The sequence below is a fragment of the Punica granatum genome, chromosome 2 (genome assembly GCF_007655135.1).
Source record: "Punica granatum isolate Tunisia-2019 chromosome 2, ASM765513v2, whole genome shotgun sequence".
NCBI classification, from domain to species: domain Eukaryota; kingdom Viridiplantae; phylum Streptophyta; class Magnoliopsida; order Myrtales; family Lythraceae; genus Punica; species Punica granatum.
In genome coordinates, this window is record NC_045128.1 from 24495502 (window position 1) to 24639680 (window position 144179).

Here is a 144179-nt window from a genome sequence, read left to right on the forward strand (position 1 = left end):
GTCAAGACATGCGAGTCCTCCCTAGATGTCCATGCTATGCGTACCGCATATCTCTGTATTTTTATTAAAATGTGAGTTTTGAAAAGGGCATGGACACCAGTTCGTGATCTGTCAACGCGATTACAGATTACTAGCAAGTTCGTGTGATTTTATTAAGGAGTCGAGTGAATCATCCCAAATACTACACGCATGTGGTTGATTAAATTGAATGAATTCGTCGAATGCTTTGGATTTGTGGGTTTCGAATCATCGGATCAATCATGGATGGACCGCTCGAATGGAATCGTAATCCCCGATCGTTTTAATTATTGAAAATGATTCATGTATAAATATCTCCATCAAAGCAAATTTGGGTGCTTTGGACTTTTTCTTTTAAAAGAGAATTGATTTTAAACCCTAGGACTGATCTGTTAAATAGATGGAAAGTTTGGTAAACATTTTTATCCAAAGTTGCAGGGCCCAGAAAAAGCTGAAAGTTTGTGTATGGTCTCAAAATAACATGTGGTAAAAATTTCAACTCTTTTTGAAATCGGATGGTTCGAGAGAACTATCAAATTAGTCCAAAAACACCGAAAAGAATGACAAATAGTTTTTTATCGGAAGCTCCAGGGCCTAAAAATATCTGAAATTTTGTATAGGTCTCAAAATAATATCAAGAACATGTAATAAAAAAATTTAGCTCGTTTTGAGATTGGATGATTCACGAAAACTAATAAAATCAGTCCGAAAACATCGAAAAGAATGGTAAATATATTTTTTTATCTGAAACTCCAGTGCCCAGAAAAATATGAAATTTTGTGTAAAGTCTTAGAATAAAGTCAAGAACGTGTGGTAAATTTCAGCTTGTTTTGAAGTCGAATGATTTTCGAAATTTATTAAGGCCAAACCCGGGATCTAAGGAAAAACGTATGAAGTGAGTCCAAAACACCCATTCAGCACTCCAACCGTAAACACACACACAATAAGTCAATATTTACGTGCAAAACAGAAAAAATTATAACATAAAAGTTAAGTCGGATCGGGTCTGTCTTATTACCCCACAAGTACTTGTAACTAAAAAAGACCTAACTTCTCTATGTGAAGGGGTGTTATACCTTCTTCGGGTGAGGTGGTTGAGTGCTCGAAGCAGGTAGGAGCTACGAGAATGGCTCGGCCCAGAGCTAAACAGAACAATGGAGCGAGGAGGGCTTTGGGGTGTTCATCGAGTTGTCGAAGGAGGTGCGGCTACACAGGCTGCTCCGAGGGGTTCCCGGCCTACAAAACAAGGTAAAAGAGAGAAGGAAAGAGAGGGAGGAAGGGCGCTGAAGGCTGCACAGTGTTGGTTCTCTGTGAGGAAGAAATAGCCGAGAGGTTTCTCAAGTATGAGGCGCTAGGAAGGTGAGGGCTTAGGCCTTTGGTCCATGACTCTCCTAGTTACGAGAAAGGTGTAAATAGTGGATGGTTCCCACAAATGTTGGCACAACTCACCAAGGTCGCGAATGAGGGAAACTCGCCGAAAAACATAGAACACTAGAGGTAGGCTCTACTGAACAGTGTTGGCTTGGTATGTTGTGGGCTTCAAATGGAGAAATGGACATCACGGTTCGACTCATGAGGTCAAGAACTGAGAGGGGGGGTTATGTAGTTTGTTTGAAGTTCAGGTCAGGTCGGGGGGCGATCGCAGGAAAATCGGGTGATTTTGGCCCGTTTTGGCCTTAGAATTGGGTTGCTGGTGGCTTGGTCGAATTCTTCAAGTTTTGAGGAGTTTGAGAGAGTTTAGAAAGTTGAGAGAGAGTGAGAGAACTTGATAGTTGAAGAGTAGTGGAAGAATGGTAGTTGAAATGGCTAAATTGAGGAAGATGATAAATAGGAAATGGTGAGGTGTTGGATGGTGATTGGAAGCATGGTTCTTAGAATCATGATTCGAATCGTAGAATCTTACGATTCTACGATTCATGGGGGGTCATCCGATTCTGATATTATGGGTTGAACTGTTGAATCGGGCCTGAATCGGGCCTTGAATCGCGGAATCGCAAAATCAGGTCGATTCTGCGATTCCGGATTCGGCCCAGACTTGGGCGAAGGGCAGTCTTAATTCGGGCCCTCGGGCCGAAGCCCAGCCCATTGGCCTTGAGCCTGACATAATTTTTTTTCCCCCTTCCTTCTCCCTTTCTTCTCCTGCGCTAAACCTTTCTCCCCGACATTTCTGTGCCCTAATCCACTGGACCTCCTCTTCGAGTTCTTCGCAAATCCGACTTCCGCAATTCCAAGTTCCGACTTCCGCAATTTCTTCCGCGGTTCCGAGTTCCGACTTCCGCGAATTCTTCCGCCGTTCCGAATTCCGGCTCCCGCGATTTCTTCAACATCGACTATTCCCCTTCTTGGGGATCAAGGAGCGTCGACTGCTTCGAGAAGCTTGAGCAAATTAGGGAAGGAACCTACAGGTCAGCTCTCCCCACCCCACCTTCCCTCTCGATTGGTTTTATTGCAAGCTGGGAACTAATCAGTGAATCAGGGATCACAACATGTAATCTTTTTAGTGAAATTTTTTTACTGGATTTGACTTATAAATCTTCACGGAATTTTCTAGCTGAAATAAATGCATAGACATGATAAACTCTTTGTGGTGTTGGATCTTTGTGAAGCAAGTTGGGGAAGAGACATGATAAACTCTTTGTCTGATGCATCAGGAAGATTCATGCATCAGCTGAAATAAATGCATAGACGTGATAAACTCTTTGTGAGCATAAACTTGAATCTTCCAGTGTTGGATTTAGTAATTTTTGTTTTTCAGTTTTCTATTACATCATTAAATGTGTTTTTTTTTCGGGATGTTTTTCCTTTTTAAGAAGCATTGCAGTCATTTATCCCATTGTTTCCCTACTGTGCAAGACTTATCCTGCTTGGTGTATTATCCACGTGAATATATTTTTGTTTCTCTCCCATGCTGTTATGGATAAAATCCTGGTGACTTATGTTTTGGCGGAAGCCTAATATTGAGTTCAATAATCAGGAAACTGATGGAGAAAACGAGAAGACCATATGATGGTTCTAGAATACAATTAAAGACTGTTGGACTGAAACCGAAGAGTCATTTCGTGCTTAGTTTTCTGAGTCATTTCTGCACTAAATAGGTTCAAATAAGATGTCATTGGAAAGCCCTAGAAGTCTAGTTTCCAATGAATCAAACTGTTCGTAATTTGGAATTGTCTAGGAAAAGTTATTGTCATTTTCGTGAGTCGTGTCCAGAAAATCCGAGAAGATAGAATTAGAGTTAATGGGGTGTCTTGGGAAGATAAAAAGTCCTTGTGTCCTTGTTCTATAAATAGGATGATCTTGTAAGGATATGGGCAAGTCATCTTTGAAGTAATCAATTTATATTTTAGAGTAACTCATTCTTTGAATTGTTCTTCTCTGTCTTCGAATAACTTAGGTGGATTCCTAAGGTTCTTCGGGTCGTTCGCTCGTTGTTTTGGGGGCTTGGTCCTCTCTTCTCTCCTTACCGCCATCAGATTGGTATCAGAGCCACGGTTCTTTCCATGGCGAACCGTCGACGTAGAGTACCTGACGTCAACGTGGCTCCCACGGAGCGCGACCTTCGTGATGTCGAGATGGATGAGCTAAGGAGGCAAGTGCAACAACTCCAACAGCAACTTGAGCATCTCCAAGCTAGAAACCGTGACGAGACACGTCATGGTTCGGATGTTGGCGAGGTTGGGGAGGTTAACCCTTTCCATGATGAAGATTCTGATTCGTCCACCGAAAGAGCTTCTCCTCGACTTGGCCGGAGGAATCGTTTTGAGGATTATGGCGTCAAAGTCGACATTCCCGACTTTGAAGTTCAAATGCACCCAGAAGATTTCATTGATTGGTTGGCTACCGTTGAACGAGTCTTCGACTTCAAGAACATTTCCGAAGAAAAGAAGGTGAAGTTAGTCGCCATCAAATTGAAAAAACATGCTTCAGTTTGGTGGGAGAACTTGAAGAGGCGTCGAGAACGTGAAGGAAAACGGAGGATTGTGACGTGGGAAAAGATGAAACGGGAGCTCAAGAAGAAGTTTCTTCCCGCAAGCTACAAGCAAGATATTTTCTCTCGGCTCTACAACTTCAAGCAAGAGGAGTTGACCGTAGAGAAATACACCGCAGAGTTTGAGCATCTCATGATGAAGTGCGATATCGTGGAGCCCGAGGAACAAACCATTGCTCGGTACCTTGGCGGTCTTCGATCCGAGATTCGTAACGTGGTCCAATTGCAACCTTATTGGACTTTCGAGGATGTTTGCAAGCTAGCCGTTCGTGTGGAGAAGCAATCTAAGGAGAAGAGTACTCATAAGACCTTGGGAAGAGACGGGGTCTCTAACCGGGGGAGTGCTCCGACTCCGAAGTCATCATCGACTGGTGAGGCTTTTTCTTCCAAGGCTACACCCGCACAAGGTGGCACTTCTCGCAACACTTCAAGCATGATATCAAAACAATGCTTTAAGTGTCGAGGATTTGGTCACATCGCTTCCGAGTGCCCGAATCGGAAGATTATTTCCTTAGTGGAGGAAGCTAATGATGAGCCGGTGTACGACACTTACGACGACGAGGAGAATGAGGTTGAGCAAGAAGAGGTCACTTATGGTGATCAAGGGAAGGCTCTCGTCGTTCAACGCATCTTGAAGTCCGCACATGTTGAGGACGATAAGTGGTTGCGGCATAACATCTTCCACACCCGATGCACTTTCCATGGCAAAGTGTGCACGATCATTATCGATAGTGGGAGTTGTGAGAATGTCATTTCCACTACCATGGTGGAAAAGTTGCACCTCAAGGTGGAGCCTCATCCGGATCCGTACAAGCTCTATTGGCTCAAGAAAGGTAACGACGTTCATGTCAATAAACGTTGCTTGGTGCAATTCTCTATCGGCACGCATTATAAGGATGAGATTATGTGCGATGTGGTTCCCATGGATGCGTGTCATTTACTTCTTGGACGTCCATGGTTATATGATCGAAGGGTGATTTATGATGGTTTTAAGAACACCTACTCCTTTGTCAAGGAAGGTGTCAAGATTATTCTAGCACCTTGTAGAATGGAGGACAAGTCTAAGGCCGTCACGGGAGAAGGGAGCTCTTATCTCTCCAAATCCCAATTTCTCCAAGTCATGGATCGTTCTTCGAAGGCTTATGCACTCGTGCTCTTGGAGGAGAATGAAGAACGAGGGGATATTCCACCCATAGTGAAGTCTTTGCTCGAAGAATTTCGGGATGTGGTGCCCGATGAGATTCCGTCAGGACTTCCTCCCATGCGGGATATCCAACATCATATTGATTTGGTGCCCGGGGCTGCTATCCCAAGTAAGGCGGCGTATCGAATGAGTCCAAAGGAATATGAGGAGCTTCAACGCCAAGTCGACGAACTTTTGCATAAGGGGTTGATTCGGGAAAGTTTGAGCCCTTGTGCGGTTCCCGCTCTTCTCGTGCCAAAGAAGGATGGATCTTGGAGGATGTGCATTGATAGTCGGGCTGTGAATAAGATCACCGTCAAGTATCGCTTTCCAATACCGCGACTTGATGATTTGCTTGATCAACTTCACGGAGCTTCGGTCTTTTCCAAAATCGACCTTAGGAGTGGATATCATCAAATTCGAATGCGTCCCGGAGACGAGTGGAAGACGGCATTCAAGACAAGAGATGGTCTCTACGAGTGGCTAGTTATGCCATTTGGCCTCTCTAATGCCCCGAGTACTTTCATGCGCCTCATGAACCATGTGTTGAAAGCTTTCATCGGCAAGTTTTTGGTCGTCTACTTTGACGATATTTTGATCTATAGTACCAGCGTGGAGGAGCACTTGGAGCATCTTCAAGAGCTCTTTAACGTGCTTCGAGAGCAACGCCTATATGCCAACCTCAAGAAGTGTCACTTCCTCACAAATAGTGTCAATTTCTTGGGTTATATTGTCTCTCAAGAAGGCATTCGCATGGATCCAAGTAAAGTGGAGGCGATCGTAAATTGGCCGACTCCAAGATCTCTCCAAGAGGTCCGGAGTTTCCATGGGCTAGCTTCTTTCTATCGGAGGTTCATTGCGGGGTTTAGCACTCTTGTCGCTCCTATCACGGAGTGCTTGAAAGGAGGTGTATTCAAGTGGGACGAGGCGGCTCAAAAGAGTTTCGAGCTAATAAAGAAGAAGATGACGAAGGCACCACTTCTTGCCTTGCCTGACTTTGAGAAAGTCTTCGAGGTATGTTGCGATGCTTCTAATGTGGGAATTGGAGCCATTCTTTCTCAAGAAGGCAAACCACTTGCTTTCTTTAGTGAGAAGTTGAATGGACCGAGGAGGAATTATTCGACGTACGACAAGGAATTTTATGCCATTGTTCGAGCTTTGGCTAATTGGAGGCATTATCTTATTTCGAAGGAATTTGTGCTCTTCTCGGACCATGAGGCGTTGAAGTACATTAATGGCCAGCATAAGCTCAACAATCGCCATGCCAAGTGGGTGGAGTTCCTACAAGCCTACACGTTCGTGATCAAGCATAAGAGCGACACTCAAAACCAAGTCGCTGATGCTTTGAGTCGGAGGTGTGGATTGCTTTCATCTATGCAAGTAAAAGTGTTAGGGTTCGAGATCATCAAGGAGCTTTATGAGGAGGATGTTGATTTCTCCAAGACATGGCGTGAATGTTCCAAAGGCCCTTGGAAGGACTTTCTCGTACATGATGGCTATCTTTTCAAGTCCAATAAGTTGTGCATTCCTCAATGTTCTTTGAGGGAGGCCATCATCAAAGAAGCTCACGAGGGAGGACTTGGAGGTCACTTTGGGCGAGATAAAACGCTTGCTCTTATTGATGCACAATTCTATTGGCCGAATATGATCCGAGACGTCTCGAGACATGTGGAGCGCTGCAAAACATGTCACATTACTAAGGCTCATTCTCAAAATATGGGCCTTTACACTCCACTTCCGGTCCCCAATGCACCTTGGGAAGACGTGAGCATCGATTTCGTGGTGGGATTACCAAGGACACAAAGGAACAAAGACTCGGTCATGGTGGTGGTGGATCGATTCTTTAAGATGGCGCACTTCGTTTCGTGCCTTAAGACCTTGGATGCGTCTCATGTTGCAGATCTTTACTTTAGAGAGATTGTCAAGCTTCATGGCATTCCGAGGACCATCACTTCCGATCGTGATACGAAGTTTATGAGTCACTTTTGGCGTACGCTTTTGAGAAAGCTTGGAACTACTCTTCAATTTAGTTCCTCCCATCATCCTCAAACCGATGGCCAAGCGGAGGTGGTTAATCGAAGTTTGGGAAGCTTGCTAAGGTCCTTGGTGAAAGGAAATATTCGTCAATGGGACATGGTGCTGCCTCAAGCGGAGTTTGCTTATAACCGATCTCAAAGCAAGTCTACCGGTAAGAGCCCATTCGAGGTTGTTTATGGATCAAATCCTATTGGTCCGTTGGATTTGGTCCCTTTTCCAATTAATCACTCTTTTAGTAGTGATGCTGAAGAAAGAGTGAAGCAAATTCGGAGTATGCATAAAGAGGTTCGCAAGAAGATCATCCAGCAAAATGAGAAGTACAAGGAGCAAGCCGACAAGTTCAGGAAGCCGGCAACTTTCAAGGAAGGAGACTTGGTATGGATTCATCTTCGCAAAGAGCAGCTTCCCCAAGGTCGCTTTGGTAAACTCAAGCCTAGAGCTGATGGACCTTTTCGCATTTTGAAGAGAGTGGGTGAAAACGCATATAAGGTTGAGCTACCGGGAGACTATGGAGTTTCTGCAACTTTCAATGTCTCTAACCTATTGCCCTATACTGGAGAAGACGAAGGGTCCAACTTGGGGACAAGTCTCTTCCAACCGGGGGAGAATGATGGAGAAAACGAGAAGACCATATGATGGTTCTAGAATACAATTAAAGACTGTTGGACTGAAACCGAAGAGTCATTTCGTGCTTAGTTTTCTAAGTCATTTCTGCACTAAATAGGTTCAAATAAGATGTCATTGGAAAGCCCTAGAAGTCTAGTTTCCAATGAATTAAACTGTTCGTAATTTGGAATTGTCTAGGAAAAGTTATTGTCATTTTCGTGAGTCGTGTCCAGAAAATCCGAGAAGATAGAATTAGAGTTAATGGGGTGTCTTGGGAAGATAAAAAGTCCTTGTGTCCTTGTTCTATAAATAGGATGATCTTGTAAGGATATGGGCAAGTCATCTTTGAAGTAATCAATTTATATTTTAGAGTAACTCATTCTTTGAGTTGTTCTTCTCTGACTTCGAATAACTTAGGTGGATTCCTAAGGTTCTTCGGGTCGTTCGCTCGTTGTTTTGGGGGCTTGGTCCTCTCTTCTCTCCTTACCGCCATAAGAAACATTCGGGTTTTTTGCTGCTGTTGTCCATTAAGCAAGGCAGAGGTATCAGCTGGTTGTTCAGTAGTTGCAGAATTTGAATTTCTGGTGAGTCTATAGTCTGTACTGATTGTGCTGTAAATTTCAATTCTGCTGGAATGACTTATTGTTGGTTGGATGGTTTTTGGTCCTTTTTTGAATATAAGGAATCAAGGATTGATTTTTGTTATATATATAATATTTTTTTAATTACAGGTAGAATCTTCCGATTCACGATACGATTCTACGATTCACAATTCTACGACCCTCGATCGATTCTAGGTAGAATCGCGATTCTGAAAACCTTGATTGGAAGAGAAGAGATTGTGTTTGGATGGAAGATAGAATGTATATATATGTAGAGATGTATGAAAGGTTATGAGAGGAAAAAGAAGAGTGTATAGGACATGTGTGTATGTGCATGTATGTATAGGGGTGGGTTAACAGGAAGATAAAATGGATGGTGATTGGTTGGAAGTAAATTTTGGTGAGTTGTGATGGGAGGAGAATGGATTGTGCGACGATAGGATGTTAGAGATTGATGGATGGTAAGAATGTATGTATTTGTGGGGGGTGGTGTATAGATAGTATAAGAGTTAATGGGAGAAAAGAGAAGAAGAAGAGATATGGTGGGTCCTATTGAATGGAAGAAAGGTAGTTGAGAGGTTCGGGTCTCGATCGAGGGCGTGTTCGGAATTTGTGAAACCAATGGATGACGCCTTGTCGACCACGGCGAGGAGAGGATTCCAATGAGCTTAATATTGACATGTTCCGCTTAGGCCGATGACTAGGAGGCCCGGAGGCTCGGAAGTTGGTTTTGCTCAATTCAAGCAATTCGAGCAAAGTTAACTATCTCTGTTGATCGTTTGTGTTTCAGCATTCTGTGTCGGTCGTTTTGGTATGCTTTGAGGTTGGGGCAGAACAATTGATTTAGCGGCCTCTATCACAAACGGGAATTGGGAATAAGAGACGTCCTAGGAATCTGCAGTGGGAATTTTCTATTTTTTTCCCAGAGTGTCCTGAGGTGCCCGTAGATCGCTATGTTCCTCGTTTTTCGAAAAAGGATTCCGAAATGTCGAGCGACGTTTGACCATTTCGAAGCCACTCGAGAAAATTGGATGGTTTGTGCAGTCTGAACTGAGAAAATCTCACGGGCCCTTGAGATCTTTGGGACTTGGCTGTTCAGTCCTCGGGCATTAACATTTCGCTGGAGAGGTCTCCAATTCGATGTTCCCGTTAAAAGGGGCTATTTTTCTGAATTGAAAAGCACTTGGGAGATCTTAATGACTTGCGCAGTCCAATCTAATGTTTTCTCCCTAGTCCTTGGGGTCTCTAAGGTTGGCCGGGCTTGATTTCGGGTGTCAACATTTTGTTAAAGAAGTCTCCGGTTTGAGATTCCCGTTGAAAGGGGACCCTTTTTTCTGCTCTGGAGTCAATCAAGAGGCCAAGATGATTCTCAGAGATTAGTCTAAAACATGCTATGTGGTTATGAGAACCCCTGGGCATGACTAGCACTGTCCTCGGGCATTTCTGATTCGCTAGACGAGATGTTGGCTTGGGAACCCCGCCGGAAGGGCTGTTTGCGACTATTCGGGAGCGCCCCAACTTGAGCAGATAATTTGCCAAATGTGCTCGAAAGTGTTTTTCATCAGTTTGGCATCGTGAGGGATCTTTAGAGCCCCATATTAGATACCTTCTGATGGTCATGCGAACTGGTTATAAGTAGTGCTACAAGGGCCGATTTTTATTAGCTCGAGATTTGCACCGTCTAAACCCTCCGGCTGGCCTCTGTGATCTGCAGGGAATCCCTGAGGTCCTCTGTGACTTCGTGCCCTAGGATCGTCTGGCTGACCCTATTAACCTGGCTATGAATAGTGATTCGGCGGTTTGCCGGGTCATCATTTATTAAAGTTCTAGGAGTTGCAGTCATGAGCGTAATTGATATCCTCTCCTAGAGCCGTGGACCAAAAGGGGGTACTGACAAGGGACACCGGTGAATACGTTGCCATTAAAGAATTTTGCAGATTGTTGAGATACATCCTATCCTCGTTAAGAGAAGGTTGATCTCTAAATTTAGATGTTATTTAGGTCTATTTGATTGTGGCTCATGATGAATGATGATATTTGATTTTCATGATAGCAATATACATATTTGGATCCATGTTCATCGTGATTTAGGGGGTTTTTGTTGTTATTTGCATGGAATCTACCACACATGAGCTTGGATTAACGTCTATTGGACCTTAAATGGCTAAATCTATGATTCTGGGTGGGAAATGAGCTCAAAATGGTCATTTTTTGGTTCTGACAGCATGCAATTTTTTCCACAATTTTTCATATTTGGGTTAGTTTTGAGATGTTTTGGTGAGGTCTTGAGGGTTTTGCATGATTGCGATGACTTGGTGTTGATATGTGATGATTACCATGCTTGATGTTGTGATTTAGGTGATTTTAGGGGCCAAAATTGCACAAATACGATAATGAACGTAAAGAACCAAACTTATATTGTTATAGGTGTGGCTTTGGGCTCTAGCCGTTTAGGATTCATATTGTTTATTTTGGCACGGAAATCGGGTGAAAACCCGAGATGTGAGGGCGAATAAAAACCCGGGAACAGACCAAAAGACTTAGCCATGGTCTCGGTTTGTTCTTTGGACCCAAGAGGGTCCCTTGCTAAAGCTAGGCCCATGACTAACCTATTTGGCCCGCGTGAGGCAAGATTTCAGCCTATTGAGCCATAGTGGGCCTTGTGGTTCGATTTTGGCCCCATTTGGTCAACTATTGTTTCCTTCTCCTTTTTCAAATTAACCCGAAAGAAAGTATATTTCTCGATCAGAACTCATTTTATCACAATTTCAGTAACTTGAGTTAATTTTACTTGATTTTGGACTAATTGTGAGATTGAGTGAAATATTTGGTCCATACGAGTCAGATTTGGGATTTCTTTGCTTTCCATACTCCAAAAATAGGGGGGAATCAAGAGATGAGAGTTTTTGGTTCAATTTGGATTGGGATGTGAGAGAGTATTTAAATTGGAGAACTTAATTGTAAAATGCCAAATTGAGCTCGCACAAGATCCAAGACAATACGTGGTAATTGATTTGATTGGGTTGGCCATCTGCATGGACTGTGCAGTCATTATTTAGTACAGCTCATGACATGTAAAGAAAAAAAAAAAGCATATAGGATAAGATGTGTAAATGAATATGTAGACTAATCGAATTGACAATGAATAAGTATATTTGGGCCTACGTAAATCCCACCCATATTAATTAGGCTAGCCGCATGCACACCAGTACCCATATAGGGTCCAATCCACTTGAGTCTAGTTTTTTTTTTTATTTTTTTTATTGTTTTATTTATGAAATTGACTTATACTTGAGACCATATGGGGACCAATCTATTTGGATTTTGCTATTTGCAAATCCACTTACAGATCGGGCCTATATAAAGCGCAATTCACTTGGGTCCACTTACACTTCATAGTCCACCCCCACTATGGACACGTTTTTTCATCCGAATAAAACTCCTGATAGGATTTTTCGAATCCTAATCTGGCGTTTGGTTACAACTAGGACATAACATGTCGGAGGATTGGACGGGATTATCACTTAAAGCCCGAATCCAGCCCGGGGGTGGGTTTGGTCCGGATAAGGATTTAATTTAGATTGAAATGACAATTATGCCATTGTCATTTAAGTCTAATTGCACCCAACACAAATTCATCTTCCTTAGACTCTCTTCAGATACAGCTTAGAGCGACAACGACCTTGACGAGGACAATGAAGCTCTCCACCAACGGCCACCTGAAAACTATCATCTCGTCATTCGCTTGCAAACCTCCAAGCTCTCGATTTCCTTCTCGAAACAGTTTCTCTCCCAATCTTGCAATCTCAGCTGCTCAGCACTTTCAGGTGAATCTTCTACCTCGAGCGGGCCGTCTCTTGTTCATTCTCTCATTGTTTGTAGTCAATTTTTGGTATTATCCCTCAATTTTTCGATTTTTAAGTGGACAAATTTTAGGGTTTCAATTCTAGGTTTTCGAATTTTTGGAATGAATTTTGAAATATTGGGAATGTTGTTTGGTTTTTACTGTTAGATGGGAATTTTTTGTTGTCTTTTGATTTGGATTTTGTTTTCGTTCGTGTTTACTGTGGAGCTTTGAAGATGAATTCGAAAAGCATATGTTGATTGCTTATTACGCGATTGAGGATGGATTTCAAAAGGATGTTAGGAAAGAGACTGTTGATTGATTGAGTTGGATAGGTGTTGTTTCATCTAGGTTTTTGTGGATGGATAAGTAATTGTAGATAACAGGTTACTAATGCACTAATGACTTGGTTGCACTAGTTTAATTTTATTGCTCCAAGACTACGTTGATGGGTTGATATTTATAGATTTGCTTTGGGATACCTTTGCCAGCTATTGACTGGTTGATTAGTATATATCTGTTGCTTTTAGTTTTATGTAAATGCATCACATAATTTTGTGGTGTTTGATGGTTTTGCACTTCATGGACTTCTGATATTTATTCATGAATGGATGGAGGCTAGGGTGGCCTGAATCGAAGTCAACAAAACTCGGTCATCGAGCTTGCTCTCAGTTCGAGGCTCAAGTGACCTAAATAGAGTTAAGATGGTTTGAATCCGATCGAGGTAATCGAGTCCATGCTTTCTTGGTCAAGCTCGCATTAATTCGAATTGATTTCGGTCAAGGTTGTTAGGCCTCTACAGTGCTTTTTATCAAGGTCGTGTCGGGTTGGATTTTGGTTAAGGTGTCTTGGTCCTCAACGGAGCCCGCATTGATCTTGGTTGAAAAAAATGGCCATTAATATACTTAAACAACATGGCTATACCCTAATATACTTATATTGGTCATTCCATGGCTATATCCTTCCCACATATTCTATCCAAATATCCCAAATATCTTAGTTTGCTCCAAACACAAGATAAAAATTAAAGTTATCCTTAGGATTAAAATCCCATAATTTCCCCCTCCTATTTCCTATCCTTTGCTAACGTCCAAACATCGCCGATGGGTCTATCTAAGGTCTAATTCACTTAAACTTGTTTAATTCTTTGAGTTTAGGCAAGACACAAATAGGTTGTTTACATATGTGTTTGGAAAGTCCTCTTTCGAGTCTCGTAAGTGTCTAAGGCTCATTCCGAGTAAATGAATCAATACGGCCAAGTCGATTACCTATTAGATCATTTGTGTGAGAATGTGTGAGACCTTAAGCATTCGGTAAATAATTGAAATATGACAACCATAGACAAGCTGAGGACTGATTCTTGGGCGATCGAGAACACTCAATCGTAATAGGACCCCCGAACTCGGAACTTCGGTTCCGATTGGATTACGACCTTAATGAGCCTAGTAGATATCCTATAATGCACCCTAGACACTAGAATCTTTTTGGCCCTTGGGCCTCAGGCCAAAAAGGAAAGTGACGACTCCCTTCTCCGCACGTTTCCACGTCCCCCACAATGTTGTGGCCGGATAAGGGTTTGCACAACCGGCGTGGTCTGAGCCGACCGGCGACCTCAATCGACGGGTGGGTGGCTGGCAGGGGCGCCCCACCCCTTTCTCCATCCAACTCTTCCATTTCTTTTTAAATTTTATATTATTTTTTACTTTGTTTTAAGTCCCTTATGTTTCTATTTGTGCAAAATTAGCCCGAAAAAAGTCGCTACGTTATGCAGTGGAAAAACAAATTTGTGTTGTATCATGAAATTTTGGTTTTGTGCTGCAGTGCAAAAATCAGAAAATTTTCATGCTTCATGATGTTATTTTCCCTAGGATACATTCCTTTCTGCCGTAATCTTCACATACACATTGATCGGTTTATAATGCAAATTTAGGGTCAAAAAATTAATCAAGTCACGTATATTTATCCCACTAATTTCCACTTACACGAATTAATCAATTTATTTAGTGAATGTTCAAGTCAAACTGATCAATCGAATCACAAATTAATCGATTTATTAAGCAAATCTTAGGGTCAAATTCCTCAACCGGATCACGTTATCACAATTTTATGATTTTTGATGAAGTAAGTCTGATTTGAAACAGCTTCTCAGGTTCAGGTTTTGGTTTCATAACTTTGAAAAGTGCTCAGGGACTGATTCGTGAAAATCCAGAAAGTTCCCCAGACCATCCTCTAAATCTGGACAGTTCGGGCTTGTTCTGGACAGTCCAGAAAGTCAGAGGACTCATTTGAATTTGCGAAGAATGTCTTTGTACTGACCTGAAATAATTCAGAAAGTTCATGAGCTGTTCCTGAGCGGTTTAAAATGTCCAAGGACTGATTTTGAGTTGTCCAGAAAGCCTGGGACAGAGCTGAAACTTCAGAAAAATGCCCCTGGACTGAGCTGGAACTGTTCTGAGAGTTCAGTGACTGATCTGGATAACCTTTGTAGCCCAACGACGTACGACTGAGCCGAAACGATTTTCAAAGTTCCGAGAAGATTTGAAAACAGTGAGAAAAGCAGGGGCTAAACTGAGAAAGAGTTCAAGCTTTCCAAAATCAAGTGTAAATGGCTTTAAGCGCGTAAATACAATTTAAGGAACCCGAGATTAGATTATCAGATCGTTTTATTACACGGATTTATTTTCCAAGTTAATTTATCATGTTACAAAAAACTTATTTCACGGATATTTTCGATTTATAAACAAGCTAATAAATCCGATTTAAGTTATTAACCGGTCTATGCTGACGAAAATTGATTTCACAATTACAACGATTCATTAAACAGGTTTATTAGGCCGAATGGGAATTAAAGCAAGTGCATACGCAAGATACGGTTTTGTTGGTCCAAGTCCTCTAATCAAACCTATAACCGATTAAATATACTGATATCAAATAAAATATGTATTAGTTTTATTTATAGTTTTAATTTTAAATTTTTTTGGAAAATGTTAACACTTAATCCACTTATTTGAGACATTAATTGCTTATATATATATATATCTATATATATATATAATTGTATCACATCCTATTAAATAGGGATAGAATAATAAATTTATTAATAAATTATTATTTTATATGAAAATTGAATAATATTAGTTATTATTGCAACTAAAGAAAATCATCCAAAAGAAACATTATGAAAGAATTCTAATGACTTATTATTATTCTATAAGCAACTGCTATTTTATTATTAAATAAATATGCATTATTATAATGAAATTAAAATTATCAAACTCTACTTAATATAATAATCATTATTAGCCTTATGAAAGTTGAAATTAAGTAAATCTCTCATTGAAATGATTAGTCAATTTGTCTAAGATTATTCAAATTTACAAAACGCAATATATGAAATATGAGTGAGGAAAAGACAATAACAAGTACCTAATGGTAAAAATTTAGAGTCTATATGACCATTAATCTTTCTTTCATTAACCAAAGTTATGAATTTTGTATTTTTTGAATTTTATAATTACTTTCTGATAAATTGAATGGATAAATGAGATCATCCCTAAAAAATAGTTTACATGAATTATATGCTTATGAGCTCTAGCGTGAGTATGAAATTTATAAGTTTACATAGTTTAAAAACATATAAATATATAAATATAGTTGTATTAATATTTAATATTAAATATTAAATTTTATATAAAAAAATTCGTGCAACGCACTGCTTTAATAACCTACTGTGTGTGTGTATATATATATATAGATAGTGAATAGGCAGATTTTCTCTACAGTGATTAGTTTTTTCAATTCAGTAAGCATTTAATATGGTCATAAATTAACTTGGTTGGCAGTTTTACTCTCTCTCCATATATATATTATAGCATTAATTTGTAAGCTAAACCTCTCGGAAATTTCTTTTGGCAGAAAAAGTTTGTCCTTCGCTCTACCAAATAAATTGGTCTGGCTATATAAACGTATTCCCATACCCCAAATCTCTGTCACCAGCAAAAAGTCCATAATATAGCCATTGCATTATAAAGATAGAGAGGAACAACGCAAATGGATATGGATACCCGCGCTAACATTGTAATCGTGTCCGTACTGGTCATGTTTGCTGCCGTGGCCAACTCCGAGATTACCATATGCAACGTCCCCCTTTCAGGGCTTCAGGCCTGCCTTCCGGCAGCTAAGCCACCCAGCCCACCACCACCGACGTCGGAGTGCTGTGCGTCAATGAAGGATGCCGACTTCTGCTGCCTGTACTCGTACCGAGACTCACCTTTGCTGCCTTCTCTCGGAGTGGACCCCAAGCTCGCCATTCAGATTCCTGACAAGTGCCACCTTGCTCATCCTCCTCCTTCCAGTTGCTAATGAATCGATGAAGCTTTCGTGATGATGGGACCATATTAACATTAATCTCGATGATGATGGAGCGTGTTGATTTTTATAATATGTTTATGATTAAAGGTTGTCATGTGATATTTATATGATTAGTATGTGAAAAATAATATTGCAAATTGATAAGGCTTGTTTTTGGTGGATTATTTGGCGTGATTTAGGTGGCGTTTGATGATGGGATGGAATTTAACTGCCCTCTACTCCGAATATTTATATACATATTCAAGTGGAATTATAATAATGGTTAGAAAAAGTATATGTGAAAATTTATTATTAAATTCAGGAAAAAGATCAAAAAAGTAATGATTGTATTATTAACTTGCGAAAAAAGTAATGAATAGTTAAGAGAATTTAGTATTAAAAAATTAATTATAATAGTAGTTAAGAAAAGGTACACGAGAGAATTTATTATTATATTAAAAAAATAAAAAAAAATAATGATTGTGTTATTGAATTGAAAAAAAAAAAAAGTGGAGCAACCTGGATGTAAATTATACATCATAAACAATTCGTCTTTTGAATGGAATCAAAATTTCGGATGAAAATAGAGTTGAGTATTTTATTTGGAGGCCCGCTGGGGTCCGTGACCCCGTTCATGGGGCTCCTGATTACGGGTTAAGAGCCCAAACTCTACAAGACAACAGATTCTTGTTTTTTTTTTTTTGTTTATTTATTTATTTATTTATTTTGACAACCGTGAAGAGCACTATACCGCGGTCATGGTGCAGGAGAGTCCCAGACTGCAATCTATGACATGTAGCGGTGTCCATGGTTAGGGTAGAACCAAAAACCCGAACCGACCCAAACCAAATTACAAGTTCGGCTCAGGTTCTTCGAATATTGGCTCGGATCTGGAACCGGCCAGTATCCTTACATATTACGGTTCGGTTTCGGGTTCTATCTTTTAGAACTCGAATCGAACTGAGACCGAAAACATTAAAAAAAAAAGTGCGAGGTTTCCGTTACGAACTAACCCATACGAAGCTTTCTTTTCCTTGCAAGGTCGAGGTTCTTGACACACGCGCGACTTGCCCATTTTCAGGGCTAGATTTTTCCTGCCGTAACACGTACATATTAACTCAATTGGCATGGATATCTAAATGAATCGTATTGTGGATATGATTTGAAGCTGGGAAAGAAAATTTTAATTATTTATACATGCGCTCGGAGAATGTTTTTTCTTTTCTTCTTTTTTATTTTTGGTAAGCTTTTGGTTTGTTATTTAGACCGAAACCTAATCCAATCATTTTACGAAATTAAATCACAACAAACATAAAATATTTGGCTTTTTTTAAAAATATTTGGAATTGCCTTTAGTGTGGTTTTTTGATATTTCAGTTAATTGAAATTTTCTTTAGCAGTCCTTGCCTAGTGAGCAAGAAAGTCTTATATGTAACGGGTATATCGCGTGACATATGCCTAGCCAGTAAGAGTTCCCCAATTTAGCATAGGTTTTTAGAAATATCACAAAAAATCTATTATTAATAAAAATAAAATTTTCATATGTTTTGTGACACAATACTACGTGGTATATCCATTATACATAATACCTACTCTTGAAGTGGGCTTCTAATAAGATTTCACATACAATCTAAGTAAAGAAAGAATGAAAATAAAAAAGTAATGAAACATGCAGCACAAAAAATTTTAAAAATAGAAATAGGATGAAAATAGAATTGTGATAAACGTTATAAGACTAAATCAATTTTCGTAAAAATTATACAGAGTGATTCAAAAAAAATTAAATGCATATTAGATTTAAAAAAAAAATCAAATACATACTTTTAAGAAAGTGACCATCCTAGAAAATTTTAAAATAACTATAGCTTAAGGTATAATAGCAATTGCTGTAATTTTAAGTGGAATTTTTTGCTTACCGAAAAAAAGGGGGAATTTTTGACAGAAATTTTCCTTGGAAATCTATAAATTCGTGGTGAGAGAAACAAGGAAATATGAGAATTTAAGGAAAAAAAATCAAATCAAAATCCCTAAAATCTGAATAGACCACCACAAGCAATTTTGACAGATACCAATGTGGGTTGCTTCAAGCAATTTGGTGTTTGATCCGCTTAAGGAAGGTATCGGATTCGACTCCTTGTGAATGCATAAAATCCATGTTGTGAGAGCTTTATCCCTTAGTGGGCTGACCCGGCTCGACTGGATTAATTGGGGTACAATTGAGTATGCGGATACCAAGGTTCACACCGAAAATTAAAATTTGAATAGACATATATATTGTATTCAACATTTGATATAATATTTCCTAGAAATTTTGATTTTGTCGTCTTACAAAATTGATAAATGTTCTAAAATATAACATCGCATCCACGAACAGGTCACACGCATCTAGTAGAAAAAACGTCAGCGATGCTGCTCTATCCTCGTCTGCAATCTTGAGAGCCACACAATGTCTAGACCAAAATTACTTCTTCATTTCTAAAAAGGTGATGTTAATACCCATGAAAAACAGATTTAGAGTTATCCCCATGGGCTTTAAGAATATGGTAATTTAAGGACAACGTTGCCTAGATTGGTTTCTAAAGTAATTTTTCCAGGACAGATTATTTAATTACCAGAGTTACTTATTAAGGTCCATAAGAATTATCACCGGACCTATATAATGGTAGCTGTGATAGGTTCTCCTAAGAAAGTTTTGTGCATATTACCTTCCATGTACAACCATGATATTACGAGTACAATTACCTTCCATGTACGACCATAATAATGTAAAACTCTTTTGGTAATCCTTTTTATGATTATCCAGTACACACACATATATATATATGCATAAGTTTGATTCTATCATTACCAAATAAATCTTCATATTGATTCATATCCAAAAACTTAAAAAAATTGCCATATTTTGTCGAAAAAGAAAAAATTGTCGGGCTATATATACCATTCCCGAACCCCAAATCCCTATCACTAGCAAAAGTCCATAACAATAGCCACATATTGCATTAGAAATTGAGATAGTGAAGCACAACATACAGCCAATATGGATGCCCGCGCTAGTATAGTAATCGCGTCCATATTGGTCATGTTGGCCGCCGTGGCCCACTCCCAGATGGAAAGCATATGCAACGTGCCCCGGTATGGAGTCGAGGCCTGCCTGCCAGCGGCTAAGCCACCGAACCCACCAGAGCCCACTGCAGAGTGCTGCGATTTGATGAAGCATGCTGATTTTTGCTGCCTATACAAATACTGGGCCTCACCTTCCCTCGGCATCGACCTCAACCTCGCCCTTCAGCTCCCCGACAAGTGCCACTGGCAACATCCTGCTCCTACCCAGTGCGCCTAATCGATTAATTGTTTTGATGATGTGATCATCAATAACACGACTATCATTAATACAGTTCTGGTAGTTGGCACGATAACTTACAATTGATCTGATGACTATGAATTAGGAAGTAATGGTCAATGAAAGTTACCGTGAAAATTCTATGAATATCTTGATAATGTCCTATTTTTCGTTTCTCTCCTTGGCTAGGAGAACTTCTTCTTGCTTCAGAATACTCAATAAATTCCACAAGGTTACGATACTTAGCCCGAAATTTTTATTTATCGATCAGTTGATTGCCTTGATATTCCGCTGTTGTATAATAAATATATAATTAAATAATAATAATAATAATAATAATAATAATTGATTTATTAATAGAGTAAAGGTTGCCCTTAATTATTTGTATTGAATTTGAATGACCATTATCCAATTTAATGGTCAATTGACTCCTTAAATTTGACATTTAATTCATAAAATGCATCTCTAATGTGTGCCACCCTTTAGGAGAATAATACAGTCCCGCTCCCGCACCTAAACACCTGCCCACTCGAAAGAAGAGTTAAAAAAACTACAAAGAAAAAATAAATACATAATGATGATCATAACCGATCGTAAGGGCAACGCCTTAGCTAATAAAAGGCAAAATTTAATAGATACTATATTCAAATTGTCGAATATGAGGTATGGAAATTTAAGATATTATAGTAAGACTATCATTAATGAGTTTTGGGATGACTTATACAGGGATATAGAAGCTAAAAGCATAGAGAAAGAAGATCCTTCAAGGTTTAATATACAAGTTATTAAATTATTGAATGAGTACAAGATGGATAGAAAACGAAATAATAATACTATGGACCTATCGGAAAAGGAATTATATGAGTTACAGAAGAGGATTGAAGATATAACTAGAAATTTTGATGAATATAGTATATTTAATCAGACTCCAAACTTAATAAAACTATTAATAGAATAATTGATTTATTAATAGATTAAAGCTTGCCCGCAATGGTCAATTGACTCCTTAAATTTGACATTTAATTCATTTAATTTATTTGATCGTTCTCTTTGAAGTCAATTAGCCATTCAAGGCATTTACAAGATTGTCTTAAATGTCCCGTATATATAAACCCAGAATGTGGGTGTTTCATGAGTTTTAAAGCATAAAATATATTTGAATCCATATATATTTCATATAGTATATTTTATATATTGTTTTTTTGGGTTGGGTTATAGTGAGGGATTGTAGTCTTTGCAGCCACGACTACTCCTAGTGGGCATTGTATCCCGAGATTGGATAATTCCATTGAAGCTGCGCTGCATTTTGTGGGCCATTAAATAACCTCAAGAAAATTTCCTAGAAACACTTTGCCCACTAATCGTTTTCAATTCTTTATGTTTTCCCTCAAATTATATCTCTTGTTTTGATATGTTAGACAAGTTTATTTCCTGTAATTGTGATTCCATAATATTATAATATTTTGTGACAAATTTATTTTTCTATATTTATTTGTAATTCTCTATATCTCGAAATTTCCACAACATCCGCGAGATTCTACTTTCCGTATATTTGATTATAGCTTTTCAGAGTGATGGGATGAAAAATCTTGATAAAGGACCGCAAACTCTGATGGCTGATATTTCAAAAGGTACGTTTGGTATGTCGGAATTGAATGGTAAATAGTGCAATTGATTCTACAATGTAAAATACAATTGTATTGAAGAAAAATGATTTTTTTAGTTGAATTTAACAATATGGATGCATGTAATTAAAAATGATGAACTTGTTTATCAAGATTTCAATTTATACATGTATTTATATACTTGAAGTGCAAAGAAAATATATCATATCATCCTTAAATAAAAAGGAGTTGAAATGATGGAATGTGCAGTACTTAAGTTTTTCAAAAGGGATTTATCAAAAAGAAAAAAACTTTTTCAAAGGAAATAAAACTCCATCAAATTTGGAAAAAAATGATCTTAATGGAGCACAATTACCAACTCATAAAAGACTAAATAAAAGAAAAGAAACTGAAGGAAATGACAAAATATTCATTCCAAAAAATTTAAAAATAGAAATAGGATGAAAATAGAATTATGATAAAAGTTATAAGACAACCTATTTTCCTAAAAATTATACAGCATGCTTCAGAAAAAATTAAATACCTATTAGTTTTGAAGAAAAAAAAAATCAAAGATATATTTTAAGAAAGGAACCATTCTAGAAAATTTTAAAATAATTATACCTTAAGGTATAATAGCAATTGCTGTAATTTTTTTTGCTGGGAAATTTTCGACAGAAATTTTCTTTGGAAATCTATAAATTGGTGGTGAGAGAAACAAGGAAATGTGAGAATTTAGGGAAAAAAATCAAATCAAAATACCTAAAATTTGAACAGACCACCGCAAGCAATTTCGACAGATACCAGTGTGGGTTGGTTCAAACGGTTCGGCGCTTGTTCCGCTTAAGTAAGATCTCGGATTCGATTACTTGTACATACAGGAAATTCACGCTGGGAGCGCATTACCCCTTAGTAGACCGACTCGGCTCGACTGGATTAGTCGGGGTCCAATTAAGTATCCGAATACCATGGTTTACACTGAAAAATAAAATCTGAGCAGACATATATATTATATTTAATATTTGATATAATATTTCCTAGAAACTTTGATTTTGTTGTCTTAAAAGATGATAAATGTTCTAAAATACAGCATGACATCCATGAAACTCTCACACGCATCTAGTAGAAAAAACGTCAGCGATGCTGCTCTATCCTCGTCTGCAATCTTGAGAGCCACACAATGTCTAGACCAAATTTACTTCTTCATTTCTAAAAAGGTGATGTTAATACCCATGAAAAACAGATTTAGAGTTATCCCCATGGGCTTTAAGAATATAGTAATTTAAGGACAACGTTGCCTAGATTGGTTTCTAAAGTAATTTTTCCAGGACAGATTATTTAATTACCAGAGTTACTTATTAAGGTCCATAAGAATTATCACCGGACCTATATAATGGTAGCTGTGATAGGTTCTCCTAAGAAAGTTTTGTGCATATTACCTTCCATGTACAACCATGATATTACGAGTACAATTACCTTCCATGTACGACCATAATAATGTAAAACTCTTTTGGTAATCCTTTTTATGATTATCCAGTACACACACATATATATATATATGCATAAGTTTGATTCTATCATTACCAAATAAATCTTCATATTGATTCATATCCAAAAACTTAAACAAATTGCCATATTTTGTTGAAAAAGAAAAAATTGTCGGGCTATATATACCATTCCCGAACCCCAAATCCCTATCACTAGCAAAAGTCCATAACAATAGCCACATATTGCATTAGAAATTGAGATAGTGAAGCACAACATACAGCCAATATGGATGCCCGCGCTAGTATAGTAATCGCGTCCATATTGGTCATGTTGGCCGCCGTGGCCCACTCCCAGATGGAAAGCATATGCAACGTGCCCCGGTATGGAGTCGAGGCCTGCCTGCCAGCGGCTAAGCCACCGAACCCACCAGAGCCCACTGCAGAGTGCTGCGATTTGATGAAGCATGCTGATTTTTGCTGCCTATACAAATACTGGGCCTCACCTTCCCTCGGCATCGACCTCAACCTCGCCCTTCAGCTCCCCGACAAGTGCCACTGGCAACATCCTGCTCCTACCCAGTGCGCCTAATCGATTTTGTTTTGATGATGTGATCATCAATAACACGACTATCATTAATACAGTTCTGGTAGTTGGCACGATAACTTACAATTGATCTGATGACTATGAATTAGGAAGTAATGGTCAATGAAAGTTACCGTGAAAATTCTATGAATATCTTGATAATGTCCTATTTTTCGTTTCTCTCCTTGGCTAGGAGAACTTCTTGCTTCAGAATATTCAATAAATTCCATAAGGTTACGGTACTTAGCCCGAAATTTTTATTTATCGATCAGTTGATTGCCTTGATATTCTGTTGTCGTGTAACAATAATAACAATAATAACAATAATAATAATAATAATAATAACAATAATAACAATAACAACAATAACAATAATAATAATAATAATAATAATAATAATAATAATAATAATAACAATAATAACAATAACAATAATAATAACAATAACAATAATAATAATAATAATTGATTTATTAGTAGATTAAAACTTGACCTTATTTATTTGTGTTGAATTTGAATGACCATTATCCAATTTAGTGGTCAATCGATTCCTTAAATTTGACATATAATTCATTTAGTCCATTTGATCATTTTCTTTGAAGTCAATTAGCCGTTCAAGGCACTTACAAGATTGTCCAATATATATATATATATATATATATATAAACACGGAATGTGGGTGTTTCATGAGTTTTAGAGCATAACATCTATTTGAATCCATATATATTTCATACGGTATATTTTATATATTGTTTTTGGGTTGGGTTCTAGTGAGGGAGTGTAGTGTTTGCAGCCACAACTACTCCTTGTGGGCATTGTATCCCAATGTTGAATAATTCCATTGAAGTCACGCTGCATTTTGCAGGGAATTATCTATCCTCAAGAGAATTTTCTGGAAACATATTGCCTATTAATCGTTTTCAATTCTTTATATTTCCCCCCAAATTATATCTCTTGTTTTGATATGTTAGATGAGTTTATTTCATGTAATTGTGATTTCATAATATTATAATATTTTGTGACAAAATTATTTTTTTTCTGTATTTATTTTAGTTCTCTATATCTTGAAATTTCCACAAAATTCACGACATTCTGCTTTCCATATATCTGATTATAGCTTTTCAGAGTGACGGGAATGAAAAATCTTGCACGTCTTCAATACTAGATTTTTCCAGCCGTAACACATACATATTAACTCAATTGGCTAATGGATATCTAAATGAATCGCAATGTGGATATGATTTGAAGCCAATGGGAAAGGAAAATTTAATTATTTACACGTGGGCTTAGAGAATGTTATATGTAACGGGTATATCGCATGACATATGCCTAGCTAGTAAGAGATCCCCAATTTATCATAGATTTTTAGAAATATCACAAAAAATTCTATTATTAATAAAAATAAAATTTTCATATATTATGTGACCCAATGGTACGTGGTATATCTATTATACATAATACATACTCTTGAAGTGGGCTTCTAATAAGGTTTCACATACAATCCAAGTAACGGAAGAATGAAAATAAAAAAGTAATGAAACATGCAACACAAAAAAATTAAAAAATATAAATAGGATGAAAATAGAATTGTGATAAAAGTTATAAGACTAAATCTATTTTCCTAAAAATCATACAGCATGATTAAAAAAAATTAAATATGTATTAGATTTGAAAAAAAAATCAAAGACATACTTTAAGAAAGTGACCATTCTATAAAATTTTAAAATAATTATACGCTAAGGTATAATAGCAATTGCTGTAATTTTAAGTGGAATTTTTTGCTTATCGAAAAAAAAGGGGAAATTTTCGATAGAGATTTTCCATGGAAATCTATAAATTGGTGGTGAGAGAAACAATGAAATATGAGAATTTAGGGGAAAAGAAAATCAAATTGAAATCCCTAAATCTAAACAAACCACCACAGGCAATTTCGACAGCTATCAATGTGGATTGGTTCAAGCGGCTCGACGTTTGTTCCGCTTAAGCAAGGTCTCGGGTTCGACTTTTTGTTAATGCAGAAAATCCACGCTGTGAGGCCTTTACTACTTAGTGGGCCGATCCGACTCGACTTGATTAATCAGAATCCAATTGAGCCTCCGGATACCCGGGTTCACATTGAAAAATAAAATCTGAGCAGACATATATATTATATTCAATATTTGATATAATATTTCCTAAAAATTTTGATTTTGCCGTCTTACAAGATGATAAATGTTCTAAAATACAACATGGCATCCATGAACCTCTCACAAGCATATAGTAGAAAACACGTCAGCGATGCTGCTTAATCCTCGTCTACAATCTTGAGAAACACACAATGTCTAGACCAAAATTACTTCTTCATTTCTAAAAAGGTGACGTTAATACCAATGAAAAACAGATTTAGAGTTATCCCCATGGGCTTTAAGAATATGGTAATTTAAGGACAACGTTGCCTAGATTGGTTTCTAAAGTAATTTTTCCAGGACAGATTAATTAATTACCAGAGTTACTTATTAAGGTCCATAAGAATTATTGCCGAACCTATATAATGATAGCTGTCATAGGTTCTCCTAAGAAAGTTTTGTGCATATTACCTTCCATGTACAACCATGATATTACGAGTACAATTACCTTCCATGTGCGACCATAGTAATGTAAAACTCTTTTGGTAATCCTTTTTATGATTATCCAGTACTTATATATATATTGGTAGCATAAGTTTGATTCTATCTTTACCAAATAAATCTTCATATTTATTCATATCCAAAAACTTAAAAAAAAATGCCATATCCTTCCATAATAATTGATTTATTAGAATTAAAACTTGACCTTATTTATTTGTATTGAATTTGAATGACCATTATCCAATTTAGTGGTCAATCGACTCCTTAAATTTGACATTCATTTAGTCCATTTGATCATTTTCTTTGAAGTCAATTAGCCGTCCAAGGCACTTACAAGACTGTTCTATATGTCTCATATATATATATATATATATATATATATATAAACACGGAATGTGGGTGTTCCATGAGTTTTAGAGCATAACATTTATATGAATCCATATATATTTCATACGGTATATTTTATATATTGTTTTTGGGTTGGGTTCTAGTGAGGGAGTGTACTGTTTGCAGCCACGACTACTCCTTGTGGGCATTGTATCCCAAGGTTGGATAATTCCATTGAAGTCGCGCTGTATTTTGCGGGATATTATCTATCCTCAAGAGAATTTTCTGAAAACGTATTGCCTACTAATCGTTTTCTATTCTTTATATTTCCCCCCAAATTATATATCTTGTTTTGATATGTAAGACGAGTTTATTTCATGTAATTGTGATTTCATAATATTATAATATTTTGTAATAAAATTATTTTTCTGTATTTATTTGTAGTTCTCTATATCTTGAAATTTCCACAAAATCCAAGACATTCTGCTTTCCGTATATCTGATTATAGCATTTCAGAGTGACGGGAATGAAAAATCTTGATAGACGACTGCAAACCCTAACGGCTGATTTTTGAGAAGGTCGATCAAAGTTGGAGAAAAAAAAAATCATATTAATAGAGTACTCTTACCAACTCATAAAAGACAAACTAAAAAGAAAAGAATTGAAGGAAATGACAAAATATCCATTCCATTCTATTCCTTTTGATTCTGGTGAACCAAACACAACCAAAGCATCTTGGTTGTTGTTGTGTTTGGTATGCATGAATGGAGTGAAATGGAATGGAATGGCCATCTCATTCTTTCACTCCAGTTCCTCGTTAGAGTCAAACATGTAAGTTGTAACGAATATTTCATTATGACGATAACAGTTCTTCCTCAACATGTTGGAAATTTTTTTTTCACCATATTAATTAGTTTTTATATAAGCATGACATGTCGTTTTTTTATTTTTTATATCTATAAATATACATAAGTGATATTTTGATAAGTCTAATGTATTAGTTACACTCTTTCATATTTTGAAGTACATCAGAAACTATCATTTTTTCAAGTAAAAAGACGCAATAAATTTTCCCTAATTAAAATCCTTTGATTCGTATATTTTATCTAGCAGGACAAGAGTTCAAGAAGGAGAAATCAATATTCTCACGTAGCGAAAATATTCATGTCGGGGTAGTTCCTAATTAATAAATGTGTTACAAACCCAGGGATATTTTCTGATCATTTTTCTCCGGTCAAATGTGCTTTAAAATCTCGAAAGGGGTGAAAATGTGATGTTTATGAAAGTTTGAGGGCATATATGTTATTTTTGCCCGACCAAACCAATTCAACTTGTTCAAGTGAGCTCCCACTGAGGTGGATATTTAGGATAGGGGCGCGGTTTGCTCTCGCTTCCCTGTACAGAGGTGCGGGTACTAACCGCGCTTGCAGGCCAACTGTCATAACGGACAGGTTTGGATAGTTGGATCCGTCCAGAGCTCTCAAATTTTCAAAAATAAATTGCATTTTTTATCCCTGAACTGTCAGTATTTGTAAAACGATCTTCGACTCCCCTATGCCTGTAAATAGGGGTTCATTTTCAGCATAAAATGACTTTTTGGCAATTCATGTTTTGAAACTCCAAAAAATAACCCTAAAATCCCTAATAACACCTATAGTTCATAGATATTTAGTAGAATTTGAAGTGTTTGAGTCCGATTTCACTATTTCCGAGCTCGGAAGTCCGAACCATTGCCCAAACTAAGGTGAGAGGACTTCTTAGACCTCTGTCCAAAACCAAGGCCGAGCTCTCTAGCTTGTGTCTTGGTTGTTATGTGCTTAATTAGCTTAAATACATATATAGGTTAGATGACTCAGTTGGTAAATTGTGTGAATCATAGTTTAATTAGGATTAATTGAGGGGTATCTTGGTTAATTAGGGTCGAACTTGGCTAATTAATCTTGATTGTATTCAGGAAAGACTAATTGCATGTTAATTGGACTTGATTTGGTGTTAATTGAGTCAATTTGTGTATAATTAGTTGTAATTAATCGTAATTAGTTGTAATGAGTCTTTTTATGTGCTAATTAGGTTTTAATTGGGCTTATTCGTGCTTAATTACTCGTGATTGTATTCTGGTCGTGTGGTGAATTGGTCTAATTTGGGGCCAATTGGGTCTAATTAGGCTTAAATCGTGTGTAATCAACTTAATCATGAACTTGCCTATGAGTAATTAGACTTGAATTAGCTTAATTAGGTGAAATTAGCATGAAATTGGACTTGGTAACATTCTGGAATTTTCTTTAAAATAGGCTTAGGGGAGCTAATTTGACGATTTGTTGCTTGATTAAGTCTAATTAGGAGTGTTTGACTTCCTATTGTTTGGAATCTTGCTTGATTGGGTCTAATTAGTCTTAATTAGCTCTAAATTGACTTCTTAAGCACGCTGAAATTTTTTTTGCTGAATTGATCCGAGTCCTAATTGATTGAAAAATTTTGTGGTCAATTCCTTCAATTTGTGATTCAAAATTTTTGTTTTGGTAAAGAAAGACGGTGGATTAGAAATTAATCAGTCGTGCGCAAAGCGCTTACAGTTCTTGGGGACGGAAGCCCCATAATATCATAGAATAAAAGCTTCCTAATAGAAGGAGGGGAACAAAATAAAGTAACAAGGCTATTAGATGAATTAACTCCTAAGTTAGCTAGGGGATCAACGCATTGGTTTGCTTCTCTGTAAGTGTGTTTCGGGGTGATGACATCAAGCTGCTGGCATAGGGTCCAGCAATCAACTATAATATTAGTAAGTGAACCTATATCTGAAATATGTGGCTTACATTAACGAAAATTATATATTTGATCCTCTAGGTGATGATTTTCTATTTTCATCATTTTTCTAATTCTTTTATCGTTTATATCATATACCTTTGAATACTTTTCTGTTTAGGTCCTTTTCCTTTTTCTTGATTCATTTTTATTCAATACATTTGATTATTTTTCTATTTTCGTCCTTTTATCTGATTTTTTATTGCAGAAGATTTTAACTTTGATCTTCAACTCTTTAAAGTTATTTTTTATCCTAATTCTTTTTTGGGCAAATTACACAAAAAAACCTAAGTTTTGTAAAACGTATCAGTTTTGTCATAAATTTTGTTTTGTAACAAAAAAAACCACATGTTTTGAGAATCGTCTCAGATTTGACCTTCCGTTACCATTCTGTTAAGTTTGTCGTCTATTTGCCTACGTAGATTTCATGAGACCCACAAAGTTTACACATCATTTGATAAATCATATGATTTTTTTCATTATATACCAAATTTATGATGAAATTTATACTTTTTTGAAAATTTAAAATTTTTTATTTAACCTATCTTATTTGTTTATTAATTTATGTTTGAAGTTAACAGTCCACGTATGCAAAATTGACGGAATTTATAACGGAGATCATTTTTGAGACAATTTAGAAAACTTATGGTTTGTTTTGTTACAAAACAAAATTTATGACAAAACTAAGACATTTTACAAAATTTATGTTTTTTTGTGTAATTTGCCCTTCTTTTTTTGTTCAATTTTTTTAATATCAAACATTTTGTTTCATATAATTCTACCCCTCAAATTCCCATAAAAATGCCCACATGACATTTTTTAAATTTTCAAAAAGATTTATTATTTTAATTCCAAAAGTAAAACAAAATCTATCAAAATATATTCTGAGAGGGAAGATGGTAAATTGAGAGGGAGAAAGGCAATGGTAGTGTGCGCACCCGAATTTTCATCTCGTCGGGGCACGCGTGCGCGAAGCCTAATGCAACGCGGCTTGGGAGTGTCCACCTTCCCGGGGACGCGCGACGGACGCACGTGAGAAGGAGTCGCCACTTGCCATTTTACGACCCGAAGGTCGAGGGCCGGCAAGTTACCCGGGTCTAGGGGTACAGGGTACACCTAATTGCTAAGGCATATGGTCTACAAAACCCGAGGTTCCGAATTCGGGGGTTCTGTTACATGCGAGCCTATATCTCGCATGCCCTATCGGTACTCTGGCTTGTCTAGGCTTGCCATTTTTTATTTAATTACCGCTTAATTAAGTTCCGCTCATCTTACACGTTTTGACACCGTAAATTCGAAGAAACTCTCCGACCATCCACTCTCCGATCGGGATTCTTACATGAATAAATGTACAACATAAATCCTTACATTGTCCTCTCAAATAAATAAAATACAAATTACAACAACTGAATCCCGGTTGGTTCGCGTTCGGTCATTATCCCACTCGTGCTCACCGTGTGGTTTGAAAAGACTAAAATTGAAATTAAGGTGCGCACTCGGTGTTTAGGGGATTAGATCCCGTAATCTACGATTGGGGCGTTAGACCCCATGTGAATCGTATCCTAAAGGATCGGGCTCGACCCGCATAACAAATAAGTGTAAAAATGTAACAAGCAAGCGCAAATAAACAAACAATGAAATTTTATTATTGCCGAATTTACGTGAGTCAATCAATTATCATCCGGGGTATCTTGGCATACAAATTCTACCCTAAAACAAACAAAAGGGGTGATGGATAGGGTATGTAGCATTCGGTATTATTTTAACAGACCCGACAGACGTGATGTCCATAGTCAAGTCTCGAATGTGTGGGTTGTTTTTAGATTATTCTGTATCGTGACAATATGGCTTTTACAGATTAAAAATATTTTAACCTAAAACCCAAAAACCTAACCCTCTAATTGACTATTGTCCATGTTTGATTTAAGTCGAGTTTGAGATTAATATGTTTTTCATGTTTTAACCCGTTCTAAACACAAACCTAGAATAGGATTACGGCAGGACAAGAACCGGTAATCATGCCCTTGAATCGGTAAATATGTGTGTGCATGAAAATCAAGATTACATTGTACGTATCTCGGTGCTTTTGAAATTGTGAATTTTGAAAAGGGCATGACTAACAGTTTTTGAACTGTCGACGCGATTACAAATTATTAATCAATTCGTGCAATCCAATTAAAGAAATCAAGTGATTTAATTTAGCCAAATTTAACGTCCCGATTATCCCGTATGTAGAATTTTAGGTTAACTAAAAACTTGTCGAATGCTTTAGTCTACGGATTTCGAGCCGTCGAGATAGCCATTAGTTGACCGCCCGATAAATTCTAATTTCCGACATGGTCACATAATTACAAAAATGAAATATTTAAATGGGGCACATGCATTATCGGTGGGTGATCCAAGTAGAAAAGGGCCGGATATTTTAGAAAATGTCCAGGGGGACTTAATTGAACTATTTTAAAAGAGCAGGGACTGATTTGAAAATTTTGAAAAAAATTAGGGACTGATTTGAAAATTCTAAAAAATTGGGGACTGATCTGAAAATTCTAAAAAATGGGGACTGTGTAAAAAAAATTACTGAAAATGTCTTAGGACTTACTTGAAATGAATTTGAAAATCGGGACTGATTTGAAAACAAAAAAAATTGCCCCAGGACTAAAATGAAACAGCTTGAAAAGTTCCTAGGGACTCTTGAAAAATTCTAGGAATTCCAGGGCTGATTGGAAAATATTAAAATGACTGGAACTTGATTGAAAAGAATTTTTGAAATTGGGGGCAGATCTGAAAAGGGTGAAAAATGGTCCCGGGACTAAACTGAAACAATTTGGAAAGTTCTTTGGGATTCTTGGAAAAATTCTGGAAAATCCAAGGACTGATTGAAAAATAATAAAATGACCGAAGCCTGATTGAAAATGATTTTTAAATTCGGGGCAAATCTTAAAAAAATAAAATACATCCTCTGGATTGAAATGTGACAAAACAGAAAGTTTTTAAAATCGAGTTCGGGTCAAATCCGATCACCCACGCGACCCAAGAACGCTCATTTCACATTATATTCATCAAGCAAGCAATAATATTCAGGAAAGGAACCCTAATCATGCCACTAAGTCGAGAAATTACCTAGTCCGAAAAGTTGAGGGACTTCTCTGTAAAATAAAAAAATCGCCGACGAATCGGGTCGGACTGGTCGACCCGAAGGAGAAATCGCCCGGAAGAGAAGCTAGGTCGGATTGGAGCTCGTTGGGCCTGAATGGGCCGAGCCTGCAAAGAAAGAGAAATGGGCCGAGGCCCGTTAGCTGAAGGGCGGCCGAGATCGGGGGGAGCGGCGGCGACGAGGCTGGGGGCGGCAATTCTCGCCCCTGGACGCCGCGACGACAGCCGGAATGGACGCGGGAGATAGCTCTGGGCGCCGCCGATGCTTCGCCGTGGTCGATCGGGACCTCACCGGCGGGGATCGTGGGCAGCCGACGAGCGCTGCTCGGCCCTTGCCCCGCCCTTGCCCGGCCTGCCCGAACTGCCCGAATCTCTTTTTTTTTTTTAATTAATTAGTTAGGGCCGGCGGGTCACGGACAGCCGATCAACGCTGCCCAGACCTGCCCGAAATTTTTCTTTTTTTCCCTTTTTTTCTTCTTTTTCTATTTATTTATTTATTATTATTATTATTAATTTTTTTATTTTTTTAAAAAAAGTGATAAATAGAAAAATGACAAGTTTGCCCCCTGGAGCCGATGGACCGAAATTGGGTGCTGACAGCTTGCCCCTCTTGGTTGCGTGCTCGGATAGAGGATGCAGCCAAAGACTATGAGAAGCACATCGTTTGGTCCTGGCGATCGTCTGGCCTGTTGCAAAATAGTACAAACCATAAATTAGTAAATATAGACGCATGCTTGAAGGACATTAAATGCGGACACGAAACCTGGAAAGCAGTTTATGTCCGGAATGCAATAAATGAGGACACGAAGTCCGAAAAGCAATATATGCGGACACAAAGTCCGGAAAGCCGTAAATGTGGACACGGGGTCCGAAATGCAGATGCGGACACGAAGTCCGGAAAGCAGTAAATGAGGACACGAAGTCCGAAAAACAGTAGATACGGACATGAATTCCGGGAAGAAGCAAATGAGGACACGGAGTCCAAAAAGTTGTGAATGCGGACACGAAGTCCGGAAAGCAGTATATGCGGACACGAAGTCCGGAAAGCCGTAAATGTGGACACGAGGTCCGAAATGCAGATGCGGACACGAAGTCCGGAAAGTAGTAAATGGGGATACGAAGTCCGAAATGCAGTAGATACGGACACGAAGTCCGGGAAGAAGCAAATGAGGACACGAAGTCCGAAAAGTTGTAAATGCGGACACGAAGTCTGGAAAGCAGTAAATGATGGACGCGAAGTCCGAAAAGCAATAAAGATGAACGCGAAGTCCGAAAAGCAGTAAAGATGGACGCGAAGTCCGTGGATGCGAAGTCCAAAAAGCAGTAAAGATGGACGCGAAGTCCGAAAAGCAGTAAAGATGGACGCGAAGTCCGTGGACGGGAAGTTCGAAAAGCAATATAGATGGACGCGAAGTCCGAAAAGCAGTAAAGATGGACACGAAGTCCGTGGACGCGAAGTTCGAAAAGCAGTAAAGATGGACACGAAGTCCGTGGACGCGAAGTTCGAAAAGCAGTAAAGATGGACGCAAAGTCCGTGGACGCGAAGTCCGAAAAGGAATAAAGATGGACGCGAAGTCCGAAAAGCAGTAAAGATGGACGCGAAGTCCGAAAAGCAGTAAAGATGGACACGAAGTCCGAAAGGTAGTAAAGATGGACACGAAGTCCGTGGACGCAAATTCCGAAAAGCAGTAAAGATGGACGCGAAGTTCGAAAAGTAGTAAATGTGGACACGAAGTCCAGAATGCAGTAGATGTGGACACGAAGTCCGAAAAACAGTAAATGAGGAAACGAAGTTCGAAGAACAGTGAATGCGAGAGTAAGAATCACTGTTATGGGATCGTGTAGGGCTATCTGTTCGATGTTAAGCCGGTATTGTGCTGAAATAATGCAGTGATAACCGCGCCCTGTCGCTGGTCGTGCGCCTATGGGTTTGTTTGGCGAAGTTGACGTGTGCTCCTTTTCGGGTCCTTCACCCGGATAGGGACTGCGACTTGTCGAACGAGACAGACATACGCTCGCTCGGGGGGACGCCTCCCGGGACCTGTACACTCAGACCTGTATGCGGGAAAACGATAACCAACGATCGTTTTCAGTCGCGCAAAACTTGCTGAAATTGCAATATGTAAAGAAATCTATGTAATGATATTCCGGGAATTTAAATTCAGTGGCCGTTTGAGGGGTGGCCGCGTCCCCGAGTATGACATGTATTTGACTTGAAGGAATGGCCTTTGCAAGGTGGGCATGACCCGCAGAGTTTTTGTATGAAGGTAAAAGGAAGGATCTTTAGGGATCCTCTAAATCAAGGATACGACGATTCGAACTCATTTCGAGGCATTTCTTGAACCCGAAGAGTCGAAGAGAGTTTGCTTGCGTTGAAAACCGCTAAATCACTACTTGTCATAGCTCCACACGAGGTGTCGCAGCTCTTTCGTGGTTGAACCGACAATTTCCCCTAATTTTTACCCAGGCCGCAAAACGCGTGACGACCTGACGAGGTATTTTATTTTGACTTTTCTCTCATGAATGCTCTCCTTTTGCTACGACCGCCCAAGATAGGGTCCGATCGCACCTCTCGGTTCCTTTAACTTTTGCCTAGACCGCCCTTTGTGGGTTTTCAGCCTAGCAAGGATATAATTCATGCTCTCATTTTGCCACGGCTCCCCTTTGCGGGATTTTAAGTCGTGCCCCTCATTCCCTAATTTTTGTCTAGGTCGCCTCGAGGAGGTTTTCGACCTAGCGGGAAAATTATTCTTTTTCTCTCAGAGATGTCCTTATAAGGAAGGATTGGATGGAGATGGCATAAATGCTGATAACAGAAAATGCGCTGAAGTAAAACGGGCGCGGAGCCTGAAGAATATGGAAGAAGACAAGTGTTGGAAGTGTGAGTTGTAGCCGCGAGGACATGCAACGGCTGTAGAACGACGAAGCACCCAATCAAGGATAGTACTTCTTAAAGGCATCGGCGTTGACAGGGAGCGCATTTTCGGTCCCGTCCATGTCGCTTAAGATAATTGCCCCTCCAGAGAAGACTTCCTTGATGACAAAAGGCCCGTCGTACTTGTATGCGAACTTGCCCCGAGAATCAGGTGTAATATGTAGGACTTTCCGTAGGACGAGGTCACCGGGTTTGAACTCGCGGAGGCGGACTCTCGCATTGAACGCTCGGGCCATTCTCTGTTGGTAGCATTGGCCGTGACAGAGTGCTGTTAGCCGTTTCTCGTCGATGAGATTGAGTTGTTCACAACGTTGCTTCGCCCATTCTACTTCCTCAAGTTCGGTCTCGGCGAGAACCCTCATGGAAGGAATTTCCACTTCGATCGGGAGGACGGCCTCCATGCCGTAGACCAAAGAATACGGGGTTGCCCCGGTTGAAGAGCGGATAGATGTTCGGTATGCCAAGAGCGCGAAATGAAGCATCTCGTGCCAATCTTTGTAACTTACGGTCATTTTCTCGATGATCTTCTTGATATTTTTGTCTGCAGCCTCCACTGCACCGTTCATTTGGGGACGGTATGGAGTGGAGTTGCGATGATGCACCTTGAATCGCTCACAAAGCTCGTCGATGATCCTGTTGTTCAGGTTCTTAGCATTGTCGGTGATGATCGTCTCGGGGACTCCGTATCGGGCGATGATGTCACGCTTGAGAAAACTTGCCACGGCATTTGTAGTGACTGCAGCAAGCGTTACGGCCTCGATCCACTTGGTAAAATAGTCTATTGCCACCAAAATGAATTGGTGTCCGTTGGATGCTTTGGGGTTGATAGGACCGATCACGTCGATACCCCACATTGAAAAGGGCCATGGGGTTGCCATCGGGTGCAACTCGTTAGGCGGTACTTTGATTTGGTCGCCGTATACCTGGCACAAGTGGCAATGCTTGACGGGTTTGACGCAATCGGCTTCCATGGTGGACCAAAAGTAACCCAAACGCATGAGTTTCTTGGCAAGCATAAGCCCGCTCATGTGGGGTCCGCAGCTCCTTTCGTGTATCTCTCCCATGAGACGTTGTGCCTCGACTTCGTCAACACACCGGAGTAGCGTGGCGTCGAAAGAACGGCAATAGAGAGTTTCTCTACTCATGAAATAATGTGCTGCGAGTCGCCGAAGTGTTTTTCGATCACGACGGTTAGCGAATGTAGGGTATTGACCGGTTTGCAAGAAATGCTTAATGTCTTCGTACCATGGCTGCTCATCGGTCGCCTCGATTGCGTTGCAGTGAGCAGGGCCTTTGGCGATCTTGATCTCGAGTGGTTCAATGAGGTTTTCTTTCGTGATGCTCACCATGGATGCAAGCGTCGCGAGTGCATCTGCAAATTGGTTCTTAATGCGCGGCGTGTATGTGAATGAGATTTCCTCAAAGTTCTCCGCTAACTCCTCAAGATACTCGTGATATGGCACTAGCTTTGCGTCCTTCGTCTTCTATTGCCCCAGCGTCTGAAAGATTGTAAGCATAGAATCTCCGAACACTTCCAGCTCCTTCACCTTGAAGTCGATCGCCGCTTGCAGGCCAAGGATGCATGCCTCGTATTCGGCCACGTTGTTGGTACAGGGAAAATCGACTTTTGCTGCAATCAGATAATAACGTCCGTCGGGGGATATCAGCACTGCGCCGATACCAGAACCGGTGGAATTCACTGTGCCGTCGAAATACATCTTCCATGCGAATTTGTTCTCCTCACTATCTACTTGGAGGATCCCTTCGTCCGGAAAATTAGAGTTGATCGGCGTATCGTCTTCGATTAGGAACTCCGCTAAGTGATCTGCAATTGCCTGCCCCTTAACTGATGTGTGAGGCACATATTCAATATCGTACTCCGTCAGCTGACATCGCCACTTTGAAATGTTCTTCATGGAAGATGGACTATCGAGCAAGTACTTCAGGGGATCCGCTTTTGACAATAAGCGAATAGTGTGGTAGAGCGTGTATTGTCGAAGTCTCTGCATAACCCACACTAGCGCGCAACATATCTTCTCAATCTCCGGGTAGTTAGACTCCCCTTCAGTAAACTTCTTGCTCAAATAATAAATGACGTGTTCTGCACACGTGGACTCGTCTTCCTGCCCTAACATGCATCCTAGGGATTGCCGGCGCACTGTCAAGTAAAGGATCAGCGGACGATCTGGTGTCGGCGGAACTAGCACTGGTGGCTGAGCCAAATATGCCTTGATAGTATTGAAGGCCTTCTGACATTCCTCGTCCCACTCGATTGCCGCATTTTTACGAAGTAGACGAAAGAATGGTTGACATTTGTCTGTCAGGTTTGCGATGAATCTAGCAATGTAGTTCAGCCGTCCCAAGAAACCTCATACTTCGCGGGCCGTCGATGGCGGACGTAGCTCCCTGATTGCCTTCACCTTGTCCGGATCAACCTCAATGCCTCGCTCACTAACTACAAATCCTAACAGTTTCCCTGACTTAGCTCCGAATGTGCACTTCGTCGGGGTTGAGTCTAAGCTTGTACTTCTTGAGGCGGTCAAAAAGGCGCTTTAAATTAACTAGGTGGTCCTCTCCTTCTTTGGATTTGGCAATCATGTCGTCAACGTAGACCTCGATCTCTTTGTGCATCATGTTGTGGAATAGCGTGACCATCGCCCTCTGATATGTTGCCCTGGCATTTTTGAGGCCGAAGGGCATGACTCGGTAACAGAAAGTGCCCCACATTGTGATGAACGTCGTCTTGATCTTATCCTCTTCGGCCATCCGAATCTGGTTGTACTCGGAGAAGCCATCCATGAAGGAGAACAACGTGTGGCGTGCTGTGTTGTCGACTAAGACGTCAATGTGAGGCAGGGGGAAGTTATCTTTGGGGCTGGCTTTGTTGAGGTCTCGGTAGTCGACGCAGACTCTAACTCTTCCATCCTTCTTCTCCACAGGCACGATATTCGCTACCCACTCAGAATAATTGCAAACCTCCAGGAACCCTGCGTTGATCTGTTTGATAATCTCCTCTTTGATGCGGAGGAGAAGGCCGGCACGTTGCCGCCGTAAGTGCTGTCGCTTGGGTGGAAACCTCTTTGTATCAAGCGGTAGGAAGTGCTTAACTATCGATGGATCTAAGCTCGACATGTCAGCGTAGGACCAAGCAAAGACCTATTGGTAGTCTGTTAGAAATTCGATCATCCTGGCTCGTTGTGTAGGGTCGAGACCCGTCCCGATCTTTAGGATGTGAGGTTCTTCTTCGGTACCCACATTGATCTCCTCTGTCGGCTCCACGGAAGTGAGTTGGCAGTTCTCAAGGCTGCGCAAACTCTCTTCTATCTCGGGCACTCGACCATCCTCGTCGAGCCCTTTCCCGAAGTATATGGATCGGGACTCTTCAAGGAGTTCCTCGGATGGGTTCGAATCGACCCGTCGAAGACTCAGATTCGAGTGGAGCCTAGTGATTTAAATAAATTGTCTTAGAAAATTTAAAGTGCTGCGAATAAGTGAGAGAGAAAGAAAGAAGACGCGAAAATTCTGAAAAATGCATGTAGGGATTTTATTAATGACGAGGGCGCAATGGCATAACAAGAATCCCTCTTCCGTCGTGTGGCTTATGGCTATGCCGACACGCGGGGAATATCAAAACATAGATGGCCTTACACATCGGCGATTACAGCTGAGTAACGCGGGACTGAGGTCCAGTTGTTAAGTTCCTCATTTTCCTGCGCGAGGCGGATGTAAGCCCCTGGAGTAGTCTCCTCGGTGACGGCGCATATGTTTGGCAGGTCAACAGGCTCGTTGTCTGAATCCGAGGAGAGACCGTCAAGAGTACCTCCGACGATGTGTGGAGGCCCAGGAAAAAAGTAGGAGAGCGGCTGAACCGGGATGCCCCTGTTGATCTTTCCATAACGTGCAGCGAGACAGTGAAGGTGCTTGCCCCTGCGGGCTTCAATAATCTCATGGCAAGAATGGCGAAAACCGAGTCCCCTCTTGTTCTTGTACTCTTTGACCTCGATGGGGTGGTTGATCCCTTGCCCATGTGCTCCAAGCCCGGAACCCGGAATGTAATTGTGGCGCAGCAAAATTTTCCCCACCATGCAGTCAGCGCGGGTTGGACTGATTTCTCCGTAGTCTCGAATGACGGAGATGGTTTCAAATGAATAGAAGGGGAGGTTTTGATCGTCCCCAATACTGATGTAGGGGACAGCCGTCTCCTTGTAAATGGCGTAGTCCTCCTCACCCTTGACCGTGATAAGTCGATCTTTTGCGATGAATTTGATCCTTTGGTGTAGGGACGAAGAAACGGTGCCAGCCGCATGGATTCACGGTCTCCCGAGCAACAAGCTGAAAGCATTCGGAATGTCTAGGACTTGGAACGTAACAGCGAATGAGCAGGGACCCACCTCGATCACCAGGTCGATCTCTCCATTTACTTCCCTCCGCGAGCCGTCGAAGGCTCGAACCGCAGTCTTGCTCGGACGGATGCGGTTAAAGTCCACGTTCATCTGCTTCAGCGTGGAAACTGGGCAAACATTGAGTGCCAAGCCATTGTCGATCATGACCCGACCGATAATAAAGTTATTGCACTTGCAGACAATGTGTAATGCCCGCGAGTGTGCCCACCCTTCGGAGGGAAGTTCATCATCTGAGAATGAAATGTTGTTGGAGAAGATCGAACTGATAGTCTCTTCAATCCGCTCCGGAGCCGTCTCTTTAAGGATCTGCGCTGCTGTCAGAACCTTCAGAAGCGCTTCATGATGTGGCTCTGAACCCAAGAGGAGGGCGAGTAGTGAAATATGGGCTGGAGATTTGCACATTTGTTCAACGACCTTGTACTCGCTCGCCTTGATAATCTTCATGAATGCCTCGGCCTCCTCTTCAGTCACCTTCTTCTGGGGAATAGACGAGGCTTCCGGGGCGACTCCGGGTACTGCCAGGGCTTTCCCTTTGTTGGCGGCCTTTGGATTTTCGTAGACTCGACCCGAGCGCGTCACGCCCATGACGCTAAATTAACACTCGAGGTTCCCGACACTTCTTTCGTAAGTCCACGGTACCTTATTATCTTGATATGGCTCTTGTGCGGGGACTTCTATCACGAATAGGGCGAGCGTGGCATCGAACCCTGCGTACCCTACACCAATTTCTGCAGGAACATATTCGATTACGAACGGGGCCGGTGCCTCCTGTCCGGTCTCGTACTTTCCTATAGCGCAAACACCGATCATGTTAATGCTGGGTCCCGAGCTTGACCCGTGATCGGGAAGAGTATTTGATTGCACATTCGGGGGTTTGACGGCGTTGAACGTGAGTTGCTTGTCATCAATCATCTGTTGGATCCTCTCCCGTAGTTTCCAACAATTGTCGGTGGTGTGACAGGGTGCGCCCTGATGGTACTCGCAGCGCCGACTCTGATCCTGGATAGTTAGGTCGAAATCAGGGTTAGGTGCTATTGATCGGATCTTGTTACCCGCGAGGAGTTGCCGGTATATGTGGGAGAGCGGAGCCGGCAGAGGTGTGAACTGTTTACGCTGCATTTGTGTTGCGATGCCCTGTTGGTCCTGCGGAGCCGGAGCCCATTGCACCAGCTGAGGAGTTCTCGAAGCCGGGGGCTTACCTTGTTGAATCGGAGGAAGAGCAGGGGCATAATTATGGGCGTATTGCTGCGGGACCGACGACGGAAAGGAAGCCGGCGGGGCGAAATAGTAAACTTGCTGCGCTGGGAGTTGTTGTTGATAATGCATCGAAGGTGGGGCATACGCTTGAGTGGCTGGTGGCGTAGGCGTGTAGCTTACGGAATATTGCTGGGGGGCCTGGCGCCCTGAGTTGACAGCATTGACGGACGTGTCTTTCCCTCTCCTGTTTCCCGCTGTCCCAGTGGCGGCCCTCTTCGAGGACTCTCCTTCCTTTTTCTCGGCCGGACCTTCTATCTTGCCGAGCTTAATGCCGATGTCGAGCTTCTTTCTGGTGTCGATAAGGTTGGAGAATGAAGACGTGTGGGCCAACAAGTGCAAGTAGTAGGCCCCTTTAAGAGTGTAGTGGAATAATTGGATCTGTTGTGCCTCACTAATCGGAGGGACGTGCTTCGCCTCTCTAGCCCGCCACTTCACTGCATAGGCCTCGAAGCCCTGGTCATCGGTCATCTCCATCGTGCTGAGCTCTAGCAGAGTCGGGGGCGTCTCCGCACAGTACCTGTACTGATCGATGAATTTGCTTGAGAGGTCTGCCCACGTGGGGATATCCGCAGCTTTCAGTGACATGTACTAATCCAGAGCCGCTCTTGCCAAACTATGTGACGAGGGTCAGTCGTGCCGTAGTACCTCTGGAATTCAGGCACCTTAATCTTTGGGGGTAGCTGCATACCTGGGAAAAGACTCCAATCGCCGTCGCCGACATCGAGGCGGGAGCCGCCTGATTGTAGGGCTCGGATATTCTCTTCCAACTTCTTCAATCTCTGTTCCTGTTCAGTCCCCGTTTCCGGGAGAAAATTTGTGGGTGGAGCTTTAGGGGCCGCGTGGTTCGGCGTGCCCGGTTCAGAGTAAGCTATATTTATGGGAGGTGGAGCTTGGTAAGAAAGGCCGATATGGGGTTGTGGAGCTTGGTACGGGGGAGGTTCAGCAGTGTGAGCAGGAGCCTGGGCAGTTGTAGGCAGAAATATGATCGGCGGTGGGACAGCGGAAGTCGGAGTTGGGACCGACACAGAGACTGGAACCGAGACTGACGTGGAGATTGGTGGAAGTACTAGGATAGACGGTTCCAACATTGTCGCTGAAGCAGGTGGTGCTGGAAGATTATTAACCGGATGGGCCGCCGGCGCGTTCACTATCGTTGGGGCAGACGTATCTCCATTATCAGGAATCAAGGTCGGCTGGGCCCATGGGCTTGGATCGACCGCTGGCCCGTACCCAGGAAGTGGGGTGAAGCTCGAAGAAGCACGATTTGGGCCTTTGAGCAGGGCCATGAGCTCAGCCATATTGGTAGCCATGGTGGCAGCCAGTTGATTGACCGTGCTCTCAAGTACTGCAATACGTGCACGATCATCAGCTGTAGAAGATGGCTGCCCTCCAGAATATGCCGGGTGTGGGCCCGAAGATGCAGGTGGCGGAAGATGAGTCGGTGAAGCTCCCCGATATGCTGGTGACACGCCTGCAGGGGGCACGTGTGGTGGTGGCGCATGCATAGTCGGTGCTTGAGAATGAATTGGAGTGGGAGGCGTATCCTCCTCAAAGACAGCTGGTTGATTTTCATCTGCCATTCTTTGCTGGAAACGAGTGGGATATCGGTGAGGTGCCCCCAGTTGTTAACACCTGGATTCCATAAGTGCGTGAGTTTAATGTAAGAAAATTATCTTTAAAATAAATATGCAAAGCAATGAATAAAAGAAGAAATGCATGAGATGTATGAATTTTCAAAAACTAATGCTGTCATTCATATTAACTCCGAATGGTTCAAAGTGCAATACAAATTTTGAAAAGATAGTCCTAAGTCGGTTTTCCAACTTGCCCGAGGTGCAAGCGACCGTCGCCATGGAAAGTACCGGTTCCAGGAGAGGGCCTGGTAGAGGTGTCTATCCTAGGATGTGCGTGGACCTCCATGGGCCCTCTTCCTGGACCTTTCCAAAGCACCGTTCGCTTGCGTCAACTCCTGATCACGCCTCTAGAGTTGGGCGCGGGTCTGGGCAAGTTCCTTCTGTAGTTGGTGCTGATCGCCCAGCTGCTCATTCTTCTCGGCGATCTCTTGGCGGAGGCGATCCCTTTCAGCCCTGAGATTGGCAAGCTCGGCTTGGATGGTCATGTTTGGTACCGGTGCCTCGGATGATGCGCTACTCTCGACCGGAGGGGAGTCTGTGAAATCATCATTCTCTGATGGACCCCATCGATAAAAGCGGAGGATATATTCCTCCGTGACTTGAAAGTCCCGTTCATCTTGGGTCGGGTGCTCGGGGAAGTAAAGATGCTCGATGACCGTAGTCTGCCACGCGGTCATAACCCGTTCGATTTCACTTAGGCGATCTATGAACGTCTGGTCTTCCCGCCAAGTATGTTCGAACTCGGTCTGCGCTGTACCTTTGGGAATCGTTTGTAAGCCACCTAACTGCCTCACTACTCGCGCCGCAAAATAGGTGGTGGACCCCGCATGGCTCACGAGTGGTATTCCGTTAAAATCAAGACATTTAAGGGTCATGGATACGGGTGGCATCCACGCGGCGCGCCATTAAAGCCCTTTGGTGCTATTTCGCGAAAATTGTTGATCCACTCGGAGACCTTGCGTTCCTCCACACGCAACAGAGGTAGTAACCGCGAAAGGATAGACTCCGGACGTGTGAAAAATATAACCGGACGAACAAGGCCAAAGGGGTTTGCATGGCTTTGGAGCCAAATTTGCAAAAGGATTGGGAACCCTCTCAACCTTCGATCGGTCTTTCTTATAACGCGATCAAGGGACCGTATGGTCTCGGCCAACAAAGCCACCTCGTACTCGCGGCCTCCCACCACTTGGAGGACAACGCTAGCTAAGGCTGCATCAATGTGACCGGCCAAGCGAGGGAATAATAGAGTCCCAAAAATTAAGAACAAGATCGCATGACAAATTTTTTTTTGTAAAAGATCCCCTTGAATCTCGTGCGCTCGTATTTCAATAAAACGGAGGAGTTTCGCGGTGACTATCTCTGTGCCACCGGAATATGCAAGTTCGGCTTGTAGCTGAGACCTATGCACCCCGAGTAGACGCGATACCAAAACAAGTCGGGTGGTGTGGAAGTTAGGTTCCACAATGCTGCGGGTGGCTGCGATTCTTCAGACGAGAGTACGATATTCCTCGATGGTAGGTGTGAGCTCGGTACCTTGGATGTTGAAGACGGCGTGGACTGGGTCCCAAAACGTCACCGCTGCTCCTAAGAAGTTCCAATCCACTCGGCACATGGCTAGCATTGGTATATCCTCAACAAAGGTCCTGATGTAATCGCGGTCGACTTGGCGTAGATGAGCCCAAATGTGACTGATTTCCTCGAGTGGTGGCGTGACCCTGTCGAGGTGTGGAAAGGAGACTGAGCGCGCCATCTCTTACCAAGATGAAAGGAAAACTGATTTAAGACTAGTTAATACAAATGACGCCTAATTTTGAAATTAGATGATGCATGGGTACAGAAAATAAATGCCCACGGCTTAATGTATACAACGTACATCTCTCTCAAAAACAGAAAAAGACTCAAATGGGGCGCAGGCCGACTCAATGGACTGTTACTGAAGTCGGGTTGGAAGATGGCATAGAGCTCCTGCAATATGCATGGTTTCGGCATTACAAGGACCGTGCTACCTAGGGATGGAGGCCCCCGACTCAAGGGTGTCAATTCCTTGAAATCGAGCAGGATTCTTTTCAAGGCCTAAGCGACAGTCGAACTGCGCACCGTACCCTTACTTCGAACCCCTATCTAACCTATGCTCCTATTACCGGTCGTGGGACGCGACCCATAGGTACCTAGAAGCTAGTATGATATGCAATGCGTGTGCGAGAAATAAAAGTGCGTAAACTAGATAAGCGGAAAATTGCAGAAAGCGGTAAATAAACAAGCAAACAAAGCAAGCGAGAACGAGCCCGAACCCTCTAAGTGTCCCCAGTGGAGTCGCCAAGCTGTGCGCACCCGAATTTTCATCTCGTCGGGGCACTCGTGCGCGAAGCCTAATGCAACGCGGCTTGGGAGTGTCCACCTTCCCGGGGACGCGCGACGGACGCACGTGAGAAGGAGTCGCCACTTGCCATTTAACGACCCGAAGGTCGAGGGCCGGCAAGTTACCCGGGTCTTGGGTTACAGGGTACACCTAATTGCTAAGGCATATGGTCTACGAAACCCGAGGTTCCGAATTCGGGGGTTCTGTTACATGCGAGCCTATATCTCGCATGCCCTATCGGTACTCTTGCTTGTCTAGGCTTGCCATTTTTTATTTAATTATCTCTTAATTAAGTTCCGCTCATCTTACGCGTTTTGACACCGTAAATTTGAAGAAACTATCCGACCATCCGCTCTCCGATCGGAATTCTTACATGAATAAATGTACAACATAAATCCTTACATTGTCCTCTTAAATAAATAAAATACAAATTACAGCAACTGAATCCCGGTCGGTTCGCGTTCGGTCATTATCCCACTCGTGCTCACCGTGTGGTTTGAAAAGACTGAAATTGAAATTAAGGTACGCACTCGGTGTTTAGGGGATTAGATCCCGTAATCTACGATTGGGGCGTTGGACCCCATGTGAATCGTATCCTAAAAGATCGGGCTCGACCCGCATAACAAATAAGTGTAAAAATGTAACAAGTAAGCGCAAATAAACAAACAATGAAATTTTGTTATTGCCGAATTTACGTGAGTCAATCAATTATCATCCGGGGTATCTTGGCATACAAATCCTACCCTAAAACAAACAAAAGGGGTGATTGATAGGGTATGTAGCATTCGGTATTATTTTAACGGACCCGACAGACGTGATGTCCATAGTCAAGTCTCGAATGTATGTGTTGTTTTTAGATTATTCTGTATCGTGACAATATGGTTTTTACAGATTAAAAGTATTTTAACCTAAAACCCAAAAACCTAACCCTCTAATTGACTATTGCCCATGTTTGATTTAAGCCGAGTTTGAGATTAATATGTTTTTCATGTTTTAACCAGTTCTAAACACAAACCTATATTAGGATTACAGCAGGACAAGAACCGGTAATCATGCTCTTGAATCGGTAAATATGAAAATCAAGATTACGTTGTACGTATCTCGGTGCTTTTGAAATTGTGAATTTTGAAAAGGGCATGACTAATAGTTCTTGAACTGTCGACGCAATTACAAATTATTAATTAATTCGTGCAATCCAATTAAAGAAATCAAGTGATTTAATTTAGCCAAATTTAACGTCCCGATTATCCCGTATGTAGAATTTTAGGTTAACTAAAAACTTGCCGAATGCTTTAGTCTACGGATTTCGAGCCGTCGAGATAGCCATTAGTAGACCGCCCGATAAACTCTAATTTCCGACATGGTCACATAATTACAAAAATGAATTATTTAAATGGGGCACATGCATTGTCGGTGGGTGATCCAAGTAAAAAAGGGCCGGATATTTTAGAAAATGTCCAGGGGGACTGAATTGAACGATTTTAAAAGAGCAGGGTCTGATTTAAAAATTCTAAAAAATTGGGGACTGATCTGAAAATTCTAAAACATGGGAACTGTGTAAAAAAAATACTGAAAATGTCTTAGGACTTATTTGAAATGAATTTGAAAATCGGGACTAATCTGAAAACAAAAACAATTGCCCCAAGACGAAACTGAAACAACTTGAAAAGTTCCTAGGGACTCTTGAAAAATTATAGGAATTCCAGGGCTGATTGGAAAATATTAAAATGACTGGGACTTGATTGAAAAGAATTTTTGAAATTGGGGGCAGATCTGAAAAGAGTGAAAAATGGTCTCGGGACTAAACTGAAACAATTTGGAAAGTTCTTTGGGATTCTTGGAAAAATTCTGGAAAATCCAAGGGCTGATTGAAAAATAATAAAATGATCGGGGCTTGATTGAAAATGATTTTTAAATTCGGGGCAGATCTTAAAAAAATAAAATACGTCATCCGGACTGAAATGTGACAAAATAGAAAGTTCGTAAAATCGAGTTCGGGACAAATCCGATCACCCACGCGACCCAAGAACGCTCATTTCACATTATATTCATCAAGCAAGCAATACTATTTAGGAAATGAACCCTAATCATGCCACTAAGTCGAGAAATTACCTAGTCCAGAAAGTTGAGGGACTTCTCTGTAAAATAAAAAAAATCGCCGGTCGAACCGGGTCGGATCGGATCGGATCAGACTGGCCGGCCCGAAGGAGAAACCTCCCGGAAGAGAAGCTGGGCCGGACTGGAGTGCGTTGGGCCTGAATGGGCCGAGCCTGCAAAGAAAGAGAAATGGGCCGAGGCCCGTTAGCTGAAGGGCGTCCGGGACCGAGGGGAGCGGCGGCGACGAGGCTGGGGGCGGCGGTTCTCGCCCCTGGACGCCGCGACGACGGCCGGAATGGACGCGGGAGATAGCTCTAGGCGCCGCCGATGCTTCGCCGTGGTCGATCGGAACCTCACTGGCGCTTAATCAGTCGGAATCAGAGGAGTTATCGCGGTTTTCCGGCGACGGTTCCGAATTCAATCGACTTCCAAATTCCTTAAAACGGGAGCAAATTCTTCGATTTCTCTCAATGGGTCTTGTTCCTCCCTCGCCGAATTCCCGTTTCCTTCAATTAATTTCGATTCCTTCCCCTTTTCGTTAGGATTTCGGCCGATCTTCGGGGAAAATCGCGGATACCCGCGATTTGGGCATTCTGGGCCGGCGGGGATCGCGGGCAGCCGGCGAGCGCTGCTCGACCCCTGCCCGAATCTCTTTTTTTTTAATTAATTAGTTAGGGCTGGCGGGTCACGGGCAGCAGGTCAACGCTGCCCAGACTTGCCCGGCCCTGCCCGAAATTTTTCTTTTTTTCCCTTTTTTTCTTCTTTTTCTATTTATTTATTTATTTATTTATTATTATTAATTAATTTTTTATTTTTTTTAAAAAAGGTGATAAATAGAAAAATGACAATTTTGCCCCCCTGGAACCGATGGACCGAAATTGGGTGCTGACAGGTAGTCATTAGAGGATAAAGTCGAGCACTAGCACCCTAAGGGAGGTCACCATAAGTTATACCTCCATCCATGATTACGATTTGTAACATTATTCATTGCATCAAAGTTTATCATGGCCATGCTTAGTGTGTTAGTACCAAGCCACGTAATTGTGGTTCGTGGCTATTGAACCACAATCGTCATTCTTTTTCCTTTATTTTTCCATTTCTTTATTTGCAAATTTGAATATCGATTCTCCTAATGCAAATCTCCATTGTGCCTGCCAAGATTGCCTGCGACAAACGCTCGCCCTGCTCATTCTATTGAGTAGGTTCATGATTTTTCTTTTATTATTTTGTTTTATTTTTGAAATTAAAATAATAATCTTTTTAAATTTAAAAAATGACGTGTAGACATTTTATGAGAATTCGAGGGATAGAAGTATAATAAATAAAACATTTCATATTAAGAAAATTGCAAAAAATAGAATAATTAGGATAAAAATATAACTTTAAAAGGTTCAGGACAAAAGTTAAAATCTTATCTAATAAAAAATTCTAATAAAAAGAGGAAAATAGAAAAGTCATCAAATGTATTTGATGAAAATGAATCAAGTAAAAGAAAAAGAACTGAAATATGAAAGTATTCAAAGATATAAATTGTTTGGTAACAAAAATTTGATTTTACATAACTTAATTTAAGTATATTTTTCCTTTAATTAAACAACACAATCATTACTTTTTTATCTTTTTTTTTCAAATTTTCTCTTTTACTTTTTCTTATCTATTATTTAAATTAATATTTAATACTAAATTCTTTCAAACATTCAACATTTTTTTTCTTAATTTCAACATTTTTTTTCTCAATTTAACAATACAATCATTACTCTTTTTTATCTTTTTTTTTTCAAATTCTCGTACATACTTTTCCCAACTATTTTTGTTTTCATCTACTCAAATCAAATTAAATCAAATTAAATCAAACTTAATTATGTTACCAAACGCTATGATAGGATCTAAACGATAAAAAAATACAAAATAGAAAACATTCAAATATAAAGGACCAAATGTGCAATTTTTCCCCTTATATTAAGCCACATGACAATCTTTATTTACTTTTTCATCCTAAATCTATCTCTTCTTCAATCTCATTCTAAACGTTACATAATTTATTTGTTTTAGTCCTACCATTAATTTTTCTGTCAAAAAACTACTTTTCCATCCAAAATATTTTTAAATATATTATTAATTATAAATTAATTTTGAAAATACAATAAAATAATTTATTGAAAGGATTAGAAGATCTAAGTCCAATTGGGATATCTCGATTCCGAGGGAAGGGGGCGCTGTCGGAGGCCATCCCTCCCCCACCGAGTTCGCCAGCAGCCATAGAGGCCATAAGCGACCTTAGAGGAGGAGTGGTGGCCACCAACGGGGTCCCCCCTCCTCAGTATCTTGAGATCCCACTCGAATTGGGATCTCTTGATCTCGGGGAAAGGGGGGCCTGCCGACGGCCACCCCTCCCCCTTCGAGGTCGCGAGCGACCACAGAGGCCACAAGCAACCACGGATGGGAAGGGGTCGCCTCCGACGAGACGCCCTACCTTGGTAATCAGGAGATCCTAACCGGCTGCGCTAGGATCTCCCTTTTTATTTTTTTCTTATTTTTTTATATTTTTGAATTTTTTTTAATTATATAATATATTCTAAAAATATTTTGAACGGATAGAATTGAATGAAGAAATAGGTTTAGAACGAAAATAAAAGAATAAGTAAAGGTTGAGGACCGAAAATGGTTTTTTCCCTCAAAAATCAAAAGAGGGTGGCGACCCAACCTTGAATCGAATGGAAAAATCCGACTAGACTTTGAAGAAACACATTTGTAACATGTAATGCAAGTATAAAATAAACCGAAAAAGACAAAAATCCACCTTAAGGTTTGGAGTTGGGACAAATCGCACTATATTCTTTTGTTTGGGACAATTAGCCCTCATATGGTTTGGTTCGTTAGACATAGGGGTTACGGTGTTAATTTTTTTTTTCCATTTTCAGTCCTCAATCTTTAGCCTTTTAATCATTTCGGTCCTAAATCTTTTTCTTTTATCATTTCTATCCTCAACGTTCAATTTTGTTTCATTTTAGTCCTATAAAGAAAAATTGAAGGGGAAGGGGTCGGAGCCACCAATCGGCGACCCCGAACCCTCCACCGAGGGCGCCGACACCCATAGAGGACGCCAACGACCTTGGTGGAGTGGTCGGGGTGGCCGACTGGCAGCCCCGACCCCAAATTGACTGGGGACCTCGAGTTGAAGTCCCCGGTCGATTTGGGGTCGGGGCTGCCAGTCGGCCACCCCGACCACTCCACCGAGGTCGTTGGCGTCCTCTATGGGTGTCGGCGCCCTCGGTGGAGGGTTCGGGGTCACCGATTGGCAGTCCCGATCCCCTCCCCTTTCGATTTTTCTTTATAGGACTAAAATGAAACAAAATAAAAAGTTGATGATAGAAATAATAAAAGGAAAAAAATAAGATAAAAATGATTAAAAGGTTAAAGATTGAAAACTGAAAATGAAAAAAAAATTAACTCCGTAAACCTTTATGTCTAACGTCGCAAACCACATGAGGGCTAATTGTCCCAAACAAAAGAATATGGTGCGATTTATTACGAGCTCAAATCATAATGGTTTTTTTTTGTCGTTTTCCTAAAATAAATACATAAATAAATGGAAAAAAAATAAAAACAATAAAAAAGTAAAAAATTTACCTTTCTTTGTTGGTGCAGCATAATTTGTTTCAGCACTTTTGTGCTACGCTTGACACAGTTTCTTCGAGTCGCTGAGATTGTCTTGACTCTGAATTGAATTGTTCCACTTCGCTTGGTCTAGGGTTTCGAATCAGATTCCTTTGAGCCATCAATGCTGGACGAAGTTCCATTTTTTTTTTTGTCTGATGGTCGTCTCCTGATCGTCGAATTGGCCCTGAGGAACGGGCTGAAGCCGTCAGTATTGACTTCAGCGTGACTGGTTTTGATTGAAGATCGTGTAAGGGAGGAAAAGAAAAGATAAACCCTGAGAAATGGCGATGGCCGGCCTCTACAGGCGAGTCCTTCCCTCTCCTCCCGCCATCGATTTCGCCTCCAATGAAGGAAAGGTACGTACTTTGCTGCTGCTACATAACTGGAGATTAGTATACTCATTGAAGTACTAGTGATCATACCCAAGAACATAATAGAAAAACAAGAAGTATTTTGAGTTGATTTCCTTGTAAATGGGATTGTGAAGATAGCGTAAATTTGTGATGGAGAGGCTACGCTCTGTTTGGAATCACTATTTATAAGAACTGATTTGAATTCATTTCGGTTCAATTCAGTTCAAATCAATTGTAAATGAATCATATTATTTGGAAAGTTCATGGATTTAATTGAAATGAATTAAATAATATTATTTGAAATGTGTGTACTTTAGAATGGGATAATCTGTTTACAAAGGAATTTGGGATCTAAGATTAAGCCCATAACAACTTATTGAATTGAATTCTGCCAAATTGTGTTGATTTTGGTCCGATTTCAAATCCAACAGAAATCTTGCATTTCTAATCTAATTCTTTTATCTTTTGGTGTTGGCTGGCGATTTTGGAATTGCAGAAGCTGTTCATTGATGCCATTCAAGCCGGAACTATGGAAGGGTTCTATAAGTTGATATCGTACTTTCAGACGCAGTCAGAGCCGGCGTATTGTGGATTAGCTACTTTGTCCATGGTCTTGAATGCGCTTGCCATCGACCCCAGAAGAAAATGGAAAGGTAAATTTGTTATCATATTTGTTTGTATAGTTCAGATGAATGCTGCCACTTGTTTTGGTTGATCGAGCTACAACTGTTCCCTATAGTTGGTTCAAATTGATGGAACATAGCAAATTCATGTGATGATCATATGGAATAACTTCAATAATTAATTAATTAATTATATCTCATCATGGTTTTGTAATTTGAGGGCTGAGAAGGCCATAGATGATTTCAGTTGGTATGGTCTGAGACTGGATTGTTGATTCCCATTCTTTTTTTCTTTTTCTTTGGTAGAAGGGTCAATAAAGGACTCTTTGTTGATTTTACTATTTTACTGTAACATTCAGGTTTTCCGGACTCAACTATGTTTTGACAAAAAATAAGTTGGTTCTAGTTAAGTCAAGTCCGGCCTTGGTCAACTGATTAAAAAGGAGATGCTTCATTATGCAGTTCACTGACTCATTCAGGCTTCTTAAACAGGCATAGGATTTACCGTAATCCACATGAAGCTGAGATTGAAGTTGATGGGTTGCAAGGTTCTTGTCTAGCAGTTTCATAAGTTTATATTCTTAAAACAAAGTGACATGCTTAGTGTCTGGGATTATGTTCTTCTGGTTACACATTCTATTGTTGTTGTGGTTTTGCCTTATCTTGCTCGTACTTATTGTATCCTTGGAAACTCTCACAGGTCCATGGAGATGGTTTGATGAGTCAATGCTAGATTGCTGCGAGCCTTTGGAAAAAGTAAAAGCTGAAGGCATCTCGTTTGGGAAGGTCGTGTGTCTAGCCCAATGCGCTGGAGCTGAAGTCCAAGCTTTTCGAACTAGTCAAACTACGGTTGATCAGTTCCGTCAGTTTGTGAAGAAATGTTCTGTTTCAGATGGTTCTCATGTGGTTTCATCTTATCACAGAGCCACCTTTAAACAGGTAAAAGAAAATAATGTTCTACGCATGTATATATATGTGTATGTATGTATATGTATATGTAAATGAGTAATCGATCACTATATTTTGTAATAATTTGATTGCAGACAGGGACTGGTCATTTTTCACCTATCGGTGGTTATCATGCGGGAAGTGACATGGTGCTTATACTGGATGTTGCACGATTCAAGTATCCTCCTCACTGGGTGCCTCTCACTCTTCTTTGGGAAGCCATGGATACCACTGATGAGAAAACAGGACAACAGAGAGGGTAATCTGATGCTATTTTTCACGAACGCCTTCAATATATTTTACGGGCTATATCTGATGCAGCCTTAGCATGATTAGGTGTTAGAGCTTTCCTGCAAGAGGTGATATCTCATTAGTCATCTTTGAGTTACCCATACTATTATTATACAAGCAATGACCTGCGATGTTTTAAATTTGATCCTTTTTAGTTTAACTTTTGTACATGTTAATAAGTTTTGAATATCACTGATCCATTGGAGATTAAAGTTTTAATGACCCTTGAGAAAAATCCTAGAAAAGAGACTGAAGGCAAAGAGATTTCACCTCTTTCCTGTCAGCAGAACTCAAGTGCTGCTTGCCAGCCCATGTCAATTGTGCCAATAATGTTTTTTTTCTAATTTAGACATACTCCAGCCACTTACAAAATAATGTTTTCCATATTCTTGAAGTGTCTGACTCCTACCGTTGTCAAAGGTTTCATGGACATGTATTAACTCTACAAATTGATCCTTTTAACAGGTTCATGATGATATCTAGGCCTCGGAGGGACCCAGGACTCCTTTATACCCTGGTAATTGTCTAGAAACCACTGTTACTTAATATGCTGGCTACTCATTACCAGCATATCCATGGAGATGCAGGAGTTGCTTCAGCTGCAGTTATTGTATGTATTTTTTATATTTCTTTTCTCGAATAGATAATTGATCTTCATTTCCCCAGTCTCTTGCGTCTTTAATTGTTGAAAAATATTGGCTTATGCCCCTAGTATTTGTGACCTTGGTGATCGATTATACCTTTGGAAGTTCAACGAACTTAATTTACTAGAGAGTGGAGCATGCATTGTACTTTATCCATGCAAATTGAGATATGTTCCAGTGTATGTTTTAAGGAACCTAAAATACTTGACTAGGGTTGTTCATACCTTTGGAAGTTACAACAAACTTCATAATAGAGTGGAGCTTGCTTTATACTTATTGAGAAGATCCAATGCATGTTTTTAGGAACCTAAAATACTTGATTAAGTCTTTGTTGTGATGAGATTTTTCTTCCAGACATTTTGCTTATCTCCAATCGATGTACACATATTTTGTTAATATAGCTTATGAGATGTAACCTCGTTGTGACTAGTCTTGCTTAGTTTTTTCTCTTGCATACAGTAGCTTATAAAAATCGAACCTCATCGTGACTGGTTTTGCTTACTGTCTTTCTCTTGCTTCTGGTAAATTAAGATAATCAATGGTCACATCTAATATTTCAGTAACCAATGCTAAAATCTCCCCGCAGAGTTGCAGAAATGAGAGCTGGAATGGTATTGCAAAATACTTGGCGGATGATGTCCCTCTTCTCTTGAAGTTTGAGGATGTGAAAGATATTAAGAAGGTTATTGGTATTGTTTGTGCCTCTCTCCCATCGGATTTTGAGAAATTTATACAGTGGGTTGCTGAAGTTCGTAGGGCAGAAGATGGTGGCACCAGTATAAGCCAAGAGGAAAAAGGACGGTTAGCTGCGAAGGTATGAGATAGCAAAATGCTTGAGTGGGTGAGTTTGATAAAGGAACCTGCAGTTCGTCATGATATAGGAAACTGTAATTTGGCCATGTAATTTTGTTATTTCATTATGAAATAGCCTTAAGGTCCAGAGCAAGAACATGTCTCTTAAGTAGTTTACATGGCATAATTAATGCTGAATGATAAAGGGGTCCAATCTTGATAGTCTTTATTTTAGCTCAATTCATCTCGTGCAACTCATGAATCCGTTTTATTGACTTGGTTCTGACTCCGTTCATTTTTTGTTCTTGATAAAATATAATGAGCAGGGAAAACCCGTGAGATTCAGACTGGCAGGGTGGTTCACTCATGGACCAATTCATACGAGATAGTCCCTTCATTCTGAATGTGCTTCCTTTTTTATGTTGCAGGATGAGGTGCTAAAGCAAGTCCAGGAGACTGGTCTCTACAAACACATTCTCGATTTCTTGTCCTCATCAGCTTGTTGCCGAAGGCTATCATCTCTCACTGACGATGACAATTTTCACAAAGTTGCAGCTAGCATCTGCTGCCAAGGGGCCGAGATTCTGGCTGGGAAAACTGGTTCGGCAGGCTGCTCTTGCTGTCAGGAAACCTGCGTCAAGTGTTTGAAGACCGATGATAATGATAACAAACCCGTCGCAGTTTTAAGTGCGACTGTACTGAGCGGTCAAAATGAGGAGAAAGTTGATGTGCTTGTTCCTCCTTCTCTAGTTAAACTTGGATGTGGTGTCTCCAATGGCACAGGCAGTGGGTGTATTAAGTTGCAGAAGCCAGCAGGAAGTAATATTTTGACTGCTCTTTTACTTGCATTACCTCCAGAGACTTGGTCTGGGATCAAAAATGAGGAACTTTTGCGGGAGACACATGGGCTTGTTTGCACGGAGAATCTCCCCCCTCTGCTTCAGGAAGAGGTGATTAGCTTCTCTACTTGATTGTGTTCGTTCACTTGTCTTGTTAGTTGCACAAGTTCGTCAAGGTTGTCAACCTGACCTCTGAGGAGCATCCTTATACTCTGTTAGGGGAAAAAAAGAAAAACAATTAGCATGATGCACTCCTTGGCTTTTGGGATAAAGATGCGTCGCTTATCACACTTGTGGATCCCATACAAGCACACTTGTGGATCTCACAGATACACATAACCCCATAGTTTTTTTAATCCAGATCGAATTGTTCACTAGGACATGTAAACAGACCTCTTGCTCTGTTCGGTTCTTGGAGAATATCCAATGTGGAAGTGATCCCACCGAGCTTGCTTGTGGGTTCAAACCTTAGTTGAAACCATGAACCTATAGCTGTACCGGCTTATTTCTGGTGCTGATCTGAAGCTTATTCGCAGTGCATTTAATGTCAGTGCCAACTGGGATGTCTTAGCATTCATCCGATGTAATAGAATAGTCACTTAGACTAGGCATTACATGTCATTCAAGAGGCAAGAGAGGAGTAACAGGCAGGATTGTTATATGTAGAGGAGTCGGTAGGTGTCATATTCTGAAGAATAAGCAGTCTCGTTACACTCATAAGATTGTAGGTATTGTAACTTCTAACACTTTGAATGTGTTCATTTTGGCAGATTTTGCATCTACGGCGGCAGCTATATCTTCTAAAGAAGTGTCAGGAGAACAAGGTGGATGAGGATCTCTCTGCCCCGAGCATATAGTTGCATTCGGCGCCTGCTCTGTAAATGACTCGGCCTCCTATAGAGATTGAGAGAACCTCTCTCTCTCTCTCTCTCTCTCTCTTTCTCTCTCTCTCTCTCTCTCTCAATTATGAAATCTGTATCAATAGCGATAATATATGATTCTTACCCTTCTTCGGGAGAAAAGATGCTCTGTACAAAGAGGGAGACTTCACGTGCTGATAAATCTCGAGCAGGGGAGCGGCATTATGAACTCGAACTCTTTCTTGAGGTATAGACAGCCTCTGTTGAAGGTGGAACACTGCAGAAGGTTCATACTGATTTATAGCCTTTTTTGTTTTCTTCGTTTTATATGGTCCTTGATTGTCCCAGGCATGGTTACTTGTTGAGATTGCTGATCGGCAATGACCTTGGTAGAGCTCGAACGGGCCTCGACTCTTATGAAGATTCAACCTGCTGGAGACTAAAAATGTAACAGAATCTATTTGCATGATGCACCAGGGTGGTTGATGTTCAACATGCGGATAAATTTACATATTTAACCAATTTTCGGATGGATAATGGCATACCACATACATGTTAATGGACTGAATTTGATGAATGACTAATCTCTTATTGTTCAATATTTAATGACTTGAGTTAGATAAACTACTAATTTTCACGTAATCGCTGTGAATATTGAACAATAGGTGACTAGAAAATGAATACTCATGGTACTGGGTTATTTTAAGTAAATATATTAATTGATAAGATGAAGCCCGGGGATTATTTTAAGTAGATAAGATGTGTAAGCCTCGTGAGTTGTATATTTTCTATAAGGTCGTGAGGTCGAATTCTCACTTGCCGGGTAGTCCTTGGGGAGTTAATTTATCTATGTGTTTGTGCGTGAACTTATAAAGAAGGTACGTGAGTCTAATACAATAAAATAGATAGTTAAAAGTAGTTTGGCCTCTCGCCTTAGGATGTAGGAAAGTTTTACTCCGACCTTTCAAAAGTTGCAAGTTACCCCCTCGACCTTCAAGGAAAATAGGCGCTTTGCCTTCTCCATCAATATTCCGACAAAATCATTTATTAATAATAATAATAATAATAGTAATAAAATTCAAAAAAAAAAGAACAAGAAATCCAGGGTGAGGGTGGAGGAGGCCCTGTTGGCCACGCTACCCCACAATCGACGTTGTCGGCGAGCACAGAACCCCCCGATGACTCCGATCAGGGGGTGGGGTGGCCAGCGGGGCCTCCCACTCCCTCGATTTCGGAAATCCCAATCGGGATTTCCGAAATTAGGGTTTGAAAATCCCGATTGGGATTTTCGAAATCGGGGGTGGGAGAGGCCCCCTCCGGCCACCCCACCCCCGATTGACATTGCCGTTGGGTACATAAACACCCGACGACGTCAATCGGGGGGGGTGGGTTGGCCGGCGGGGCCTCTCCCGCCCCCGATTTTGAGAATCCCAATTGAGATTTTCGAAACCTTAATTTTGAAAATCCCGATTGTGATTTTTAAAATCGGGCGAGGGGAAAGGCCTCGCCGGCCACCCCACCCCCCGATCGACGTCGCTAGGGGGCTCTGTGCCAGCCGGAGACGTCGATTGTGGGGGTGGCATGGCTGGTGGGGCCTCCTCCAGCCCCACCCTTGATTTCTTCTTTTCTTTTATTATTATTATTATTATTGTTATTATTATTAAATGATTTGGCCGAATTTGGTCGTAATATTGATGGAGAGGGCAAAACGCCTATTTTCTTAGAAGGTCGGGGGGTAACTTGCAACTTTTGAAAGGCCGGGGGCAAAGCTTTCCTATGTCTAAAGGTGAGGAGACAAATTACTTTTAACTCTAAAATATAAATTTTAAATATAGGACATGTTGAAACTGTAGAATTTTCTGGTTTGTGCTTTGATTGGACGGCTTGTGAGATATTGTACTTTCAAGTCTCAAATTACTTGATAAAAATTGACCTTGAAACTACTTTTGGAACTCATTTCTCAATCCTTTGGCCTGATTCTTTTTTCGAAACTGTAACTTGATATGTGATATACATTGATACAAAGAACTCATAAAATAAAGGTCTGAGCAAATATAATTGACAGCCCGAAGTTGGCTTGTTGGTTCGTTACGTTGGATGGGTATTAGCAGTCAGGCTTGTCCCATAGTTCTTCCACCTATACACCACGTCATTACTTCGTTAATTGTTGATGGATTTAACGACATGTCACATTTGACACGAAACTCAAGTATTATTGTGCTATAACTAACATAACCCTAAAAGGTACGTCATGTCATAAATTTTGTCCTATTGTGAAATCATTTTTCAACATGCGATCCTACAAGTTGAAAGAAATGGTTCGAGTAACTCTTTCAAACATGGGCAAGCGATCAATATATTATGAATTTGCAATGCTAAATTAACCCATTGTTATGCATGCGGCAGTCAAAATCAGGTTTTTGAGTAAGCATAATAAAGGATCCATAAGATCGAATGTAGAATCAAATTGTAAAATCATAGTTTCCAAACAAAATGAAAACAATGCTTAGCGATACATTGATTCCTATATTTGTGACAAGTAACTTTTACTGAACTGAGATGAAGATTCAACATACATTCTTTACTAATATCCGATAACTTAGTAATATAGATATTTTCTCCTTTTCGATATTGTTTTTTATATGTCAATTATTCATAGAAAAGTGAGGTACGTTGGAACAAAATTATAAATTAATTTACTTTCTTTTGCCCGTCTAAATTAATCGACGTATTATTTTTTTCGTTAGCCTAATGGACATACTATTTTGACTTTTGCGCATTATAAATTTTGGATCAATCACAAGTTTCAGTTAATTGTTCTAAGATTACAATGCAAAATGGTTTATATATTTTTAGAATCCACTATCAACTGTTTTTTCGTTGTACACCATAGTATTCGAAAGTTCATGGACTGATTTATTCAACTCGAGCCAAATTGATTTTCTACTGTATTTTATGGTAATTCTTTTACTGTTTTTGATGAATAAAAGCTTGCATTTTTATACAAATTTATCAAAATTAAGTTTTACGACGAGTTGATTAGAGCATAAAAAAAACGTAAAACCTTAAAATTCGTAAGAGTTTAAGAGTTCAAATCAATCTTTTGACTCTTGACAACAATGATTATATATATCTCCAAAATTTCGCTCACGTTTCCTCGCACTTGACATGTTGTCATATTCGTTTCATTAAATGTCGACTGGATGAATTATTCTAGGACCAATGATTCCAGCCGCATGATTATTCCTTTTCCCCTAAGGTAAAAGAAAAAGATTTTTGGCTTTCACAAGGTTAAAACATAATTAATAAACAAGCACCGCCCTAATCCTATTGGGCCATCAATCGGCTGTCTTGGACGGTAGAGACCGTCCCCTACCTAAAAAATAATCATCGATAACTAACGGATCCCAGATTCGAGTCTTATGAATAAAAAAAACTCATTCTAGGAGAGTTTCACCATTTAGTGGGTTAACTCGGCTTGAACTGAATTAGTCGAGGCAAATTGAGCTTTTGCATACCAAGGTGCACTAAAAAAAAAGATAATCATCGGTGATCCACATGAATTGGTTGAAGTGATTCAACATACGTCTATTCTCCTTAAATAAAGACCTACAATTTGAGTCTTATTAATAGAAAAAATCTATGCGCGAAAAAGTTTTACCACTCAATATAACGCCGATTCAAACATGATTAATCGGAACGCATGAAGCTTTTAGCTAGCAAGCGAAGCAAACCCAAAAATAAATAAATAAATAGAAAAACCAGTATTGATTTAATTTATTTTTCCATTTATATATGTGCTTCAGAGCACCAATATATAACTTCCATCAAATACCACGACTATAAACTATTCGGGATCCAAATCTCATCATCGAGCTTTAAAATACTCCATTTGCTTTTTAAACAGGCTCCATGTTGCTCATTCCTTCCAGATATTTTCTTGAATAAAGACGAGTCTAGGTCACTCATAAAAATTTCACTAAGGTTTTTTAGAGTAAAATGTCGAGGTAAATAAGAAGTGCTTCATAACCTTTGAAAATTTGGATGATACCCCTCGGTTAGTCAATTTTGATGGACTTTAATGGGTTTCTAGATTGGGAAAATTATACCACATAACAAGATTTTTGCATCATTTTTACATCCTAACACGCTTTCTAAACTTGGTACTTCGTCGAGTAGCACAAAATCGAATTTTCTGGCAAATCTAGCACCTCGTTTTGGGACTATTAAATGGAGAAGGAAAGCCGGCTAGCCTTCACGTGGCAGCTCACATGACGGGGCCGTGTCATGTCAGCTTCTTGTAATGTTTTAGACGGAGAGTTGATGGTGCTAGCTAGATTTGGCCTAAAGAGGTTATGCTAAATGATGTCAATTTTTTAAAATTTGTGCTGCAGCTTAGAAATGGATTAAAAATCGTGCTATTTGATATTATTTTTCTGATAGACGTGCAATTGCAGTTGGCCATCCCCTGCACGGTGGAGTGTCACTATTAATACTATTACAGAATTATGTGCATCGGGATTTGATGTAGATTTTTTTTTTCAGTGAAAAGTCATCAATTACTTGTCAACCATTGTTGGTCTTATAAGTACAATTTTAAATTTTATTGCGATTCATTATTATTTCAGTGGAGCCCATGAATCTCCAAAATTTGACAATATGATATGAGAGAAAAAATTAAACGAGTCTAACATATCAAAGTAGCATGCATTATTTCTAATTATATATTAAGAAAAATGTGAGAGAAATAAGTGTTGTAGACTTTATAGAATAACTTGATAGACACTAGATTGAGATTTTAGTATATATGTTAACCTCATCAAATATTTTCTCTGCGATAGGTTGCGATTGATAAATTACGCATAGCCTCGTGGCAGTTTACTAACAATATCCAACTAATAATTGCTCATTATTGGAATAAGATTTTCCCAACTAGTGCAGCCCTTGTTATGAGTCCACATGTAATTGGAGACACAATTTTCTGTCTCAATTTTGATTTGATTTGATTTTACATAATTACATTGTAAAAGGCAGCAGTGATTTTACCATTTGAATTTGGGGTAATGAATCTCTCTCACCTCAAAAGCACTTAAAGCTTGTAAATGAAATGATGAATTCAACAATACCCCACTTGTCATATCATATGTTCAACTATCAGTGTCACACTCACATATATAAGATATTGGTCATAATTTGCTGCTGTCTGCACACGTAGGGGGGGAGTAAGTATTACGTGTATATGTGTTTCTTGCCCTTCACAATCATTAGTCATTCTTTACCCTGTTCATTAAGATTAGCAAAGAAAGAGACAAAATTTGTCTTCCAATAACAGGTTTTCTCCCCAATCAACAATAAAGATAATCCTAGCTTAGCTTTTGCTTAGGCTTTAGGGGGCAGAGAGTATCAGGCATCTCAATCGGCTTATAAATATCTGAGTAGGCAAGATAGAAAAATCCAATCACAATGATCCGTAAAACCAACGAATGCCCGAAAGCTCTCAACTGTATAAAGAACTGTCAATGAGAAACATATAATCATTACCACATATGATACAACGTAGGAAAGTCTATAGTGCAATTATTTTCTAGTATCGTTATTTTTTAAGATCTTTAAATTACAATCAATTTTTACATGAATAAATAAATAATTGATCATCAAACGATATAAAAGGTAATTGGGCCATTTATGATTCTGCAAAGAATTTCTCGATGCCGTTAGCATGACATGAGGTTTGCCTTTTGGTACATTAATGGAAATGGTCATGAATGCTAAACCACCTAATTATACACAAACCACGAATCACGACATTGTAATGCACCATGGAATTGTGAATTTGGATTATTTAGTGAAACTCAGATCGATGTCCCAATCACGACAAGGCATAAAAGATTAAGAAAACTATTGATGCATACATGATATATGCTTTTCTTGTTTCCTTTCATTGATAATGAACAGCTTGTGACTCATAAAGTTTGGTCTCCTTGCGGACTGCATAAAAGGCTATATAGAGAATTTCATGCTACTAAAGAGAATGGACGGTGAGGAAGTAGACAAAATAGGCGTCACAATAATCAATCGCATCACCATTGAATATCTCTAAAAAAGTTTTTTTTTAAAAATATTTCCTGTAAAGTAGGAAGAGCAAGCCATGATTACGTGATACCCCAAATTTAGCTACATTTAGGCTAACATTATAATACATCCAACGTGTTAGTGACAGTGTATTAATAATGTGTACGAATACCTAATCGACTATCCGTGGGCATCTTTCAATTAAAGTTGAAAATCCATATCGAAAGATTTTGTGATTAAGGTGAGCCATGCCCGAGTAGGGATATTTCTTAACAAATCATAGGCTAAGGACATTATAGGGTATCATATTTAAAGAAAATAATTTTTCCTATAACTTCAAAACATATTACTGTCTTTGCAGCTCAAACTTTTTCGCGATCCTAGTATTGATTTGCTTAATCAGTTTTACCAATCTATATTGATATAATATGTTTTAGGCTTTGTTTGGGAGTGTAGCGGCGATCGAATAAATGCTTTTTTTAATTGTTTTTAGAGTGTTGGATGAATTGTTTCAGAATCGTGGTTTCGACAATTTCAACAGTTGGAAATATGATTTTTTTGCAGTAAGTTAATAGGTACTTATCAAAGCTATATCAACTTATTCTATATTTCAAGCATTAACTTTAATTTCAACGGTTTAAAATTATTACATCCAAACAAATTAATATACTTTGAAATCAACGCTTAATCTTTAACAATTATATTTCAAAATGTTTATATCAATAATAGCACTTCCAAACCAAACCTAACTTGGAATATGCGGTGAAGAGACACCCAAAAACACGAGATCAGATTATCATGAAATAAAATAGCTACGCGATAAAATTATCAAATCGGGACAAATATCTACTGACAAAGTATGGAGAAATCAATTAAACAAAAAATTGGAGATTACATTCAAAGATGTCATTCAATTGCGACACGTGTTATAAATTAACCACGTCAAGAAGAGTCCATCCTCAATCCTCTCAAAACTCTCCCTCTCCCTCTAAACCATAGAATCTCCGAAGAGGTAACCTAGCCCAAGAAGATCACACCGTCCTAATTGATATTTCTCCCTCTCCCCTCTAGGATCTTTGTCCCTATTTAATTGATTAATTCTAACAAGATTACAGGATTTCCGATAAATAAATAAATAAAATTATCGATTTATGGCGGATGTCTTGGATTAAGCCCAGAACTGAAAGCCTTAGAAGAGTAAGAAATCATCGAACAAACGGGAGTACACGTAGACACTGACAAGACACTTACAAGATAAGATTTATACTATGATTTTGTGAAACTGTAATTGATCTTTAAACTATGTTCATGAATCATGACTATTAGACACTTACAAGTGCGCTCGGCAAATTTTAGATACATTGAAAATGTGGAATATTCTATGGCACAAACCAGTCCTTTTTTCATCGTCATCAGTGAATGCGGGCAAAAAACCACTATGCGAATCTGATCTACCAATACTTTTATTCGTGCAGTGGCATGGAAATAAATATGATTTAATTTCTTGTACTTTCTTTTCTTGTACTCATACTTTATCGGTCTATGTATGTTTAGTTTATACATACATAATGATCCTAATGGGACAATTCTCTACTTAAAGTACTAATACAATGCTGACCAATGACCATTAATTAGAAAAAGGAGAAAAAGGGAAAAAGAAAAGTATGATAATCCGCATGCCTTTCCCTAGCGTGATAAACTAGCCGACAAGTTCTAATTAATAAAGAGGAAGCAACTTATCATATATATATATAGCTAATTTTCAGTGTCGTGCATTGGACCATTTGTATCTATGCATTAGGATCCCGATTCATGAATCTCTCAATTAGAGAAGTGAAAATAAGAGGATTGAACCATTTCTTCTTCTTCTAACTCTTTTTCTAATTCGATAAATGTTGGTTGATCTTATATTTCATTATAGTTGGATTTATTTAGGTAATTATTCACAATCTTTAAAAATGAAATTAATTTTATAAACGGTAAGAATTTTGAATAATCAATTCCTATTTTTGAGGAATAATTTCTAATATGTTAGACTTTAGAATAATTTAAATGGTTTAGACGTTAGTGACAATTCTGAAACTGATTCTCATATTTAATTTGTTTTGTAAATGTTTAATTAATCATTTGTATATTATCTAAGATCGTTACATATATTTGGTTCAAATATAACAATCTAATTTTGTAATATAATGTTTTCTAATAGTACATTAGGACGTTCTCATTTAAAATACTAAATTTAAATCTTTTGACAATTTTTTTTATTATGAAAAGTGACTTTTAGGAAATTATATTTCAATTCTATACGTGAAATTGTTAGATAACGTGAGAACTTTGTCATATGATATACTTATTTTTATTTATGTAAATTAACTAAAATATTTATTTTTAATATATTGATAGCATTTATCACGGACATTTATTACTTGGTGTAGTTTGTTTTACTATGTATAGATCCTGAAAATATTATGGATATTATGTGATGCATTCTCCTCATATTCTTCTCATACTGAATAATGGGAAATTAAAAAAATGATTCGATGCATTGGTACTCACTCTTGATTGAACCCAAGAGATTATCTTCTGTTCCCTAATATTCTATTCACAAACATGAGAATGCCACCTTCTCCTACATACATGAGAATACTGTCATATACTTAATTATCAGATTAGCATTTCCTATTTGGATTACTAAGCATGGATTTGCCTAAATAATCAATTGTATATTTTATCATGACATTCAGGTATATAACTAAGCGTTCCTTGTTTCCATATTCTATCCACATCATTTTATAAGGTCCTAGAAGACAAGGTGTGACAGAAATGTCACTTTGGTCTTGAATCTTCGATCTATCTTACTGACACCTATGCTTCACATCAGCACATGCATATATGGACCAAAACAGAAAAAAGAAATCCTTTCAAATATCAGCGTTCACACTCATTTTTCACACTTTAAGAAATTGTAATTCTCATATGTTTTATAGATTGATAATGAAATTAGGGGTCCTAGGCATCATAAGGACGGGCCATGACATTTCAAAGCCCCCTAAGGAGGTTGGAGGCCCAAGCTCATTATTTGGGATCAAATTTCCACCACCAACCGGATGAAAGATGGGATCAATTTACAAGCCTGGCTTGGTCCCAAATTGATGGTCAACTCGGCTCGATGAGTTCGATTCGGTTTCACATGAATGGCAGGGGTTGTATAGACGTGCGAGGCTTTGATGAGCAATCTCTTATTTTTGCTTGATTTCATTTCCGTAGATTTGATTTTGCTAGATTATGAACATGCTCTCAAACTGTCACGTTCCATCTCCACCAAAGGCTTTTAAAGATAACGGAAAGAATTTTAGCGGCTAAATCCTCGGCTTATGGAATCGTCTAACTCAATATGTTCATTCTGTCAGACAAATCAGTATTCCGTCAAATGGCAGTTATAAATTGCTGATGCCACAAGCAATTAATTTAACAGTGTTAAATGCAACATAAACTATTCGTAACAATGATTTTGATGGCGACTCATTTTATCTGAGGGAATGAACATCTAGGAATTATTTTGGTGTAAAAAATCTTTTGGGAACTAGAATTATGGCTAAGCATGTGTTCGTTTATTCCGATAAAGTGATTGAATTGATTTTTCAACATTTAATAGGATTTAACTTACTTGTTTAGTAAAAAAAATTGACATATATATTATCAGATTAAGTAAAAATGCACTTAGTATTAAGTAAAAATAAAACTAATTATTTTTCAAAACTTGTAATTTTTACTGAACCAAACAATTCTCACGTAATTAATTAGGCACATGTTGTATTGACATCTTAAATTTTTAACACTTCAAATTAAGTATAAACAAACAACTATAAGCAATTATTTAATCCAATCAAGTCTTTAAATACATTTTTCTGCACTCAGTATAGTTCAGCTTGTTTGTTTATTACAAAAAATTTACTTAACTTATTAAGTTAAGTTAAGAAAACAGTTAATGATTCAGTAAATAAAAGATACTAATTTTATGAATTGATCACTAAGAAAATTAGGAAATTTTATGAAATTGTAGCGGTGCCCCCAAAATCATTTTTAATTGCAAAATGGTCCCATTTTGATGGACATGCACAGAAGGGAGGAGAGATGGAAATGACAATCTAGGGGAGAATGCAGTATGCATCCTGGTATCCGAAATTCTAATGGATTGTGACTAATTCAGTTTGAGTTGAGTCCACCCACTAAGGGTGAAACTCTCTCCACATGAGTTTTCTTCATATATAACATTTAAATCAAGACCTTATTTAAGCGGAATATGCGTCGAACCACTTGAATCAACCATGTTAGTAGTTTAGTTTGATTGAATAAGCATTTATTTCATTGACCACTTAAAAAATCGGCTCTTAACTTAATTATAAATTAAAACAAACACATCAAAACTTTTTAGAAGAGAAATTATTGTTAAATCTCAAAGTACAAGACAGAAAAATAAAGAACCGGTTGTGCTCGGACATGAATGGTATGGGTCCCTAGGTGAGCTAGCAAAGCATTAGTTTTTTAACATATATATATATATCGCGAAAAAAAAAGAAGTCCACGGCAAAAAAATCTCAAACAGAATCAGATATGTCACATTCACCGGATTTCATTTGTTATTAGGAGGAATTAGAATGATCAATACTCATACTAACACCATCCACATCGATATCGAAATCAAATCAAGGAAACCAAAAGCAAAAAATTAACATGGAAATCTATACAATCATACGTCATGATCGCAATGTTTCAATAATATTGTTTTTATTTTGTGTGAACGAATATTATTCCATATTATTGGGATTTCTGGTCAGAAGTTCATTTGACTAGCTATAGCAACATCTAGTGATGTTTATATCTCCAATGATATTGCTTTCAGGATTCATCTTAATAAAATATATATAGCCACCACAGGAACAGGGTTAATTATAATTAAAGATTTTGGGGTTTGAAGAATTTTGAAGGTATCCACCTGCCATCCCGATCATAATTTTTTGCAAATCAGTAAAGTCAACCAAAAGATACAAAAATTTTGGTGCTTAGATTATTTTCATACTGAAAACGTTTTGAGAATAATGATATCATTAAATATTTGTGATCATATCAAATAGGGTACAATTGGCAATTAACCATAAAAAATCACGTCCTTTTCACGTGAATAGGCAATAAGCAAAAAGCTTGTTCTTGGTTTCTTTCATGTCCTTGATCTTGCTAGGCATTGCCAGCCAAGATCGAAATCATCGACAGGTTATAGGTGAACTTGTTCTTTAGGAATTCTCCTATCGACTGGGGTGTGACAATATGTAATAATATTGAGACCTCAAATATTGCATCAGTAAATGGTACTCTGTTGTTTTCATTCTGAAGTGATTCATCCGAATAATGTTTGTTGTGAATGAAGCCGATATTGAGGAATTTAGACTGAGAAAACAGAAGAAAGAAATGACACAATATTACACATTCGAGATCATACTCGTATTTTTCAGCTTTCAATACAAGACCTAATCCAAAAAGAGTTTTACAGTCCTCTCAATTATCACCATACTCTCACTCTAAGAACTCTAGACACTCCACGATAGCAAACTTGAGAATTCTCAAGAAGGTAACCCTTGATTACAAGGCATTTATACATAAATATTCCTAGAACATATTCAAAATATCCCTAAAGTCACTTAGAGTGATTTTCCATTTAAATACATTTTGAGTTGCAGTTAAACTGGACCAAAACGGAAACAGAATCCCGCAACCAGCCTTTAGTGGCGAGGCACAAAGGATTGGTTGCCACGGCACGAAGCTGCTTCTCTTCTCAGTATATTGTTCCGTGGCACATTTTGTTCTATGCCGCAACACAATTTGCTAATTGCGTCTTGTTTTTTTGGGTCGATCTTTGTTCTCGTTTTTGAATTTTTCACTTAATACAAGACATATTTCAACAATATTTTAAGAGTAATGATTCCATATAAAGAGTAAATTGGAATAAGAAGATACCCTTATTCTATTATCTTGACAGCCAATATTATACACGACACAAACAAAAAGTGTGTACAAAAATCTAATGAAATCGAGACCTTACATGTATCATGAATTCTTTCATCTAAGGGAGGACGAAGTGAGCTATAGAAGTTATTAGAAGAATAGGAAGGGAAGAAGCATAGATCATTCCAATTAAAACATGCACAGCAGCGGCCACTCGGTCTCTGATGTCCATGTGGCAAGGAAAGAGACCGAGAAGGAGATGCGTGGGCGCTGGAGGGCGCGCGCGGAGGGAGATGTGTCTCTCTGTAGAGGGACATCTCCCTCTACTCGCTCGTCCAATCAAGGGCTACACGTGACTGCCCTGCTGCTGCTACATCGCAGCAGCTTTTTTTTTTTTTTTTTTTTAATTGAGATAGGCAAACGAACCATGTGGCCTGTTGCTCCAGGCCAGGTGACGAGCAGCTAGCCACACATTTAAGCGACTTTTTTTTCTCTTTTTTTAAAGAAATGATATGAGCAGTCTCACTAGGTATTGAACATGCGATTTTTAGGTCAACAGGCGAGGGCGTGCGTCACTACGCTACACCTGCTTTTAGTGGATTGATCTGGCTTGACTGGATTAATTGGGATTTGAAATACCAAGGTGCACACCGAAAAAAAAAAAAGAAATTATGGAACTACAATGAAGATCCGAGAAGAGACTGAACATTAGAGTTTCAAGAATCTCTTTTTTTGGGTCCCTCTTCGGATGATGTAACGTCTATGCAGCACCATATGATCCCTCAATGGGAGACCCGAAGAGAGACTCCAATTGTACATGGTCTTAAGAGGATGACGAATCAAACGAGAATCCTCAAAAATTGCGGCTGTCCAAGGAGTGCAGTACATCGACCTTCAATTTCCCTCTTTTCTAAACTTCGTCCTACTATTGGCGACTTTGGTGTCACCTTTGTGTCACACCTGTCTCGCTTTTCTTGTCTAATCAATTTGTCTCGAGGTTATTAGACAACTAATATGTTTCGATATTCCTGTATCATGTCGTTGTATTCAACATATGTTTTGATAAATTGGACTAAATTTGCGAATACATGACAACTGGAACACGTGTTGGGCATGTCTTGCTTGACATGCATTGCCATGTCCCAACAAAGTCCTTGTAACAACTTGTCCAATCAAGAGATCCATATGATTTTCTGACTTATTGAATCTTTATGCTGAAAAGCTTGAAATTTACATTAGTCCTCTTAGGCTCTCTCCAATCGGCCTCCCTTTCTCCTATATCTAAACTGGATCCTACATTACCACATATGAGTCACGTTAGATAGAGATAAACTCTAAAGAAAAAAGAAGACACCTGCTCCATTCATGTATCGATGTCTCTGATCCAGGCCCACATACATATTATGTTAATTAAATGTATATAACTACTATTATATATAATTAATAGTTTTATTAATTAAATTAATTAAAAAATATAAAATAAATTATTACAATTACAAATTAAAAATATGTCAATTAAAAAAGTAAAAAATAAGGGGGGGCATGGGCTGATTCGTGGGGCTCAGGATCGCCATGCGACAATCCATGATTGGTTGCAAAGGCCATATTTCTAACCATTGCAGCCATTTAAAAAAAAAAAAAAGGAGCATGTGTTGCCGCGTGGGGTCCAGGCTTGCCATGTGGCAGCCCATGATTTGCTGCCTCAGCGTCTCTCGGCAGAGGCACTGGTGCGGATACTTCTCCAGTCGCGCGCATCTGGCAAGGGGGAGAAAGGGCAGCAGCCCCACTAGAGAAAGCCTTTACTTTCTATGCCAAGTAATGTCATAGGTGACCATGTTTGGAGTTCTATTTGTCGATAAGTTGGTATCAAATAGTTTAGGACATTTGGAATCATGTGGGAAAGATTCAGTTGTCGCCACTACCCAATTGAGGTATGTTGAAACCTATAGTCACCTAAAGGATCGTATCATGCTATTTGGCTAGGATTTATTGACCAACTACACAGTTGAAGATCTAGGATTTGAGTTTCTGTTACAATTGACGGGCTCGCATGCTGAAAACCTGCCCTTTCGGTAGTTAATCGTCTAAGGCCGCCAACTTATTATTAGCTTCTCCAAGTTGTTCATCGAAAAAACTTCTCCAAGTTGGTTAATCTGATTATCGAGGTCATGCTCACATTTCCACTCAAAGTTGCCTGAATCATGATACTAGGGATGGACTGAGGGGGTTGGGGGTGGCAGTCGCCACCCTAGAATTTTCAGATTTTAAAGAAATTTACATATATTTTTTCAAATTTTAATGAAATTTCTTATATTTGCCTCTTAATTGAGGAAAACTATTCTATAGTTCACCTCTCAAAAATCTCGCCCCTTCCAAATCTGGGTCGTGCATGCATGATATTGCTCCCCTTATTCGAGACTAAGCAAAAAATCTAATCAAACTAAATCATGATCAGTTCAAATCACTCGTTTCGATATTAGATGATTTACAAAATCGAGTTATTATTTAGAAATTTTTTATTGATTTATCACGTTTAAACGATTTTAAACCAGCCACGTATACTTCGTTTTTTCTTTATAAAATTGTCCAACTTTGTTCTTCTTCCGTAACTTCCTAATACTGCACCGTTGGCGACTTGGTTTTCCCTTTGTGTCACATCGGCCTGTCTGACTTTTCTTTGCTAATCAAGTTGTATGAGGTCATTGGACAACTATTAGATGTTTCATATTCTTGTATCATGTTGTTCAACATATATTTTGATAAAATTGGACTAAGTTTGCAAATGGATTAATGACCCAAAAAGGTATCATGAACTTTGTCTCGTTTTTCAATTTTAACACGAACTTTATTTTTTGGCAAAAAAATGCAGGAACTTTGATTTTCTTATCACATTAAGCAATTGTGTAATTTTCCATCATTTTACTAACGTGGCGGAAAACGGTGCCTACATTGCGAACGTTGTCACGACAACAAAAATAATAAAAAAATTTACATAATTTTTTTTTTAAAAAGAAATGCTTTGATTGGAGAAAGGGCGGGGGTCTCCGACCAGCCATCACCCACCACTAGCCACCGCCCTATCGATTAGAGTCGCTGGTGATCCCAGAAAGCGCCGAAGACTCCAATTGGATCAAGGAGGGGGATTGCTTGAGTCGAGGCCCCACTCGCCGAAATTGGAGGAATCCTCAAATTGGGGGTTCTCATGATTCCAGCGGGTGGGGCCTCGATCCCAACCACCACCCCTTGATTGGAGTCACCGCCCTTTCTCCGATCAAAGCCACTCTTTCTATTTTTTATTTTAATTTTGTAAATTTTTTATTATTTTTGCTGACATAGCATGACACTATTCGTCACATAGGCACTATTTTCCGTCACGTCAGCAAAATATATGAAAAATGGCACAGATCCCTAATGTGACAAGAAAATCCACCCATTGCTCTTGTTCCTATAGGAAAGAAATTTTTAAAAAAAATTCCACCCATTGCTCTGTTTTCCCTCTACCTCAACTCAACTCTAGGAAGCAGTATGAGGCTGATACAGGCCCAAAGAAGGCTAAGCGGATTCATGGACACAATGAGTTAAATGCAACCTTCGTTTTTTTAATTATATCCTTAAAAACACTCACAATTTGTACCCATAACTTCAATTGCTCATTCATCGTGATAACAGCTCCAAGTTTTATCGTCCTACTAAAACCTTAACTTCCCCTATAAGGCCCCAAATTATGTCCCGAGAGAGTAGGTGAAGAGTGTGGAGCAGATTCAAGTGAAAAGAGAAGCCTTAAGAGTGTCTTTGTCTTATGGGGTTTTGTAGCATGAAAGAAGAAAGAGGTTTTGATTTAAGCATAACTAGTCTTCTTGCCAACGCGTTACGCAAGCGATTTCATTTATATATTTCATTTAATTTTTTTGTGAGATATATTTTAGAACTTAAATGGAATGACAACTTAAAGTATTATTGATGATAGAGATCATGAAATACGATTTTTCAAAATTTTCGTTTATTGCATTAATTAAATGTATGTGCATGTTTAATGTAGGAATATGGAGAGACTTTTCATGAGGAGTTGAGGATGCTAATGTGGCGCGTCCTCATCGATCCAAACGGAAGACTCTCATCGATTCAAAGGAAAGTCCTTGGAGGCTCTCATGGGAGTCCATTGAATTACATATTTAAGGCATAATGGAAAACGTCTATTAAGTTAATCATGGTTCGACTTGCGAGAAATAAATTACCGATGTGGCAATTTTTCCAAGGACACAATTTTTTACAACTAAGCTTAAATTAACAAAAAAAAGTCACGGAAGGATTGAAAGAAAAAATTTATTAAGGTATTAGACTTAAATAGAAAAATAATAGCAAGTAATGGGTGAGAATAAAAAAAATTAAGAAACTGGACGAAAACAGAAAAGTAGGTAAAGCTAGTGGGTTAAATGTATACTTTTTTTAAAAAAACTTAATGATTGTATTGTTAAATTGATAGAAAAATAAAGTAGAATTAAGTTAAATTAAATTTGACTATATAAATAAACAATTCAGATTATCAAGTCTTTTGAACCCCTTATTTCGCTCTTGCCATGACTCTCTGTCTTTAGACCATCTACAATGGGTTTCTGATCTCGGTCTCTCATGCCCACGTAGCCGAAAGAGAGATTGAGACAGAGCCCAGGGCCATTGGAGCGGCCCCTATTTGGGAGACACGTGTCCCAATTAAGAGACATCTCCTAAAGGGGAAGGAATTACCCATGTTTTTGTCATTTTGTTTACAGTTTATTAATTTCTTCCCTTTCCAACTATTAATCCGAAAGAAAAAGCAGACATTAATTAATTACAACGGCGCTTCTAAGAGCGGTGTATCTACTCTATAGTGATTAAATATAGGGCAAATATTTTGAAAATTTTCATCACATATCGTGATATTTTCAAATTACACAATATTTTAAAAACTTTTCATCATACAACATGAGGTTAATTTTCTATTAATTGCTTAGAGGAAACCTGACGTGGCCAATGTTTACGGTCCCACTCACACACAGTCGGACAATTTGCGGGCCCCAAACTTAATTTTTAATGAAAATATTATAAAAACAAAAATTGAAAAACAAATCCTTAAAAGCAGAGGGGGTGTCAGCGGCCACCATCCCAATTGGGTTTTCTAGAGACCACAGTAGTTGTTGGCGATCTGATTAAAGGTGTGGCGGCCGCAATCAAACAATTGACGAAAAATTAACAACGTGTTGTATGGTGAAAAATTTTCAAATTGTCATGCAATCTGGTGAAAATTTGGCGATATGTGTTATGTGATGAAAAATTTCGAAATGTCATGCTATATGATTAATTTATCCTTCAATATATGATATAATCACGTAATGATGGTCCTGTATTCAAAAGAAAGAAAGAGGTTAGTTGCACTAAAAATAACGAAATTTACATGTTCTTTTAAATTTAGTATGAATTTTTTTTTCATAAAAATACATCACTACAGGAAAACGGGTCTATGCACGAACTATTATTAAACCCCAAATCAACCATCTGTTACCTTTTTCGTTAATTTTTATTGGCGCGGCAATTGATTTGGGGACATGGCCCTAGAAAAATTTTAAAATAATATAAAATGCTTAGAAATTTTCAAAAAAGAAAAATTTGGAAAAATGTTTAGAAAATATAGAACAAAATCAAGTATAAAATATAATAAAATAAAATAAGTAATTCTAAAAGCTAATAACAGCTCTGAAAAAAATATAATAAAATAAAAGGATGTTGACTTTAATGGTCTACTACCCTCCTAAGATTTCCAAAAATTAATTAAATGTGCTTATGAAAAGATCAATTTAAAATTTTATCCTATCAAAAGAGGGTGTGGCAATGGTGCACGCCCTCGCATCACAATCAAGAGATTCCAGATTTGAAATCAATTGTTACTACCCGTGTTCCTTTATTAGCTATTAAGATTTCTATTTCATTGTATTAAGTTCGCGAGCCTTCATTATAACCGAAAAATAAAAAGTTATCCTAAGAGTAAAATTTTATTTTTAACATTTCATAATTTGGTTAATGTTTGAAAACCTCGGGAGGCCAATTATCCCTTTTTTTTTATGCTAACCCGGAGTGTCTGGGCTTCGCCCGACTAATCTCCGAGGCTCCGTGAACCCTCGGCGGCGCACGGAGCTGGTAATTACGCCAAAGGCGCTTCGGTGGTGGCCCCAAGGGAATTTGAACCCGGGTCTCGGTGCAAACTTGGGTGCACATTAACCATTCGGCCGAACCCCTTGAGGTTGAGACCAATTATCCCCTGAAATGAATAAACACCTTCTTTGTCTATCATATTTGCTTACTCTCCACATTACCCTTTATTCGCCTCTCAATTGAAGCTCGAAACACCTCATTTCTAATTAAGATTTAGCCTTAACTAGGTCCGGTGTACTCTCAATCAAACCTAACAAGTTCACAACGACTACACTATTATAACCCTTAAAACTCCCTGATGCTAACTGTGCGCACCCGAATTTTATCTCATCGGGGCCCGCATGCGCGCGCCTAATGCAACGCGGTTTGGGAGTGTCCACCTTCTCGGGGACGCGAGATAGATGCACGTGAGAAGGAGTCGCCACTTGTCATTTTACGACCCGAAGGTCGAGGGCCGACAAGTTACTTGGGTCTAGGGGTACGGGGTACACCTAATTGCTAAGGTATATGGTCTGCGAAACCCGAGGTTCCAAATTCGAGAGTTCTGTTACATCCGAGCCTATATCTCACATGCCCTATCGGTACTCTAGCTTGTCTAGGCTTGCCATTTTAATTTAATTACCGCTTAATTAAGTTCCGCTCATTTTATGTGTTTTGACACCGTAAATTTGAAGAAACACTCCGACTGTCCACTCTCCGATCGTAATTCTTACATGAATAAATGTACAACATAAACCATTATATTGTTCTTTCAAATAATAAAATGCAAATTACAACAACTGAATCCCGGTCGGTTCACGTTGGTCATTATTCCACTCGTGCTCACTGTGTGGTTTGAAAAGACTGAAATTGAAATTAAGATGGGCGCTCAGTGTTTAGGGGATTAGACCCCGTGATCTACAATTGGGGAATTGGACCTTGTATGAATTGTATCCTAAATGATCGGGCTCGATCCGCATGACAAACAAGTGCAATAATGTAACAAATGGGCACAAATAAACAAACAATGGGGTTTTATTATTGTCGAATTTACGTGAATTAACCGATTATTAACCAGAGTATTTTGATATGCAAATCCTACCCTAAAGCAGACAAAGTGGGTACAGGATGTGAATCGATCAAGGATCGCCCCGGAAGGGTATTTCGCATTTGGTGTTATTTTCCGAGGACCTAACATACGTGGCGTCTATAGTCAAGTCTTATATTTGTGAGTTGCTTTTAGGATTGTTCTATGTTTGTGACACTATGGTTGTTACAAGTTATTACAGAACATGGATTCTGCCCGTAAATCCTAGAACCTAGTGCCTATCCTGCTATTGCCCGTTTTTGTTTTAACCAAGTACACAATGAGTTCGGTATTTGTACTTTGAGCCAATCCACCCAAACTAACTACCCGAGACTATGCTAGAATAACAAAAACTCGTCAGTCGGATAAAGCGGGCTATGCAGATGAACCTGCGCCTAGACAGGTAGCCCATCCCTACCTTGATACCGTAGTGTTTCTCTCATTCTAACCCTAGGGGTGTCGCTAAATTGCAAATAGACGATTTTGCCCTTGAAGTGAAAATTATTTTTGGAAAAGAGATACTACGCGGTATGGGCCACCTTGTTCTATGATCGGTGCTAACCGATTCCCTAGACCTTCCAGGGTTGTCAAGAACCCTAAAAAGCCGAAGAATCGATTAATCTATTTGGAAGTGATCTAAGAAGGACTTCCATGCCCCGACCTGAGTTTCCTGAAATCAGGTGAGGCCTCGAGTCAAGACGCGCAAGTCCTTCCTAGACGTCCATGTCACATCGAGCCACATGTCTCGGGTTTTGTAAAATTAAAAAGTTTTGAGAAGGGCACCAACACATGTTTGCAACCTACCGACGCGTGTTACCGGTTTATTACCAATTTGTGCAAAATTATTAGGGCTTGTCAGCACCCCATTTTGGCTCACCATTCCAAATAACGATATCAGCAATGGTTCAGACTATGACTTGAGCAAGAATACAGAAAACGGCTCGGCAGAGTAAGAAATCACTATTCATCCTCAAGTCCGCAAAATTGAGCATATGACATAGACATATGACAGAAGGACTCCAGGGGTCACAAAGGGTAACAAAGTGACTGAAGAGCTCAACAACGTCCAAAACCGGCATTTCCAGTGTACCACATGGACAATCCTATTTTCCGATAGATGAGCCATTATTGGACTTCAAAAATCCATATCAATGCCAAACAGATGAAAAGTGTCTTCAAGTGCATTTCGCAAATCATCTACTCTATACATAACAATTTTCTGTATACAGACAACTTTTCAGTGGAAGTCCAAAAATGCCGGTTTCTCGGATAAAAGTTAATTCCAAATATCAAATGCGGCTATGCCCCACAATCATACAGAGCACGAGCAATATTTCAGATTGTTTTTTGGAAGCCATACAGACACCCCGAATGACTTCTGAGCGACAAAATGGGCATACCCCTCTTCGGAAGAGCATAACCGGAGACTGGTCTGATGGAATAACGGCAAACGAAGGTGACCCTGTATTGCCCCAAAAACTCCAGCGGACAAACGCAATTGGGCAAATCAGACACAAAACCCTTCTCGGTTTCCCAAGTAACCTCCGAGGAGCACAAAAGGCCATTTTCAGTGGAAATCCATATCTGGAGGTTCTCTTTAGGGAAACTTGACACCGGATGCCTACCTTACACAGTGCTAGCCTTCTCAAGGCTCAATGTGGAATCGTCGGAATAAATCACATAACGCATCTAGCCCCCCCGAGCAGTACTTTAAAGGTCTCAGATGCACTTTTCATGTCCTTAGAGGGCCAATCTCAACAAATAGAGATCACAGTGATCTCCGGATTGCCCAAGCAACTCAGAAAGCAATCTGAGAAATCCAGTTTCGGACTGCTAAGACATCTTCGGCTCCATATTTGCATTACCGACTTAAGGGTCTTGCCCATGTAATTTGACAATTTATGTCAAAATGACTGACGTGGGATGCAGATACAAGATATGCTGTCAGAAGTGGATAACCTCGATCTGAATGCATAAAAGGAGTAAAACCGGCTTCCGAGCCTCATACAGACATTTGGCAATTTCTCACAGAAAATGCCAATCTTGGACTCATTAAATTCGTTTCCTCGCGTATATCGACAATTCGATGTTCAATTCAAACCACGAACTTTGAATACGCGACTAATCGAGACTCGAGCTTTTTCCCGGTTTTTTCCTCTTCGGTTGTGGGACACCACGGTTTGCCTAAGGATGGCCGAAATTTGCCAAGCCTTATCCTTTTCCATTCTTGCTCACTCTTAGCCCAAAATATCCAAGGAGTTTGAAGACAACACTCCAACTCTTCTTCAATGCCCATTAATACCCATTAATGCTTTGATCTCTTCTTCATTAATGCAAATGGAAGAGGATAGGGCAAGATATTTCCCTAATCAAACCGCCCCCCCTAAGCATGCCCACTAATGATGCTTTGTTTCACTAATTGTGTCATTAGGTTTGCCTATAAATTGCCAAAAGTGATTAAGTTAATCACTTCTCTTCTTGCACACTCTCTCAAAACTTTCTCCCTCAAGAAAAGCTCTAAACTCTATAACCAAAACCAGCAAGCTTCAACACTTCAAAATCAAGAGAGAAAAACCGAAGAAAACTCAAAAAAAGCTTTGAGTTTCTTAAGTCGGAAGCCGATGTTCATCATCCTGACTTAAGTTTAAAAATGCTCAAACTCCACGGACCACATGTTTTGGACCCAAGGAGTTCATTTATGAATTTAGATTTTTGGTTTGAAGTCATTTGCTCATCATTTCAAGTTGATTTCTTCATTTCGGGCGAAGACCGTGCTCTCGAGTGAATAGTACCCGCGCACAGCCACAGGTCCGCGCGCACGCCTGCCTATCGCGCACCATCGTGCCCTGCCCGCGCGCCAGACGTCCTTCCGTGCGGCTTTCCTTGCTCGAACGTGCATCCTTAACACCCGAGCCCTCTTCCAAGCGTTCAACCGAGTCACCGGACTCTCGAACACTTCCCCGACTCTTTCCTCGTATCCCGAGGCTAGGTAAAACATTCTCGACTTAGAGGAGTTAGGGCTTTTTATATTTTTGCATGGCTATGGAGTGATATGGAGTATATGACATATTCCATATGCAAGTTTATATTTTTATGCATTTTCACATTATGCCATGCATGTTCATCCTCGATTAACGTGCTAACATGTCGAGAAACGTTTGGATCGTCACTCAAAAGACCATCCCGACCCGAAACAAGCAAAAGAGCTCTCGGGTTTGCCTCAAGAAGAGGTGACCGAAGCTTGGCTTGCTTTCCTCGGGTTAAGATTGGCCTTCTTAGCCCGATCCAAGCTCGATTCCCGAGTTTCCTCATGTTTTTCTACGTGCATAAAGCCGGTATTGTTTTATCGATTCCATAAATAACATGTTTGTGCGTGTTTGCATGTTTGAATGTGTTAAACAAATCATGACAATACTGGCTTTTGTCAAAAATGTGTCATTTATCGTGTTTGTTGTTTGAGCATGCGAGAAATGATTCAAAACAAGACGTGGAAACCTCGTGGAACCTAATATGGGCCATGAGACTTCTCGGCTTTCTCCAATGAGAATTGGCCGAGAGTCTCATGGAGTTATTCGGGTTCCGTGAGGCTTCCTCCTCCCGTTTTAAGTCCGTTCTCGGATCCCGTGCAATTTACAAGCTTCTTTACATCAAGAACCTCTCATGAAATGTCTTTCAAGCAAAACATGCATGGATTTGAATATCGATGACTTATTTGGGTTCATTTAGTTATAAGGGTATTTTTGGTTATTTGACCAAATTATCCTCGATCCTTGTGAAACCATCTCGGTTATCAAATCACGAATCGTTTTCACAATTAATGCATTCGGCAATAACCTTGAGCATTAATTCCACGAACGGGTTAATCGGGACGCTCACACGATTAATTCATTCAATTTAAACAACTTTGCACGAATTGGACATTAATTTGTAACTCGCGTCGACGAATTACAAAATGGTGTTAATGCCCTTTTCAAAACCCTCATACTTTCAAATCCATATTGTGTTGTTTCCTTTTTTTGTAAACAAATTTTCAAATCAAGGGAAAGAACATCATTTTGTGATTTGGCGTCATCTTAGCATTGTTTAGGGTGTTAGTCGGGTATTCTGTATCGAAAATACAATTACCTGACTAATCATTTCACTCGACTTAACCAAATCCTAGAAAATGGTTAGGCGGAACTCTAGGTTCCAAATCTAGAGTCAAAATACTAGTTTTGATCAATTCAGTGGTAATTCAATGTCACAACACCGAATCATTGTAAAAGCAATCCACACACACGAGATTTGACTCTCCCTATCAAGTTCTCGAAACAAAGCTGAATGTAAAATGTTTGGCATGATTCTTTGCTTAGCATATGGCATTTGCTTGCAAAAACACCCATGGGTCAATAAACTTGCTAAGACATGTACATTTGACAGTAACAAACACTTTGTCTGTCATTAACATGTTACGTGTTACCTTTCTGCATCTGTTTGCCATGCAGGTCGAGCTTGATCCCTATGCCGAATAATATTAGGGTTCAACGACCTAATCATCGATTACAGGGTCCAACGCCCTATTCGGTGAGAGCGTGCATTGAATTTCAGTTTTTCGGTGTTTCCCTAAACTCACGGTGAATTAGAGTGGAATAATAACCGAACGCGAGTCGACTGGAATTCGGCCATTTGTAATTTGTATTTATTGTTTTCGAGAGCATTGTAAGGACTTTTATTTTGTACATTCATTCTGTAAGAATTCCAGTTGGTAAGCGAACGGTCCGAGAGTCGAATTAATCGAATCGGTTTAATGCTTGCCCAAAGGAAAGTAAATCCAAGAATTCGCGGTTCTGGTTCACGCAGGGATTCAACCTCCATGGATCGATGAACTGTAACGCAAGATTGTGAACCAACTCTCTGACATACGAGTTTACTTCTCTCTCGGCTTCTCAACCGACATCGTTTAGTTCACCGAATCTTCGGTGTCAAAACATGTGAGTCGAGTGTAACTTAATTCAAGCGGTAAATAATAAAACATGCAAGCCTAGCAAATCAGAGTACTGAAAGGGCGTGCGGGATATAGGCCCGCACGTAACATAAATCCCCGAACATAGATTTTCCGGTTCCGCACAGATCAATGCCTTAACAAAAAACTAGGCGTTCCATACCCCTAGACCCGGGTAACTTATCCGCTCTCGACCTACGGGTCGTAAAATGATAAGTGGCGACTCCTTTTCTCACGCGTGTCCGTCACGCGTCCCCACGGGAAGGTGGACACTCCCAAGCCGTGCGATCCAAAAACGCGCATGCGTGCCCCGACGAGAGTCCACATTCAGGTTCGTACAGGGTCGAGTGAGTTAATTAATCGCATGAACGTCTCGATTACCCCGTTAGTAGAATTATTGATTAAATTAATTAATGTTTTACCAAATGCTCTAAATTTTGTGGGTTTCAAACCGTCGAGCCGATCATTGATGGACCGTCCGATATGGATCCTAATTCCCGACCACCTTGGAATTTAAAAATTAATTTTAGGTCGAGTTTGCATGATTAAACCGATTCGTGTGAGGTTTCGATTAAAATGAGAAAATAAAACGTTTAAACACGGATCAAGAGCACATTATCACGTCAAATACGATAAACACACATATTTTACACAATCGGTGCCGTCATGATCACGATAAGCACATACAAACATACGCAAGCATAATATTAACGAAATTGATAAAACGGCACCGATCCATGAAAGCGGGAAAACACAAAAGAACACACATTGTCATGTTATATACACATAATTACTGAAACAAAAATATTTAAGCGGGGCACATGCGCTGTCGGTCGGGAATCCAAGTAGGAAAGGGTTGGGTATCTTTAGAAAATGTCCAGGGACTAAATTGAATAATTTTAAAAGAACAGGGACTGATTAGAAAATTCGGATAAGTTTCGGGGGACTGATTTGAAAATTCAATAAAAATTTAAGACTGTGTAAAAATTACTGAAAGTGACCAAGCACTTGTTTGAAACAGATTTGAAAGTTCAGGGGCTGATCTGAAAAATAAAAATGCTGCAGGGACCAAACAGAAACAACTTAAAAAGTTTTCGGGACTGGTTAAAAATTCTGGGAAAATTCAGGACGGTGTAAAAATTACTGAAAATGATCCGAGGCTTATTTGAAACGAATTTGAAAGTTCAGGGGCTGATTTGGAAAATAAAAATGCTGTAGGGACCAAACACAGACGACTTGAAAAGTTCCTTGGGATGATTGAAAAATTCTGGAAAATTCAAGGACTGATTGGAAAATGGTAAAAACGGCTGGGACTTGACTCAAAAGAGTTTTAAAACTCGGAATAGATCTGAAAAGGGCGAAAAATAGCCCCGGGACAAATCCGACCATGCACGCAACCCAATAACGCTCATTTCACATCATAACCATTCGAGCAAACATTAATATTCTGAAATAGAGCCCTAAATATGCCACTAAGTCGGTGATTTACCTAGTTCGGGAAGTTGAGGGGTGGTTCTGTAAAATAAATAAATAAAAATTTCGCCAGGCGAGTTACGCTGCTAGGGGAGGAGTGGGCCGAACTGGGCCAAACTGGGCCGGACGCAGGCTGGGTCGCTGCTGGATGCGGGCTGAGTTGCTGCTGGACTGGGCCACAGGCTGGGTTGTTGGGGCGATCTTGGGCGCGGGGGAGGGGGGGCGTAGGGCAGGGAGTGAGAGGTGAGCTAGAGTCCGGACTGGGAGCTGAGGGAGCCGAGAGGAGAAAGGGAAAGCTGGAGCCGATAGTTGTCCCCGCGAGAGAGAGAGCCCGAGCTGGGGGTTTTCGGGAGTTCGAGCTGAGAGTTTTTTTTTTTAGAATGAGCCAGTTGAGGGAGAGCGTGAGTTGTCCGAAAAAAATCGAGCTCCGAGCCTCCTCAGCTGTGGACGAGCTGCTGTTTTTTTAAAAAACCGAGAGAGAGAGAGAGAGTTGGTGTGCACGGGAGCGGTTGGCGTGTGCAGAGTGAGAAAGGACGACGGGAGTAGGTCGGAAGCAGGGCATGCGTGCGGGGTTCGGGTTTGCAGGCTCGGTGCAGGAGTCGTGGAAGGGAGGAAGAGGAGAAGAAGAAAAAGAAAAAAAGAAGAGGAAAAGAAAATGAAAAAAAGAAGAAGTACAGGAACGGGCGGGAGAAAGGAAAAAGAAGAAGGAAGGCCATGGTCAGAAGTCAGCAGTCTAACTTCTAACCGATTTTAAATTTTTTTAAAAAATTTAATTTAAACCTTTTTTCGATGCACGTAAAAATTGAAAAATCGTTTCTTCTTAATCAGACATCGGAAAAATAATTCGAGATCGCCATCGTGCTTAGAAAAATTCGTCGATCAATATTGTACGATAAAATGTTTTTCAGTCTCGAGTATTCGTCCCGGATTTTGAAAATTGACGCTGATGTACGCGAGATCCGAAGACGTCCCAAATAGTATTTTGCTTTTTCAAAAAATAGTAAATTGGCGTTAAATTGAGAAAATATCTTATTTCAAAGTCGTGAATACTCGAGTAATTAATTGAAAATACTTCCCTCACGGGTGGCAAAACGACGATTTTGCCCCTCTGGAGCCGGTGGACCAAAATTGGGTGCTGACAGCTTGCCCCTCTTTGGTTGCGTGCTCGGATAGAGGGTACAACCGAAGATTTCGAGAAGCACCCCGATTTGGCTCTGGCGCATATGACGACCTCTTCAATGGCCGTTATCCTCGTCACCTATGTGAGGAAGAGCGCTCGCGTGAAGCAAATGCGCTTCCATGAAGGAAGAATGCCTGCACGATGAAAAGCAGTGTATAGTCGAAAAGCGATTACATAATTGAAAGTGCTCGCATAATTGAAAAGCATTTGCGTAATTAAAGTGCGCGTTGTATAATGGAAAAGCAGGTTGCATAATTGAAAGTGCATTGCATAATTGAAAAACAGGTTGCATAATTGAAAAGCAGTTGCATAATTGAAAAGTGCGTGCATAATTGAAAAGCATTTACATAGTTGAGAAGTGCGTCTGCATAATCGAAAGTGCGTTGCATAATTGAAAATGCGTTGCACAATTGAGAAGCAGCTGCATAATTGAAAGAACGTTGCATAATTGAAAAGCACGTGCATAATTAAAAAGCAGTTGTATAATTGAAAAGTGCGTTGAAAAGTGCCTCTACATAATTGAAAATGCGTTGCATAATCGAAAATGCGTTGCATAATCGAAAAGCAGTTGCATGATTGAAAGAACATTGCATAATTGTAAAGCAGGTGCATAATTGAAAAGTAGTTGCATAATTGAAAGCGCATTGCGTGATTGAAAGTGCTTGCCTAATTGAAAAGCATTTGCATAATTGAAAGGTGTGTTGCATAATAGAAAGTGCTTAAAATTAACTGATTGCATAAAGTAAAATGCGGAGGATGGATGCGAATGATAAGAGTTGCGCGAGGCGCGAGAGGAGCGATCGCAGCCTGCTTGGCACTGTTGCCTGACTGAAGCATTGTTTAATGACTGTGTCGAGGTTACCCTAAGGATCCTCTTCTCGGGTTGAGATTGTCGCCCTTTGCGTGAGGCAGACATGCGTCCGTCAGGAAGAGACGTCCCTCGGGGTCTCAAGCACATACCTTATGCACTGGAAAATAAGAACTAACAGCGGTTGTTAGTCATGCGGTACAGCCATAGTGAAGATGTGTAAAGAAGTCTAAGTAACGATGTTTCGGGGGATTAGACTAGGTGGCCGTTTGAAGGGGTGGCCATGACCCGAATAGACTTTTATTTTTGACTGGAAAAGAAAAGGCCTTTTCACGGAACAGGCATGACCCGCAAAATTTTTACATATAGGTAAAAGGAGGGATCTTTAGGATCCTCTGAATTAAGGATACAACGATTTGATCCCCTTTCGAGGCGCGCCTCGAGCTCAGAGAGTCGAAGAGAGCCGCTTGCGTCGAGGGCTGCCAAACCACTACTAGCTGTAGCTTCACGTGGAGTACCGCTGTTCTTTCGTGGTCAAGCCGATGATTGCCCCTAATTTTTGCCTAGGTCGCAAGACGCGTGATGATATAGCGGAGTATTTTTATTTTATTTTTCTCACATAATTGCTCACCTTTTGCCACAATCGCCCGTTCGGGTTAGCTCGCACCTCTCGGTTCCTCTGACTTTTGCCTAGACTGCCCTTTGCGAGTTTTCAGCCTAGCAAGGAATTGATTTGTACGCTCCTTTTGCCACGACTCCCCTTTGCGGGATTTTAAGCCAAGCCCCTCGTTCCTTAACTTTTTGCCTAGGTTGCCTCAAGGAGGTTTTCGACCTATCGGGAAAATTATTCTTTTTCTCTCTGAAGTATTCTTAGACGAGAAGGGTTGAATGGACAGGGCACGTGTATAGATAATAGAAAATATGATGAGGTGACCTAAAGGAAAATAGAGGAAGATAAGGGTCTGGAGGGTGACCTGAAGCTTACGGGAATACAAAGAGACCGCCGGATGACAAAGAGGGCTATCAGGGGTAGTACTTCTTGAAAGCGTCGGCATTGACCGGGAGCGCGTTTTCGGTCTCGTCCATGTCGCTTAAGATAATTGCCCCTCCGGAGAAGACTTTCCTGACGACGAAAGGCCCATCATACTTGTACGCGAACTTACCCCGAGAATCAGGCGCAATGTGCAGCACCTTTCGCAAGACGAGATCACTGGGGCAGAACTCGCGATGGCGAACCCTTGCATTGAACGCTCGGGCCATTCTTTGTTGGTAGCATTGACCGTGACAGAGTGCTGTTAGCCTTTTCTCGTCAATGAGATTGAGCTGCTCGTAGCGCTGCTTCGCTCACTCTGCTTCTTCGAGCTTGGACTCGGCGGGGATCCTCATGGAGGGAATCTCCACTTCGATTAGGAGGGCTGCTTCCATGCCGTAGACTAGGGAGTACGGAGTTGCCCCAGTTGAAGTGCGGATAGATGTTCGATATGCTAAGAGCGCGAAAGGGAGCATCTCGTGCCAATCCTTGTAAGTCACCGTCATTTTCTCGATGATTCTCTTGATGTTTTTGTTCAAAGCCTCCACCGCACCATTCATTTGGGGACGGTATGGCGTGGAGTTGCGATGGTGTATTTTGAATCACTCACAAAGCTCGTCGATGATCTTGTTATTCAGGTTCTTGGCATTGTCGGTGATGATTGTCTCGGGGACTCCATATCGGGCGATAATGTCACGCTTAAGGAAATGTGCCACGACATTTGTGGTGATCGAAGCGAGTGTTATGGCCTCAATCCACTTGATGAAGTAGTCGATTGCCACCAAAATGAACAGATGTCCGTTGGATGCTTTGGGATTGATAGGGTCGATCACATCGATGCCCCCACATTGAAAAGGGCCACGGGGCAGCCATCGGGTGTAACTCGTTGGGGGGTGCTTTGATCTGACCGACGTAAACCTTGCACAAGTGGCAGTGTCTGATGTGTTTGGCGCAGTCGGCCTCCATAGTGGACCAGAAGTAACCCAGGCGCATGAGTTTCTTGGTGAGCATGAGACCGCTCATGTGGGGGGCGCAGCTCCCTTCGTGTATCTCTCCCATGAGGCGTTGTGCCTCGGTTTCGTCAACACACCGGAGTAGTGTCGCGTCGAAGGAACGACGATAGAGAGTCTCTCTGCTCAGGAAGTAATGTGCTGCAAGTCGCCGAAGTGTTTTCCGGTCCCGACGGTTGGAAAATGTGGGGTATTGGCCGGTTTGCAGAAAATGCTTGATGTCTTCGTACCATGGTTGTTCTTCGGTCACCTCCATTGTGTCGTAGTAAGCCGAGCCTTTGGCAATCTCGATCTCGAGTGACTCGATAAGGTTTTCTTTTGTGATGCTCACCATTGATGCTAGTGTTACGAGTGCGTCTGCAAACTGGTTCTTGATGTGTGGCGTGTATGTAAACGAGATTTTCTTGAAGTTCTCCGCCAACTCCTCGAGATACTCGTGATATGGTACTAGCTTTGCGTCCTTCGTCTTCGATTGTCCCAGTGTCTGGAAGATTGTGAGCATTGAATCCCTGAACACCTCCAGCTCCTTCACCTTGAAATTGATCGCCGCCTGTAAACCAAGGATGCTTGCCTCGTATTCGGCCACATTGTTGGTGCAGGGGAAATCGACTTTTGCTGCAATAGGGTAATAGCGTCCGTCCGGGGATATCAACACTGCGCCGATACCAGAACCGGTGGAATTTACTGCGCCGTTGAAATACATCTTCTATGCGGGTTTATCCTCCACACCGTCTACTTGGAGGATCCCTTCATTTGGAAAGTCGGAATTGATTGGGGTGTCGTCCTCGATTGGGAACTCCGCTAGGTGATCTGCAATTGCTTGCCCCTTAATCGACGTGCGGGAGACATATTCGATGTCGTACTCAGTTAGCCGGCACCGCCACTTTGCAATATTCCTCATGGAGGACGGACTGCCGAGCAAGCACTTCAGGGGATCTGCCTTTGACAGCAAATGGATGGTGTGGTAGAGAGTGTATTGCCGGAATCTCTGCATGATCCATACTAGTGCGCAGCATAACTTCTCGATCTCCGGGTAGTTGGACTCCCCTTCTGTAAACTTCTTACTCAAATAATAAATGGCGTGTTCTATGTGCGTGGACTCGTCCTCTTGTCCCAACATGCACCCCAAGGATTGTCGGCGTACTGTCAGGTAAAGGATGAGAGGACGACCCGGTGTAGGTGGGACCAACACCAGCGGTTGAACTAAGTATGCCTTGATGGTGTCAAAGGCTTTCTGACATTCGTCGTCCCACTTAACCGTTGCATTTTTGCGAAGCAAGCGGAAGAGAGGTTGACATTTATCCGTCATGTTTGCAATAAATCGCGCGATGTAGTTCAGCCGTCCCAAGAAGCTTCGTACTTGGCGTACCGTCGATGGAGGTGGCAACTCCGTGATCGACCTCGATGCCTTTTTCACTGACTACGAACCCTAGCAGTTTCCCTGACTTAGCGTCGAATGTGCACTTTGCCGGGTTAAGTCGGAGCTTGTATTTCTTGAGGCGGTCAAAGAGGCGCTTTAGGTTGACGAGGCGATCTTTTCCTTCCTTCGACTTGGCGATCATGTCGTCAATGTAGAGCTCGATTTCCTTATGCATCATGTCGTGGAAGAGTATGACCATAGCCCGCTAGTAGGTTGCCCCGGCATTTTTGAGACTGAAGGGCATAACCTTGTAGCAAAACGTGCCCCACATCGTAATGAAAGTCGTCTTGGTCTTATCTTCCTCGGCCATTCGAATTTGAAACTCATTGTCGGCGTAAGTGTTGTTGCTTGGGCGAGAATCTCTCAGTGTCGAGCGGGAGGAAATGCCTGACTATTGAGGAGTCCAGACCTGGCATGTCAGTGTAGGACCAAGCAAAGACCTCTTGGTACTCTTTGAGGAAATCAATCATCCGAACTCGCTATGTAGGATCGAGGCCCGTCCCGAACTTTAGGATGCGCGGTTCTTCTCCCGTACCTACATTGATTTCCTCTGTCGGCTCAACTGAGGTGAGTTGGTGGTCTTCGAGGCGGTGCAGACTCTCTTCGATCTCGGGCACTTAGTCATTCTCGTCAAGCCCTTCCTCGAAGTATATGGGTTGGGGCTTTTCGAGACGTTCCTCGGAGAGGTTCGAGTCGATGCATTGATGATTCAGATTCGAGTAGAGCCTGGAAGTAAAAGCGATTTGTCTTAGAAATTTGAAGCGGTGCGAATAAGTAAGAGAGAAGGAGAGCATAAACACAAGAATTCAAAAGGTACGAAGGGATTTCATTAATGATGTGAGCTTGAGCCATAATAAAACCTCTCTTCCGTCGCGTGGCTTATGGCATTGCCTACGCGCGGGGAAAGATCGTATACAAAGACGTCCTTACACATCGGCGACTACAGCCGAGTAGCGCGGGACTGAGGTCCAATTGTTGAGTTCCTCATTCTCCTACGCAAGGCGGATGTAGGCCCCTGAAGGAATCTCCTCGGTGACGGCATTGATGGCTAGCATAGCAACGGACGAGAATGAATTAAGCTGCACTCGGCTCGCACGTTTTGACACCGGAGATTCGGTGAATTAAACGATGTTGGTTGAGAAGCCGAGAGAGAAGTAAACTCGTATGTCGGGGAGTTGGTTCACAATCTTGCGTTACAGTTCATCGAACCATGGAGGTTGAATCCCTGCGTGAACCAAAACTGCAAAATCTTGGATTTACTTGTGTCTGGGCAAGCATTAGACCAATTCAATTAATTCGACTCTCGGACCGTTCGCTCACCGACTGGAATTCTTACAGAACAAATGTACAAAATAAAAGTCCTTACAATGCTCACGAAAACAATAAATACAAATTACAAATGGCCGAATTCTAGTTGACTCGCGTTCGGTTATTATTCCACTCTAACTCACCGTGAGTTTAGGGAAAAGACCGAAGAACTGAAATTCAATGCACGCTCTCACTGAATAGGGCGTTGGACCCTGTGAGTGTTGATTAGGGCGTTGGACCCTGTGATCATTGATTAGGGCATTGAACCCTAATATTATTCGGCCTAGGGATCAGGCTCGACCCGCATGGCAAACAGGTGCGGAAAGATAACACGCAACATGTTAATAATAGACAAAGTGTTTGTTATTGTCGTGTTTACGTGAATTAACAAATTATTAACCCAAGGGTGTTTTTGCAAGCAAATGCCATATGCTAAGCAATCAAACACGTGCCAATGTTTTAGCATTCGGCTTTGGTTTAAAACTTGAAAAGGAGAGTCAAATCTCATGAGTGTGGATTGCTTTTACAGTTTGTTCTGTATTGTGACACTGAATTTTCACTGAATTAGCCAAACTCGTATTTTGACTCTAGATTTGGAATCTAAAATTCCTCCTAACCATTATCTAGTGTTTGGTTAGGTCGAGTGAAAGGTTAATCAGCATTTTGCATGTTTTCTGACAGAGATAACCGTTCTAGTTACCCAAGTCTATGTTAGGATGACAGAAACTCATCAGTTAGATAAGAAAAGGCTATGCAGATGAACCTGCACCTGGACAGGTAGCCCGTTCTTATCCCGTACTGCAGTGTTTCTGTCATGCTAACCCTAGGGGTGTCGCTGAATTGTGAAAAGACGATTTTGCCCTTTATTTGAAAATTGTTTTCAGAAAAGGGGAAACATCGTAGTGCGAGCCACCTCGGCTTGTAGCTGGTGTCGACCAATTCCCTGGATTGTCCAGAGTTGTGCAAGAACCCAGAAAAAGCCAAAGAACCGGTCGATCTGCCTGGAAGTGATCTAAAAAGATCTTCTGTATCCTGACCTGAGTTACTTGGAATTAGGTAAAAACTCAAGTTGAGACACAGAAGCCCTTTTTAGATGTCCATGCTACATCAGACTGCGTGTTTCGGGTTTTGAAATTGATAAGTTTGAGAAGGGCACCAACATCATTTGACAACTCATCGACGCGAGTTATCAGTTAATGGCCAATTCGTGTGAACTTTATCAGTATGAAGTGGGTTTAATCATGTGAGCGTCCCGATTAACCCGTTCATGAAATTAATGCTTAAGGGTTGTGCCGAATGCATTAATTGTAAAAACGATTCGTGACTCGGCGACCAAGACGGGTCAAGAAAGACCGAGGATGATTCGGCCAACGATGGCCGAAACACCCTTTGGTCCTAATAGGGTCGAAAGGGTCTCCGAATTGGGAATCCATGCATATTTTGGTTTGGAAAGACATTTCATGTGAAATTCTCAATGTAATTGAACTTGCAAATTACACGAAATCCGAGAACGGATTTAAAACGGGAAGAGGAAGCCTCATAGAACCCGAATAACTCCATGAGACTCTCGGCCTATTCTCCTTGGAGAAAGCCGAGAGGTCTCATGGCTTGTATTTGGTTTCACGAGTTTTCCCCGTCTTGTTTTGAATCGTTTCTCGCATGCTCAAACATCAAGCATATTAAATAACATGATTAAACGAAAGTCGGTATTATCATGATTTATATAACACATTCAAACATGCAAACATGCACAAACATATTATTTAAGGAATCGATAAAACAATACCGACTTCATGCACGTGAGAAAATACGATGACACTCGGGAATCGAAGTTGGATCGGGTCAAGAAGATCGTTCCTTGCCCGAAAGGAGCAAGAGAGCATTCGGTCACCTCCCTTGGAGGGAAACCCGTGAGCTCTTTGCCTTTCCCGGGTCGGGATGTTCTTCCCGACTACGAACCAAGTGTTTCCCGACATGCTAGCATATAAATCAAGGATAAATATGCATGATATAACATGAAAAATGCATAAAGATTAAAACTTGAAGATAAAACATACATAAAAACCCTTATAACTCCATAAATGCGACGAGAATGTGAAAGTCCTAGCTCCTCTAAGTCGAGAATGGTCATACCTAGTCCCGAGATGCGGGATGGTACCTTCAAGAGTCGGGTTGGACCGTTGATGGGTCGGGTTTGGGCTGTTTTCCGTTGAACAGACCCGAATGGCACCAAACAGACCCGGCTGGAATACTGGACAGACCCGACTGGCACAAGTCGGGTCAGACGTCGCCACGGAGGCTCCCGATGGAATTTTGAGGCAAGGTCGGCGGCCTTGGGTAGCCAAGGGACCCCTCTAGGTGACCGTGGTGGTCGTTTGTCGAAAAGGGTCACGGATCGACCCAATATACAAGAAAACCGAACAGACAGTCAGAAACGCCGGCCCGACTGAGCAGTTTTCGGGTTGGAATTCATAACGGTGGATTCCGATGGAATTTTTGAGCAAGGTCGGTGGCGCCCGTCTCCTAACGAACCCCCGGAGGTGTTTGATGGGTTTTGAAAGTTCATACCGACTCGAAAAGGTGAGAAAACAAGGTTGGAAGTTTTGACCCAGCTGGGCCAAAACTGTGCTCGATTCTGTACTGAGCTGATTCTCTAACTTAGAGGCTTCAAACTTGAAATCTAAGCTCGGAAATGGATAGAGGGGGTCGAAAACATGTAGGATATGAAGTTTGGTGAAGTTTGGATTTAAGTTGGGATGGATTCCGACTTAAGTCTTGAGTGTTTTGCTTGGTTTTTGGATGGTTCTTGCTTGCTGCGATTTTGCTGAAGTTCTTGGGAGGTTGAGAGCATTTGTTTGAGTAAGAAATGCTAGAGAGAGAGTACTTGAAGGTGTCTCCTTAGCTTAATCACTTTGGAGCAATATATAGGCAAAGTTAATGAGCAATTAAGTGAAGAAAAGCTTGGTTAAGGCAAGGCTTAGGGAGATCCGAATTTTCTAAGCAAGATAAGGATGAATGTCATCCAAGTATTCTTCATGGAGAAGAGTTAAGAGCATTGAATGCATGGATGGTGATGGTTGAGTGCAAGAATGAGAAAGCTAGATATTTTGCATGCAACTTGGCTAGCTTTGTCTTGAGCAAAAGGGAAGAAAATGTCGTGGGTCCCGCTTGGGTTGGAGTTGAGTCGGGAGGAAAGCTCGAATCTCGATTGATCGCGCATTCGAAGCTCGTGGTTCAAATTGAACGTCTAATTGTCGATATACGTGAGAAAACGGATTTAATGAGCCCAAGATTGACACTTTTCGTGGAAAAATGCCTCAGGTCCGTATGAGGCTCGAAAGCCGGTTTTGCTCATTATAGGTGACCAGAGCGAAGTTGTCCGCTTCTGATAGCATATCTTGTGTCTGCATCTCACGTTGGTCATTTTGACATGAATTGTCAGACAACGTGAACAATTGACCCTTAACCCGATAACGCAAACGTGGAGCCGGAGATGTCCTAGGAGGTCGAAACTGGATTTCTCAGATTGTTTTCTGAGTTGCTTGGGCGCTCCGGAAATCACTGTGATCTCTGTTTGTCGATATTGGATCTCTAAGGACTTGAAAAGCGCATCTAAGACCTCTAAAGCACTGCTCGGGAGGTCTAGATGAGTTGTGTGATTCATTCCGACGATTCCACGTTGAGCCTTGGGAAGGCTAGCATTGTGTAGGGTAGGCACCTAGCGTCAAGTTTCCGTAAAAAGGACCTCTGGATATGCATTTCCACTGAAAATGGCCATTTATGCTCTTCGGATGTTACTCAGGAAACTGAAAAGGGTTTTGCTGTCTGATTTGCCCAATTGCATCCGTCCGCTAGAGTTTTCAGGGCAATGAAGTATGAACTTCGTTTGTCGTAATTTCGTCAGACCAGTCTCCGGTTATGCATTTCCGAAGAGGAGCATACCCGTTTTGTCACTCGGAAGTCATTTGAAGTGTTTGTGTGGTTTCCAAGAGACAATCTGAAGCATTGCTCATGTTCTGTATGCTTGTGGGGCATGGCCGTATCTGACATTTGGAATTAACTTTTCTCCAGGAAAACGACATTTTTGGACTTCCACTGAAAAGTTGTCTGTATACAGAAAGTTGTTCTGTATAGAGCAGATGATTTGCAAAATGCTTTTGAAGACACTTTTCATCTATTTGGCACTGATGCGGATTTTTGAAGTCCAATATTAGCTATCTTTCGACAATCAAGCGAATTATCGGAAAATAGGCTTGTTCGTGTGATATACTGAAAATGTCGGTTTTGGATGTTGTTGAGCTCTCTAGTCACTTCGTTGCCTTTTGGTGACCCTTGGAGTCTTTATATTGCTTGCACATGTCATCCACTTGATTTGGCTAACTTGAGGATGAATAGTGATTTCTTGCTCCGTCGAGCCTTTTTCTGTATTCCTGCTCAAGTCATAGTTTGGACCAATGCTGATAATGTAGTTTGAGTTGGTGAGCCAAAATGGGGTGCTGACACTCGCCCTTAACGGTAATGAGCTTATCTTCAGCGATGAACTTAAGCTTCTGATGCAGAGAAGAGGGGAGAGCGCCTGCTGAATGGATCCACGGCCTCCCGAGCAACAAGCTGAAGGCGTTCGGGATGTCGAGGACCTGGAAGGTGACACTAAACGAGCAAAGGCCTACTTCGATCAGGAGATCGATTTCTCCGTTCACTTCCCTCCTTGAGCCGTCAAAGGCCCGAACCGCCGTTTTGCCCGGCTTGATCCGGCTCATGTCCACATTCATCTGTTTGAGGGTGGAGACAGGCAACACATTAAGGGCTGAGCCGTTGTTGATCATGACTCGACCAATTATGAACCGGTTGCACTTGCAGACGATGTGCAATGCCCGTGTGTGCTTGTACCTCTCGGAGGGAAGCTCGTCGTCTAAGAACGATATATTACTGGAGAAAATGGAGCTCACTGTTTCCTCGATCATGTCCGGGGCTATCTCCTTTGGGACTTGGGCCGAGGTGAGGACCTTGAGAAGAGCTTCCCGGTGTGGCTCAGAGCTCAGTAGTAAGGCCATGAGTGAAATGTGGGTCGGAGACTTGCCCATCTGCTCGACTATCTTGTATTCACTCGCCTTAATAACCTTCATAAAGGCTTCTGCTTCCTCCTCCGTCACCTTCTTTTGCGGGATTGGCGCGGCCAACGGGGTGACTTCGAGAGCTGTAGCAGGGGCTTTCCCCTTGTTCGTGGCTGCCGGGTTCTCGTATAACCGTCCTAAACGTGTCACCCCTATGACGCTCATTTGCTGCTCAAGATTGGCAACGCCGCCCTCGTAGTTCCAAGGCACCCGATTGTCCTGATATGGCTCCCTCGTGGGAACCTCGATGACGAATGGGGCGGATGCAACTGCAACTTCCGTCGGGACGTACTCGATGATAAAGGGGACCAAGACCTGCTCCTTACTCTCCTCTTCTCCCTTGGCGCATATACTGATCATGTTGATAGTGGGCCCCGAGCTTGACCCATGATCAGGGAAAGGATTGGCATGTACGTTAGGCGGCTTCACTGCATTGAAGGCGATCGCATTCTTCTCGACCAACTCCTGGATCTTATCCCATAGTTGCCAGCAGTTGTTGAGGGTATGGCCGGGAGCTCCCGAGTGATACTCACATCGCAAGTTTGGGTTTTGTGCCGCCAGGTCGAAGTTGGGGCCAAGTGCCACCGGTTTGATCAAGCCACTAGCGAGAAGCTGTCGGAATATGTAAGAGGGGGAACCGGCAAGGGTGAGAACTGTTTCCGTTGTCGAGGCTGACTCACGCCCACCTGCTGACCCTTCGGGGCCGGGGCCCGTTGTGTCGGCTGAGGAGTTCTCGAAGCCGGGGGTCTATTCTGTTGGGCCGAAGGAGGGGCAGGAGCGTAGTTGTGGACATACTGCTGCGGCAGTGCAGAATAATACACTTGTTGTGCCGGATGTTGTTGGTGGTGGTGCGCAGGAGGCGGGGTGTATGATTGAGTGGACTGTGGTGGGGGGGCTTGGTACCCTGGGTTGACGGCATTGACGAACGCGTCATTCGCTTTCTTGTTTCTTGTGAAGGAAGTCCCAACCGCTGCCTTTTTCGAGGACTCCCCCTCTTTCTTCTAGGTTGAACCCTCGATTCTCCCGAGCCCAATGCCCATGTCGAGCTTCTTCCCAGCATCAATAAGGCTAGAGAATGAGGATGTGTGGGCTAATAGGTGCACGTAATAAGCCCCTTTGAGGGTGTAGTGAAATAATTGGATCTATTGCGCTTCGCTGATCGGGGGGACATGTTTTGCCACTGCAGCCCGCCACTTTGCCGCGTAGGCTTCGAAACTTTGACCCTTAGTCATTTCGGTTGTATTGAGCTCCAAAAGAGTCGGGGGTGTCTCCGCACAGTACCTGTACTGGTCGATGAATTTGCTCGAGAGGTCCGCCCAAGTGGGGATGTCCGTAGCTTTCAGTGACATGTACCAATCGAGAGCTGCCCCCGTTAAACTGTCCCGGAATGTATGGATGATGAACTCCTCGTAGTCCCAATACGACAACATCTTTCCTCTATATCGACGGAAATTATGACGAGGGTCGGTTATGCCATCGTACCTCTCGAATTCAGGAACCTTAATCTTCGGGAGTAGCCGCATACCCGGGAAAATGCTCCAGTCGCTATCGCCGGCATCGGTGTGGGAGTTATCTGCTTGTAAGGCCCTGATGTTTTCTTCTAATCTTTTCAGTCTTTACTCTTGCTTGGTCTCCCTCTCCGGGATGTCCGGAGCTTGGAATGGGAAAGGCTCAGACATGTGAGCAGGAGCGTGAGGGTTTGGTACCGGAAAGACCATCGGCGGAGGAGCTGCATAGATAGGAGCCGGAGCTGGTATGGACATCGGCGGCAGTGCAAACGTGGTTGGGTCCGACAGTGGAGGAGGAATGGCCGTCGAGAAGGTCGTTGATGGGGGAGGGATGTTGGCCGAGTGGCCCGTCGGTGCGTACATTGCGGGCGCTTCAATACCTTTCGGAGCATGGGTCGGCGGGACCCAGGGGTTTGGATCGACCGTTGGCCCGTACCCCGGAGGCGGAGTAGAGTTCGAGGAGGTGCGGGTTAGAGCTCTAAGCAAGGCCATGAGCTCGGCCATGTCGGCGGCCATCTGGTTGACCGTGCCTTTCAGTGTAGTAATGTCGCCTTCCAGTGCGACAATGCGGGCCGAACCATCAGTAGAGGCGGACGGCGCTTGGGCCTCCGGCGTTGGGATTGGTGGTGGAATTTCTCCTAAGTGTGCCGAGGGTGCGTCTGCAAGGGTTGGTGGTGGCAGTGCTTGAGTCATGGGCGGTTGATAATAAACCGGCGTCGGTGGAGTGTTTTCCTCGAAACTAGCGGGTGGTTGTTTTGCGCCATCCTCAATTGCTGACGAGTAGGATAACGGTGCGATGCCAGTTATGGTTACCTGTATCAACAAGTGTGTAAATTGCAGCCCAAACGAATTACGTTTAAAATAAAATGTGTGGAATAATAAATAAGGGGATACATGCATGAGATGCATGGATTTGAAAACTAATGCGTCACTCGCATTGATTCGACAAGGTTTCAAGATACAATGCAATTTTTTTTAAAAAACAAGCCCTCAGTCGTGCTTCCACCGCACTCGGGGTGCGAGAGACTACTGCCGTGGAAAGCACCGATTCAGGTGAGGACCTGGTGGAGGCGTCTAACCTAAGGGTTGTGTGGACCTCCACGGGCCCTCTTCTTGGACCTCTCCAGGGAGACATTCGCTTGTGCCAACTCCTGTTCGCGCCTCTGTAACTCGGGGCAGGCCTGGGCGAGCTCTCTCTGTAATTATCGTTGATCCACAAGCTGCTCGTCTTTCTCTGCGACTTCCCAGTGAAGACGGTCTCTCTCGGCCCTGAGGTTATCGAGCTCGGCTTGGATAGCCGTATCAGGGGCAGGGAATGTCCTAGATGGTCCGCCGACTTCGGCTTGTGGAGAGTTAGCGGGATCTTCGTGTGCTGGAGGACCCATCGATAAAAGCGAAGGACACATTCGTCAGTGGCCTGGAAATCTTGTTCCTCGAGGGTTGGATGCTCGGGGAAATACGAACGCTCGATAACCACGGCTCGCCACGCGTCCAAAACCCGTTCGATGTCACTTTGGCGATCCACAGATGTTTGATCCTCTCGCCAAGTGTGTTCGAATCTAGCCTGTGTCGTGTCCCTGGGGACTGTTTGCAAGCTGCCAAACTACCTCATCACTCGCCCTGGAAAATATGTGGTGGACCCCGCATGGCTCATGAGTGGGACTCCGTTAAAATCAGGGCATCTAAGGGCCGCGGATCTGGGTGGCATCCACGCGGCTCGCCACTTAAACCTCCTAGGTGATATTTCGCGAAAACTTTTAATCCACTCGGAAACCTTGCGTTCTTCCACACGCATCAGAGATAATAACTGCGAAATGATCGACCCCGAGCGACTAAAAAACAAGACTGGCCTTACGAGGCAGAAAGGGTTTGCATGGCTTTGAAGCCAAATTTGTAAGAGGATTAGGGACCCTCTCAACCTACGATCAGCTGTTCGTGTGACGCGGTCGAGGGACCGAATAGTCTCAGCCACTAGGCCTACCTCATACTCGCGGCCTCCGACCACTTGGAGGACAACGCTAGCTAAAGCTGCGTCTATACGATCAGCTGTGCGAGGGAATAAAAGAGTTCCAAAAATCAAAAGTAAAACTACATGACACAAATTCTTTTGAAAAAGATCCCCTTGGACCTCGCGTGCTTGTGAATCGATAAAACAGAGTAGTTTCGCAGTTATTATCTCGGTACCGCCGAAATATGCGAGCTCGGCGTGCAGCGAAGACCTTTGCACCCCGAGTAAGCGCGAAACAAAGGCCGGTCGAGTAGTTCGGAGATTGGGCTCTATAATACCGAGGGCGACAGCGGTCCGACTGATGAGGGTCCTGTATTCTTCGATAGTGGGCGCGAGCTCGGTGCCCTGGATGTTGAAGACGGCGTGGATCGAATCCCAAAACATCACGGCTGCTCCAAGAAAATTTTAGTCTACTCGACAAGTGGACAATAGAGGCACATCTCCGATGAAGGTAGTGATGTAGTCCCGATCAATTTGGTGCAGACTTATCCATATGCGGTTGATTCCGTCGAGTGGTGGTGTGACCTTATCGAGGCGCGGGAAGGAGGCCGAGCGCGACATCCCTTACCAAGATGAAAGGAAGATCGGCTTAGGACTTATCAATGCAAGTGACACCCTAATTTTGAAAATTACATGATGTATGCATGCGGAAATGTAAATGCCCACGGCATAATTAAATTACAAGGTGTATGTACATGTCTCTCGAAATGGGAAAAGACTCAAGTGGCTCGTAGGCCGACTCAATGGACTGTTGTTGAAGTCGAGTTGGAGGCTGGCATAGAGGTTTAGCACGATGCATGGTTTCGATAATACAAGAACCGTTCTACTTAGGGATGGGGGTCCCCGACTTAAGGGTGTCAATTCCTTGAAATCGAGCGGGATTCTTTTCAAGGCCTAAGCGGCAGTCGAACTGCGCGCCGTACCCCTACTTCGAACCTCTATCTAACCTATGCTCCTATTACAGGTCGTGGGACGCGACCCATAGGTACCTAGAAGCTAGTATGATATGCAATGCGTGGGAGAGAAATAAAAATATGTAAAGTAGATAAGCGAAAAATAGCGGAAAGCGATAAATAAACAAGCAAACAAAGCAAGCGAGAACGAGCCCGAACCCTCTAAGTGTCCCCAGTGGAGTCGCCAAGCTCTGCGCACCCAAATTTTATCACGTCGGGGCACGCATGTGCGCGCCTAAATGCAACGCGGCTTGGGAGTGTCCACCTTCTCGGGGATGCGCAACGGACGCACGTGAGAAGGAGTCGCCACTTGCCATTTTACGACCCGAAGGTTGAGGGCCGGCAAGTTACCTAGGTCTAGGGGTACAAGGTACACCTAATTGCTAAGGCATATGGTCTGCGAAACCCGATGTTCCGAATTCGAGGATTCTGTTACATGCGAGCCTATATCTCACGTGCCCTCTCGGTACTCTACCTTGTCTAGGCTTGCCATTTTAATTTAATTACCGCTTCATTAAGTTTCGCTCATCTTACGCATTTTGACACCGTAAATTCGAAGAAACACTCCGACCGTACACTCTCCGACAGGAATTCTTACATGAATAAATGTACAACATAAACCCTTACATTGTTCTCTCAAATAAATAAAATACAAATTACAACTGAATCCCGATCGGTTCACGTTCGGTCATTATTCCACTCGTGCTCATCGTGTGGTTTGAAAAGACTGAAATTGAAATTAAGATGCGCGCTCAGTGTTTAGAGGATTAGACCCCATGATCTACGATTGGGGCATTGGACCCTGTATGAATCGTATCCTAAAGGATCGGGCTCGATCCGCATGACAAACAAGTGCGATAATGTAACAAATGGGCACAAATAAACAAATATTCAGAAATGGAGCCCTAAACATGCCACTAAGTCGGGGATTTACCTAGTTCGGGAAGTTGAGGGGTGGTTCTGTAAATAAAAATAAATAAATAAATAAAAATTTCGTCGGGCGAGTTGGGCTGCTCGGGGAAGACTGGGCCGAACTGGGCCAAATTGGGCTGAACTGGGCGGACGAAGGCTGGGCCGCTGTTGGACGCGAATTGAGCCGCTGTTGGACTAGGCCGAACCGCTGCTGGACTAGGCCTCAAGCTGGGTTACTGGGGCGGTCTTGGAGGGGCGAGGCGTCGGGCAAGGAGTGAGCGGTGAGCTGGAGGCCGGACTGGGAGCTGAGGGAGCCAAGAAGAGAAAGGGAAAGCCGGGGGTGAGTCACGGGTCAAGCTGAGGGAGTCGTCCTCGCGAGAGAGAGAGCCCGAGCTGGGGGTTTTCGAGAGTTCGAGCTTAGGGTTTATTTCTGGAGAATGAGCCAGCTGAGGGAGAGCGTGAGTTGTTCGAAAAAAATCGACGAGCCTCCTCAACTGTGGACGAGCTGCGGTTTTTTTTTCAAAACTGAGAGAGATAGTTGGCGTGCACGGGAGCGGTTGGTGTGTACAAAAGGAGAAAGGATGACGGGAGCAGGTCGGAAGCAGGGCATGCGTGCGGGGTTCGGGTTTGCAGGCTCGGTGCAGGAGTCATGGCAGGGAGGAAGAGGAGAAGAAGAAAAAGAAAAAAAGAAAAGGAAAAGAAAAAGAAAAGAAGAAGAAGTACAGGAACGGGCGGGAGAAAGGAAAAAGAAGAAGGAAGGCCATGGTTAGAAGTCAGCGGTCTGACTTCTGACCGGTTTTAAAATTTGTATTTAAAATTTAATTTAATTTAATTTTTTTTTCGACGCGCGTAAAAATTGAAAATTCCTTTCTTCTTAATTGGACGTCAGAAAAATAATTCGAGACTACCATCGTGCTCAGAAAAATTCGCTGATCAATATTGTACGATAAAATGTTTTTTAGTCTCGAGTTTTCGTCCCGGATTTTGAAAATTGATGCCGATATACGCGAGATCCAAAGACGTCCCAAATAGATTTTGTTTTTTCCAAAAAATAGTAAATTGGAGTTAAATTGAGAAAATGTCCTATTTCCGAAAGTCGTGAATACTCGAGTAATTAATTGGAAATACTTCCTTCACGAGTGGCAAAACGATGATTTTGCCCCTCTGGAGCCGGTGGACCAAAATTGGGTGCTGACACTAACAAACCCACCGGACTTCATTCAAGATAAGAGGGTCAGCATGTCTTTCCCAACGCGTATCTGTAAAATCCGAAAATTTGTACGATGAAAATCGATAAATACAGAAGAATTTCCATACAGATGAGGAACATTCAGGAAATTACAAATTCCGATAGACAAGTAAAAATCCCAATAAAATGCCACAGTTCCACCGCCATTATGATCTGTAAAATAACTTAGAGAATATATATTTGGGGTAAGCTTGACGCCCAGTGATTAACCACAATTTTAACTAGCCGGATCATAACACGGATTCAGTAATATCATAAAAATATCGTGGAGGCCTATAGAACTCAGATCATCCATGTGCCTCTTCCCAGTTCTCGAGTACAGTAGTGGCTCCATATTGGTAGCCTCGCTACTCCAAGTAGCCCTTTCCTACTCTTCAATTTACGACTGGCTCGGGGCACCACAAGACTTACCAATTTCCATCAATCTTAGTCCACATCTCAAAACCTTACAAAATCATTCACAAATATCGTAATCGGTCGTAGAAAAATACATGTATGATTCGAAACATTAACATGGTAATGACATTGCAATTCTAAAAATACTGATATAATGATAATAAAAGTACTAGTTTAAGAATAGGTTACTCTCATTGATCCCCCGAATACCAAAACAAACATATTCACTCTCGACCTCTCTAGTTCCTCTTAATCTATCATACTCAGTAAGTTGAATTTTGCAAATGGAATGAGATGGTCAAGAATGAAGAAATGCAAATTTAAAGAACATGATAAAGGCAGTGGCAGAAACGCAAAGCATACACATGTGAGCTCTGTTCGAGATGTCTCGCATTAAGCCCGAAAGATCCGAACAATTGAAGACCCGGTAGGTGGCGACGAGATCGGTCTAAAAGAGAAGAGGCGAAATATTTCCTATTTTCTAGGGATTTCGTTGTATCTGTTGAATATTTAAAGAGTGAAATATTCCTAGGAGATATTAGGGGTTGTTTTAGGATGTCTTTAGATTATTTAAAAGGGGAAATATCTATATCTCAAAGGGAAGATTATTCTAGAGGGATTTAGAATATTTTTGAGATATGGGGTCTTGTATCTATATACAATGAGTGAATCTTGTACTCAAAGATACAACATTGCGAGGAATGGTAAGTGTTGGGTGAGATTTTTCGGGAACTCTCCCGAGAATATTTTTTTTATATAACTCTAGGGTTTTAGAGTGAGAAAGGTAAGAGAATTGAGAGGTCGACAAAGACTCTTCTCGGTGAGTTTCGCGTCGATAAGGGAGCTTGGGAAACACGAGTGATATCTTGGTTGTAATATCCAGTTTTTCGGTCTAGTGGATACTCTTTCTCTGCCCGTGGATGTTTCCCTCCGTTTGAAGATTTTACTACGTATGTTTGGTGTCGTTGTATGGACCCGTATATTGACTCTCGTTGGGGCCCGCATGCGCGCTTTTGGATCGCGCGGCTTGGGAGTGTCCACCTTCCCGGGAATGCGTGACGGACACGCCTGAGAAGGACTCGCCACTTATCATTTTACAAGCCGAAGGTCTAGGGCCGATAAGTTACCCGAGTCTAGGGGTATGGAATACCTAGTTTTGCTAAGGCATTAGTCTGTGCGGAACCGGAAAGTCCAAGTTCGGGGGTTTTCGTTACGTACGGGCCTATATCCCGCACGCCCTTTCGGTACTCTAGTTTGCTAGGCTTGCAATTTCATTTCATTTACCGCGTGAATTAGGCTACGCTCGGCGTACACGTTTTGATACCAGAAATTCGGTGAACTAAATGATATCGGTTGAGAAGCCGAGAGAAAAGTAGACCTGTGTGTCGAGGAATCGGTTCACAATCTTGCGTTACAGTTCATCAAACTATAATGTTTGAATTCCTACGTGAACCGGAACCACGAAATCTTAGGATTACTTTTGTCTAGGCAAGCATTGGACTGATTCGATTAGTTCGATTTTCGGACCGTTCGCTCACCGACTGAGATTCTTACATAATGAATGTACAAAATAAATCCTTAAAATTCTTTCAGAAAAACAATAAAATACAAATTACAAATGATTGAAACCCAGTTGATTCGCGTTCGGTTATTATTCCACTCCGACTCACCGTGAGTTTAGGGAAACACCGAAAAACTGAAATTCAAATGCGCTCTCGGTGAATATGGCGTTGGATCCCGTGACTGATTGTTAGGGCGTTGAACCCTAAGTGCAATGCGTCCTATAGGTCGGGCTCGACTCACATGGACAAACAAGAGTAGAAAAGTAACAAACAACACGCAGATTGTAGACAATATGTTTGTTATTGCCAAGTGTACGTGGATTAACATATTATTAACCCAGGGGTATTTTTGCAAGCAAATGTCATATGCTAAACAAGTAAACGTGTGTAAAAAATTGTTTGCATTCGGCTTTGTTTCAAGGATTTGACAGATATGGTATCTGTAGTCAAGTCCTTTGTGTGTGGATTGTTTTTAAAATTGTTTTGTATTGTGACACTGAATCACCACTGAATTAGCCAAACTCGTGTTTTGACTTTAGATTTGGAACCTAGAGTTCCCCTAACCATTATCTAATGTTTGGTTAGGTCGAGTGAAAGGTTAATCAGCATTTTGCATGTTCTGTAATAGAGATAACCGTTCTATCTACTCGAGTTTATGATAGGATGACAGAAATTTATCAGTGGATAAGAAAAGGCTTTGCAGATGAACCTGCACCTAAATAGGTAGCCTATTATTATCTTGATACCGTAGTGTTTATGTCAAGCTAGCCCTAGGGGTGTCGCTAAATTGTGAAAAGACGATTCTACCATTTATTTGAAAATTATTTCAGAAAAGGGAAACATCACAGTGCGGGCCACCTCGGCTTATAGCCGGTGTCGACCAACTCTCTGGATCGTCCAAGGTTATGTAAGAACCCCAAAAAAGCCAAAGAACCGGTCGATCTAACCGGAAGTGATCTAAAAAAATCTTCTGTATCCTGACCTAAGTTACCTGAAATTAGGTAAAAAACTCAAGTTGAGACACATAAGTCCTTTCTAGACGTTCGTGCTACATCGGACTGCATGTTTCGAGTTTTGAAATAGACAAGTTTTGAAAAGAGCATTAACGTCACTTGACAACTTATCAACGCAAGTTATCAGTTAATTACCAATTCATGAAAAAGTTGTCAGTATGAAGTAGGTTTAATCATGTGAGCATCTCGATTAACCCGTTTGTGAATTACAGCTTAAAATTAAATACCGAATGCAATAAATGTGCAAGTTACAAACAATCAAACATATCATGAATTGATCTACTGAATGAAGTCTGAGTGCCCGAAAAGTTTAATTTAATGAAAACAATTCATGACACGGCGACCAAGACAGGTCCAGGAAGGTCGAGGATAATTTGGTCAAAATGACCAAAATACCCTCGGAACCCAAATGGCCCCGAAAGAGTCTTCGATACATGAATTCATGCATTTTTACTTTAAAAACAATGTTTTAAAGTTGTTAGCATGCTGGGTTTGCGACGATATTGAAATTGCAATTTGCACAAAGTCCAAGAAATTGATTTGATCGAGGTAAAGAGACCGTTCTTAACTCGAATAAGGTCAAAGAACTCTCGGCTCTTTCTTCTTGGGAATAGCCGTGGGTTTCCTTGACCCGTTCTGGGTTTCAAGCATTCTCTTTAACCCAATTTCAACTATTTCTCACATGCTCAAACGTTAAACACTGTAAATAACATGTATTTAACAAAAGCCGGTATCACCATGATTTGGAAAACGCATTTAAACATACAAACATGCGCAAACACGTTATTTATGGAATCGATAAAACAATACCGGCTCCATGAACTAGGAAAAAAATAAAGATTTGGGAAACAACTCAAATCGGGGCAAGGAATCCGGTCTTGCCCGAAAAGGTCAAGAATACCCTCGGTTACCTCTCCAAGAGGTTAATCCTAGAGTTATCTCGGCTTTTCCGGATCGATATGACTTCCTCGACGTCGATTTAAACATTTCCCGACATGCTAGCACGTTAAACGATGATAAACACGCATGATATAACATGGAAATTGCATAAAGATTCATCTTATCATACAAATATAAATCTTCATTAATTTATAATTTAAAATTTTCATTGAAATGCCACGGGTACAAACATACTTTTATGTGAAAATGCATATATATAAAAAGACAATGATATAAGAAACCCTGGGATGTTACATTATGCCACAACAAGAGGATCAATAACGTAAGCTTTCCTTTTTTTTCCTCTTTAGAATTTAAATTTCTTTGTTTATTTTTGAAATTAATTGTTTTGAAAATCATTATGTAGTTCTTTTTAGGTTTAAACTTTAATTTTGAATTTTTTCATGAACTGATATTTTATTTTTATTTTTCTGATTCATTTTTACTTGTATAAATTTTTTATTTTATTTTATTCTACTTTATTCTATTTTATTTTATATTATTTCATTCTTTTATGAATTTCAATTATATTCTTGAATTTTTCTGAACTTTTATATTTTATTTTTTTAATCTTTAAATTCTTCTATTTTTAATTAGTATTCATCTTATTCTCAATTTCTCTTTTCAGATTTTCCACTAATTTTAATTTTAATTTAAATATTCTGATTCTTATATTTTTCGAGGAACCTATCTTTTTATTTTTATTTAGTTTTTATTTTATTTATTTTTCGTGAAACATTTCCTAAATTTTTCTTCTTTTCTTGAATTTATCTGTATTTTTATGAATCTTTTCTCCATTTATAATTTCTTACTTCTTAATTTTTTATGCATCTTGTATTATTTTTAAATTTTTTCTACTGTCACTTCACGGGACCGTTTGCAACCTTAGAAAAGGGTAAATTAAAAAAGGGTAAATTACAAAAAAAAACCCAAGTTTTGTAAAATGTCTCAATTTTGTCATAAATTTTGTTTTGTAACAAAAAAACCATAAGTTTTCTAAAATGTCTCAAAAATGACCTCCGTTATAACTTCCGTCAATTTTTGCTGCTGATGGTGGGTCCCTTTAACAGTCCACGTAGGTCACACGTAGGCTAGTGGGTCCCTTTAACAGTCCACGTAGGTCACACGTAGGCAAAAATTGACGGAAGTTATAACGGAGGTAATTTTTGAGACATTTTAGAAAACTTATGGTTTTTTTTGCTACAAAACAAAATTTAGGACAAAATTGAGACATTTTACAAAACTTGGGTTTTTTTTTGTAATTTGCCCATTAAAAAAAACCAAAATTTTTTCACTTTTTTCTAATTTTAACACGATTTTTTAAGTTTGTCCAATAAAATCACAAACTTAGCAAAAGGTTTCATGCTCGGCACACTGTAGGCTTACCCGGCATTTCTAGCAGAAAAAGCTTTTGTGGATCGTTAATGTTGTCGACGTGGATAACGGCAGTTTAGATTTGTCGACATGCATAACGCTGTGAGCTCACCCAACATTTCTAGCAACCGTGCTCTGTGACATTTATATGCCCAGATTTGGGGCTTTTCAGCCCTATATAAGGAAAATTTTTCAAATTTTCAATTAGTCGTGGACTGCTGTTATCCACATTGACACCGTTAACGGTTCATATAAACTTTTTTCATTAGAAATATCGGGTGAGCCCATGCGTGCCAAATGTGAAACCATTTGCTCACTTAGTGATTTTATTGGATAAAATTAAAAGTTCGTGTTGAAATTAGAAAAAAAAAAGTGAAAAGTTTGTGTTTTTTTTTTTGAATTTTACCCTCAGAAAAATGATGTAAAAGTTGACAGATGGTAGATTTTCGGGTTTAAGTAATCTTTTGTGTACTTCTATGGAAAAGAAGAAAATTCATTCTAAATAGGAGAAATCTGGCAAAATTAATGGTTCTTCACATGGGCCTTTGATTAATTACCACAAATACCCTTAACTTCTCTTATAATTTTGAAAGGTTGCCCCCCTTTGCTGGCGCCTTCTCCGAGCCTCCTCCGCCATCGCCACCTCTGCATCTTCGTACTCGAAGTATCCGACGAAGTTTTCTGACACATATCCACCTAAGACATATTTGAAGCCAATATAGTCATATCTTGTATCTCCGGCAATATATCCTACAAAAAATGGAGTTAGCGTTACGTTGCAGGTGTCGGCACGAGCTTTGTTGATTAAACACTAGGTCAGCATGAGCGCAGGGCTGCATGAGCACTGAGTCCTGTAAGCCTAGGGCTTGCAGCCTATAGATCCACTAAACCCAGGGCTCGTGGAGATCTCTCTCTCTCTCTCTCGTCCAGGGCTCGGATGCTCGGCTAGGGGCAAACCCTGAGTAATGCTCTCTCAAAACCAAGGCTCACGAGCCCTCGGCTGAGCGAGCCCTGCCAGAGCAAACCAGCTCCCGTAAGCCTTAGGTCGAGAGGCCCTTTTTATTTTTTTTCACAAACATAAAAATTATTTTATTTAAATTATATCCAACTGTAATTTAGTCTTTTGATCTTCAATAATTTTATCCAATTCCTTGACTATACCGAAGTGCAACCAAGCAAATATATATATATATATATATATATATTAAAACATAATCTAAATTCAAATACCCTCTAGCTAATGCCGATCATTTCCAATTCCAATTTGCAAGAATACCCATAAATATATTGTAGAATAATTTGATATCAAACTTAAAATAAAACTATTTTAGGAGAATAGTTGCCTTGGACTTGAGCTTGCCCATCCCAAAGATGAAGTAACTTCCCCTCTTAACTTCCCCCATAACCTCCTCCTCCCAGTTTGTTTAAGGAAAATTGCACCACTTAGCAAGGGTTTTTTGTCATTTTCACCTTTTAACACGTTTTTTTCTAATTTAGTATGTTGTTTAACGTGCATTAATTAGTGTAGTGACACAAAGCTCTAACTCAAAACCAAGAGAGCCTAAATTCGATTCTTGTACTAAACTTAATGGCCTTCCTTATGACCAAAAATAAAAAAATACGGGGACAAGATGCTGAATTGGCATTCATAGTGGGCCACTTTTGCACATATGGACTCGGCGCATGCACAAAATAAAAATATATATAAATGATTTCAGAAAATATAGTAAAAAAAATTGCCTGAAGGGAGAGGGGGATAAATTATTCCCCACCAACCATTGGCACGCCTGCACTCAAATGAGGTTGCGAGAGGCCCAAGGAAGCAGATCGGGAGCGGCCTCTCTCTAGGCCACCTTCCTCACTCAACGAGGACACCGAAGACCTATAGAGTCTCCGCGGGCCTCACCTGAGGGGAGCAGCGGTTGAAAGGAGCCCCTCACCCAATTTGCTCCCCCTCACTCTCTTTGAAAAGAGTGGAAAGGGAAGCAGATTGAGGGAGGGAGCTCCCCTACTCTTGCTGCGCCCATTCAAGCAAGGTCGTTGGAGCTCTATAGGTCCTCTGTGACCTCGTCTAGGTGATGGCCGCCCCTGTGACTAGTGGAGGAACGGCACCCCCTCCTCTCTAATTCAAGTTCATGCATTGTGTTTTTTTTTTTTTTTTGTAATTTCCTTATTTTTTGACTTTGTTCACATATCGCGTCAACGTGTGTAAGGGTGGCACACCATCTTAGCTAGCTAAGTGTTATGTCTCCATAACCTCAAGAGATTTGGCCTAGTGGTTAAGGTGTGCTTAAGTTTGCACTCGATCCCGGGTTCGAATCCCCTTGGGGCCATCGGAGCGCCTTTGGCGTGATTACTCGCTCTGTGCGCCGTCGAAGGTTCATAGAGCCCTGGAGATTAGTCGGGTAAAGCCTAGACACCCCGAATTAACAAAAAAAAAAAGTGTTATGTCTCCATTTTCAATGCCTACTAAACAACGTACTAGATTTGACTTTGAAATTTAGTTTTGTTTTATGACATGCTAAGTTTGTGAAAATGGCCAAGAATCCTAAAATGTGATGCACGCTTCTCAAAAATTTTTTTTCTGGGTGAATAGCAAGCTTCTTAATTTTGAATGAAACAAATTGCCAAGAGAGAATTTATAGAAAAAGAGAAAGACAAAACAAAATTTACAAAATAGAAGCTCTTTTGACGGAAATTAATTACCTCTACTAATGACTAGAAACGTTGCTAAGTATCAACTATTAACTATTACCTATATAACGTAAGATTGTATATTTGATAGTTCAATTTTCTCTTTTTGTAATAAATTATGTAATGATTTTCTTTAATCTGTTCCATATAATCTAATTATCCTTTAAAAATATGGATATTGTGTTTTGATTATCTTCTTTTTAAGTATAGTCATAATAGGGCGCGATGTTTGCTAGTATTTATGAATGCAATGCGGTGTTCCAAAGTCATATATTTCATCCTTAACTAACATGAAATTATTTTTCCACTTTGGTCGAAAATTTTCTTTCTTTCCTTTTGGGGTTCGGGGTGGTGGGAGGAGTGTTGAAATTGTCCTTAAAGTGACATAACAGTATTTCTGAGAGGCGTGGTGTCCGAAGAGCCTGCCCCTTCCTCGATCTATTCCCTTACTCTCCCTTCAAGAGAACGGACTCCGGTAGCCTCACATAGAGGAGGATGGCCGAAAAGTTTTCTCTCCTTCCCGATCAACCCCTCCTCTCAATCTTCGCGGGGAGAGAGAGAGAGAGAGAGAGAGAGAGAGGGCTGCTCATGGAAAAGCGCTCCTCTCGACCGTCGTCCAATGGCAAGATCGTTGGATGCCCAAGAGATCTTTGCTGACCTCATTTGTGCCAAGAGGTCGGTGGGAAGCCCTTTCATTTAGGGCCGGCAGTATTTGACACGACGCGATAATACGACATGGATACGGTACAGAGTAAAGCAGGTTTGGGTTAAGGTTAAATGTGATAAATAAACGTGTTTAAACGGGTTTAACCATTGTAACATGTTTAGATACGGTTAGACCAGTTTATATTATGTGTCATCGTATTAATAAATTTGTTTCACATATTGTATAAATTTATAGAAAAAAGTACATTAAAATCATCTAAATTTGTTTATATAAATCACTCGTTTATGGTACTTTTATCATGTCAATCGTGTAGTAATGTGTAACTAAAGTTAATAATGTCATATCTTGTAGGTATAATATGTATTTAAAGGTAATAGTGTCGTATTGTGTAGGTAAATATACATACATATTTAGACATGCTTAGTTAAACGGGTTAGGCATGTCGTATCCGTGTCCACCCGTAATTAAACTTGTCGTGTTCGTATTTGAAAATCTTGACACGTTTATTAACTGTGTCGTGTTTGGGTTTAGAGTTTTTTGATACGAATCCGTTTAGACACGACACATATTGCCACCCCTACCTTCATCCCTTCTCTTTTGTCCTTTTCCAAAATATTTTGTAACAATTTTTTTCACTTTACTTTCATTTTTTTCTATTTTAAAAAATAATTTTTGTTAAATATATATTAAATTTTTTACACAGAAATGTAACAATAGGACGAAAGTCAAACATAGCCAACCATTAGGGGTACATTTTGCAAATTAGACCTCCTATAGGATTATATGTAATAATTACAATTACTTAGGTGGTATTTGATAAATTAAGTGCTGAAAAATTAAGTACCTAATTACTTAAGGGAAGAAATGTATAGGAAGAAGGAAGAAATGAATAAGGATGAGAAAAGTTTTGTGAGAGATAAAGAGTCCCAATAAGTTAAGCATGACTTATTTCATTAAGTCAAAATTTTCTACTTATTTCATTGAGTGCTTTTCTGCTTAATAATTAAGCAATTTAGATCATTATGTCTCATATTTCCCTCTTTCTTGCATTCATTTTCTCTTATAACTAACTTTTAACTAACTTTTAATTCAGTTAAAACAAACACACCTTTAGTTTCTGTTATAAAAAAAGTCTACAAGTCTAACAAAAAAAAAGATAAATAAAAGTTCAAATAAAGTGGTATAGGTATTAATTTTCCTCTTTCTTGTATTCATTTTCTTTTATAACTAACTTGTAACTAATTTTTAAGTAATTATTTAATTAAATTGAAATAAACACGCCATTAGTTTCTATTATAAAGGAAGTCTGTAAGTCTAATAAAAAAAGATAAACAAAAGTTCAAATAAAGGGGCATAGGTAATAGTCTTCGAAGTATGAACTGCATATGAACTCTCTGTCTTAGGGCTATATAGCATTTTGCATTGTATTGCTACTTCCTTTTTAATGATTACAAGTACTTAACATGTCACACCAAATGGGCGACTTAATTGGGCCAATGAAGGGTAGCGCTATCCCTAACTTTTCCAGGGAAGCAACGTGGGATGTACATAGAATATGGATTCAAGTAAAGGCTGTGACAATATTACACATCCTACATCCCAAGTGGTGAGTATCATGTTTCTTTCAATAGTGACGTCCTGATCTACTCTGCCGACTGCTCTTCGTAATTCACCTGTGAACCTATCGGTTCATGTTTAATTAACAACCTGATGAACTGTCAAGTTCATAAGACTCAAATGAAGTTGGTCTTGCAGCTTAATTGGTAATGTATAGGTATTCTAATTGGCAACATATATGTATTAACTGATGAGTATAGTAAATTGCAAATTCAATAGACTCTGTATTTCCTGTAAATTATTTAGTGTAATTCTCGTATTAAGTGAACAAAATCGAAGTTTCGGTCAAATTAAAAAGTGTATATATCTTATATAATTATAACTCTTGTTTGTAAAAGCCATGTGTCGTTCCCATGATTTTTTGCTTTTTATTTTTTATTATTATTTTCCACAAATATAAAAGAAATATGGATAGGTATTTTCTTTTTTTATAAATAAATATTTTTTCTTTTACTTTCATTTTTATATTTTTATACTTTTATATTTAAATTTTTATTCATTTTAAGTATATAAATATATTTTTTCCGACATGTACCACTTGATATTCGGAAGTCCACTAGGTCCGACTAACCTAGGTTGAAGTGAGCTCGACCCCAAGGGATAAACCTTTACCGATTATGAATTTTCTCCAATCACAAGACTTATATGATACTACTCCTAAGAATAACAAGCGTCAACTCATCTATAACCAATTTACGTTGATAAAAACCTATTTTAATTCATTACCAATTTAAATAATCTCTTTTTATTTGTGATTTTTTTTGTGTGTACCACTAATATTTGAAAATTCTCTTTATGTCCGATTAATCTAGATTTGAGCAAAGTCGACCTACTAAAGAGATAAGCCTCTCCTTATTAGTAATTTTCTCCAATCATAAGACTCACACCCGAGGTCTTGCCTATGGATTACAAGCGTCGACTCACTCTAATTTTAATTCACCAATTTAAGTAGTTTCTTTTAATTTGTGATTAGAGAAATGTCGTTATTTTTATAGTAAAATGCAATGTTAGACTAACATTGACTTAAACTAATTCTTATTTAGACATTAACTTGGAATAAGCCACAATATTTTTTTAATAAATATCGAACCCTATTACAAGGAAGTTCATCCACCTAAAAATACCGAGCCACTTAAGGCCTATTATATTGCAATCATATACTGTAATTAAATATATTAATTCACACTAAGATTGGAGAGAAATGTTAACTTTTATATCACATGAACTATTAATTAGCACAATCTTTTGAAACTATTCGGTCAAAGGTCGATGACCATTTAAAGGACACCACTCTTGTGCCCGCTGAATCAATATATAAGATTGGCTTTTGAGCCAACAATTATTTGTGGATTAATTCGACACAATTCCAGAATATTAAGAGAGTTAGGGCGTTTTAAGAGTTTGCTAATTGTAAAACACAGTAAAGCTTCGTTTTATCCTAAAAAAAACTCGCCAATTAATAATTCTTTTCGAAAAAAGTTGACCATGCCTCGAAGCAATTATTCAACATCGAAAAAGGTGTCTATCATCTTCTTTGACACCAAGTTCATGATCAACGTTGTCTTTTTCGTCCGTCCCTGAAGTTCGTCTTTTCCAAATCCATCTTCGTCTCCAAACCATTCGCCCTAAGATACAAATCCCCAAAATCAACATCCGCACAAGGAAGGAAGCTTTTATTATTTGGCTTGGATTCTCTTCTAACACTGTAACCTTCTAAGTCTGGTATTTATAAGAGTCAAGATTTTATTGTTTGACTTGGATTCTCTTCTAACACTCTCTGTCTTCTATTCTTTGGTTTTTATCATTGTTATCAGAATCGGACCGAATCGGCCGATTCGACCGGTCGAACCAGGAACTGTCATCATGTTCGGTCTGGTTCGCCTGAAAACCCAAAATGCACATTTGAACTGCCGGACCCATAGAACCGGTCGGTTTTGAGCAAAATTCCATTGAATCGGCCGGTTCTATGGGTTTTATGGGTTCATGATCGAAGTTCTCTTTTTCGTCCGTCTCTGAAGTTCGTCTTCTCTGAATCCATCTTCGTCTCCAAACCATTCGCCCTAAGATACAAATCCTCAAAATCAACATTCGCACAAGGAAGGAAAGCTTTTATTATTTGACTTGGATTCTCTTCTAACACTGCAGCCTTCTAAGTCTGGTATTTATAAGAGTCAAGATTTTATTGTTTGACTTGGATTCTCTTCTAACACTCTATGTCTTCCATTCTTTAGTTTTTATCATTGTTATCAGAATTAGACCAGACCGGTCGATTCGATCGGTCGGATCGAGAACCGGCATCATGTCCGGTCTGGTTCGCCTGAAAACCCAAAATGCACATTGGAACTGCCGACCGACCGATTCTATGGGTTTTATGGGTTTACTATTTATTGTAAAAATTGTTTGGTTGTATAAGGATTTTAACTCATGACCTCTTACTTCTTATACTAGTATACTACCAACCAAACAACCACTACTTTCTTGTTCTTTTAACTCTACTTTTAAGTACTTATTAAAATTCAATATTTATTTTGAAGTAAGAAATATTAAATATATTCTTACACTACTCCCATATATCTTTGAAATCATCATACTTCTATCTTAATTATCATAATTTTTTTAATAATCTGAATATTTATTTTATTTTAATTAAACGTGCGGTCCGACCCATCGAACCCCCGGTTGGACCCATAAACTCATGAACCCATACCCCTTCCGGTTCATCATCCGGTCCGGTTCTGATAACACTGGTTTTTATGCTTGATATATTTCCTTTTTAATCCTGCTCTTTTTTTTTCTTTCCTTTTTTTTGATAATGAGAGATATTCATGTCAAGCCTGACTTAATCTCTGCGGCCACATGAACACCCTATCTGCAGAGAAGTTATTGGGTGATCCTACCTCGCCACGTGGCGTAAGAAAGCAACAATCAAAATGTATGAAACTAGGGATTTAGTGCTAATAATTTGGATAATTGCTATAATTATTCTTCATTAAAGTTTTTTTATTGGTTCTTCCTCACCACGTCATTTGAGGTAGAATTATCTAAAATTTTCTCCTATCTGCAAGCCTACAAACAATTAGTAAGTCAATCATACAAATATGGAGTATTCTCCTACATGATTTTAGTTTGACTTAAACTTGAATCTTGCTTAAGAAAATTTCCTCTTTAAACTACCACACTAACCTATTGGATTACTCTGCTCCTCTTTATTTCGTAATCTTTATTTGTACTCTCTTTTTTTCGATAGGAAAGTTTGTACTCTTTTAAGATCTTTGATATTCTTGCCGAACTTCATTTGCCTTTTAATGGTTAATATTGAGCCATAAAAAGGAAGAAAACTTAATTGATTAGATCTTTGCGTTACATCTTTGTACGTTAGTAAGATCAATTGCTTGAGGTAACTGATGATATACAGTGCTGCTTCTCTTTTTCCTCTCTTGCTAGCTAGCGTCCCAAGTTGAATGAGGGACAAAATAATGGAAAGCCAACACTTGCTTACAATGAGGATAGATATTACAACAATATATCTATTAATAAAATATAGTAACAAAATTCCTAAATATGCGTATCACATTGCTAGGTATAAGACAGGCATGTATTCCGTATTTGTCAATTTTACAGGTTTAAAGAACCATAATAATATTAGGCTCAGAGACCCAACTTGAATTGCATTATATAGACGACTTTTCTTTTACAGATTTTTAACTCCAATTCTGTCTCACAAATAAAATATCATAGTTCTAGGACATATTAATTCATAATAGAAGTATACAAATATATATATATATAATACATATATATGACAATATCGACAGTGAATCTCTAAAGTCCAAGCTAAAGCAAAACGAACAGAATGTAATGGATAAGAAACTACTACTATAATAATATGAAATGTATTTTCTACATTCTTTTATTGGAGGAATTTAGAATAGGAAATTAGTGATAAAATGACAGCTATAAGATTAATGAAAAATGATGTACTGTCTCCCACTAAAATTAAATTATATATTTTGTTCCTTGTTTTCAATGGCGATCAATATGTTATGGCTCTCGACTCTACCAGATATAATCTCTTCCTAGCTTGGTCAGTTCAAATGTAACAATCTACACGTCTGAGATTCAAACTCAAACCGTAAAAGGAAAATAAAATTTGTATTAGATAAGAAAAAATTAATCACTGAGGCAGAAGGATTATCTTTTGTATAGCTATTTTCTTTTCATATATGCCATCATATCGAAATCTCAAAAGTGAAACGATATTAATATATAGATAAAATATTCAAAGCGTGTAGACTCGCAATAAATTTAAGAGATTGAAAGATAATAGGATTCATATATAATCAATATTTTTTATTAGAGTTTATAAAGAAAAAAAAATCTCCATATTTACTGTACTTCCTTTTTTTCGGTTACATACTATATTTCTTTTATATATGAGTTGTGTGGTTGTCACATTATCGCAAATTAAAGCAATAGAAATTAAAAAAAAAAATTTATCAAAAGAGAGTGTAGCGCATTAACACAATTCTTCGACTAGTAACCAAGATGTTCCAGATTCGATATTCAGTAGGACTACTCGTAATCATTTTTAACTATTAAGATTTTGATTTTATTATACTAGACCCACGGACTAACTTGCAACCAAAGAAAAAAATAAAGAAATTTTATTATAGTAACATTTATTACAGGAAATTGATTCAGGGAGAGGAAGGCTGGTCTGTCTAAGCAAATGTTTTCTTACAGCAGTTATTACAGCAAACATCCTTACACTTTGTTTTCCGAGGGATAATTACTATAGTAACAATAGATGTGATACGCCAAAAAGTTGGTCATTGCAATCATGGTAAACTACCAAAGTCTGTACCCCATGAAGACAGCACTCTCCATTTGTTTGTTTGTTTTTTTTTTTTCTTAACTCGAGGTGTTCAGCCTTCGCCCAATTAATTTCGAGGCTCCGTGAACTCCTGGCGACACACAGAGCGGGTAATCACGCCAAAGGCGCTTCGTTTGGTTCCAAGGGTTTTCGATTGGAAGATAAATAAGCATAGTGCAAAGAATGGAAGATAAATTAATTTTTTTTTAGTGCTCACAACTCCGGTGCCAAAGGCAGCACTCTCAATATTTAGGCATAGCAAGATTGGAAGATATATTAACTTTTATATAGTGCTCACAACTTTGGGTGAAGATTAAGCTTTCAATGCACATATGATGTCCCTCTTAGTGTATCGTGCTCCATTATATTATCGAAATTGAGGATGTAGTATCAATAATTTCCTATGGCTAAATTTTGAGATATTCAAAAAATGTTTCTCTTGGCTGCTCTCAATACTGGTTCTAGTGTAGTATGAGCGCACATAAGCATAACATAGGCTCCGATACCATATTGAATTTTCACTTGGGTTATACGAATTTAGGTCCATTTACACTTAAAAACTCAAGCTGTTGAGTAGTAGTACTCAAGCCTCGTATAATCCCATAATTTTCTTCTTCAAATTCCATTGTCGGATAATAATTCCCAACTTTGTTTGTCTTGTCCATAGTATAGGTAATATTATTAGATGCTTCAGCCACTCGTGCCCAAGTATAAACGGTTATGATGGCGTCCAAGAAAATTTATTGGACAAAAAGGGCCGGTAAATTTTCAGATTATCACGCAAAAATATACACACACACACATATATATATATATATATATATGTATGTATGTATGTATGCATGCTAGAGTCATACCCACGCTATGCGCGGTATTACGTAAATTTTTTTATGATCTTTTCAAATATATCTATTTAAGGAAATCAAAAGAAAATATCAATTAAAAATATCAATTAACGAAATTAACTAAGTGAAATTAAAAAAAAAACAAAGAAATTAGTGCATTAGTGAGAGACAAGGAAAAAAAAGAGATTGACGGCAACTCATGGAGGAGAGAGAGGGAGAGGGAGAAAATCAAGGGAGGAGTTGATGATCGGTGGTTGAAAAAATTTAATTTATTCATAACTTCCTTGAAATCTAATGGTCATCAATTTTCTAATTTTATTTTTGGAGGGTAATTATGGGAGAATGAAAGTTAGACAAACTACTTTCCTTCTCCCATATTGTAATAATAGATATATGACAATTTTTGGGACCTGTGATTGAAAATCAATCACCTTTCAAGTACAAAACCCCAAAACAAGTATACAAAAAATTTGGGCAAAAATTCTTCGTACAAAATCAAAAACTTTTGTACAACAAGCGTTGGGAGTTTGCATTTGGGGGTGACTGAATTTTCAGTCATGGAACCCAAGAATTTCCCATATATATATATATATATGATTGGAAAAAGAAAAGCCAATATGATGGTAAGTTTAATTGGTCAAATGCTGATATTCCAAATTTCCGATCATGTATTTAGAAGAAAATAAGGTAAAGGTCCTCTTATTTGTCATTGAACCTACTTGTGATAGTAACATGATTATAAAATGCTTGCCGATGGGTGGGCTTCAATCAAAGTCTCATTTATGGTGACAAGTTTATAGGCCCTTGAATTTTGGTGTAGTTAAGACTCAGATCAAATATTATAACATTTGGTAACAAAATTAAATTTGATTTATTTTGATTTGAGGAAATGAAGACAAGTAGTTGAGAAAAGTATGTGAGAGAATTTGAAAAATAAGATAAAAAGTAATGATTGTATTAAAGAAAAATTGTTGAAATCGAGAAAAAAGTGTTAAATAGTTGAGAAAATTTAATATTAAAAGTTATTTATAATAATAGATAAGGAAAAGTAAGAAATAGAATTTAAAGAAAAAGATAAAAAAAATAATTATATTATTAAATTGAGGAAAAAGTAAAGTTAAATTAAGGAAAGTTTGTTTTTGTAAACAAGTAAACCAGGGCTTAGGTACAACAGTTGCCCCACCCATTTTGCCTATAAAAGAAATACACCCATTTTGCCTATAAAAGAAATACATGATGGAATGAATGTGAAAGCAATTGGAGGATTTCCTTGACCCACCTTTCACTTTGGAAGCATAAGAAAAATGGACAATTGGAGGGTGTTGAGCTTCCACTTCGTTGCCATATCGATTGTTGACCAAAATTATCACTATAGTACCAGCATAGGTTACAGATTCCGAAAGCTTGCCCAATCGGTTTGTTTCATATTTACACATCGTGATCATATCATAGATCCGAGACAAAGCCTAGCGACTTATCCTCAGGGCTAGCTAGTTAGCCTTACCTTATTAACACAGATGTTTATTCTCCCTTGACTTCGTCATATATCAGTAAACTCTTCAAATGCCAGGACAATCATTCCGTGCTTTTATAACTGAATTCATGTTAAATTCAGAGTACAGAGCACCCAACTGGTAATGAATCCGACTGAATGTAGCAAAACCAATCAGTAGATCGATTAATGGCACTTTAAATTAGTTATCATGACGTTAAAAAGGTATTACACTAGCATCGATTACCCGGCAGCCCCTTGATGGCCCTTCTCTTATTGGAACTGTATGGTCATCATATACTTTGAATGTTTCCCAACTGAGGTCTTCCTAGCTAGAATTTCTTTATCTGCTTGTTCGATATTGCGTATCTCTAGATTACACACTGAGAGAGATAAATTGGTAAAGGAGAATTTGCATAATCGATAAGGGACCAAATTGACACAAGCTGCTGCCATTATTCTCATAATATATATTATATATCGGAGAGATCATGTTTTGCTGAATTGTTTTGGTTGTTCTACTAATTCTCTCATCCAAGAGCATTAATAAAAAGAAGATATCGTAGGACTTCCTACGAACACAGGTTGATCACATTAACTTTGATATATATGGAGAAAACGGGACGAAGCAGTTAGAATTTATATTCGTCGGAGAGATGTTATGATAATTTCTTGATCAGCCATAGCAATAGGTGATAATGATCCTTAGTCAGTTCAGAAAGTTAAGAGACAGAAGAGCATATCCCTTCACCTGAAGACATATACATATATGTGTTCATATATGTGTGTCTGTGTGTGTGTGTGTATATATATATATATATTTATAAGTTTCTTGCAAATTATATCCTCCATTGATTAAATACTACTTTCCCTATTTGGAGGTGATGAATTTCTTAAGCTCTTGAAACTAATCTGATCACGGGGTAGTTAATCACTAATTAGACACAGTCCATGGTATTATGTTTCCAAAATATTGACAGGTGCTTTACTGAGTGCTGAACGCATATAGGAGGTAAAAAAGACTGACGAATAATTCTTGAATCATATTTTTATAGTTACAAAAAAGAATGCTTGCTCATCATCATAATCATCAACACTTGAGGATTTTACATATTATAAGATGACGTACGTCACCACACTGAAAAAACTCCGACCGGAAAAATATATTTACAAAAGTCGAAGATCTCGTGTTTCTCTACATATAAGATCACAAGTTTTCATATCTGTATTCTTTTTAATCCACTTGGAGCCGTAATAATGTTAAGAAATCCACCTTAATAATTTCTGGTGAACTTACGTCCTCTGAGATTGTAACTGGATCAAGTTCGTCATGTTGACTGCTGCGTTCCTCCATGGGAGCATGTTGTTGAAGTTTTGGGCACTGAGAAGGAAGTCTCGAACTTTTTGCAGTAAATCAACAGTCGGCATGATATTCTCAGCTCTTTGGATCTCAGTCGTCTTCGGAGATTTGAGTAGGCTTATATAGGTCTCTAGGTCATGAACACAAGAAGGGTTTTGGACATTGAAGAACTCTAAGGCAAGTTCGATGCCGACATGGGCATAACATGAACAACTCCATGGGAACTCGTATCTCCCACCCAAAACCCTAAAGTTCTCATTGAACAAGACCCCGGGAAGCTTTGTGATGGGGTCATTGATGTTAACGATCCTCAATACCTTGATTCCCAATTCCTCACACCTCTCCTTGAAGGTGGAGTTTCCCACTCTCGGTCCCCCAAAGGAAAAAACCGTGATGGGTACTCTATGATCATCCAGGATTGTTGGATTGACGGGGTTGCTTCGATTCAACCCAAGCTCCGAGATGTCGTAAGCCAGGAGAAGAGCCAATGAGCTCCCCATGCTGTGGCCTGCAAGGGTTATGCTCATGCTCTCACCTTTGTACTTGCTCAGTAGACGCGACACCTCGGACAAGAGCTGTTCCCGGCAGCTCCTGACCCCGAACTTGCAGGCACTCTCGTCCCCGGTGTACAAGCTTAGGAAGCCCGACTCAACCTTCACATCCGGCCGGGGGTTATGGGGGTCGAGCCGGGCAGGCGTGAGGGAGCTCATCAGGTTAGCGATCCACTCAGGATTTGTGACGGTTCCCCGGAAGGTGATCACCACATCCCTCCTCCCAAGTCTTCTGACCGCCTCATCCGTTGACACAGCGACGTACCCGATCCACCGGCCCGTGCACGAGTCCCCGTTCTGGATCAGGATGTTCACGTCGGGGGTGGCGTAGATGTACTTGGTGACCTCGTAGCCCGAGCCCCCGAGGCCTACTTCCTGGAACAGGCTCTTCTTCCCGAACTTGCAGTTCAGGTACCGCCTCGAGCCAGGATTAAGATCGAAGGCCTCGTAGCATGCCATCACGAACTCCCCGTATCGGATGATCTCATCCCTTAGAAGAGGGTGCAAGGGATCCAAGAGATCCTCCCAGTTGTCACACCCTTGGATCTCTCTCCAAAGGAGGGGCAAACAATAATTCGACGAAAAAGTCATCGCCATCGACGTTGTTGCCTCCATGGAAGAAGTAGTAGTAGAAGTACAAGTGGTAGCAGTTGACGCTGAAGTTGCTGATAGAGAAGCGACAACTATTTGATGCCTTCTGCTACCATAACAAGTACTTCTCTTTGGCATATTTAGGAGCTGCCTCTTCGAATGAGACCATGGCTTATGATTAATGTCCCCTCCGCCGAATGTGGCCAAACCCAGATTGTTTGTGTTTGAGACAATGATGCAGCTGTGAACTGCAGAGGAGGCCATTAGAGAGACAGAGAGAGAGAGAAAAAGGGGGAGGGAGAGGGCGTGCATGGAGGAAGAGAGTGGGGGAAGAAGGAAGGGGATATATATAATCAGGAAAGGAGGAAGAGGGGGAGATAGTGTGTTTTACTGATGAGGACAATAATCATCACTAAAGAAAGGAAAAAGGCATGTTTGGCGAGGATTGACTAGGAATTTATTTAGCTTTTGCTATGTTTCATTATTTTGGGAGAATAATATTTGTATTATTTTAAGTGGTCGGTAGGGGGTGCTTAAGTTCACAAAATGGTTGGACTGCTTGTTGCGGCTATCCTGTACAACATTAAAATAATTAACGAAACAAACATTAATTGGGTTAATTAATTACAAGGTTGTGGCGCGAGGCAAACTGAGTTTTCAGTGGATGATCAATTTCATTTATATGATGCAGGAGTCTGATGGTTCACTAGGAGCACTTGATGGTCATGCTCAAGTGAGCAGCTGAATTAAAAATTAGTATGATCAAAGCCAATAAACTAAGGACATTCCCTAGTTAAAGAAAAAATAATGATAATAATAAAAATGAGATTTAATAACTAGAAAAAGTATTAAACATTTTACATTTTAATAATTCTAACACGAATTTTTTTCCTTAACCTAAAAATGCATAAACTTTCGATTTAATAACAATTCTAACAAGACTTTAAATATCTTGTTAATTTGGACGGAATCGATGCCGCGCCAGCGATCCCAATCGGGGGAAGGGCGCTGGCGAATCTAATCAAGGGGGTGGCTGTGGTCGTAGTTTCACCAGCCGAGTCGTGGCTCCACCCGTCAGAGTCGGATAATTCTCAATTTGAGTGTTCTCCCGATTCTAGTGGATGGGGCCTCGATTTCGGCCACCACCACCCCGATTGGGGTCGTTGGCGCTCTCTATAGTCTCGATTCCATCCAAATTAATAAAAAAAATTGACGTCATGCTAAAATTGTTATATAATTGAAAGTTTGTGCATTTTTAAATTAATGAAAAAAGTTCATCCTAAAATTGTTAAAATGTGAAAAAAGTTTATGCTTTTTTTTTTATTAATTAGATGCATGCATGCACTATTGGGATTGGAGCTCCTCTAGCCTAGGGCTATTCAGGCCGAGGACTCAGTTTCTTGTTCTTGGTCTGACAAATTTTGATCATGATCATACAGACGAACATACATGAATATCGTGGCCCATATGGAATCCAACCAAAAAGTAAATGGACCCATATGAAATCTAAACAATGATTGTCGTTGTTGTTATTATTATTATTATTATTATTATTATTTGGTTTGTTAATAACGAGGAAGGTCCTTACTTCTAATATAAAAAAAATCTAAAAATTAATATATGAGTATAATTACTCCAATCACGAGAATCAAAATTAGTATAAAAACTCTAATAATTAATAAACGTGTACGTTATTATACCACACCCGCTTTCTAATTGTTTTTTTGCTTTTTTGGTTGAAATAATGGGGAGCGTCATTTTATTATTTTCCTCCCCCGGCTTTGTTCTTAATTCTTCGCTCTTGGTTTGACTTCAAGACGAACGGGCATGAAGTAAGGAGTCATGAGGATGCTCCAAAGATATCGCAATCCCTCCAGTCAAAACCGCCTATTCAATAAACTCCTCGGTCAATCTCTTAATCGAATTTTGTTACTTATCCAATAATCATTTTCTTTCATTACGACATATACCCCACGTCTATATATGAAACTTATACGGATTCTTGTGGGAACCGGGCATGTGTATATATATCGATAACATATGGACATGCCGAAAAGAAACTTTATGTACACATTTAATTCTCATGCTTCCCCCAAGTTTGAATTCTACTATCCGTGAAGTCTTAAGAAATTAATTGCTTATATGCCCCCTTTCACAATTGGGTTCAAAATCATTCACAACATGGCTAGCTACTAACTACAGTTGACAAACCGATACTAAGTATTGACTTTTTACAACCGCTTCCTCTTCTTCTTCTGCCCAAAAGCCTAACAGTTTGTGTAAATTTATCTGTTCATTTTTCACGACTCATACTTTGGGTCGTCATTGATCAGAGCCAAACCTGTCTCAGCTTCGCACGATTTAAAATTTCGTATTGCGCATTCATGCAAACAAAAGGGGTTAACCCTGTTGATATGCACATCTTTCTATCTCAGAACGAGCAAGTGAGATCATCATCGGGACCAACACATAATTCATACATACATAAGTTCATATATATGGCCAGCCCGCCGGCCCCTGCCCCTCCCAATAACGTGGAACTATTGAATATTTTGTGCAAGCTATCACTAATCACATAGATGATCTTAGCAGGATTGTCTAAGGAAAAGACATCGTCCATCCAGATGTTGCAATTTATAGCCAGTAATTCTAGGTTATAAAGATTAATTTGGTTGGATCTTAGTTAATAATATTATTAACTTGCATAAGATATTTGTTCCATCCAATCATTGACCTTGTTACCGCACACATAATTGAAAAAGAAATCTTCGAGTATATTCAGAGGAAGTGTCTTTGTGATTCACGTGGGATCAGTATCCTAATCAGAAAAACGATTATTTTTGGATTATGTGGGTGCGATCTTTTGCTTCCGTTTGCTTGGTATTATCGCATATAGTCGAGGGATCTTGTTCATGATATATATAAGGTTAATCACTAAAAAGGCATCAACTTTACTTAAATTTTTAATTTTAGCACGACTTTTTGAAAATAGTATAGAAAGACACGACATTTCGTTTTAGTCTCAAATATAGCGTGCCATTGAATTTTCCGTCAATTTTAACGGTAGCGGTTGACTAGGTATTAATGGTGTCACGTGTCATAATATTATTATATAAGTGAAAATACAAATATGTGGGGTCCACTTATCGTGCTAGATTTGAGACTGAAATGAAATACCGTTGTTTGCGGATTTTGACAGACCAGAGAAGGCAATTTTCAATTTTCCATTTTCTGGAGAACTTCTTTCTGGTCTAAACCTTATGGATTTTTTTAGGTAATGCCTCACACACAAAGATTTCGTGACAATAAAGAAAAACATGCAATTGCAAAGCAACTGAATGGAAATGAATTACGATTTTTAATAACAATATGGGAATTAAAATTGGAATATTAAAAGATAACATACTCGAAATAAAGTTACAGATAATGACCTACTCCGTTTTTCACCAATATAGGTAGTTTAGGCTCTAAAAAATCTTGACTCAAGTTGACCCAAGTTCATTAATTTGGAAGAATTGTAACCACGTTGAGATGCTTGAACGTAAATGCCATGGGATGGTGACAACCTTTCCGAACAAGGATTGATGAAGTCGTGACCATATCGTTGAGGAATACTCCTACCGCCACAGACTTTAAACCTGAACCGTGGAGGGATAAGCCATGCCACTATAAATTCGGTTATCTAAATTACCCTACTCCTAAGATGAGAAGGAGGATGCTCCCGAGCTAAGCTAAGCTGCACTATGTCGATAGTTGTGTTTTGAGTTGTTGTTGTTATCCCAAGAGATCAACTGATATTTATAGGCCTCCAAACTCCCCTGGTTGTTATGCAGGTTGCTCTGAAGTGGAGATCGTGGGTAAAGTGGCTAAAGCGAACTTCCTTGTTGATTAAGGAAAGTTCTTGCGTGCTCTCCACTCCAAGTAAATCCGTTAGTAACCGTATGGGTCGTGTCTTCCACGCACATTTTCCAAACGATCTTAACCTTGAAGGTCGTGTCTTCACTTTTATCCACGCGGAATTTTCACCAAACCGTTCCTCTCCTACTCAGAATGATTCGGCCGAATATGTCATTCGGTCATTTTTCACTCATGGGTAATTCAATTGAGCATATCATTCGGTCCATATTCCAAAACGCAACGTGTCATCTTTCTACGTTGGACGACACAATGAATTCGAGTCATGAACTTATTGGTTATTGTGAACAAGTTCATGACATTTATCTATTTACTCCAGTGACCCGAATGTACTGACCCAGTACTAGCCCATTAGATCCATGTCACGTGGCATGGGCTGGAAAACTAATTTCGTGCTGGCAACAGCCGTGCTAGATTTTAGATTAAAACGCAAGGTCGTGCATTTATATACTATTTTCGAAATGTCATACTAGAATTAGAAATTCAAGCAAAGGTCATGCTAAATTTGAGATTAAAACGAAATATCATGCCTTTTTGTGCAATTTCTAAAAAGTTGTGCTAGAGTTAAAAATTCGTGTAATGATCGTACTTTTATACGGGATTAACCCTAATATATGTACATATACCCTACAACCTAAAAATTAACAAGGAACCATTATATTTATCTGATTTGAAGTACAAACAAAGTGGTACCATGCATAAATAAAACTCGAAAGATACACATATATGAAAGCTCATTTTTAATTGTCGATGGACTGCGGATAATCTCAACTTATTCATTAAAAATAATCAAATTCAGGCATCAATTGACCCCGATTAAACTGTGCGTTCCGTGAATTTTAGATATCTGTGCATACAACGAAAAACTTTGTCGGATGAATTATTGGGACCGATTTTGTCTGAAAAGAAAGTACGAACGTGTCGGAAGAAATCGTCGAAGGAGGTCTCAGACCGCCGACATTTGTCTTTTCAGACCTCCAGGCTCCAGATCGGTGCCATTTGCAGCAAAGCCCCTGGCGGGAGTCTTAAAGGGCACACGCCGCCGTGCGCGTGGTGGAAAGGCAGAGAGAAATTCAACACGCGGCGAGATGTTGACGCTCTTTCCACGTCACTAGCCCAGGATCTTCAGTGGCAGCGCACTTTCCGTCCGGGCATTGATTGTAGCAGCGCCGGGTGCATGTACGCCCAACGTACTTCGTGACCTTGTGCCCCCATACACCCGGTGCACGGAACTGTTGGAAGGCTAAAGCCTTTCTAGGTCCTTTCTGTCACTATTCACTGTACGTGACGCTCTGTACTGAGACTATTGCTTTGTTGTTTTTTTTATACAATACGTCCATTAACTCCGCTTCTTCTTTTTTTTCAATTCAATTATACAATTATTATTTTTATTTTATTTTTTAATTCAATAATAAATTATCTCACATATTTTTATTAATAATTATTATAATTAATTTTTAATATTAATTTATTTTAACTATTCATTATATTTCCTTCAATTCAATAACAAATCGTTATTTTTTATCGTCTTCTTCAATTTAATAATAAATTCTCTCACATACTTTTATAATTATAATTTTTTTTAATAATAAATTTCTTAAACTACTTTCGTAGTATAATCATACTCACCGTTACCAAATGCCACCTACATTACTATCACAACTTAGATCCATTTGCCGAGCTAACCGTCGGTTGACAGATAAATAAAATGTTCTACTATCGATTACAACAGACTAATCCGTATCAATAATCCAGAGGATACTGACAGGATTTCAGCTAACGATTGACTGAATTCATCGCAAACGTGACAAATCGAGCGCACAAAATAATTTGTACTGGCTGCGCGAGCTCCATCGAACCATCTATCCACTTGGGCAGATAATGGGGCTCCTATAGTTTGGGGTGCCATATTTTGACTGCCACCTTTGTGATAGAATCAGCAGTTAATGGCGTTGCTGTTGATTAGTACGGAACCCACTATTCAAAAAGTGCATAAAAAAAGATTGAGATTGTGGTCAGCACAAATGGAACACTTCCTTTGCTATCCTAATTAGACTACGGAAGTTCGAATGATTTCATAAAAATTCCCATCTTCAAGGCTCCAATAGATATTTATATAATGAGGATATGCAAGTTCATAGGCAGTTATGTTCCCTTCGGCCGGTCATATTCTTTCAAGGAATAGCCATGTCTTTCAATTTGCCTTCAAAACTATGCATGTGTTTGTCTTAATCGAATCAAATAAGTGTTTTAAAATAAGTTAGACTCTGATTATAAGAGAAAATGCATGGAAAAAAGAGAAAAAAATGATAGATGATGGTGTAAAATCATTATCGAAAATCACTAATGAGTAAGGGTGTATTTGATAATACAAACTAAGTGCTTAAATTAAATTTTTAACACTTAATTTCATCCATTTTGTTTAATAAACACAAAAAAAATTACTTAACTTAATAATTTAGGTCGAAAAAACACTGAATGATTACATAGCGTTTGGTAATAGAGTAGAGTTTAATTTCACTCCACTCCAAATATTTATATAAATTTTTAAGTGAGATTGTAATAATGGTTAAAAAAAGTATGTGTAAGAATTTATTATTCAATTGAGTAAGAAAATAAAAAAAATGATTATATTGTTAAATTGTTGAAAAAGTAATGAATAGTTGAGAGAATTTAGTTTTAAAATTTTGAATTAAATGGTAGTTAAGAAAAAATATGTGAAAGAATTTACTTTTATATTGAAGAATAAGATAAAAAAAAAGTAATGATTGTGTTATTAAATTGAAGATAAAGTAAAGTAAAGTATAGTGGAGTTAAGCGGAATATTACTAAACTCCACAACCAAACATATTATGTAAGTGAGGACCTACTTAATAATTAAACGCTTAATGGCTGATTCACTCAGATGAAGGGCATTTTTTGTAACCCTAAAGTTTTCAATTCCAATTTGGTCCCATTTTCGGATTTTTCCTCAGAAAGTTAGAGAGAGATAGAAGAGGAGAGGGGAGTAGAAGGGCGAGCCTAGGGCGAAGTCGTCGGCCACCACAAAGGTCGCTAGCGATCTCACCGTGGGCGGTGGAAGATAGAGAGAGGAGATTCCAAGCGGTGGAGGCTACAATCCTAGCCACCACCGCCCAATGTCACCGGCGAACTCACTGTGGGTAGTGGCGGCCGGTGTCGAGGCTATCACCACTAGGAATATCCCCTATCTCTCTCTCTCTCTCTTCGATTGCCAAGACAAGGTCACTGGCGATGGCTGATGGTGCCGGCGACCTTGTCTGGGGTGGTTGTGGTCGAAGCTAGAACCAAAGCCCCATTATCCCTATCCGTCAACTTCAAATTTGCTGCCCTTTTGTTTTATTCCAAAAAAATACAAAAAAGATGGGCAAAAGTGTAAAAAAAGAAAATCTTAGTGGCGTTACGTAAATATAGTATAAAATAATTTGGAGTTTTAGCTCTTAATACTTTTTTCTCCCACCAAACAAAATTTACTTAGTGTATTACGCATTAAATTTTAAGTTCAAACACACACACATTGACGAGAAATAACAGTCTTTCACTTATTAGCGCTCTTAACCCCTAACAAAATATCTTCTCATCCTTATATCATTCTTCCCTTCTTCTTAAACATTTTTTTTCATAACTAATTAAATCCTTAATTTGTGAGCTCTTAATTTATCAAACGCCGCCAAAATTCAATATTAAACTATTTTTTATCTTATAAATCGTTCAAAATTTTTTCGGTCTCTAAAACTTTGAATAAGAATCCATCTACAACTCATAGCATATGATATTTTTTCAATTACAAAATGAGGTTCATGGAACTCATTTAAGAAAATGGAAAAGAAACCTAAATAAGGGCATGGTTATTAGGCCAAAGTATGCCTCCTTTGAATAACCGAAAAAAAAATAAAAATAAAGGAGTACTGGTAGTCGAGTATTGATGATGATTTTGCCATCTCATCATCAAGATCGAGTAAAGTTGAAGGCAAGCTTCACTTATCAAGATAAGCTGAGCTGGAGAGAAAAGATTCAAAAACAAATCGATTTTCTTTCAAATCAGTCTTATCAATTTGAAAAATTGAGTACTCGATATTAAAAAGAATCATTAACCTTTCTTTTTGATTAAATCATTTAATCTTTTTGAATAAAGAAAAAGAATTTCATTTTTTTTAATTACAAATGAGACCCCTGGAGGGATAGATATGAAAAAGAAAATAAAGGAATACATGGAATTTCACTTATGAGAATCAACCTCAAATCTTTTGATTTCCAGTTAAGGACAATGTGACTGCCCCAAATCACCTCTCTTAAGAGAAATAATAGTGTTCCTCAGAATTCTCATTCTAAATAAAACAAACAGTTTTGACGGCATTTTCCCAGTGGACAAATCTGTGATCATCCCCCAAATTACTCCCACCTCATCCTCAATACTATTCCTGTATATGAGTAGAATTACAATTAATAATTAACACAATGAAAGTGACATGACAAACAATATGCATGCCGGAAACTAATTAATTTCTTTGTCGGGCATCCAATTTCAGTTTTAATACGTAAATGCATGCCCCCCAAAAAAGAACATTACCCCAAAAGAAGGAATTTTCTTTTCTTTTCTTCTTTTTTCCCTACCATCCCCTGTGATCGTCATTTCGATTCTTTGTTTTTTTCCCCCCTTTTGTTGGGTCAATGATAAATTCGAAGTTTCACTAATAAGGGATTTGACCTCTTTCTACCGGTAAAGTAAAGATTAAACAACCAATTTTGCACGGAAAAATTGTTTAATGTGCCAACCTTACTATTACTTCATCATGAAAACCGCATGGTTCATGAACCTATCCTTGATCTTCATAGACATCTTTCGATCATCTCGACTTTGGAAAGGAAAATTTTCTTTTCCGAAAGGGCAGTGTTAATGTGATTGCCCCGTGTTCAAGTAATATAAAATTATAGTTCATTCGTGCCAATACATGGCCAAATATCTTCGACGCTCATCTACACATGTTTTTCTTTCCACGTTACAAGGAAGGCTCGTGGGTCTAATATAAAAAAATATAATACTTAATAAAGGGGCACGGCATGCCCACTATGAAAATTGAACTTGAAATTTCTAGACTACCAGGCGATGACGTGTGCTACTACACAACTCTCATTTCTTGTAAACAATTCCCATTGGCTTATAAGCTGAACTCATATCCGACCCAAAAGTTTGAGCTGATATATTATAGTATTCAATCTCTTATAAACTCATGGATTTCTCATTAATATTCCATACTTCTATTTTCGTGCTCAAGCAAGGGGGACAAACTAACTATGAGTTACACGCCCGAGTTTGAACAACTAGACATACTAGCCATCCACACTTGGGTTTGAACTAAGACGAGGCGCACTTTTGACTCTCTCAGAACTGGATTTGGCGTGGTGTATACTAAAGAAAATCAAATATAATATGAGGGGAGAGAAAGGAAATATCGAAACGTGGTGGCAGGGGGCGAAAGCCACAGGAGTTTATTATTTAGACTGACTCACTAGAATTACTAGCCTATTTATAGGCTAAGATAGCAATCGGACTATGAAAGAAATAATATCAAAATACTATCATAAAATCTAAATGAGATACTAGTAAATCATAATTATACCAATTAACCTAATTGATTGATACAATCTTATTCAAATGTTATATTTCCTAATATGATAAACTAATATCTCCAATACTCTCTCTCAAGATGAACATGGAGTGCAACAGACTGTTCCTCTTGCACATGATTTTAATCTCCATAATTTCATGATCTGCAATCGAACAATAACTTTCATCTACAACCAAATTTTGCAGCGATGATAAAAAAGGAGTTTCTTTTGACTCCAACAAAAGCTCTCCACTCTTTCTGTAGACAGAAGCGATATGCGTGATCGATGCACGCTCTTCAAATGCCGACTTCAATTGGTGGTTGCAGCGGGATTGTCCTAATCGACCTACTCTGACACCATGAAGAAAATGAAATATAATATGAGAGGAGAGAAAGGAGATTTCGAAACGTGATGGCCAGAGGCTAAAGCCACGAGAGTTTATTATTTAGTCTGATTCACTGACTCATTGAATACATAGAATTACCAACCTATTTATAGGCTCATAAAGTAATCGGACTAAGAAAGAAATAATATCAAAATACTATCATAAAATATAAACGTGATCCTAATAAATTCTAATAATACCAATTAACTTAATTGATCGATACAATCTTATTCAAATGTTATATTTCCTACTATGATAAACTAATATCTCCAATATATACCACATGTGAGCCCACAAAAGCATATGGATGCATAGCCCGCTTTGATGTCATGCAAAACTTGTACTAGGCCTATAAGCTATTGAACTCGTCTCCACCCTAAAGTTTAAGCCGATAGGTTGTACCTAATTTCTTACAAATCCAAAGATTTATTTTCAATATTCCGATGTGATAACTCTCAACACCTCTTAAGTTCAAGTCAATGTCAAGAATCGTCATTGCCCTAACCCTTCCTTATTCTAACACCCAGATTTAAGTGGAAGCATATTTCCATGTTCCAACCCGACTTTTTACAGTCTCGTCCCGCATCCCGGGACTAGGTATAACCATTCCCGACTTAAAGGTGCTAAGACTTTTACATTTTTGTTATGTTTATGGAGTTATAAGGGGTTTTGAGCATGTTTTACTTTCAAGTTTTAATTTTTATGTAACTTCCATGTTATGCTTTCCCGATTTGAGTTGTTTCCCGAATTTTTATGCTTTCCCACATTCATGGAGTCGGTATTGTTTTATCGATTCCATAAATAACGTGTTTGTGCATGTTTGTATGCTTGAATGCATTTTCCAAACTCTTGGCAGTATCGGCTTTGTTAAATATGTGTTATCTACCGTGTTTAAGGTTTGAGCATGTGAGAAATAGTCGAAATCAGGTTAAAGAGAACGCTTGAAACCCGAAACGGGTCAAGGAAACTCACGGCTATTCCCAAGAGGAAAGAGCCGAGAGTTCTTTGACCTCATTCGGGTCAAGGACGGTCTCTTTACCTCGATGAAATCCATTTTTCGGATTTTGTGTGCATTGCAATTTCAATATCGTCAAAAATTCCGCATGCTAACAACTTTAAAACATTGTTTTTAAAGCAAAATGTATGGATTCATATATCGGTTACTCTTTCGGGGCCATTTTGGTTCCGAGGGTATTTTGGTCATTTTGACCAAATTATTCTCGACCTTCCTGGACCCGTCTTGGTCGCCGTGTCATGAATTTTTTTCATTGAATTAAGCTTTTCGGGTATTCAGACTTCATTCAGTGGATCAATTCATGATCTGTCTGATTGTTTGTAACCCGCACATTTGTTGCATTCGGCATTTAATTTTAAGTTGTAATCCACAAACGGGTTAAGCGGGACGCTCACATGATTAAACCCATTTCACACTGATAACTCTTGCATGAATTGGCATTATTAACTGATGACTCGCGTCGATGAGTTGTCAACTGATATTAATGCCCTTATCAAAACTTATCCATTTCAAAACCCGAAATACGCAGTCCGATGTAGCATGGACATCTAGAAAGGACTTGTGGTCTCAACTTTAGTTTTCACCTGATTTCTAGTAACTCAGGTTATGATACATAAGATCTTTCTAGATCACTTCCGATTAGATCGACCGTTTCCTTGGCTTTTTCGGGGTTCTTGCATAACCCTGGATGATCCAGGGAATTGGTCGACACTGGTTACAGACCGAGGTGGCCCGCACTGCGATGTTTCCATTTTCTGAAAATAATTTTCAAATAAAGAGCAAAATCGTCTTTTCACAATTTAGCGACACTCCTAATGTTAGCTTGACAGGAACACTGCGATATCAGGATAATAACAGGCTACCTGTTCAGGTGCAGGTTCATCTGCAAAACCTTTTCTTATCCACTGATGAGTTTATGTCATCCTATCGCAGACTCGGGTAACTAGAACGGTTATCTCTATCACAAAACATGCAAAACACCTATTAACCTTTCACTCGACCTAACCAAACACTAATTAATGGTTAGGCAGAACTCTAGGTTCCAAATCTAGAGTCAAAACGCGAGTTTGGCTAATTCAGTGGAATTTTAGCGTCACAATACAGAACAACTGTAAAAGCAATCCACACACACGAGATTTGACTATATTTGTCAAGTTCTCAAAGTAAAGCCGAATGCAAAACGTTTTGCACGATTGCTTGTTTAGCATATGTCATTTGCTTGCAAAATACCATTGGGTTAATAACTTGTTAATCCACATAAACTCGGCAATAACAAACACATTGTCTGCAATCTGCATGCTATTTGTTATTTTTCGGCTCTTATTTGTCCATGCGACTCGAGCCCGACCCATAGGACACATTGCACTTGGGGTTCAACGCCCTAACCATCGATCGCATGGTCCAACGCCCTATTCACTGACAGCGCATGTTGAATTTTAGTTTTTCGGTTTTTCCCTGAACTCACGGTGAATCGGAGCGGAATAATAACCGAACGCAAACTGACTGGGATTCGATCATTTGCTATTTGTAATTTGTTGTATTTTGAGAGCATTGTAATGATTTTATTTTGTACATTTATTTCTGTAAGAATCCCGGTCGATGAGCGAACGGTCCGAGAGTCGAATCAATTGAATCGGTCCAATGCTTGCCCAGACAAGAGTAATCCCAAGATTTCGCGGTTTCAGTTCACATAGGAATTCAAACATCATAGTTTGATGAACTATAATGCAAGATTATGAACTGATCTCCCGACACACGGGTCTATTTCTCTCTCGGCTTTTCAACCGACATAGTTTAGTTCACCGAATTTCCGGTGTCAAAACGTGCGAGTCTAGCGCAACTTAATTCACGCGGTAATTAATTAAAACATGCAAGCCTAGCAAGCTAGAGTACCGAAAGGGCGTGCGGGATATAGGCCCGCACGTAACATGAACCCCCGAACACGGACTTTCCAATTCCGCATAGACCAATGCCTTAGCAAAACTAGGTGTTCCATATCCCTAGACCCGGGTAACTTATCGGCCCTCGACCTTTGGGTCGTAAAATGATAAGTGACGACTCATTCTCACGCGTGTCCGTAACGCATTCCGAGGAAGGTGGACACTCCAAAGCCGCTCGATCCAAAAACGCGCATGCAGGCCCTAACGAGAGTCCACATTCGAGTCCGTACAAATATTACTATGAATTTTTTCTCTCTGAATTTCGCTTCAAGAGTTTTTTTTTTCCTTTCAACTAGTACTTTAAATACTACTTGTTGATAAGAAACAAGTAGATAGTCAATTGTAGTGATTAAGGACAAACCTGGGGAGGGCAAGTTGACAGCATGACAGGACATAGTTTTACAAAACGAAAATTTGTTTGTGTAGGGACTAGAATTGATGTCATGTTGATTTACGACCAAGAGTTATCGAGACACAATTCGGTACAAGCGTGAGGACCTACAATGGCAAGAAAGGATGTACACACCATGTGTTTGAGAAAGTTTATATCAAAAGAATTCGATATTGTTGTAGGGCCGGTTTCTCTCCTATGTGAAAAATGGGTCAAGGTTCATGTGGATTAAAACCGACATGAATGATAGCAAATTTAGAGCCCGTAATCTTTCGGAAAGCACCCGCTATAAAAGGAGCCAAGGAATCAAATTAGGTTCTTGGGGGACATGATTACAGTCTTCTTACAGAAGAAACAAGGAGAGATGCCTGCTACCTAGGGTTTCATGTTGCAGAAGAAAACAGAGAGATGCCTGCAGCATGGGGTTTCTTGTTGCATAAGAATAACGGAGATCGACACATATCGGCGAAGATCGGGGCATTTGTTAGGTGTGAATCTGCACGCGCAGTTCGAACATATCGATGTTTGGATCGAGCTAAAAATTTGAGGAGAGGTTTCAAAATTTTGTTCTTCAATCTGAATAGAGCAAATTGGTTTTGGAGTTTCATAGCCTGCGTTTTCAACCTTGTCATTGGATCCCATGTTTTTGTGATATTTCTCAAATCAAGTTCTAATCTTTGGGGATTAGTTGAAGTTGTCAAGAAGTTTATTTGAAGAAGATCAGTTGAGTTGAATGGTTGGTGCATGCCTTTAGTCTGTGATGGTTAGAGAAGAAATTGTTGATATAATTTCAACCTCGTAAGTACACAAGTCGCAACAAGAATATAGTAGTGAATCAAGTATTGTCTCGCATAGATTATTCCTAAAAATTTCTACTCACAAGCAAAATATCATAATCTAACCAGAGTCAAGCAATCGATTAATAGGTGATGAATTCGATAAAATAAAACAAAAAACTGTAGTATAAAATCGAAAATTCAATCAATACAACTATTTAGGACTATGATATTTTTTCTTAGCACTTGACTAATTCAATTAATTCTCCCTATCCCCTATATTTTTATGGTTATCCAATTAGTGCAGAATCATTAAGAACCAACCCTACTGAACGGACCCGAATGTGAACTCTCGTTGGGGCCCGCATGCACGTTTTTTGATTGCGCGGCTTGGGAGTGTCCACCTTCCCTGGGATGCATGATGGTCACGCGAGAGAAGGAGTCGCCATTTATCATTTTACGACCCCGAAGGTCGAGGGCCAATAAGTTACCCGAGTTTAGGGTTAGTTTTGCTAAGGCATTGGTCTGTGCGGAACCGAAAAGTCCGAGTACGGGGGTTCACGTTACGTGCGGGCCTATATCCCGCACGCCTTTTCGGTACTCTGGTTTGCTAGGCTTGCATGTTTTAATTATTTATCGTGCGAATTAAGATACGCTCAGCCTACACATTTTGATACCGGAAATTCAGTGAACTAAAAAATGTCCGTTGAGAAGCCGAGAGAGAAGTAAACTCGCGTGTCGAGGAATCGGTTCACAATCTTGCATTACAGTTATCAAACTATGATGTTTGAATTCCTGCGTGAACTGGAACCACGAGATCTTGGGATTACTTTTGTCTAGGCAAGTATTGGACCGATTCGATTAATTCGACTCTCGGACCGTTCGCTTACTGACTGGGATTCTTACAGAAATAAATGTACAAAATAAAATATTTCCAATGCTCTCAAAATACAGCAAATTACAAATAACAAATGGTCGAATCCCAATTAGTTTACTTTCGGTTATTATTCCACTTAGACTCGCCATAAGTTCAGAGAAACACTAAAAAACTGAAATTCAACTAAGCTCTCAGTGAATAGGGCGTTGAATCCTGTGATCGATGGTTAGGGCGTTGGACCCTAAGTGCAATGTGTCCTATGGGTCGGGTTCGACTCGCATGGACAAACAACAATGTGAATTGCAGACAATGTGCTTGTTATAGTCGAGTGTACGGGGATAAACAAATTATTAACTCAAGGGTATTTTTGCAAGCAAATGCCATATGCTAAACAGACAAACGTGTGTAAAATATTTTGCATTCGGCTTTGTTTCAATGACTTGACAGACATGATGCCTGTGGTCAAGTCCTTTGTGTGTTGATTGCTTTTAGATTTTGTTCTGCATTGTGATATTAAAATTCCACTGAATTCACCAAACTCGTGTTTTGACTTTAGATTTTGAACCTAGAGTTCCCCTAACCTTATCTAGTATTTGGTTCGGTCGAGTGAAAGGTTAATCAGAATTTTGCATGTTCTGAGACAGAAATAACCGTTCTAATTACCCGAGTTTACGATAGGATGCCAAAAACTCATCAATGGATAAGAAAAGGCTTTGCAGATGAACCTGCACCTGAACAAGTAGCCTATTCTTATCCTGATACCGTAGTGTTTCTGCCAAGCTAACACTAGGAATGTTGCTAAATTGTGAAAAAACGATTTTGCCCTTTATTTGAAAATTATTTTCAGAATAGGGAAACATCGCAATGCAGGCCACCTCGGCTTGTAGCCGGTATCGACCAATTCCCTGGATCGTCCATGGTTATGCAAGAACCCCGAAAAAGCCAAAGAATATGTCGATCTAACCAGAAGTGATCTAGAAAGATATTTTGTATCCTGACATTAGTTACTTGAAATCAGGTAAAAACTCAAGTTAAGACACACAAGTCCTTTCCAGACGTCTGTGCTACATCGGATTTCGCATTTCGGGTTTTGAAATGAACAGGTTTTGAAAAGGGCATTAACGTCATTTGACAACTCGTCGACGCGAATTATCAGTTAATTGTCAATTCATGCAAACTTATCAGTGCCAAGTAGATTTAATCGTGAAAGCATCTCGATTAACCCGTTTGTGAATTTACAACTTAAAATTAAATGCCGAATACAGTAAATGTGCGAGTTACAAACAATCAGACAAATCATGAATTGATCCACTGAATGAAGTCTGAGTACCTAAAAAGCTTAATTTAATGAAAACGATTCATGATATTACGACTAAGACGGGTCCAGGAAGGTCAAGGATAATTTGATCAAAATGACCAAAATACCCTCGAAACCCAAATGGCCCTGAAAGAGTCACCGATACATGAATCCATGCATTTTGCTTTAAAAACAATGTTTTAAAAGTGTTAGCATGTGGAATTTGCGACAATGTTAAAATTGCAATTTACACAAAATCCGATAAATGGATTTCATCGAGGTAAAGAGACCATTCTTGACCCGAATAAAGTCGAGGAACCTTCGGCTCCTTCCTCTTAGGAATAGCTGTGGGTTTCATTGACCCGTTTCGGGTTTCAAGCGTTCTCTTTAACCCAATTTCGAATATTTCTCGCATGCTCAAACGTTAAACACGATAAATGACACGTATTTAACAAAGGCCGATATTGCCATGATTTGGAAAACGCATTTAAACATACAAACATGCACAAACACGTTATTTATGGAATCGATAAAACAATACCGGCTCCATGAATGTGGGAAAACATAAAAATTCGGGAAACAACTCAAATCGGGGCAAGGAAACCGGTCTTGATCCGAAGAGGTCAATAATATCCCTCGGTTACCTCTCTAAGAGGTTAACCCAAGAGTTATCTCAGCTTTTCCGAGTCGATATGGTTTCCTTGACTTCGATTTAAACATTTCTCGACATGCTAGTACGTTAAACGATAATAAATATGCATGATATAACATTGAAATTACATAAAAATTAAATATTGGAATTAAACATGCTTGAATATGCTTTATAACTCCATAAACACAACAAAAATGTAAAAGTCCTAACTCCTCTAAGTCGGGAATGGTTATACCTAGTCCCGAGATGCGGGATGGGATTGCAAAAAGTCGAGTTGGACCTTTGGTGGGTCGAGTTTGGGCTGTTTTTCGTTGAACAGACCCGAACAGTACAAACAGACCCGGCTGGAAGCTGTCTTGACTCGACTGGGCACCCGGGAAGGAGCAAGCCAGTTCGGTTCGTTCCAACCGATTTTCTGGCGGGTTCACCCCGGTTCTGACAACCAAGGGACCCTCCTAGGTGGTGGTGGTCGTCGTTTGGTTCCAGACCTGTCAGGTTGACCCGTATAGCCCTGCAAATATCACGAAAACAGAGCACGTTCTGGAAACAGACCCAACTAGGCAGTTTTCGAGTCAGATGTCACCATGGTGGCTCCCGATGGAATTTTGAGGTAAGGTCAACGACTCCCGACTCCTAACTCACCTTCGGAGGTGACTGTAGTGGTCGTTTTGCGAAAAGAGTCTCGGATCCACCCGATCTACAAGAAAACCGCAAGGTCAGGCTGAAAATTCGACCCGACTGGGCAGTCAAGCTGTTTCTTCGTGATGGATTAAAACTGACGGGTTTTTCTTGGATTTATCGACTCCTTGACACCCTATGGTTGTGTGGAGAGGTGTTTGATGGGTTTTGACAACTAAACCGACCCGGAAAGGCTTGAAACTCGGGTTGCCATTTTTGACCCGAGAAGACAGTTTTTCTGTTCGCTTTTGTGTACTCTGTTTCGATGGGTTAGAGGCTTCAAACTTAAAATCTAAGCCCGGAAATGGATAGAGTGGGTCGAAAACATGTGGGATATGAAATTTGGTGAAGTTTGGATTTAAGCCGGTATGGTAAATACCATGATTCCAACTTAAGTCTTTGGTGTTTTGTTTGCTTTTTGGCTTGTTCTTGCTTGTTGCGGTTTTGCTGAAGCTAAGGGAGGGTTGAGAGAATTTGAAGAGTGAAGAATGCTTGAGAGATGGTGTGTAGGAAATTGTGATTAGCTTAATGACATAAAGGATATATATAGGCTAAGCTTAAGTGCAATTAAGTGGGAAAAAGCTTGATTAATGTGCATGATTAAGCTTGGATGGTTTGGAAGAGAATATTAGGGAGGGATTTTGATTGAATGAAGATAGGATGCATTGATGAAGAGGTGACAAGAGCACTGATGAAGATGGAGTGTTGGAATGGTATAGTAGGCTTGATATTTTGGAGAAGGATAAGAGCAAGTTGCATGGAGAAGAAGGCAAGGAGATGGGCAGCATTCATGGAGGGTTACGGCTGGTCATGGATGATCGTGGGTCCCACGAGTCACGAGGGAAGTTCGGGACGAAGTTTGGGTCTCGATTGATTGCGTGTTCGAGATTCGTGGCTCAAACGAACGTCGAATTGTCATTGTGCGCGTGAAAACAGTTCAAACAAGACCGAAATCATCCATTTTACCCAAAAGAATGTTGTGTGGTTTTTGAGCTTGGAAGCCGGTATTGCTCATTTCAGGCAATCAAAGCAAAGTTAGCCGTTTCTGAATGCACATCTCGTGTCTGCATTTCATGTTGGTCATGTTGACGTGCATTGTTAATCAGACTGCATATTTGACCAATAAGCCGGTATTGTAAATGTGAAGCCGGACATCCTAGGAGTCCGAAGCTGGATTTCTCACAATGCTTTCTAAGTTGCTTAGATGATCCGGAGATCGCTAGGATCTCTGTTCGTTGAGAACAGACCTCGAAGGATTGAAAAACTACATCTGAAATCCTAAAAGCACTGCTCTGAGGGTCTAGATGGATTATGGGATTCCGTCTGAGGATTGCACATTGAGCCTTGAGATAAGCGGCACTGAGTTAGCCAACCATCCAGCATCAAGTTTTCACAAAAAGGACCTCCAATTATGAATTTACGTTGAAAGACCTGTCATTTGGAGGTCATTCGGGAAACTGAAAGGGATATTGCAGTCTGACTTGCCCAATTGCGTTTGTCCGCTATAGTTTTCAGGGCAATGCATGGCTAACTTCATTTGCCGATGTTTGATCAGATTAGTCTCCGGTTATGCTTTTCTGTTGAAAGGTATGCTTGTTCCGTCGCTCGGGAGTCATTCGAGGAGTCTGTGTGACTTCCGAGAGACAATCTAAAGCAATGCTCATGCACTGTATAATTGTTAGATGTGACTACATCTGACATCGGACATTAACTTTTCTCTAGTGAACTGGCGTTTTAGAACTTCTACTGAAAAGTTGTCTGTATTCAAAAGATTGCTCTATATATAGCAGATGATCTGCGAAATGTGTTTGAAGACACTTTCAATCTGTTTGGCACCACAAGGGATTTTTTGAGTCCAATATTAGATATTTTATGATGGTTGAGCGAACCAGCAGAAAATAGCATTGTTTACGATGTATTCTGAAAACACATGTTTGGATGTCGCATGGGCTCTCTGTTTGCTCAATACATCGCTGGATGATTCTGTATATTCTTCTATCATGTGCTTGAATGATCTGCCTATCTTTGTTGACTTGAGAATGAATAGCAATTTGCTACTCTGTCGAGCCATCTTCTGTATGGATGCTCAAGTCGTAGTCGGGATTGCTGTTAATAGGCATTACCTGAACTAGTGAGCCAAAATGGGATGCCAACAGCTCTACTACAGCCACCTAAGGTGAATAGGTATATTTTTATCATATACCCATAAATCAACTTTAAACACGAAGCTCCCCTAAAAAAGCTACTAAAGCCAGTCTTAGCTTATTCTTTACCTCGATATAAACCTAAAATTCCCCTTTCAAGTTCATCCAGGTTTTTAAATCAATTCAACTAGCGGCCAAATAGTTGAAAGCATTAAGCACAAATAAGGATAAACGAATCAAAATCGAATACAAGAAAGATCAAGAAAGAATTAAAACAACAACATACTAAGTTCCATCACAATCCCAGAATAAAAGGTTAGCACATTTAGACTAGAGAACACATGGGATAATTCATCATATTCATAGAAAGCAAATGGAGTTCACACGTAGTTGAGAGAGAAATCGGCAAACAATGGCCGTCAAACCTCGGAATACTAGTTAGTTCCGCTATATTCTCCAAAAGAAAATAATGCCGCCTCTCTCTATGTATATGTCTAATTAAAAAGTCAGGTGTCCTTCTTATATATCAAAATCAAACTGAGGGCTTCGTCCCAGAAAAACAAAATCTAAAAAAATTCAAATAAGAAAAATATATCACCTTTTGATTTCAATTCCTATAATCGAGCAAAGAAAAATATCCACGTTAACCTTCTCTTCCAAAATCAGATTTTCGAGATATTACATCCTCGATATCCACTCGACCTGAGTCCACACACCCACAAGCTTTTAGAAGTTACTCAAGCACCACATCGAAATAATCACCACGACTCTTCATGCATGGGCCAAAACCCAGCTCGTCTCGTCAATCCTCATGCTCCTATGATGTCTCTGCGCAGTGAACTTGAACTCACAATAGCTCCCAAATCCTCAAACATCCAACTTTGACATATAACTCAATTTAGTAGCACACAATTCAAAGGAAATTTCGAACAAACATTTTAGAAGAGAGATCAAAATGCTAGACAACCTAAGAAATCAAACAAAGACTGCTAACAACCTAAAACTCGACTATCTCTGGGTCCTAACATCAATTCACAGCCCAAAAGTGCCTAAATTAACTTGATGTCATTGAGTTATCAAAACTCCCATTTGTATTCCCATTGTTGGTTGATAGTGTATGATTTGTCGGTGCCCTCGAGCTGTGGTTTTTACTCCTCACATCGAAGAAGTTTCAACATTAAATCTAGGTGTTCTTTTTTGTTATTTTACTGCTGCAAATTGGTTAGGATTTTTGTACTTTATTAATTTTTTAAAGGTTCGCACAAAAGGGTATAGGTTGGTTGTGGTTATGTTGATTTTCCCTATCCCGCTCAATCAATGGGTATCGGTGCTCAGTTCTGAGCGGTTGAAGATGTGGTTGCGAGATTGATGTTCAGAAGGTTGATGGATCGAACAGGAAGGTATTGTTAATTTAGTGTGGCCTTGAGTAATCACTAAGAGGAGAAGCCCCAACTGCCTTGAATCGAATGGCGACCAAAAAGAGGGACCTTGTGTGAAAGCTTCAGATCTCGGCTTGGCGTATGGGTTGTTCAGATGTATAATCTAAAAAGAGGCCACAACCTTTGTATGACGACACGCTAGTGGAAGATAGGCTGACGGGGAGCCCCGTGGAGGCTAATGATAGAATAGGTGAGTGATGAAGGACCATTGCAGTGTTTGGCTTAATGCAAACCAAGAGCTTGCATTAAACCTGAAAATTCGGAGACTTGGAGCAAGGACGAGATCGGTTGAAAGCAGATGTTATCAAGAATCTCATATTATGGTGAGATTATATTTCATGTCTTTCTAAATTTCATGTCATCTTTAAATGTACTCAAAAGAAAAAAAAATTTAAGAAGAGATATTGGAATATCTCTAGAGAATATTAGCGATATATTTTGTGGGTCTATATATAGTAGCCTTTTAATATCGAAAAGTTAACTCAATGTCGCGAAGAGTTGGGGTAGGGTCAGTTTGAGAGAATGTCATTTGCAAACCCCCATTGGAGCACTCAGTAAAATTGGGACCGGTCCCAATTCGGTTGAACTCGTCCTAATTTATAGCATGCCAACTAGGCACTGCTAGCTGGCAAAGGCTGGAAGCACCTAGGGCCCACACATCCTGCTAATGCAGGTGGACGGGAGCTTCTTTTTTTTTTTTAATATAAGGATATATGTGTGTGTATATATTTGTAAAACGACTGGATCCCACAAGTAATTATTATGTGGAACTAATCATTGGAGTAAGGAGTCTCATTTTCTGTTCAGTCCCAATTTCTGTGACATGGTGCAAATATGTCACCAAAATGGGTCTCCTGAATTTGGAATTTGTCCCCCCCTCCATTAGTGATACTCTTATCAACGATGCCCTTCTATAGCAGGGATGGTCCCCTTCCCTTCAATCAGTCATGTCATGGAGTCCGGTGCATCGACACATGTAATAATTTCATATCGATTTATGTGGTGCGCTTTAACTTTGCAAGTCAATAGCGTAACATGAATGTCAATATCCGAGCTAATAAAATAATTTATTTGTACGAGGGCAGGTATACATAAAGTGAGCACCCCCGCGTACATAATTAAGGACAAGAAAGAATTTTCCAACAACGGTCATCTTTACACATATATTCAAATAAACGTTACAAAACTAAAATTGCCATTAACATAGCTTTTCAAATGGTCAGTTCTACAGGTTTTATTCCATGAAAATTCTACCCATCGAGGAAATTTTGCCTTCCAATTACATCAAAATAAATAAATAAAAGTCATCAACCACCAACGTGGGAGGGATGATAATGAAATTCATATTCGGTTTCGAGAAAGTCGGGTGAAGATTGGTATTGGAAATTAAGGACAGAGCGTGTAAAAGGACATACATGTTATTATTCGGATAATATTGTTAATAAAATAAATCTCCATGAGAAGATGGTCGGTCACGGCTGTATGTATAGATTTGAAAATAAGACCGTGATGAATGCAATCAATGTGAGTGATACACTGCATAGATTAATCGTGAGACAAATGGCATATCCTCTTGGTCTACATTTTAACGGCCGGTGACCCACAATCACAACATTTTCTTCTTTTGTGTCTTCTTATGAGCAATTCACAAAGGAGGACCAGAAACTATCAGAATCGAGAAATATAGATATAAAAGGGATGAAAACTCAGTTATGCAAAGCTGATCCTGGCCGCATATCCTCTTTTAGTCGGTAGTCAACATGGATTTATAACATAAAATAAGTGTTGAAATGAATTATTCAGCACTTAATGAAATTAAATTTGTTACTAAAAAATGACTTAACTTGATAGATTTAAGGTAAAAAAAACACTTAATGATTAAACAGGTGGGGACCTACTTAATCATTCATTTTTAACTAAATCTCTCCGTTGGGAGCCTATTTTATCGTATATGCAGCGGTGCTCATCAACTTTTAGGTAATTTACATATAGGTCCCATTTGCATGTTGGGGATAGAAACATAAGAGAGAGCGAGGGGGAGGGGTGCCGGTCACGGGGGGGCTTTGGCAGCGTGTCTCCGACCACCACATCTTCAAAGAAGGTCGCCGGAGAGAACATAGGGCGCCGCCGACATCCTCTATGGCGGTGGTGGCCAAGATCGAGGCCACCACAGCCTCGGTTTCACCCTTTCTCCCTCTTCGAATCACCACCATAAAGGAGGTTTCCCTCGTCCTTTGTGCTCGCCGGTGACCTCTTTTGTGAAGGTGGTGGCCAGAGACGGCACCACCATCGCCCTTTCTTTTTTATTTTTATAATTAATATATTTGGGGTCAAATGTTGAAATGCAAAAGTTCTGGGGCATTAATGACAGATACTATAAAATGAGCTATTTTTTACAATCAAACAAGATTGACTTATTCCATTATGCACTCAATGGTAAAGTGTTTAAAATTTCAGCACTTATTAAGTTGAAACAAATACATGCTTTAGTACTAAATTTCACCTCTATCGGTAAGATATATATAAATAAAAGAGGTGGTGTCATACAAAAATTACTTTTGTGTA

The 144179-nt window shown here is 39.9% G+C and overlaps 4 protein-coding genes and 1 long non-coding RNA gene across 6 annotated transcripts; 2 read left to right on the forward strand and 3 right to left on the reverse strand.

Moving 5' to 3' along the window:
- Window positions 1-11999: 11999 nt before the first annotated feature.
- LOC116194087 lies at window positions 12000-16810 on the forward strand. The gene is made up of 2 exons (XR_004154344.1): window positions 12000-12261; window positions 16194-16810. It is a non-coding gene; the product is annotated as an uncharacterized LOC116194087 (long non-coding RNA).
- Window positions 16811-50873: 34063 nt separating this feature from the next.
- LOC116196848 (glutathione gamma-glutamylcysteinyltransferase 1-like) lies at window positions 50874-56802 on the forward strand. Of its 2 annotated transcripts, XR_004154905.1 has the most exons (9): window positions 50874-51231; window positions 51725-51881; window positions 52552-52790; window positions 52895-53058; window positions 53556-53607; window positions 54321-54548; window positions 54955-55476; window positions 56136-56472; window positions 56574-56802. XR_004154905.1 is itself a non-coding variant. In XM_031526763.1 (8 exons), the coding sequence occupies exons 1-8, from the start codon at window positions 51157-51159 to the stop codon at window positions 56220-56222; spliced, it is 1524 nt and encodes a 507-aa protein (XP_031382623.1). In that variant the 5' UTR covers window positions 50874-51156; the 3' UTR covers window positions 56223-56802. The 2 variants fall into 2 exon arrangements, 1 of the variants encoding a protein (XP_031382623.1); XM_031526763.1 differs by having other exon boundaries at window positions 56136-56802.
- A 28821-nt stretch (window positions 56803-85623) lies between these two features.
- LOC116193802 lies at window positions 85624-87650 on the reverse strand. Its single transcript, XM_031522546.1, has 4 exons — window positions 87401-87650; window positions 86768-87261; window positions 86262-86581; window positions 85624-85981 (listed from the first exon to the last, which is right to left on the reverse strand). The coding sequence occupies exons 1-4, from the start codon at window positions 87648-87650 to the stop codon at window positions 85624-85626; spliced, it is 1422 nt and encodes a 473-aa protein (XP_031378406.1).
- A 7839-nt stretch (window positions 87651-95489) lies between these two features.
- LOC116193803 (extensin-like) lies at window positions 95490-97773 on the reverse strand. The gene is made up of 3 exons (XM_031522547.1): window positions 97668-97773; window positions 97363-97427; window positions 95490-96194 (listed from the first exon to the last, which is right to left on the reverse strand). Exons 1-3 carry the CDS (start codon window positions 97771-97773, stop codon window positions 95490-95492), a joined length of 876 nt encoding a protein of 291 aa, XP_031378407.1.
- Window positions 97774-119079: 21306 nt separating this feature from the next.
- On the reverse strand, window positions 119080-120741 carry LOC116193804 (galactolipase DONGLE, chloroplastic). Its single transcript, XM_031522548.1, has one exon. The coding sequence runs from the start codon at window positions 120739-120741 to the stop codon at window positions 119269-119271; it is 1473 nt and encodes a 490-aa protein (XP_031378408.1). The 3' UTR covers window positions 119080-119268.
- Between the last annotated feature and the right edge of the window lie 23438 nt (window positions 120742-144179).

Coding starts and splice junctions, on each gene's coding strand:
- LOC116196848 (XM_031526763.1), top strand. CDS start 51,157: ATGGCGATGGCCGGCCTCTACAGGCGAGTCCTTCCCTCTCCTCCCGCC. Junction 51,882..52,551: donor CCCCAGAAGAAAATGGAAAG/GTAAATTTGTTA, acceptor AAACTCTCACAG/GTCCATGGAGATGGTTTGAT. Junction 53,608..54,320: donor CAGGACTCCTTTATACCCTG/GTAATTGTCTAG, acceptor ATCTCCCCGCAG/AGTTGCAGAAATGAGAGCTG.
- LOC116193802 (XM_031522546.1), bottom strand. CDS start 87,650: ATGGTCATACTCTTCCACGACATGATGCATAAGGAAATCGAGCTCTAC. Junction 87,262..87,400: donor AGTTGCCACCTCCATCGACG/GTACGCCAAGTA, acceptor AATGTCAGAAAG/CCTTTGACACCATCAAGGCA. Junction 85,982..86,261: donor GTGACCGAAGAACAACCATG/GTACGAAGACAT, acceptor TCCACTATGGAG/GCCGACTGCGCCAAACACAT.
- LOC116193803 (XM_031522547.1), bottom strand. CDS start 97,773: ATGTTTTGGGATTCGATCCACGCCGTCTTCAACATCCAGGGCACCGAG. Junction 97,428..97,667: donor TCGGACCGCTGTCGCCCTCG/GTATTATAGAGC, acceptor TCCCTCGCACAG/CTGATCGTATAGACGCAGCT. Junction 96,195..97,362: donor TCGGAGGCCGCGAGTATGAG/GTAGGCCTAGTG, acceptor TTGTTGATACAG/GTAACCATAACTGGCATCGC.
- LOC116193804 (XM_031522548.1), bottom strand. CDS start 120,741: ATGGCCTCCTCTGCAGTTCACAGCTGCATCATTGTCTCAAACACAAAC.